Below are 144,179 nucleotides of genomic sequence, written 5' to 3'. Positions count from 1 at the left end.
AACCAAAACTTTTCATAAAACTGAATTTTTTAATTACCCATAAATCTAAAAAGTGAACAGGAGATGCAATCTCTTCCATTTGAATAAATATGAGATATTACATTATGAATGAGGCATAGAGACTTCAAATGTAATATTCAAGTAGGAATTCTATATTCAGTATTATAACAAGCTAGGTATTCTCTGACTAAATACCTTTAATATGCTGAATTATTTTAAAATATCTTTTTAAATTCATCTGATCTGGTAAGAAAGTGGAAAAATTCTCAAAGACCAAAAATGACAAGAAAGAACAAATTTGATTCTAGAGGGGAATCAAATATTGGAACTAATAGATTTCCAAAAAGCAGGTCACTTGGTTTTAACTTGCTAAATGTGTGATTGAAAAAAATCAAAGCTGAACGTACCCAAAAAGATGGGAAATCAGATCACAACCTTCCAAAAGGTTGGTACTCAAAAAAGGTGATTCCTCATCAGTAAAAGAGTGAACTAGACAAATAAAAGCACCCACAGAAGAAGAAAATGAGGAAAATTGCCTGACTAGACCTAGGCTATGAGTGCAATGAAAAAAAAAAGTCTCGCCTGAGAATTCCTAATAATAAGGCTAACTTCATAACAGATGCAAGATCAGAATTTATTTCTATGGAGGAGTTTCAAGATGGCGGCGGCTGAGGCGGCTGGCGCGGAGTAGCTGAGGTGGAAAAGGCGGCCACTGGGCCTCAGGCAGCCAGGAAACTTGTGGACCTTCCTCTCGCCATCTCTTAAGGGAGGACCGCTGCTGCTGGCCAGTCGTGGGGGGTGACCGCCACTTTGCCCCTGGCAGGAGAGGCTGCCTCATTTACAGGCAACAGCTTTGAAGTGTGGAGCAGGAAAAGAACTGTTTCTTAGCTGCAAAAGCGAGTCTCGAAACAGGGAACACGGCACCAGGGCTGCTGTGGATGCAGCCAGGATCCCGGAGGCCGGGGACGCGCTGAAGGCGGCCAGCTGCTCTATTCAGGATTCGAGGTTTCAGGCCGGCATTAAAGAAGATTCCTGGGAGCGCCCGAGCCGCGCCGCGACTGAACAGCCCGAGGCGGCAGCAGCCGAGAACACGGAAGGTGACAAACCAGAGACAGAGTGAGCACCCGACCTGGCACAGCACTGTGAGTGATCCCTGGCACAGCTCTGTTCGGGGGGCGGATGCCCACCTGGCTACCGCCTGCACCACCAGGCCACTCATCGCCCCGGTGCTGCCTCCATTTTCCCAGGTGCGGGCAGCTCCGCCCTGCTCGGCCATCACTGAGCCCTCCCACTTGCTTGGCCTGGCGCAGGGCTTTCCGGAGCCTGCCTCCTCTCCCACTCCCTCCCCAGATCTCTGGCGGGGCTGGTGGCGTGGGGCATCCCCGGCCAGTGTTGGGAGGGCAAGGAAGTACGGGCGGGCCAACTGTCACTCCACCACACCCTGGACTCCGGCCCCGGTAAACTTCCTGTTACTGGGAGGCAGATACCATCTCTGCGGCCACCAGTTTGGAAAAAAGCCTAACGAATTTCAGGTTGGGAATAGTGTGGTAGGAGAGTTCCCAGGTCCGCCTGAACCTGCCGGAGAGCAGGCTGCAGGCGGGCGCTAGGCTCCGTTTATACCGGGGGGATACAAAGGTGAACAAGACCCGAGAAAGATCTACACAGTGCTACAAAGGCACCCAGAGAGACCGGTCGTCTGTGCCTAGCAGAAACCTGGTAGACTTCCTGAGCGAGGCGGTGCCGAGCAGAGTCTTGAAGGCCCAGCTGATAGACGAGGGGTGCAAAAGACACGCCCCAGCCCAGCACAGTGCGCACAGAGGGGGGACACGTGCGGCCAGGGAGGCGGAGACTCGACAGAAACCACACACCCGGTGGGGTCGCCACTGCACGATCTAACAGCCTGGGCCAGAGCACACGGAACGGGGAGAAGTCCTGCACAGGAAGTGAAAGCTCAACAGAGATCACACACCCTGTGGTACGTGATCCACCAGCCCAGCAGAGTCCAAGCTGACCACAAAGGTGGCTCCCCGGAGAAGCCCAAGACCCGAGGCAACCACACACACAAGGCACTAGAGGCCAACTGAGCAGTCACGGAGGGAGCCATACCAAATTGGCAACCACAGCAACATCCTAGTTAGTCATTAGTCTCAAACCGGTGGTCTGTGCAACCCCCTGCCACAATGAATAAAAACCAAAAAAAAGATACCAGAAATACAAAAAATCAAGAAAGTACACCACCAAAAGTTAATAAATCTCAAACTCTAGATCCTATAGAACAAGAAGACCTTGAAATGACTGACAAGGAATTTCGAGTGATAATTCTAAGGAAACTGAATGAGATACAAGAAAACTCAGCTGGACAACACAATGAAATGAGGAAAAGTATACAGGATCTGAAAGAGGAAATGTACAAGGAAATCAATGTCCTGAAAAAAAATGTAGCAGAACTTGCTGAACTAAAGAAGTTATTCAGCGAAATAAAAAACACAACGGAGAGTTTAACCAGCAGGCTTGTCGAAGTTGAAGAGAGAACCTCTGAACTTGAAGATGGGCTGTTTGAAATAACACAAGCAGACAAAAAGAAAGAAAAAGGAATCAAGGACATGGAAGAAAATCTGAGAGAGATATCAGACAACCTCAAGCGCTCAAATATCCGAGTCATGGGTATTCCAGAAGGGGAGGAAAATGGAGATTCCATTGAAAACATATTCAACAAAATAGTGGTAGAAAACTTCCCAGGTATAGGAAAAATCACAGATCTTCAGATCCAGGAAGCTCAACGATCTCCAAACGTATTCAACCCAAAAAGACCTTCTCCAAGACATGTCATAGTCAAATTGGCAAAACTCAGAGACAAAGAGAGAATCTTAAAAGCTGCAAGAGAGAAGCGTCAAATCACCTATAAGGGAGCCCCAATCAGATTAACATCAGACTTTTCATCACAAACCCTAAAAGCTAGAAAGGAATGGGATGATATTTTCAAAATACTAAAAGACAAAGATTACCCGCCAAGAATACTCTACCCTGCAAGGCTATCCTTCCGAAATGAAGGGCAAATAGTATATTTCTCAGACAAACAAAAACTGCGGGAGTTCAATACCACACGACCACCCTTACAAGAAATCCTCAAGGGAGTATTGGGTTTGGTTCCTGAAAAATAACTACCACTGCCATAAAAACCCAAGAAAAATCTAAACCCACTAGTATAATAAAAATGGCATTCATGAAGAGAAAACAAGCTAACAAAAACACTATCTACAACCTAAGGAACCAACAAACAAAGAAACCAAACAGTAAATCAGAAAGCAAGGAACAAAAGAAACCTAAGACAACCAAACAACCAATAAAATGCTAGGAATAAATCAACACCTTTCAATAACAACTCTTAATGTAAAAGGCTTAAATTCCCCAATTAAAAGACACAGACTGGCTGACTGGATCAAAAAGCAGGACCCAACTATATGCTGCCTACAAGAGACCCACCTCACCCATAAAGATTCACACAGACTAAGAGTGAAAGGATGGAAAAAGATTTACCATGCAAACAGAAAAGAAAAACGAGCTGGAGTAGCTATTCTTATATCTGAGAAAATAGACTTTAAACTAAAAACCATAAAAAGAGACAATGAGGGACACTACTTAATGATAAAAGGTCTGATCCATCAAGAAGACATAACAATCATAAATATGTACGCACCCAATGTTGGAGCAGCCAGATTTATAAAACAAACTCTATTAGACCTAAAGAAGGAAATAGACACTAATACCATAATAGCAGGGGACCTGAACACCCCACTGTCAATATTAGACAGATCATCTAGGCAAAGAATCAGTAGAGAATCACAAGATCTAAACAAGACTCTAGACCAATTGGAATTGGCAGATATCTACAGAACATTCCACCCAACAACCTCAGAATATTCATTCTTCTCATCAGCACATGGATCATTCTCCAGGATAGATCACATATTAGGTCACAAATCAAGTCTCAATAAATTCAAAAAAATTGGAATTATCCCATGTATCTTCTCAGACCACAATGGATTAAAACTAGAAATTAATAACAAACGAAACTCTGGAAACTATACAAACACATGGAAATTAAACAGCATTCTACTTAATGACATATGGGTCCAAGAAGAAATCAAGCAGGAAATCAAAAAGTTTATTGAAACTAATGAAAACAATGATACATCATACCAAAACCTGTGGGATACTGCAAAAGCAGTATTGAGGGGGAAATTTATTGCATTAAACGCTCACTTCAGAAGAATGGAAAGATGGCAAGTGAACAACCTAACACTTCACCTTAAAGAACTAGAAAAACAAGAACAATCCAATCCTAAAGTTAGCAGACGGAAAGAAATCATTAAGATCAGAGCAGAACTGAATGAAATTGAAAACCAAAAAACAATTCAAAAGATCAACGAATCAAAAAGTTGGTTTTTTGAAAAGATAAATAAAATTGACAAACTATTAGCATGGCTAACAAAAAAAAGAAGAGAGAAGACTCAAATAACAAAAATTAGAAATGAAAAAGGTGATATTACAACTGATTCATCTGAAATACAAGGAATCATTCGAGATTACTATAAACAACTATACGCCAACAAATTTGAAAATCTGGAGGAAATGGATAAATTTCTGGACACACACAAGCTCCCAAAACTGAACCATGAAGACGTAGAAAACTTGAACAGACCAATAACAATAAAGGAGATTGAAGCTGTTATCAGAAGGCTCCCAACAAAGAAAAGCCCAGGACCAGATGGATTCACAGCAGAATTTTACCAAACATTCAAAGAGGAATTGACACCGATTCTTTACAAACTATTCCAAAAGATTGAAACGGACGCAAATCTCCCAAACTCATTCTATGAAGCAAACATCATCCTGATACCAAAACCAGGTAAAGATATAACCAAAAAAGAAAACTACAGGCCGATATCCTTGATGAATATAGATGCAAAAATCCTCACTAAAATACTAGCAAACAGAATACAGCAACACATACGTAAAATTATTCATCACGATCAAGTGGGTTTCATCCCAGGGATGCAAGGTTGGTTCAACATATGCAAATCAATAAATGTGATACACCATATTAATAAACTCAAACACAAGGACCATATGATCATCTCTATAGATGCTGAAAAAGCATTTGATAAAGTTCAGCACTCATTCATGACAAAGACCCTCTATAAGTTAGGTATAGAGGGAAAGTATCTCAACATAATTAAAGCCATATATGCCAAACCCACTGCCAATATCATCCTGAATGGGGAAAAGCTGAAAGCTTTTCCTTTAAGAACAGGAACTAGACAAGGATGCCCACTCTCACCACTCTTATTCAACATAGTGTTGGAAGTACTAGCCAGAGCAATCAGAGAAGAGAAGGAAATAAAGGGCATCCAGATCAGAAAAGATGACGTCAAACTGTCCCTCTTTGCAGATGACATGATCCTATATATCGAACAGCCTAAAACCTCTACAAAAAAACTGTTGGAATTGATAAATGATTTCAGCACAGTAGCAGGATACAAAATCAACACACAAAAATCAGTAGCATTTCTTTTCTCCAATAGTGAACATGCAGAACGAGAAATCAAGAAAGCCTGCCCATTTACAATAGCCACCAAAAAAATAAAATACTTAGGAATTGAGTTAACCAAGGAGGTGAAAAATCTCTATAATGAGAACTACAAACCACTGCTGAGAGAAATTAGAAAGGATACAAGAAGATGGAAAGATATTCCATGCTCTTGGATTGGAAGAATCAACATAGTGAAAATGTCCATACTACCCAAAGTGATGTACAAATTCAATGCAATCCCCATCAAAATTCCAAAGACATTTTTCTCAGAAATGGAAAAAACTATTCAGACATTTATATGGAACAATAAAAGACCACGAATAGCCAAAGCAATGCTCAGCAAAAAAAATAAAGCTGGAGGCATAACACTACCTGACTTTAAGCTATACTACAAAGCTATAATAACCAAAACAGTATGGTATTGGCATAAAAACAGACACACTGACCAATGGAATAGAATAGAGAATCCAGAAATCAACCCACACACTTACTGCCATCTGATCTTTGACAAAGGCACCAAGCCTATTCACTGGGGAAGGGACTGCCTCTTCAGCAAATGGTGCTGGGAGAACTGGATATCCATATGCAGGAGAATGAATCTAGATCCATACCTCTCACCGTATACTAAAATCAACTGGAAATGGATTAAGGATTTAAATATACACCCTGAAACAATAAAACTTCTTAAAGAAAACATAGGAGAAACACTTCAGGAAATAGGACTGGGCACAGACTTCATGAATACGACACCAAAAGCACGGGCAACCAAAGGAAAAATAAACAAATGGGATTATATCAAACTAAAAAGCTTCTGCACAGCAAAAGAAACAATTAAAAGAGTTAAAAGACAACCAACAGAGTGGGAGAAAATATTTGCAAAATATACATCTGACAAAGGATTAATATCCAGAATATATAAGGAACTCAAACAACTTTACAAGAAGAAAACAAGCAACCCAATTAAAAAATGGGGAAAAGAGCTAAGTAGGCATTTCTCTAAGGAAGATATCCAAATGGCCAACAGACATATGAAAAAATGCTCAACATCACTCAGCATCCGGGAAATGCAAATCAAAACCACATTGAGATACCATCTAACCCCAGTTAGGATGGCTAAAATCCAAAAGACTCTGAACGATAAATGCTGGTGAGGTTGCGGAGAAAAAGGAACTCTCATACATTGTTGGTGGGACTGCAAAATGGTGCAGCCTCTATGGAAAATGGTATGGAGGTTCCTCAAACAATTGCAGATAGATCTACCATATGACCCAGCTATCCCACTGCTGGGAATATACCCAGAGGAATGGAAATCATCAAGTCGAAGGTATACCTGTTCCCCAATGTTCATTGCAGCACTCTTTACAATACCCAAGAGTTGGAACCAGCCCAAATGCCCATCATCAGATGAGTGGATACGGAAAATGTGGGACATCTACACAATGGAATACTACTCAGCTATAAAAACGAATGAAATACTGCCATTTGCAACAACATGGATGGACCTTGAGAGAATTATATTAAGTGAAACGAGTCAGGCACAGAAAGAGAAATACCACATGTTCTCACTTATTGGTGGGAGCTAAAAATTAATATATAAATTCACACACACACACACACACACACACACACACACAAAACCGGGGGGGGGGGGAAGAAGATATAACAACCACAATTATTTGAAGTTGATACGACAAGCAAACAGAAAGGACATTGTTGGGGGGGGAGGGAGAAGGGAGGGAGGTCTTGGTGATGGGGAGCAATAATCAGCTACAATATATATCGACAAAATAAAATTTAAAAAATAAATAAATAAATAAAAATTTTTTTTTTTTAAAAATTTATTTCTATGACCTAAAAATCCTCAATTTAAAGTAGTCCAAACTGTGGTGACTTCAGATGCCTGAAAGAGGCAAACAGAAACCCTCTTTGGAGAAATGACTTTAACCCCAGACCTCAAAGAATTCCCACAGATAAAAGTCTCAGCTATCACAAGCTCACGATCAAATCACATAAATCAGAATAGGAAAAAAGCTTGTGTGAATGCAACTCAAACAACCGATTAGACGCATGTAAACTCAGGTGTTCAAAAGCAGAACGTAAAATATGAAAAATTAATCATTTTAAAGAAAAAAGAGGAGAAAGTAATGTCTTAGTTCGGGCTGCTGTAACAAATGACCATAGACTGGGTGGTTTCACAACCAGTATTTGTTTTTCACAGGTCTTGAGGCTGGAAGTCTGAGATCAGGGTGCCGGCATGGTCAGGTTCTAGGTGGAGGCCCTCCTCCTGGTTACATAGACGTGGCCTTCCTTGGTGTGTGCACGTGGAAGGTGAGACCGCCTATGTCTTCCTTTTTAGTAAGGGCATTAATTTCACCATGACGACTCCTCCCGCATTACCTCATCTAAACCTTGTTACCTGTCAAAGGCTCCCGGCTTTGTATACCATCATATTGGGGATGGATTAGTGTTTCAACGTATGAAATGGGGGATACACAGTCTATAGCAGACAGTAAAAGAATGTGATGAGAGAATAAGCAACTATCAAAATTATGAATCAGGAGATTTAAAAAACTATAAGTAGAAATGAAAAGTATAATATTAAAATTAGAAAGTCAAAGGATGGGTTAAATAACATATTTAACACAGAAGAGAACTGAATGAACTGGAAGACAGAGCTAAAGACTGAATGCAGAATATAACACAAAGAGACAGATGGAAAGTATGGAGCCTGAGATGTTAGGAAATATGAAGTTCAGACTGTGAAGGTGTAATAAAAATCTACTTAGATTTTCAGAAGAAGACTCTAAAAAAAAAAAAAAAACGGAGGAGAAGAACTGGCAGAGGAAATACTGATGAGGAATTGATGAAACACCCATCCTCAACTTCAGGTATCCCCGAAAATCCTATGCAAGGTGAATAGAAAGAAATTCACACCTAGACTCGTTATAGTGAACCAAAGGAAACAAGATCACTAAAGCAACTAGAAAAATAGAACAACAAGACTGAAAGCTGAGTACTCAAAAACTAAAATGAAAGCTGGAAACAGCTAAGTAAAGTCTTAAAGGCACTAACAGAATACGATTCTTAACCTTCAAATAACTGTCAACAAAGATTCCTATACCATTTAATAGGGAAAGGATAGCCTCTTCAAAAAATGGTGTTGGGGGAACTGGATATTCACGTGCAAAAGAACAAAGTTGTATGGTATCTGCCTATTACCATATACAAAATTAACTCAAAGTGGACCGAAGACCTAAATTAAGACCTAAACTATAAAATTTAGAAGAAAAAATAGGGGAAAAGCTTCATGACATCAGATTTGGCAAGCATTTCCTGGATATAACACCAAAAGCACAGGCAACAAAAATTTTAAAAAGACAAATTAGACTACATCAAAATTTTTAAAACTCTTGTAAAGGACATAATGAATGAAGTGAAAGCGTAACCTACAGAATGAGAGAAAATATTTGCAAATCATGTTATCTGAATAGGGGATAATATGCAGAATCTATAAAAAATAATGCCTATAACTCAACAACAGAAATAGCCCAACTGAAAAATGGACAAAGAACGCGAATAGACATTTTTCTAAAGATGATATGCAAATGACCAACAAGCATATGAAAAGATGCTCGATATCACTAATCATTAGAGAAATGCAAATCAAAATCACATGAGATATCACCTTACACCCATTAGGAAAGCAACTATCAAAAACAAAACGTAACGAACAACAATTAAAGACAAGTGCTTGCCAGGATGGGGAGAAATTGGAACCCTTGTTCACTGCTGGTGGGCATATAAAATGGTGCAGCCAGGATGGAAGATATTCCTCAAAAAATTTTAAATGAAATTACCATATGATCCAGCAATTCTACTTCTGGGTAATATCCAAAGAATTGAAAGCAGGATCTCAAAAAGATAAGAGTATTTACACACACGTATTTATAGCAGCATTATTCACAATAGCCAACAGGTAGAAGCAACCCACGTGTCCATCAGTAGATAAATAAAACGTAGTGTATACGTACAACGGAAAGTTACTTAGCCTCGAAAAGGAAAAATTTTGATAGATCCTTCAACATAGATAAACCTTGATGACATTATGCTAAGTGAAACAGGCCAGTCACAAAAGCAAATATTGTATGACTCCACTTGCATGAGGTGTCCAGAGTAAATTCATAGAAACAAAGTAGAATGGGGGTTGCTGGGGTCTGGGGAGAGGGGGAGAAGAGGAGTTGTTTCATGTGTAAAGAGTTTGTTTAGCCAGATGAAAGATTCTGGAGATTGGTTACACAACAACCAATGGTTAAGATGGGACATTTATTTTTAAAATAAAATTTTTAATAAGATTATATATATGGTTATATACACATAATTCTCAAGAATGAGGGGAATCTGACAAAAATTACTCAAATACCCTTTATCAATTGTTTTTAGTTCATAATTTTGACATCTAAAATTTATGTAAAAGATGAATATAAGTGTATTTTTTAAAGGACAAGAACACCAGTAAACCCTTCACCCTCTTAAGAAACACAATATCATCAATATCTTTGAAGCCCCCTGTGTTCCCTACCTAATTACGTCTCTCTCCATCCTCCCACCACAGGTAGCCACTATCTTTATTTTTGTGTTATTACTTTACATTTTTTTAATACTTTAAACTCACATGAATTTTTTTATTGGAACATAATTGATTATACATACTTATGGGGTTATAGAGTTGACTATCAGGATGTGTACAATATGAGATGGCCAAATCAGTATAATCAGTGTATTCATCACTGCAAAACATAGTTATTCTTTGTGTCTATTAACCAATTTCTCTCTCACCCCTCCCCACTTCCCCCTTTCCCACCTCTAGTAACCACAGTTCTAGTCTCTCCTTTTGAGAGTCCAGTGTATTATTGTGATTGTTTATTTTTAGCTCCCACTTATGAGTGAGAACATGCAGTATTTCTGTGCCTAGCTATTTCACTTAATTTTCTCCAAGCTCATCTACATTGCTGCAAATGGCAGAATTTCATTCTTTATGGCTGAGTAGTATTCCATTGTTTATGTATACCACATTTTCGTTATCCAGTTGTCCATCCATGGACATTTATGTTGGTTCCATATCTTGGCTACTGTAAATAGAGCTGCAATAAATATGGGAATGCAGTTATCCCTTTGACATGATTTCCATTCCTTTGGGTATACACCTAGAAGTGGGATTACTAGATTACATGGTAGTTCTACCTGTAGTTGTTCCAGGAATCTCCATACTATTTTCCATATGGCTGTACTAATTTACAGTCCCACCAGCAGAGTAGAAGGGTTCCCTTTTCTCCACATCCTCACCAGCATTTGTTATTCTGTCTTTTCTATAATAGCCAGTCTAACTGGGCTGAGAAGATATCTCAACGTGATTTTGATTTGCATTTCCCTTATGACTAATGATGTTGAGCATTTTTTCATGCATCTGTTGGTTATTTGTATGTGTTCCTTTGAGAAATGTCTATTCAGCTATTTTGCCTATTTTTAAATCAGGGTTTTTTTTACTATTGACTTGTTTGAGTTCCTTGTATACTCTGGATACTAACCTCACATGAATTTATTTTTCTACCACATGTTTTTCAGTTTCAACTGTTTTTTGAATTTTATATAAATGAAGTTCTGTATATATTTTTTATGCAGTTTTCTTTTTTGCTTCCTCCTTACTAACATATGTAGCTGTAGTCCATCTGTTTTCACACTATGTATTATTCCATCATGTGAATACAACGCAACTTACGCATCGTAAATGTACATGTGCATTTGGCTTCTTTCCAGTTTTTCTGCTCTTAAGGCTAACGTTGCCATGAACACTGACGTGTCTCCTGACACACACGTGAGATTCACTAAGCTACTGAGCTACATCTTAGAGTACATACTTGTTTTACATTTTTAGAAAATGCAAGACTATTTTCCAAAGTGGTTTTACAATTGACACTTCAACCAGAAGTATAAAAGTTCTCATTTTTTTTAAAAGCAACATTTGTGCTTAAATTACATTCTCTAGAAATTGGTTATATTATTCCTGCAATGTTAGAAGTCGATGCTGTGTGGCTACAAATGACTTATTTGATGTATTTTATGTTTGACATTGAATTTTCATTTACAAAGATAGCCTTGTCTCCCATACATGTGCAAATTTTCCCCGTTCCAGACATATTCCACTGATTTTAAAAGTTGTAACCACCATGAATATATTCTCTTGGGACATTATTTAAAACAAGAATGTATGCTTATTTGATTCAGAAAGTTTTACAACCAGGGCTTAAAAACGGGTTTTGTAAAGACCAATCTATCTTCTAAGAGAAAAAGAAAAACATGTACTATTGCACCACACTGTTTTACCACATGCCTAATTCTGCTTCTGAGTACCTGTGTGACTTTAGGGAAGGTCAAGAGACTTGACCTCCATGTCTTTATTGGTGAAGTGAAGAATTAATAAAAATCATCTCAAAGCTCCCTTCCATCTGGAAAATTCTATCATTCTATGATATGTTACCTCTATCCATCCCACAAAGGTCTTTTTTTTTTTTTTTTTTTTTCTTTTTTGGCCTTTATTGTGTTGTCCCCACCCTAACTGAATGCATACGGATGGGTGTGCAACCATCTTTCTACAGCACCCACTCCTCCTAACTCTTATATCCTGATCCCAACACTCATGTTGCCTTCCTGGACTTGAAGCATTTGAGTTTTCACCCCCTGCTCTATGGTAAATAGTCTTATCCATCACGAGATACAATATTTACCACAATAACAACACGTAATTCTTTAGAGCGTGCCTTACAGCTGACAAACTGTTCTCTTGTGCGTTGCTTCATCTGTGACAATCATCCTGAAGATCCTTTTGACTGTGGAATATTTAGGGCATTTCTCTATTGCCCAGATATTAGCAAACCACGTCAAGATGTTTTCTTCAATGACATACAAGCACGACTTCACATGTGCAATAGCTGTGGCACCTCTCGTCAATGGACAGAGCCCAAAATTCAAGTTGCCAGCTTCCCACTGGTGATTGGCACAGTGGGCCAGGTTGCAGGGAAATGAAGCAGAATCAGATGCTCTTCAGCAAGTGCCCAGCTCTGCTCAGACCCACTCTGAAAGCCTCCTCCACACAACGTGGAGGAGCCAAGCTGAACATATGCTGACAGAGGGGGAGTCAGGAAACAGCTAGGACATTAACATCCACATCTTGGCATGAGCTACTAACCCTTAAACCACATCTCCAACTTCTCCCCATAGGGAAGAGGAAGGAAAGCTCCACATTTTAGTGAATTTAATGACATATCCCAAAACATGCCTTCCCCAAATTCACAACCCCTGAGAGGAGTCCACACATGATATTTGCAATTTTGCACTGTCTCAAAAAATCACCTGTCTTGTATTAATGTCTTGTGTTTATTTGCTTTTAAAAGATTATGTTGTTCATCCATGGTCAGTCAAAAGAACATACAGCATTGTCAGCCAGATTGGCTGTAACCATTATCATAACCTTTACTATGTCTGCTGACATTCTGTTTTTGTTCCCAGTCCAGATGTCATGTATAATGGAGTACATTCTCTCATTATGTGCATTAGTATCTAAGAATGCCAACATAATTCAATGAACTGCTTGATATTTGAGGAAAGAACTTCATTTTTGTAAATTATTCAAATTTTCCATCAGCCATCTACAAACCAGGGCATTCACTACCTGCTTAATCTATCCTGAGCTTGCCCTAGATGCAATGTTCAATTATGCTAAAAATAATATGGTTTTCTATTCATCGCATTGGCTCAAACATACCATAAAGTAGTAGTTTGAGGCTGTTTCACTACTCTTCTGAATAAGAATACAATTTTGCTGGTAGAAATTCTAAGTCTGAATCTCCAGTTCAAGGTGTGCGAAGGCTATGGAGGAAGAGCTTCAAACCATAAATGTAGCCTTGGAGACAAAAGCAAGAGCCACCAATCTTCTGAGCCCATTAAGGAAACCCTGCTTGTGTTTCTCTAGGCACGTTGGGGCCATGCCTCAGAAGGAAATCCTCATCTTGCGCTTTCTGTACAACCCATTTGAGTTGAGCTTTTGCCCTCACCACTGTTTGAAAACCATTCTGTTTAAGCTAACGGCCTTCCTTCTGCCAACTCCAGGTCTGCCAACCTGTCCTCCTCCTAGTAGATGCCTTTCAGCCCTTGACACCACTGGCTCTTTCTGTCATCCCTGTATTCCTTGTGCATCCATGTCACTGCATTTTCCTAGGTCTCCTCCTAGCATATCTATCCCCCAGGCTCCTTTGCTGACTCCTCTGCAGATCTGTTCAACTATCCAGCATTCTCTTCTTGCTCCTCTCACTTTTCTCTTTCTAGTCTCCCTAGGAAATCTCGTCCCATTTCATTGCTTCAGAGTGTCCATGTCTTGACGACCCCCAGGTCCAAATATTTAGCCCCAATTTCCCCCATAAGCTCCAGACACAACTATCTAACCACTCCACAACTCCACTTGGATGTCTAACACATATCTCAAATTTGTTGTGTCCAAAAGAGAATTCTTGGTTTTCCACCCTGAAGTCACCTTTTTCCTGGGCTTCCCCACCTTGGCAAATGACACCATCTTCCACTCTGTCGCTCAGGTTAAAACCTCAGAATTATATTCGCTTTCTCTTTATTTGTCACACCCCAAACTCATCAAGACATTGTGTCTGTTCTACCAAAAAAATACTTCCAGAATCTGACCATTCTCACAATCTCCACTGCTATACTTCTAATTGAAGACGTCATCAATTCTCATTTAAACTAACAGCCTCCTGGTGGGCGAAGTTTCCACTCTCACCTTCTGAAGTCCCACCCTCCCACCATGCAGTAGATAAGTGATCTGTATAAAGCAAAATTTGGGCGATACCATTTCTCCACTAATAACAATCTAATAGCTTCCCATACAAGTAAAATCAAATCCAAATGTATCGCCTTGCTCACAAGGCCCTACATAATCTGAACTAACTTTAACCCCTACTCCTCCACTTGTCCACCAGGCTCCGCTCACAGTGAACTTCCTTGCCTTCAAGCACACCAAGGTCATCCCCATATCTGGTCTCTGCGTTTTCCATTTCCCTTCCCCAGATCACCACATGACAGGCTCGCTCATCACTCTAATCTCAGCTGAAATGCCACTTCCCAGAATAGCCTCCTGCAGTAGCCTAGCTAAAATAACTCCTTGCTTTCTATCCTAACTTTTGTTTTCTTCTTAGTAGTTTTCAAACTCTTAAAGTACGCTTTGTCCATTTGAATACTTATTTACTGCCTGTCCTCCCCATAGAATGGAAATATCCTTAGTAGGACCTCATATTTTTCTTACCTTTATATTAGCAGCTCACAGAACAGTACTCAACACATAGGATGTGTTCAACAAATGAAGAAATGAATTTTAAAAACAACTGAAAATGTTTCTAAGAACCTATGTTCAATTTATTTCATGAGTAGAATATTACCAAATTACAGTATTTTCTAGAATCCTAGAAAGCAGAATTATGTTAAAATATTGGAAAATTCCAAAAGAAGCATGTTTCATATGAGAAAATGTAGTTGAATGCCTAGTAATGAGGGTTAATTTTGCAATTGTTAGCTGGCCTATCTCAAACAATCAGCCTCTGACTATTATGGACAAGATCAAAAAGATTTAATTGACCACAGGTACTAGCAATTAATGTTATTTATGTACTTTTTTATACTGTCTCCCTTCTCTCTCCCTACCCCAACGACTTTCTTATCAAACTTCTCTGATTAAATCCTCAAGAACTTCAATATTTTCACTAAAAACACTTCTAGTTTTCAAGTCAATGCAATGGATGAAACTAGACTGAATGGGGCTCGTTCCTTTAAGTCCTTGGAGAGAACAAAGGGCACAACTTTAAAACATAAAACATACAGCATAGCCCAGAATCTGGAGTCAGACCACCCAGGCTCAAAACTTGGATCTACCATTTCAATTTGGGCAAGTGACTGAACTGCACTAGGCCTATTTTCTTCTAGAAATTGGGGATAGGAATAGGAGTGTATCTCATAGGGTGGTTGTTAGAATTGATGAGACAATGTATCAGAGAGAGTTCTCAAAAACATTGAGTTAGGGGCTACTGGGCAGAGGTCGTGGTTGTTAGGCACCTAGAGCTAGACACAGGTGATCGGCACTCAGCATTCATTCCTGCCTTCTACATGTATTCCTACACAGCACGTACTCAAAAGTAAATGCCACAGTCCCCAAACACTTCTGTAGCCAGGCTTCTGGATGCAAATTAAATAATGTGATATGCTCACATGAAATTTGGAATGCTCAAGTGAGTCAGGAATCATCCTCCTGCTGTTGTTTCTGCTGGAAGCAAGGACATGGAGACGTTCCAAATTCAACATTCTTCATGGAGAGGTCATCTCAGTGGTGACAGTGGGGCAGCAGCTTCCTGATGGCAAAAAAAAAAAAAATTATTTTCACCTTTTTTCTGTAGATAGCTCCTCTTTCCCTTTATTTAAAAACAAAAACAAAACCAGAAGTTTCCCAGGATCTTGTTGACTGCACAACAGTGTGTCCCGAGCCAGTATTAATACTCACTCCTCCAACCCGTCCCCATTTCACGAGTACCTAGTATTCTGTATTAAATCTCTTTCTGTCTGAAACACCTAGTGTGGTTCCTGGATCCTGTACTGAAATCTGACTGATACACATTTAATAATAATAACAGTAATATTTATGGAGTGCAACTATGTATCAGGCAGTCTTCTAAGTCTTTGCATAAATTAATTTAATCCTCTAACAATCCTGTGGGGTAGATCCAATTATTATCCTAATTTTGCAGTAGGAAAACTGAAGAATGGTGAGATTAACTTGCCCGAAAATTAAATAGCCTTAAGTGGTAGAGCCAAGATTCAAATTCAGACAGTCTCGTTCCAGTGGCAAATTCTTAACCATCTCTCATAAATACAACAGGCAAATTATCACCCAACTTAAAATAGCCTAACCATCTTCCAGTGTACAACCACTACCTATAGAAAACAAATCACAGAGAGGTAGCTCTGAAAGAACTCTAAATACTATTTAGCCTAACCCCTTTCATTTTGGATATGAGGAAACTGAGGCTCTGAGAAGTTATATGACATAACCAACCTCATACCATTGATAAAATCCAGGAATGGAATACAAGGTTTTTAATCTCAAATGCTGTGTATCTGCATGATGCTGATATTTTTTTCTGATTTCTAACATTTTTGTTTATCCAAACATATATGATTACTTGATTATTGCTAATGTGTACCCAGACAAGTGTTAAGCTTCAGAATTCAGCAAGATTCTGAGAAACCTGAGTTTTTCATTTTGTTTTGTTTTTTTTCTTTTCTTTTAAATAAAAGGAAAGAGGAACTTCTACAGAACAAAAGTGAAAAAAAAATTATTAGTATTTAAGAATTCATTGTTTACTAGTGATACTTTTGTATTTTTAACTTCATAAAGTAAATTTAACTTAAAGTTATTATAAGAAAAATTTAACTTTTATAATTAGGCCATTTCCACCTCAATTTTCTGCTATCCCACATGTCAAAAATCATGTGAAAACTCAAAGGGTTAATGAAGTGTTACATTGGAGTATATGATCTTTTCAGCAAAAGCAGTATGCATTTCCTGCCTCTCTGATAATTAGCAAGATGTGAAAAACTCGAACCCCCATGGGTAAAAGTGCTACTGGCGTTCATGTCCCCAAATTTCTCTGCTTTCAATGATAATTAGAATGCAAAAACAGATTAACATTTTCATCCTACTAACCTTTGAACAACAAAAGAAAAAGAATTAAGTCAAGCCTATAGATTTTCCCATGATATGATCAAAGATTATCATTGCTGCATTATAAAAATGACCTTTAAGTGATCTGGATTTTGAAAACTTTTAAAAAATAAAACTGGGAACTTTTGGAGGTTTTATTTGTGTTGTGCATTTTTTTATTTATTTGCACAACTTTAATCTCTTGGATTGGAATTCTAAATCCCTGGTAATTAAAAAGAGAATTTGCAATCAGATAACATTTTCTCTCTCTGCCAGATTGCCCAAGTAGCAACCCGGCTGGGCAACAGCAATCATGGAAAATGATGCATACAAGTCCCGGAATAGTAATAAAAATGCCAGCATTTGTTTATTCCTCAGCAGTAAATAAAACCCCAATTATTCACACTGTCTAAAGTGCATATCCCTAAGGAAACCAATCCTTTCCTAGCAGTTTCAGCATGAGTTCACAGAGCAAGACTGCAGGTAAAACTGGGAAGGGCAGCTTCCCAAAATGTCCTGGAAGAGGCTGACTCCTCAAACCTCATAATGTGTCTACAAAACACAGATTTTTTTATTTAGACAATTCTATACATCAGGCTGTGTGATTTATTTTTAAGTAAATTGATTAGGTGTTTATATAGAAGTGTACGAATTTTAAAAAACAATCACCGATTTCCAGTAGAAGTAGGAAGACATGACATTAATAGAAAAATTCTAGCAATAGCTATCAACTTACTCATTATTAAGTATATTTTTGGTTAACTTCTGTAGTTGTTGACTTTAGGTGTCAACTTGACCTGATTAAGAAATATCTAGAGAGCTGGTAGAACATTATTTTTGGGTTTGCCTGTGAGGGTGTGCTTCCAGAGAAGACTGGTGTGTGAGTTGGTGGACCCAATACAGAAGATGCACCCTCAGTGTGCACGGGCATCATCGATCAGCTGGGGGGCACAAATAGAACTAAAAGGCAGAGAAAGGACAAGTTCTCTCTCTCATCCTCTCTTTGAACTTCTGCCATGTGATGTCTTCCACCTTGTTATAATATGGCAAGAAGGCCCTCACGAGATGCTGGAACCTCAATCTTGGACTTTCCAGCCTCAAGAAGTGTGAGAAATAAATTTCTGTTTGTTATAAATTACCCAATCTGTGGTATTCTGTTATAGTAGCATAAAACAGACTAAGACAACTTCCTTATAAATCCCATTTTCAGAATATTTATAAATGCACTAACAGCAATCCCCCTTTATCTGTGGGTTCTTTCCAAAGTTTCAATTACCTGTGGTCCAAAAATGTTAAATGGAAAGTTCCAGAAAAAGCAATTCATAAGCTTCACACTGTGTGCTGTTCTGAGTAGCATGATGAAATCTCATGCCATCCTGCTCAGTCCTGCCCAGGATATGTCATCCCTTCATCCAGCATATCCATGCTGTAGACGATACCCACTTTTCAGTCACTTAGTAGCTGTCTGGGTTATCAGATTGACTGTCTTGGCATTGCTGTGCTCGTGTTCAAGTAACCCTTATTTTACTTAATAATAGCCCCACAGTTCAAGAGTAGTAATGCTGGCAATTCAGATATGCCAGAGCAGCCATAAAGTGCTTCCTTGAAGTGAAACAGTAAAAGTTCTTGACTTAAGAAAAAAAATATGCTGAGGTTGCTGATATCTACAGTAAGAAGAAATCTTCTATCCATGAAATTGTGAAGGGAAAAAATATTGTGCTCGTTTTACCATCGCACAAACCTTATCATAAGTAGGCATGTACAGGAAAAAAGGACATAGTATATTTTGATTCAGTACAATCTACTGTTTCAGGCATCTACTGGGGGTTTTTCTTAGAATGTATCCCCCTTGCACATAGGGAACTACTGTATTAAGAAAACTTTCATTTATTTATATCATAACAAATTAAAAGCAAGTTTAACCACCAGAACTTCTGATTAACAATAAAATTCCAGCCAAATGTTAAAAAAAAAAAAGATGCTGTTCTACTGAGACACACAGAGTAATCCACAGGAAGTGCCTGATTTCCTGTAGGCTGGTAGATACTAAAACCCTTTACGATCCTCTGGTATACCTTAGAACTCCCTAGATAGCTGGAAAACATAGACTGTTGGAACTACAGTTTGTTTTTTAAAAAAAGCAACAATTAAAAAAAGAAATACTCAAATCTTCCCCAGAAACTAAATCAAAATAAAACAACCCTACACCTGAATGACAACACAGTCCTGTCTTGTCGCGATTGCCTCAAAGATAAGAGGTGCTCTTGCGATGGCAATAGCCACTTTTCTGAGTTGTAAAAAATCAACACAGCATGAAATTCTATCTGAGAGAAGTCTTTCACCAGGTAAGAAAAACATTAGACAAATTAAATTTAACAGAGTTTATTTGAGCAAAGAACAATTCACAAGTCAGGCAGCCCTCAGAACCAGAAGAGATTCAGAGAGTTCTGTCCAGCAACATGGGCAGGCAGTATTTACAGACAGAAAAAAAAGGGACAGACACATAACAGCTGGGATTGGTCACCTGTGACTGACTGAAGCTCGACTGAGACTCCTACTTGTTATAAGTTAGGGTTAGGGTTAGTTTACTAAGTTAGGTTGCAGTTTATTACGTAGGGACTCAAAATACAGACGCACCCTGAGGCTGACTTTAGTCTAACACAACCTCTTATTAAAGAATAGCAGATAACACCACCACACCCTACACAGCAGTCTAATGTTGCTTTCTGACTACACTGTCTCTGGCACTGGGGCCACCTGTCCTTTATGACAGCATTAGCCATCGGAAATGGAGTGACCTAAGGATGAGTTCACATCAAAAACCACTTTCAGTGGGTTTAACCACTCCTTCCAAAGTCTTATTCTCTATTATAGAAGTCACGTGTACTATCCCAGTTTGTATATTTAGTAAGTTGCTCTGTTTATTGCTTACTCACTGAAGATCCAGGAGGTAACCGCTCTGATGCTGTAAAACAAGTATCAATTGCTAAGAAATTAGTCATTGGCAATAGTTACTGACTTATTTGATGGTTACATCCAAAGGCAAAGGCCAATGAGCTCCATTTACACTCTAACAAGCTAACCATTAACCATATTAACAACCACTCTTGCCAATGAAAACTATAATTAGCAGTGTGTTGGCAAATAATAAACTGCCAGGCAGGAAACATAGTTAAGTAATTGCAGGAAGTTAAAATGCTTGGTTCAACTCTACCAAAACTTAGAGAAAATAATCATTAAGTTCAAACTGACAATATACTAGAAAAAAAAATGTTCATTTGAGCCTTTCACCTCTTTCAAACTATTGGCCTACTTCACTCCTCTTTCTTGAATTCTTTGCAGCATTAGATCTACCACAGCTGCATCCACTCTCACTGCTCTTAACCCCTGCCTCTACAGCTCTCATTATCACCTTCCACGAGGATGCTTTCTAAAATGAGTGGCTCTTTTCAAACCAAAACCAGTGGCCATCTCTCTTTCATACACTGCTTTTCACCACTCTCTTGTTTAAACATTTATCTTTTAACTTGTAGGACAGGACCACTGCTCTTGCCCTTATTGAGCTTCTGTTCTCATGAAGAGCTTACTGCTCCTTTTCCATTAAAATATTAGAGGAGATACACAAACACTTGTGACACTAAACAGATCCAAAGTTAAAGAAGAATTTTTACCTGAGTGTTAGCTTAGTTGGTTGGAGCACAAGCCTGTAACACCAAGGTCACAGTTTCAGATTGCCATACCAGCCAGCTACCCCAAAAACTAAAACTAAAAATAAAATGCTTCCATAGGCTGTTGCATATTTGGAGCCTTTTTAAGATGAAATTATTCTTGCTTGCTGTAGTGTTATTTTACATGTATATAGCATAATAGCTATAATATAGCAACGACTCCCATATATTGAATATTTTACCAAGTATCAAGCACTATGCTAACTCTTTAAATGCATTTCTATTTAATCTTGGCAATAAGTTTCTGAAAAAGTAGATACTATTCATTAACGAGTGAATATATTATTCACTCAACAAATCCTTACTGAGCTCCTGCTCCATCCCAGGTCTATATGATATCAGAGATCTAGACCATGGACATAATGAGCCTCTCCCTCTAGTGTCATATGGTTTACAAAGTACATTAATATACATTGTACTTTTTGTCATAATGAGGTAGACAGGTGTTATTAATCTGTTTTACTAATTAAAATAGAAACATATGCAAAGAAATTAAGTGACCTCAGTGAAATTTGAACTCTGGCTTTTTAACTACAAATCAAGTGTTCTCACTTCCGTTTTTACAACCTTAAAAGGTAAGTACTATAATTCTCCCCATTTTACAGATAGAGATGTAGAGACATTAAATAACATGCATAACATTATGCAGATGTTAAGTGGTAGAGCTGGAACTGCAACATTTCACCCATCTGCCTCCAAAACCTACTCTCTTAATCACTGCCACTGGTAATAACTTAGAACAAACCCTTGCATGAAACATGTCTGTTCAATGTTGAATGCTGAAAGGTTGAATTTAATGAGTGAATAAGTAAAAAAAAAAAAAAAAAAAAAAAAAATCTACCTTAATTCCCAATGATAAACCAAGAATTCTGCAAACAAAAATTAATGTTTTCCAGTGGTAAGGAAATCTTCAACCCAAGAGTTAAAAGAATCAAATACTAAGTATATCTGAAGTGCTATAAATCTGCCAGTTTTGTTGTAAGAATCCAGTATATTTTAAAGGTTTCTAATAAAATTAGAAATGTTAAATGTTAAAGCTTATATCAGCAAACCTGTTCTTATGATATAATTTTTCTAGTACATCTATAAATATTTGACATTTTTCCTTGAGATTTTATAAAAAAGAAATGTACTTTCTGCCAAACTTCAGATTGTATAAGTCATCCTAGACTTTCTTAAATTCTTATGGGCAGTTTATTCTGTATTTATCCTTGTTCACTGAAAGCCAGGATTTTGAGGATCTCTGGTTCTGAAGTGTTAAGCTTAAGCTCTACTTGTGAGAATCTAATAAAATCAAAAGGAAAAAGTCAAACTTCTTCAGATTGAGTTATTGGTTTGTTGCCTATGTCTGCCTTGAATTTTTGGTCTTCATACCCCTTCTTTTTTCTTTTAGTTTAATCAATTCAGATAAACTTGATCAAACAAACAAAAACCTGCATGTTATGATAGCAAGCACACAATCATTTTTAAGTCTTCTAGAAACTCAAATAAGATGACATGCAAAAGAAGTAAGTCTTTACATTGTTTTCAGTTGGTTTTGCAACATACACCAAATTCCTCTTTTCAGATAATTCATAATATCACTTGTAGAAAAATGAGTATTAACTGACATCCCCTTAAGTCCTCTGGTTTGTGCAATACTGCTATTGACTTTGCAATTACAAGTTTACTCCAATGTTAAAAAAAATTAATGTCCTTACTGCTTCTGGTTTTCCAGTGTTAAAATGCACCAACAATATAACTAATTGTGTCCAATCTGTAATTCTTCAGAACCCATTTTAAAACCTCTAAAGGATAGGTTTACACATATTGACTATTAGCATAGAGATCAAAGATCGTTTCTCTCTTTATGTCAACCTTAGACACTATTAAATGTTCTGTGACAGGACAATTCCATTTCAAAGTCAAAATAATCAGAAAAATTTAAGACTCCAAGAAAAGCTTTTTGAAAAAATAATAATAATAATAAAGGAGAAAGAAGGGGGAAAAAGAGGCAACAAAGCCTAGGGATTCAAAGGACAAGTTGGGCTAATGATCTTTATTTAGTAGACATTTTTAAGGTAATAATACCACAACCTTACATTTGTGTAGTTTCTGACTAGTTACACAAACTTTTTTTTTTTTTTTTTTGAGTCTCACCATCGTCCCACGACTTAAGGTCAAATAGGAAACAATCTCATTACACTTAAGAATACTAATTTGTGCTTACATTCTCTTTGCAAAAAAAAAAAAAAAATCCATCTTCATGACTCTGCACCTTTGTCAATGTTGTTTCCCATTCCTGGAAAGCCTTTTACCTCCTAGGTCATTTGGCAAATTTCTATTCATCCTTTCAGAGTTCTTAACCGCTATCTTCTCTGAAGTATCCCTACCCCCCACAGAGGAATTACCACCTCTTCTGTTCTGCCTTTATTCCTTAAGCACACATCTATTATGGCGCCTACACATTGCGGTATTGCAAGTATTTGTCCATGTGGATGTCTTGCAGTGTGACTGGGAGTTCCTGGAGGGCAACAGTTTATTCTAATTTCCCCAGCACTTAGCAGGTGCTAAGTAAAAATCTATGAAGTAGGTGGTGTGAAAAAAGAAATGGGAAAAAGTTTCTGCCGCCAAGAAATTTAACATCTATAACTGATCTCAGGTGACCAATGACTCATTTTCATTTCTATATTGATCTCCCCCATTCAACTTCAGAATATTCATAGTTTCCCCAAAACTGCAAAGTTGTCCCCCAAGTTATATCTAATTCCAAGTTCTCGACAAAGAACATGTGAGTTTTATCCTTGGGGGTCATCTGCCCATCCCAGCATCCACTGAAACATTCTCATTCTGGCCTTGTCTTTGGTCTCTGTCCAGAAGATTCCTCTAGGTCTGACAACTGTCCTGGTTCCCTCCGTGCCAATCTCAGTTATGCGTGATCCTTCTTCTGCCCCCAACTCATGCCCGGCGGTATGACACTTGGGTTTTCATACCTCCCTGAGCTCTCCTTGAGGGACAAGAGCCCAAGTCTCACTAATATGGGACCTCTGAAACCTCTGTAGGCTTCCGTCATACCCTCTTACCAAGGGGTAAGCAGACTCTCCCTCAGGACCTCTGAAGGAACTAACTTTTTAACACCTTGGTTTAGGACTTCCAGACTTCAAAAGTGTGAGAATAAATTTGTTGTCTTAAGCAACCAGTTTTTGGTACTCTGTTACGATGGCCCCAGTAAACACAGTCACATCCTTTTGGTTACTATTGTGGCTGCCTTCATGCTACAGTGGCTAAATTGAGTAGTTGCAAAAGAGACCATATGGCCTGCAAATCTAAAATATTTACTATTTGGGTCTTTGCAGAATAAGTTTGCTGACTCCTGAGCAAAAACGTTCTTAATGAAGCTGATGTTGATTACAAAGTACACTTCAGCAGGGTCGTACATTTCTTCTTCTTTGCTGACCATCATCAACCCAATTAGTAATAATTGCACCATTGGAGAACTAATTTGTATATTAAATTGAGTCCAAAAATAGTGTTGGATTTTTTTTTTAATATAAATCAACAATCTAAATTTTGGTTACATTTTCTTTAAAATCAGTTGGAAATCTTTACTCAAAGTATCCAATAAATAAATCATGAAGAAACTTCAGCTTTTGAAGCTTTTAATCACAATAATTGAAGACAAATCTTATAGGCAGTAAGAATTTAAACTGGCCCTATGTGATCAAGGAAGGACTGAAAAATTAAATCTGATATTCTACTTGATTTCGAATCATTTAATTTAGGAAACTTAGAAATTGTACTTTAGATTATCACACACTGTGAAAGTTTTAATTATTTTCATTTCTGAACCTGTAGAAAAAAATTAGACTTAAAATTTTGCAACATCCTTCTAAATTCAGGGAAAAAATTTTTAATTAGAGAGACACTTTTTCAGGCAGATCCTAAGATGGCGGTGGCTGGGGCGGTAGGGGCTGAGTAGCTGAGGTGGAAAAGGTGGCCACTGGGCCTCAGGCAGCCGGGAAACTTGTGGACCTTCCTCTTGCCATCTCTTAAGGGAGGACCGCTGCTGCTGGCCGGTCGTGGGGGGTGACCGCAACTTTGCCCTTGGCAGGAGAGGCTGCCTCATTTACAGGCAACAGCTTTGAAGTGTGGAGCAGGAAAAGAACTGATTCTTAGCTGCAAAAGCGAGTCTCTATACAGGGAACACGGCGCCAGGGCTGCTGTGGATACAGACAGGATCCCGGAGGCCAGGGCCGCGCTGAAGGCGGCCAGCTGCCCTATTCAGGATTCGAGGTTTCAGGCCGGCATAAAAGAAGATTCCTGGGAGCGCCCGAGCTGTGCCGCGGGACCGACTGAGCAACCCGAGGCAGCGGCGGCTGAGAATGGGGAAGGCGACAAACCAGAGGCAGAGAGGGAGCTGCTTGGCCCGGCACAGCACTGTGAGTGACCCCGGCCTGGCCCTGCTCGGGGGGCAGACGCCCACCCAGCTTCCGCCTGCGACACTGGGCCACTCACCGCCCCCGGGGCTGCCTCCATTTTCTCAGGTGGTGGCGGCTTCAGTCTGGCTCAGCCAAGCCTGTCCTCCTCACCCGGCTCGGCTCCTCACTGAGCCTTCCCACTTGCTTGCCCCGGCGTGGGGCTTCCCGGGGCCTGCGGGCCAGCCTCCTCTCCCACTCCCTCCACGGTTCTCTGGTGGGGCTGGTGGCGTGGGGCGTCCTGGCCAGCATTGGGAGGGCAAGGAAGTACGGGCTGGGCCGACTGTCACTCCACCGCACCCTGAGCTGCGGCCCCCGGTAAACTTCCTGTTACTGGGAGGCAGATACCATCTCTGCGGCCACCAATTAGGAAAAATGCCTAACCGATTTCGGGTTAGGAATAGTGTGGTAGGAGAGTTCCCAAGTCCGCTTGAACCTGTGGGAGAGCTGACTGCAGGTGGGCACCAGACTCGGTCCACGCCGGAGGGATACAAAGGTGAACCATGTGCTGCGGGCTCCTCCCCCGAGGAGCTCACGCTCTGGTGTGGGAGATAAGACAAGTACACAAATAACCGCGATACCGGGAGGAAGGTGATAAGTCCCGAGAAAGATCTACACAGTGCTACAAAGGCACCCAGAGTGACCAGTCGCTGCGCTTAGCAGAAACCTGGTAGACGTCCTGGGCGAGGCGGTGCCAAACAGGGTCTTGAAGGCACAGCTGATAGACGAGGGTTGCAGAAGACACGTCCCAGCCAAGCCCAGTGCGCACAGAGTGGGGAGACGTCTGGATAGGGAGGCGGAGACTCGAAAGAAACCACAAACCCTGTGGGGTCATCACTGCATGATCCAACAGCCCAGGCCAGAGCGCACGGAACAGGGAGAAGTCCTGCATGGGAAGTGGAAGCTCAGCAGAGACCACACACCCTGTAGTACCGCCCCGTGATCCAGCAGCCCAGCAGAGTCCAAGCTGACCAGAGAGGTGGCTCCCCGGAGAGGCCCAAGACCCGAGGCAAGCACACACACAAGGCACTAGAGGCCAACTGAGCAGTCACGGAGGTAGCCATACCAAATTGGCAACCACAGCAACATATTAGTTAGTCAATAGTCTCAAACCGGTGGACTATGAAACCCCCTGCCACAATGAATAAACATCAAAAAAAAGATACCAGAAATACAAAAAATCAAGAAAGTAAACCACCAAAAGTTAATAAATCTCAAACTCTAGATCCTATAGAACAAGAAGCCCTTGAAATGACTGACAAGGAATTTCGAGTGATGATTCTAAGGAAACTGAATGAGATACAAGAAAACACAGCTAGACATCATGATGAAATGAGGAAAAGTATACAGGAGCTGAAAGAGGAAATGTACAAGGAAATCAATGTCCTGAAAAAAAATGTAGCAGAACTTGCTGAACTGAAGAAGTTATTCAACGAAATAAAAAACACAACGGAGAGTTTAACCAGCAGGCTTGTCGAAGTTGAAGAGAGAACCTCTGAACTTGAAGATGGGCTGTTTGAAATAACACAAGGAGACAAAAAGAAAGAAAAAAGAATCAAATACATTGAAGAAAATCTGAGAGAGATATCAGACAACCATAAGCGATCAAATATCCGAGTCATGGGTATTCCAGAAGGGGAGGAAAATGGAGATTGCATTGAAAACATATTCAACAAAATAGTGGCAGAAAACTTCCCAGTATAGGAAAAATCACAGATCTTCAGATCCAGGAAGCTCAACGATCTCCAAACGTATTCAACCCAAAAATGCTTTCTCCAAGACATGTTATAGTCAAATTGGCAAAACTCAGAAACAAAGAGAGAATCTTAAAAGCTGCAAGAGAGAAGCATCAAATCACCTATAAGGGAGGCCCAATCAGGCTAACATCAGACTTTCATCACAAACCCTAAAAGCTAGAAAAGAATGGAATGATATATTCAAAATACTAAAAGAAAAACATTGCCAGCCAAGAATACTCTACCCTGCAAGGCTATCCTTCTGAAATGAAGGGCAAATAGTATAATTCTCAGACAAACAAAAACTGCGGGAGTTCACTACCACATGACCACCCTTACAAGAAATCCTCAAGGGAGTACTGGGTTTGGTTCCTGAAAAATAGCTACCACTGCCATAAAAACCCAAGAAAAATCAATACTCACTAGTATAATAAAAATGGCATTAATGAAGAGAAAACAAACAAAAACGTTATCTACAACCTAAGGAACCAACAATCACAGAAACCAAACAGTAAATCAGAAGCAAGGAACAAAAGACACCTAAGACAACCAAACAACCAATAAAATGCTAGGAATAAATCAACACCTTTCAATAACAACTCTTAATGTAAAAGGCTTAAATTCCACAATCAAAAGACACAGACTGGCTGACTGGATCAAAAAGCAGGACCCAACTATATGCTGCCTACAAGAGACCCACCTCACCCATAAAGATTCACATAGACTAAGAGTGAAAGGATGGAAAAAGATTTACCATGCAAACAGAAAAGAAAAACGAGCTGGAGTAGCTATTCTTATATCTGACAAAATAGACTTCAAACTAAAAACCATAAAAAGAGACAATGAGGGACACTACTTAATGATAAAAGGACTGATCCATCAAGAAGACATAACAATCATAAATATGTATGCACCCAATGTTGGAGCAGCCAGATTTATAAAACAAACTCTATTAGACCTAAAGAAGGAAATAGACACTAATACCATAATAGCAGGGGACCTGAACACCCCACTGTCAATATTAGACAGATCATCTAGGCAAAGAATCAGTAGAGAAACACAAGATCTAAAGAAGACTCTACACCAATTGGAATTGGCAGATATCTACAGAACATTCCATCCAACAACCTCAGAATATTCATTCTTCTCATCAGTACATGGATCATTCTCCAGGATAGAGCACATATTAGGTCACAAATTAAGTCTCAATAAATGCAAAAAATTGGAATTATCCCATGTATTTTCTCAGACCACAATGGATTAAAACTAGAAATTAATAACAAATGAAACTCTGTAAACTATACAAACACATGGAAATTAAACAGCATTCTACTTAATGACATATGGGTCCAAGAAGAAATCAAGCAGCAAATCAAAAAATTTATCGAAACTAATGAAAATAATGATACATCATACCAAAACCTGTGGGATACTGCAAAAGTAGTATTAAGGGGGAAATCTATTGCATTAAATGCTCACCTCAGAAGAATGGAAAGATGGCAAGTGAACAACCTAACACTTCACCTTAAAGAACTAGAAAAACAAGAATAATCCAAACCTAAAGTTAGCAGACGGAAAGAAATCATTAAGATCAGAGCAGAACTGAATGAAATTGAAACCCAAAAAAACAATACAAAAGATCAATGAACCAAAAAGTTGGTTTTTGAAAAGATAAATAAAATTGACAAACCATTAGCATGGCTAACAAAAAAAAGAAGAGAGAAGATTCAAATAACAAAAATTAGAAATGAAAAAGGTGATATTACAACTGATTCATCTGAAATACAAGGAATCATTCGAGATTACTATAAACAACTATACGCCAACAAATTTGAAAATCTGGAGGAAATGGATAAATTTCTGGACACACACAAGCTCCCAAAACTGAACCATGAAGACGTAGAAAATTTGAACAGACCAATAACAATAAAGGAGATTGAAGCTGTTATCAGAAGGCTCCCAACAAAGAAAAGCCCAGGATCAGATGGATTCACAGCAGAATTTTACCAAACATTCAAAGAGGAATTGACACCGATTCTTTACAAACTATGCCAAAAGATTGAAACAGACACAAATCTCCCAAACTCATTCTATGAAGCCAACATCATCCTGATACCAAAACCAGGTAAAGATATAACCAAAAAAGAAAACTACAGGCCGATATCCTTGATGAATATAAATGCAAAAATCCTCACTAAAATACTAGCAAACAGAATACAGCAACACATATGTAAAATCATTCACCACGATCAAGTGGGATTCATCCCGGGGATGCAAGGTTGGTTCAACATACGCAAAACAATAAATGTGATACACCATATTAATAAACTCAAACACAAGGACCATATGATCATCTCTATAGATGCTGAAAAAGCATTTGCTAAAGTTCAGCACTCATTCATGACAAAGACCCTCTATAAGTTAGGTATAGAGGGAAAGTATCTCAACATAATTAAAGCCATATATGACAAACCCACTGCCAATATCATCCTGAATGGGGAAAAGCTGAAAGCTTTTCCTTTAAGAACAGAAGCTAGGCAAGGATGCCCACTCTCACCACTCCTATTCAACATAGTGTTGGAAGTACTAGCCAGAGCAATCAGAGAAGAGAAGGAAATAAAGGGCATCCAGATTGGAAAAGATGAAGTCAAACTGTCCCTGTTTGCAAATGACATTATCCTATATATCGAACAGCCTAAAACCTCTACTAAAAAACTCTTGGAATTGATAAATGATTTCAGCACAGTAGCAGGATACAAAATCAACACACAAAAATCAGTAGCATTTCTTTTCTCCAATAGTGAACATGCAGAAGGAGAAATCAAGAAAGCCTGCCCATTTACAATAGCCACCAAAAAAATAAAATACTTAGGAATTGAGTTAACCAAGGAGGTGAAAAATCTCTATAATGAGAACTACAAACCACTGCTGAGAGAAATTAGAGAGGATACAAGAAGATGGAAAGATATCCCATGCTATTGGATTGGAAGAATCAACATAGTGAAAATGTCCATACTACCCAAAGTGATATACAAATTCAGTGCAATCCCCATCAAAATTCCAAAGACATTTTTCTCAGAAATGGAAAGAACTATCCAGACATTTATATGGAATAATAAAAGACCACACATAGCCAAAGCAATGCTGAGCAAAAAAAATAAAGCTGGAGGCAGAACACTACCTGACTTTAAGATATACTACAAAGCTATAATAACCAAAACAGTATGGTAATGAATGAAACTAGATCCATACCTCTCACCGTATACTAAAATCAACTCAAAATGGATTAAGGATTTAAATATACACCCTGAAACAATAAAACTTCTTAAAGAAAACATAGGAGAAACACTTCAGGAAATAGGACTGGACACAGACTTCATGAATACAACCCCAAAAGCACGGGCAACCAAAGGAAAAATAAACAAATGGGATTATATCAAACTAAAAAGCTTCTGCACAGCAAAAGAAACAATTAACAGAGTTAAAAGACAACCAACAGAGTGGGAGAAAATATTTGCAAAATATACATCTGACAAAGGATTAATATCCAGAATATATAAGGAACTCAAACAACTTTACAAGAAGAAAACAAGCAACCCAATTAAAAAATGGGCAAAAGAGCTAAGTAGGCATTTCTCTAAGGAAGATATACAAATGGCCAACAGACATATGAAAAAATGCTCAACATCACTCAGCATCTGGGAAATGCAAATCAAAACCACACTGAGATACCATCTAACCCCAGTTAGGATGGCTAAAATCCAAAAGACTCTGAACGATAAATGCTGGCGAGATTGCGGAGAAAAAGGAACTCTCATACATTTTTGGTGGGACTGCAAAATGGTGCAGCCTCTATAGAAAATGGTATGGAGGTTCCTCAAACATTTGCAGATAGATCTGCCATATGACCCAGCTATCCCACTTCTGGGAATATACCCAGAGGAATGGAAATCATCAAGTCGAAGGTATACCTGTTTTCCAATGTTCCTCACAGCACTCTTTACAATAGCCAAGAGTTGAAACCAGCCCAAATGTCCATCATCCGATGAGTGGTTACGGAAAATGTGGTACATCTACACAATGGAATACTACTCAGCTATAAAAACGAATGAAATACTGCCATTTGCAACAACATGGATGGACCTTGAGAGAATTATATTAAGTGAAACAAGTCAGGCACAGAAAGAGAAATACCACGTTCTCACTTATTGGTGGGAGCTAAAAATTAATATTTAAATTCACACACACACACACACAAAAAAAAACTGGGGTGGGGGGGGAAGAAGATATAACAACCACAATTCCTTGAAGTTGATATGACAAGCAAACAGAGGGGACATTGGTGGGGAGAGGCGAGGGAGGGGGGTTTTGGTGATGGGCAGCAATAATCAGCCACAATGTATATCGACAAAATAAAATTTTAAAAAATTAAAATAAAATTTAAAAAAAGAGACACTTTTTCAATGAGATTTGTCTTGTAAAAATATTTGCAGAGAAATATAATTATTTTAGAGGCAAAAAGACATTACCAATTGAAACATTTAGGCTACAATAATTATACATGTTAAAATAAAATATAATTGAGAACATTCACATTAAGCAGACTTTATTCTGATGTTACCCAGCACCTGTAGAGAGAGAATATTCTCTATTTAAGAAAAATAAGATCTACAGAAAAGGGTCAATTGAAGGTGTCAACATATAAAATTTATTAACCATAAAGTGCAATTCTATACAGTATTGCAAGGAATTATAAGAGAAAACTAAAACTAAGTCTATTTTGAGGAAAAAGGCATTTTGAAAAAATTATATTGACAACATGAAACAGATTTATCTAAGAAACTGATTAAGGTAAATAAATACCAAGAATAATTATCCTGCTTATGTTATTTTTAATATTTAGATTATAAACATGAGTGATTTTGTTTTGATATACATAAATACACACTTTAAGGAAAAATTGTAGTTTTGAAAATGGTTTTTGAATAGAACTATATTATAGTCATCGATATAACAATATTTTTTCAAATTGCATGATTTCAATTATTTTTAGGGCCCCATCTCACTCTCAAAATGTCTGTTTGGTCAATAAATTACATAGGCATTCTACGTATACTGAGTATGTGTTTCCTCATCTATAAAATGAGGAAGTCAAACCAGACAGTTCCTCAGTTCCCTGCCAGGTCTCACATTTTATTGATGCTAACCCAGCCTCTTCACTTGATAGATGTAGTGGTGGTGGGGGGAGACCCAGAGAGGGAAAGATAAAGCTAAATTATATAACGGAGGGTACTAGAGCCCCAGAGCCTGGACTTCCAGACTCAGACGCTCTTCACTAAGCCAGTTTGTACATATGAAACCTCTGAAGACCTTTCCATCTGAAGCCATCCATAATTCCAATAATTAAAACCAAACTTGTCTCCAGAAATTTCTGAATATTTCCATCTAATTATAAATCTCAGAATTGTCATAAGAAGTCATTATTTTATGTTTCAGCTATTCTAGTCTAAAGATTTTAAGAAATAAGTAAAATAAACATTGCTTATTTCCACAAGCTCTAAAACCTATGCATTACTTCTTGACTTGGTTACTCCACATTTTAAGGGAAATGTTTGAATAATGTGCTCAGCAAAATTATCTGACAGAGAGGTCAGCACACTCTGCCTAGGATTCTAAACACATAATTAGAAATACATTTATCTCAACAAACCCAGCTTTAGTGGATTCTACAGATGAACTAATTTAAATCATTTCCAACATCAGAAATCATCATCAGGCTTATGTCTTCTTTCTGCTCAGTCTAACCCTGCATGTCAGGAAATGAACAGAGTGAGTTTAATCAAGGGACACTTATTAAACTCTAGGTTGAAGCCTTTTCAGAGAAAATATCTGAACAGAAATACACACTCTGTCTTTCCAGAAGAATTATTTTAAGTCTACCACTCTGATACCAAAAAATTTCGTCCAGCTGAGTAAACATGCGTTTAAAAAATATATAGGAATCCACAAAGAGATAAATAAGAGGCAATAAAATTTAAAACAGATAAAAAGCAAAACTTAAAGAGAAAATATGCATGTATATTTTTATTTAGAAGCTACAGCTTTTGTACTATTTGTTACACCTACATTCTGGTTATCTTTTGTGGTAAAACAAATTTAAAACTTAGTGCTTTAAAACAACCACCTTTTAATTACATCTCATGGCTCTGTGGGTCAAGAATTCAGGCAGAGCTCAGCTCAGCAATCCCGTTCCCTGAGGAACTGACAGGTCGCTCAGTACGATTCAGCTGGGTGATGGGCTGACTCGGAGGGTCTTAGGTGGCCTCATTCACACACTTGTCTGCCACCTTAAGACGGAGAGTCGGAAGGCTGGGCCCAGTTTGGACTGTTGGCTGAGCATCTACATGTGCCGTCTCCAACACCGAGGGTCTCAAGAATCCGCCCTGTAAGAAGGCCTTCTCACACTGTGGCTCGGGGTTCCCAGTGACAGTGTACCAAGAAGGCTGGATGAAATTCTTAAGGTTTCTTATGACCCAGCCTTGGAAGTCCCATTACATCACTTCTACCACATTCTGGTCAAGCAAGTCACTAAAGCCAGCCAAAACTCAAGGAGAGAGGAATTAGACAGAAAAGGAGCAAAGAATTTGTGACCATCTTTAATTTCCCGCACCTACCTTGCTCCTCCTAAGGATCTGAGGTAGCTTGTTTTTGTAAGTGATAAAAATACTTAAAGTTTTTTTTTTTTTTTTTTAAAGAAATCAGGAACTTAGAAAGCATGTTCTGGCTCCTGCCTATCTTTTTGACTGTTCTTGTTTATGTCACTGATGAAGACCTCCCATATAATGATGACGAAAACTAGAAGGGTGAGCATTCTGGTCTCAGTCTTGATTTCAATGAGAAAGTGTTCAGCATTGTATTTTATGTCTGCTGTAGAATTTTCATAGGTATTCTTTTCAGATTAAGACAGTTCATGTACATTCCTAGTTTGCTAAACTTTTTACTGTGAATAGATACTGAAATATAACAAAAGCTATCACTGCATCCATTAAGATTACATGATTTTTATCATTTTTTGAACATGATGCATTACATTGATTCCATTTCTAATATCAAGTTAACACTAAATTCCTGAAATAAATCCTACTTGTTCATGATCCACTTGTACATTCTATTAAAATTTCATTTTGATTCAAGTTTTAATATTTCATGTAGGATTTCTGCATCTATGTTCATGACAGATTGGTCTGTACTTTTCCTGTTTACTCCTCTTCCTTTTCCCATTCCTTCCCTTCCTGAACAATTCAGTGCTAAAGTCAGTAACGACAACAAGGAAAGCCTCCACAGCAGCTGAAAAGAGGCTGTCAGAGTTCGTGCAGGCTGAGGTGGGCGTCCCCAGAGTAGAGACATTCAGCACAAGGTGTGAGACCTTGAGCAAAGTGAAGAGTTGATCTGAGTAGAGGTTCACCTTGCAGGGCTGTGCAAGCTCAAATGGGGTCAGGTGGTGGTCCCTGTGGAGGGACACCCCAGTGTAAGAGCCCAACCAGGCCAAAAGGACATCATACAGTGTGTGGGGAATGGGAAGAGCCCAGCAGGGGAAGTTAAAGCCCTTTGGGGTCTTGAAGAGAATCCATGCATGGGAGTGGCCCAACAGAGTGAAAAACTAGACAACCCAATTTCAGGAAGTCGAAGCCTGAGCAGAGACAAGAGGGCACCCATACGAAGAAGCTGGTGCCCAGAGTTAAACAGAGTTTATGGAGGCCAGTGTTTTGGAATTGCTTCCTGCACTAGGCCCCAGCAGACCATGCCAGAATAGAACCACATGTACTAAATGTCACGTAATCAAACCAAACTTTGAAACGGGTGTTTTCCAAAAAAAAAAAGGAGATTCCAGTCAATCTGAGTCAGCATCATAAAGAAGTCCCACTTTTTGCTCTGTTTCTGCCTTTTAATTAGCCTTTTTCTGTCTATCAAGCCAAACTCCTGTGCTCAGTTCATTAGAACACTCAATGAACACCTTACAGAATGAGGGGTTGCCTGATTCTAGAATCACAAATAAAACCAATTCAGATTTTAAACTAAATTTATCGTAATTTTGTCTTTTGACACCAAACAGCAAAGATGCATGTGTGTTGAGGATGTCTGGCCTGGGGAGCCAGAGCTCAGCTGGGTGAAAAAGGTGGGTGCACTTGGGGGCAGCCCGGCATGGGGTGTTCGAGTCCATGGCGTGAGGAGTACAACCACGTGCAGGAGAGTATGGTGGCGGAAATCGGAGACTGATGCATACTGAGGTTTGATACAGTAGTAAATGTATTAAATATAACAGTCCCAGATTTTTCACTATCAGAGAAGTTACAAATATGAAAAGGGAGAAAACCAGAATGAACCAATGGTGTTGGATTGGAATGGAATATATCCACATCACTGTGAAATCATGGTTTTTTAATGTATAAAGACAGGGAAATGAATACAGTGGTAAATGTGTATATACCCACAAACACACACACATATATAAATATATATTTAAAAAGCATTCACATGTATGAACACACATACTCCCTAGCTCTGCCCACTGAGAGGACCTAGGAACACCACCAACAACCAATATCAAGGAACACAGCACGTGCCTAGATTGTGACTCCTAAATTCGATCCTTCTCTAAAAGAAGCTAGGGCTCTTTGACAAGTAATTGATTCTAAGGCTGGGACAAGAAAAGTACAAGATGAGCCCAGAACATCTCGTTGTCCCAGAAAGCAAAGAAGTGCTCAAATAATTGAGGGGACTTGCCAAAAGGACTTAAAAGGCCATCTTACAAGGTCAGGACTAGGGTGAGGCAGGAGAGGTGCCCAGGAAGGAAAGTGTAAGGAGGCACTCGGCAGGGCCATGTGAGTGCTGACCCTTCTCTGTACAACCTGACAGCGAGGGCATCCTCAAAATTACACCCTAGGGCCTCTCTTGCCCACCCTAGTCCAGTCCCCTCTGACTAGCCAAATCGGGAACAACTGAAACATCGAAATAAATTATAGCAACAGATTATTAGCCCATTCAATAAAATAGTAAACTATAAGCCCATACTAATGGAATTTAATTGAAAGTTCGGTGAGGAATGGAATGTTTACGTGGTTTCAAAGTACCTCCCCCAGAAAACATTAAGATCAAAAGGGAAAGAGATAGCTTCGCAGTGGGGCAGCCTGGAGGGTGTAACACCCTAATCAAGTGATCAGTGTGAATGTCACCAGCAATGGGAGAAATCAAAATTGTGCACATCTGAGAGGATGCAAGGAGAGGAATACAGTCCTTCTGAGGGCTGTTCTTACCCTCCATGGGTCAGCCCTTGGGCTCCCGAACCAAAGCCTGAGTCCTGTACCTTGGCCTCTCCTCCTTTGTGGAGCTGAACTCCAACGCTGATCGATTTTGCCCAAGTCCTCAAGTTTTGCCACATTTGCTCCATGTCTCCTTTTGCTTTTCTAATTTCCATATGCTTTCTCTTTTCCTCTTTGATCAACTTTGCCTAACGTTTGTCACTTTTATTAATGTGTTTGCAGAAATGACTTCTTGCTTATTGATCCTTTTTGGTTTTATCTGTCTGCTTATTATATCCTGACTTCTACTTTCCTTGAGCTTATTCTGTTGTTTTTTCTAGCTTTCTAAACTAGATGCTTAGCTTATTACATTTCCGCCTTTCTTTTCTATTATACAAGCACTTAAGACTATAAATTTCCATCCAAGTACTGCTTTAGTGGCATCCCGCAAGATATGTACACACATCTACACATATATAAGGAGTAAAAATACATAGTCTACATTACTCTTTAGTTCTATGTATAGTCTAGTTTCCATTATGATTTCTTCTTTGACTTCTAAATTATTTACAAGTGTCTTTTTTTAGTTTCCATATATGTGGGAGCATTAATTGGTTATGTCATAAGTTAAGCTGCTACAACATAACCACCATAAATAAAGTGGCTCAGGAAAAAAAAGGATAAAGTTTATTTCTCCCTCAGAGGTAGGTGGGCAGGCCAGATTGGGGTAACTGCTCTGCCCCATGAGCTTGTCTATTTTTCTACTCCCGACCCCTAAGATTTTGCCCCTGTTTTGCAAGGAAAAGCTGACTCACTCATTCTCTGCATCCTACACTGTGAGCAGGGCCAGAGAGAAAAAATAATGAAGAGCCATTTCCTTTTTAACACATATCACTAGGAAGTAGCACCAAGCATGTCTACTCCAAAAGTTAATCTCCAGCATAGCTGCAAGGCAGGAAGAAGCACCATGATTCTAGCCAAATGTTAGCAAGCTCTAGTCCGAAAAGAAAGAAGGGGGAATGGATACCAGAGGATAGTTATAATTTTCTGCCATGGGAATTTTTAGTTATATTGACCATTTCAACTTAATTATATTGTGGTAAGAGCGTGTGGTATGTACAATCCCAATTGCTTGAAATATATTGATGGCAAATGGCCTCCTAAACAGTCAATTTATATAAATGTTTCCTGTGTGCTTGAGAAGTAGATGTATTCTTCAAATGTTCTGTGCAGTGTTCTATACATGCCTGCTAGATCAATATCACTAATTGTGTTGTTCAAATCTGTTATATCCTGATATATTGTCTGCTTGATTCAACAATTAAAGAGACAATTTGTATTAATTAGAGTCTCCCATTATGATGATTGAAGTCATTATTTTCTTTGTGCTGCTGTCAGCTTTTGCTTTCCATATTTTGAGGCTATTCTTGGGTGTATATAAGTTTAGAGTTGTTATATCTTCCCAGGGATTTGAATACTTCATCAACATGGAGTGTGATCCTCTATATCCAACAATATTTTTGTTTTAAAGACTGCATTTTAGAAAATTATGTTAAGTGTAATAAGCCAGGCACAGAAAAAGAAATTCTGCACGTCTTCACTTATGTGTGGGAGATAAAAAGAAAAAAAATAATAATAAAGAAAAAAAGACACAACAATCACAACACTATATTGAACTTTTTAAGAGAAGAGAAAAGAACTGAGGTTGCCAGGGGTGGGAAAGAGGAAGAGTAAAGGGGGAAAGGGAGGAATTGGTAAAGGGCCATGAAAAATCAATTACACTGGATAATGATGAATATACCAATAATCCTGATTTGAACATCACATATAGCGCACTGGTATTGATATTTAATGCTGTACCCCACAGATATGTACAATCAACTATATCTCAATTTTTTTAAAAAAGACAGAAATTTAAAACGTTAAATGGTAGGAGAGCGAAACAAACAGGTGTGAGTGGTACTAGTGAGAAATGTTCATGTACCCAGGAAGACCTTTGCCCCCTGTGTGAAAGGATGTGGAGGGACATAAGCCGAGGCTGGGAAAGAATTACTTAGAGTTATTTAACAAACAATTGTGGAAATTACGAATGACGTATAAATGTGTGACAATGTTAAAACTTGATGGTAATCAAAAGACAATTAGAGCAACAATAAAATACCATGTCTGCTTATCAAATTTGCAAAGTTTTAAAAATGTTAATAGTGTCTGAACCCATTTGGAGCAGTGGGATATCTAATATAATGCTGGGGGGAGTAAATTGGCACAAACTTTATGGAAAGCAAGTTGTCAAAATACATTTAAAAAACTATTAACATTCAACCTATTCAAATTTATTTTTTGAGAATCAGATTTGTGTAAAAATTTTCAAACAAGGATGTTCAGCACCATTTTACTGCTAATTTAGAAGCAACCTATATAACTAACTAATGAAGAGACAGGTTACATAAATTTTGAAACAAAGGAATTTATTGCAGACGTTAATGATCACATTTTAGACAGGTAGTTAGCAGTGTAGAAGAAATGTGTTGTATATATAAAGGAGAAAACAGCCGGCAAAAATATGTATAGCACAGTGCCAATTTTCTTAATGTGTTTGTGTGTGTACATATTATAAATGAGAGGTTGGATGCAGATACATAAGAACATTAATTGTTCTCTCTGTAGATTTATAGGCAATAAATTTCTTCTTGGGTTTTCTGTTATTTTAAAAAAGAGAGAGATACTGCATTTTGTGTATTTGAATAGCTACACCAGCTTTCTTCTCATTAATATATCTTTTTTCCATCCCTTTAATTCAAACATTTCTGTATCCTAATGTTTCAATTGTGCCTTTTATAAACAAAAGAGCTATATTTTTGTTTTTAATCTAGTCTGCTAATTAAAAGACAAAGTTCACTTAAATGGGGAGTTACTACATATCTATGATTATTACTAATATATAGATTTATATCTGACATCTTATATTGTGCTGTTTGCTTCTATGCTGCATTGTTTTTGCATTTTTTGTCATCTTTGGGTTTCAGTTCTGCCCTTCATTTCCTTTTTCTATTAGTTATCCTATTTCTACACTTTCAGAGATGTCTGAAAATAATTCAACACTCACATAAATTTTAAAACTTAGGAATCAATATTTTTACCCCTTCACTTACGACAACCTTTAAATGCTTTAACTCTAATTTACATTTTTCAATATGCTACTTTCACCATTTTAGTTCTTATTTTTAAAACTCACAAGTTAGACATATTCATTTTATATATTGTTTATTTACACTTAGCATTTGTTTACAGATTTTTTGCCTAGTTTGTTTTTTTGTTTGTTTTTTGTTTGTTTTGCATTTCTATTGCTTGCTTCTGGAGTACACGTTTTATATGTACTAAAAATTGGTATAAACTTTTGTCTGAAAAATATCCTTATTTTGTCCTTGTTCTTGAAAAGTATTTTTACTTACTCGGCATATAATTTTTTTCTCTCTCTCAGGCCTCTGAGGATACTTTTGCACTGTGTTTTGATTTGGATTGCTGTTAAGTAGTCTGCACCCAGTCTATCAACCCTGGTTCTTCCTTTGCCTGCTCTGTAGTTTTACTACGTAACAACTAGTTTCATATGTCTACTTATGTGTCCTTCTTTAGGTGTGTAGGATTTTCTGAATCTGATAAATGTAATATTTCAGCAATTTTAGAAAATTCTCAGCCATTAGTTCTTCCAATATTTTCTGTCCCCTACTTTCATTCCCTCCTTCCAGAACTTCAATTGCAAATAAAATGTATCACTTTGTCTATTATTAAATCTATTTTGGGTTGATTTTTCTCTTCGGCTCTGTTTAAACATCTATTTAAACTAATCCATAAAATTTTCTATTTTTTAAATTTTTATTAGCACATTCATTGTTACAAATCATATTTATTCTTTAAGCCCCTTATCAATCTGCCCCTCCCACTTCCCCTCCCTTTCTTCCCCCTCCCAGTCTAATAACCATAGGTTTGTTCTCTCCAGCCAATAGATTAACTGCTCCTCTGTTGGTTTGTTGCCTCAATGATTATTATTTTTATCTCTAAATTCTATACAGCTATTATATCACATAATTAGTCATTTTTAATAGTTCCTTATTTGATCACAATTAAGATATACCTTCTGTTTCATTGAACACAATATTCAATTTATATAGTGTGTATACAAATTTTAATATCTGCAGACTTTGTGATTCTATTCAGTTTGCTGTTTGAACTAATTCATGATTGCTTCCTTTGTTTTATAATTGATTTGTTTTTGTAATTGGGCTTCATTTTGTAATTGATTGCAAGTTCACTTTATTTGGAAAATTATCATCGGATATTTATAAGGCCTAGGTTTGAAGTTTACTTCTAGAAAAATGTTTTGTTGTAGCTTTAGTTGGGCATTTGGGAGCATAACCAGCCTGTGGGAGACATTTCTCCATGAATCATATATCTGCACAGTCTAGGCTTTCTGAGATAAAAACTTGATTAAAGTATAACAGAATAGCAAACATGCCTTGGGAGCTACAGGTAGTGCATTGCTTCAGAGAGATTTAGAGATTTCTTGCCCCTAGAGTCATTTGCTTACAGTTCAGAGTGAAGATCTCCCCGTATCTCCCTCCTCCCAGGGAAGGATGGGCCAGTGTGCAGCCTCCACATATAAGCTCCTATTCTCACAACCACACTTACGCATGCTTCAGAGGAATATCAGCTTACCACTGCATCATCCTATGGGGATTGTGGCTGGGGGAACCAGTACTAAATGCTGTGTGAGTAATATATGACCTGTTCTCTGATCTAGAGTCCTTATATTTCCTGTCAGATCTATGTACAAAAAGCTGTGACAGGCTAATTTATTAGTTTGCAAGTAGTGTAAGATCTTAGACCCTTCACAATTTCAGACCTTATACAACCCAGGACCACTTTAAGCTAAATTTCCAGGTTCGGGTTTTTTGAGCAACAGACAGGGTGAACTTTGACTCTGTACTCTTATAAAAGCCAGCTTTGTGTTCAGAATCTGCAGAATTTTTTTTTCTACTCAAAACTGGAGAAAAAAAATTCCTTTACTGTATCCCTCTGTGGGTCAAGTTTTTTATTCCTAGTTAGCTAAGAATGTCACCCTTTTGTGGATTCCAGCTTTATCTTACAACATCTACCTTGTATAACCCCAAATTTGCCTCCTGCTCCCTACATATGGCACATTCAATTGTAATTTCTAAGCCACCAAGAATCAGGGATACCCTTTCCTCCCCACTCTGGTTTCCAGCTTTCTCACAACTCCTGGCCCTCAATAATTTTCCTTACTTTTCTTCCAGTGGGGTATGTGTGTGTATGTGTGAGTACAGATATATACATATTCATCTTTTTTGTATATTTTGTCCTTTATTATTCTATAATGCCATTCTTTAATTCTTTTAACCATAAATTTCACTTTTACTGCTATTGACATTACTAAACCTTATTTCTTTTGGTTTGCATTAGCCTGGCAATGCTTCAACGATTCCTCTATTAAACTTTCAACATTTTATTTATCTGCTTTTTATAAACAGCATTAATTTGAGGTATATCTTAACTAAAATTAAAAATTTCACATGGAAAAATCTGATCCATTCACGTGTATTGTTGCATGTGAAATATTTGATTTTGGGCCTATTTTTATATTTATTACTATCATAGCATCCTCTTTTTCCATTCTGATTTTCTGGTTTGATCAAATTGCTGCTCATTCTATTTTTTCCTTTTTCTCTAGAAATTCTGAGAAGCTTTACTTTACTAATTATTGACCGCCTGCACTTATAATCAAATACACATAACTCTACAACCATTTGATACAAGATGCATTTCTTTACCCCACCATGATACAATGTATCCCACACTGTGTCCTGCAAGCTCTATTTTTCCTCTCCTTCCTACCACCACTTTAAAGATAATTCTCTCCCTCATCCTTCCCTTCCCCTAAGTACTTTGAAATTCTTTTATTTCCTGCCTTATCTTCCACACTCAGTTTTGCAGAGGTAGTTTATACTCTCTAAAATTTCCTTATAGCACCTCTATAATTTCAGTAGTATTACTTAGCATTCAGATATTTCCTCCGTTCATTTTTGTGTAAACGCACACGCATACACACGTGCATTCTGACTGTTCTATTTATCTGGCTTCTGAGCCTCCCTTAGGTGCATTATTATGTTTCTTCGGTGGTTCACTGAAAACTCATATTTGGTTTTGAAGTATCCTAAAAAGCAAGAAACCTGCAAGCAGAAGAAAGTGAAAGAGTCACTTATACCACCCTTGGGCCTGTGGTATAGAAGCAAGAAAGACATCAATCCTCTGATGAAGAATCTGAAAGAATCCTTCAGGCTCTCTGGTCTCCTGACACACTCAAGTTTGTAGAGCAGGAAAGACTCGGCTCATCCACAATCCTCCTTGACCTCTTCAGCCTCAAAGAAACTGGGGGATTCCACAGTTCTCCACATTCAGTGGCTTTACAACTTCAGGTGTATGACTAATCCACCAGAAAGAAAACTCTGCACACGTACTCTCTGGAAGTCCAAGCTCTCGCCTCAACCCAGCTGCCCACAGGTGCCAGCAGCCACTAGGCTCAGAAGAGATACAAAGCTTGTCACTGCAAGAGAAGAGGACCTGAAACCAGGGAGTGTCACCCCATTCCATGTCTTCAACTTTGCTCCTCGTCACTCAGTCTCAGATCAAAAGTCACTGCCTTTACAGAGACACTCCCTAATCATTCACTCAAAGGCACCACCCAGATTTTTCAAATGGCTACCCAATTACCCTATTTTAGATCCTTCAAAGTACTTAATACTCTTTTAAATTATCTCATTAATTGTGAACTTGTCTATTACCTGTTTCCTACTAGAATGTATATATCATAAAATAGTGAACTTGTCTGTCTCAGTGTCTAAAACAAAGTATATAGCGTGTGCTGTAAAATATTTACTGAAAAGAGGAATGAGTTTATTTCCCTCATGTTTCCCACTTCTTGGCCCTAAAAACCTAGATCTTACTGAAATAAGTAAAGAAACTTAGTACATTTTTCTTTACAGCTTAATCTCAGATGTGTCAAAAATTCTTACATAATATCTATTTCAAGTGCCCATTTTAGATTTAACCACATATATTTAGGAAGAGTCATTGCTTACAATACTTTCCTCTCTTCCTTACTTCCACTACCTTGAAATCTGTTCTGAATTAATTGTCATCTGATTAAATGACATCCTTAAGTGTTTTTCTTTAGATAGGATTAATGATACATGCTAAATCCTTACATGTTCAAAAATGTTATTTACCCACATTGATGAATGATAGCTTAGCTTATATAAAATTCTTGTATTGTGGACCTCTCCTTTCTATAGCCTTTAGATGTTTCTTCACTGCCTTCTAACTTTCCATATTGTAGATGAGAAATCAAAGCCCAATGCTAGGATAATTTTATTTCCTTTACAAGTACACTTGACCATTGAACAACACACATTTGAACTGCATGAGTCCACTTATATGCAGATTTTTTTAATAAATATATTTGAAAATTTGGGGTTCAATAAATATATTGGAAAATTTTTGTCATGCATAAATGCATGACATACCTAACCAAACAGTTAAGTAGCCTACCTAATAGTAGGCTATTAGCAGTCTACTACTACTACTTGAGTAACATCATGGTGAGCCCCCTGCAAGGCTGGGACTGGCAGTACAGAATGGCAGCAACCTGGGAGGGAAAGCTCACAATGAACTTTAATAAAGTTTGAGGGAGACAAAAGTTACATGTGGATGTTCAACTGTGCAGGAGTTGGCACTGCTAACCCATGCATTGTTCAAGGCTCAACTATAACATGTTTTTCTCTATCAAGACTGTATTCTTTAGCTGTGGAATCAGGAATTATATCTAGAATAGCAAACTGACTCTGGTAGGTATGAAAGAGGTGGTGAAAGAAGAAGTGGACACACTGGTGTGCAATGCACTAGCTACAAGGGGTCAGCCTGTGTGCACGCCAGACAGTGCCTTACTGAAGGACAGAGACTTCAGAAGCCAGGAGGCTGCGGTAGCAGAATCTGGTTAAGGTGTTCCCATCGTACCGTGATTATTCATCATTGAGATGATGAGAACGGGTATCAGCAACATCTTCACAAAGTTCACATTATTATCTGAAATTCACCAAATAGAAGTACATAATAACACACATTGGAAGGAACAATTTTACTATAATTCAACTTGTGGTTCTGAAGGAGCCACACCAGCTCCAGGCAAAAGCAGTTCAAGGATAAATAAAATTTAAGCTGCACTGAGGACATAATATAAAAAGTAGTGAAAACATCATACTGACATTATCTAAAGTCTTTTTCTGACTATTGCCTTCAGTTTTGATTACCCCAAATCATTAAGGACATACATAGCAAATAAAACATTCTCTCAAACGGGCAGTAGTATCAATTTGAGTATTGTAGTGTTCAGTTTACAGAATACTAGAAATAACAGAGCTACTTAGCAGAGAAATAAAAAGCCATCTAAAAGGTAAGGTAGATTCACAGAAAATAATGTGTAAGAAAAAAATGCAGGAAACTAATTTTTCTAGTTAATAAAAAGGGTTCTCTCAGTGGACTTAAATTGCAAATAATGCCTTTGAAAATCAGAATTTTTATGTGATCTTTTACGTTCACTGCGAACAAGATTAGAAACCAATAATTATACCATGTAGTGCTTTTAAAGAACTACAGAGATAGCTGCTACAGCAATAATTCTTTTTCAAAATGCTTCATCAATATGTAATAAGTTAAGAATGTAGCCACTTGTCTGATTACCATAGGAAAACAAATTAACTACAAATTTGGGGTTCCCCCCAAATTTCATTGACATGTACATGTTTTAACTGCAGCATTTCTTTTAATTACCTGACTCCCCAGAGAAAATTCTGAAAGTTCACCAAAAAATATGTAAGTATATTCATTTCCATTGTCTGTTTCTAGCTTATGTTCCTAAACTCTTTCTGCAATCTAATAACACCAAATATATTTATTTGGCTTTTGCCACTTTCATTTAAAATAGGAACATTCTGACTCCAAACTAGTAACAGGTTTTATCCTCTATTTCTCAAGCACTTTATAGTGGCTTGTCTTGACATCCTGGTAGAAAATGCACTTTTACCAAAAAAAAAAAAAAAAAAGAAAAAAGAAATGCAGTATCTATGACTCATCCACAATGACTTCTTTATTAAAGTCGTTACCAAACAAATATTCTTATGGGTGGAAAGAAAGAAGTGTTTAAAATGCAGTTCTTAGCAGTGCTTTAAGGTACACTGAATATGAAGAGGAAAAGAAAAAAAAAACAAGTTCTCCTGGTTAATGGAGATGGTTCAAGGTGGACTGAGAAAAACCTTCCCAGCTGATCGACTTGCTGCCCCTCCTCCGCCGCCTCTGCCCCATCGTTTCCTCCTATGATTTCCAGTGTTATTTTTACTGACAGATTTAGACACAAAGGAGCCCGAGTAAATTAACTAAGAACCTATTCCCCCAAAAAAGAAAAGAAAAGGCCTCTGGGAGAGGCGCAGCGACCGCAGGTAAGCTCGCGTCCCTACTCCAGACCTCTTTGCGTTTAGAAGATTAAAAAGAAGAAAACTGCTAAAGGCTCTCAGGACTGTTCGCCAGGTAATTACGACACAGCGTAGAAATAGGGCCAGTTTCAAGTGCAACTTGGCTGCCAAATTCTTCTCTCCCAGGAGATACTTTATGAATAGCAGATAATGAATTGTTTAGAAAAGCAGTCTCTAATGAGCCCGTAATATAAGTCGTTAGTGTTTAAATTCTCTCTCTTCCTAGATAAGAGGCTGACTGGGAAATTCTGGCTTTAGAACCTCCAGGCTCCAGAGGGCCAGTGAGGAAGGTCTGAAGTGATGAGACCTGTGTATCCTGCCTAAAGAGGAAGGAAAACTTCTGAAAAATAGTGGCGAAAGGCTCCCTAGACTTCCCTTTCCAGCACTGTGACAGACTCCACACCCTGAAACCCTTGCCTGATGGAAACGACTAAAATTCTAGTTCAAATAGTTAAAACACGCTTTGTAAGAAACATTGCTGAGCTGGCAGAAAGAGGAAATCTGCAGGTGCCAACAGTAAAGTGTAACTGGGAGGTGAGAGAGTGCCAGAGCAACTTTCCACCAGAAACCCTTCTGCCAAGCTCTGGGCCCTTGAACTCCCACTGACAGGTGGATGGAGCACCAGGGGGAGACTCAAGCCTGGGGCTCACTTAAGGGGGGTAGTTTCATAGAAGACCATAAAGTTACCCTGGAAAAGCTGGAATTCCAGAGGTCGCTCATCCTTTACTGAAAGGTCACCAAAAAAATATGAGAAGGGTTACATTAATTTTCCATTGCTGGTGTAACAAATTACCACAAACTTAGTTGCTTACAGCACAAATGTATTCTCTCACAGGTCTGGAGGTCAGAAATAAAATCAAAGTGTTGGAAGGGCTGTATTCCCTTCTGGAGGCTTCAGAGGAAAATTTGTTTCCTTACTTGCTATGTGCTGAATTGGGATCCCCCCCTCCAAAATCTTTGAGATAATTAAGGTTAAGTGAGGTCATAAGAGTGGGGCCCTTATCTAACAGGATTTGTGGCCTTATAAGAATGTGGGGTGCGGGGAAAGACTATTCACCAAGGAAATCCCATGTGTAGACTTAGCAAGAGGGTGTTCATTTGCAAGCCAGGAAAAGGGGCCTCACCTGAAATTGACCATGCTGGAACCTTGATCTTGGATTCCTAGCCTTCAGAACTGAGAAAATAAATTTCGTTCTTTAAGCCACTAAGCCTGTGATTATTTTTTTATGGCAGCCCAAGCAGTCTAAGACACTGCTTTTCCCAACTTCTAGAGACCTACCGTATTTCTTGGGTCCTGGCCCCCTCCTCACATCACTCTAACCTCCTATGTCCCTCTTCTAAGGACCCTTGTGATTATATTGAGCCCACCCAGCTTATCTAGGATAATCTCTCCATCTCAAGATCCAAAACGTGATCACATCTGCAGACACGCATTTGCCATATAAAGTAATATTAACAGGTTCCAGGGATTAGGACATGGACATTTTGAAGGGCAGAAGGAGGGTGGGCATTATCTAGCCTATTACAAGGTATCAAAAAGGAAATTGGCTGCTTCACTCAGTAAAGGGAAAATAAATCTTTGAGATTACTTGTCTTCATAATGGTCTGCAGCTTAAATGCGCTCTATTTGTGTAGTCCAAAATATTTCAAACAGAGAGTTTAGCTGAAACTAAAGTGGTCACAAGTGAATAGTAGCTACAATTGACTGACAGTAGCAAATGCACATCCTCTTCGGAGCACTGAACCTCACCCTATGCCTCAAAGAATTCTTCCAAAAAAACATCTAAGAAAAATAAGCAGCTCACAGACAAAAATCACAAACTAAATAAGAAAATGAAGCACCGGAAATGAAAGTCTGCAGGAAAAACATTTAGCAAAATCAGACAAAAGGCCTCAGAATACAAAACCATATTTAATGTGTTAAAAGAGAGAATCATATATGTGAGAAAGGAATAAGAATATTTAAAAGAACCAAACAAGATTTAAGAGAATTTTTATATGCTTTTTTAAAGAACTAAAATAGAACTTGTAGAGATAAGTAGTTAAAATTTAAAACTCAGTGGATAGAATAAATGGATTATGTGCAACTGGAAAAAAAATTAATAAGCTAGAAAAGAAATCTGAAGATATTACACAGACAAGATACAGAAAATAGAAAAGCTAGGGCTGGCAGGTTATTCAGTTGGTTAGAGTGGGATGCTAGATAACTCCACGGTCCAGGGTTTGATCCCTGTACCAATCAGCCTCCTAAAAAAGAAAAAAAAAAAAAAGAAAGAAAAGAAAAAGGAAGAATAATCTACTAAATTCTAAAATTTATTTCACTGGAGTTTCAGAGTAAATAGAATGGAAAAGAATCAATATATAAGATGTTGGTTGAGAATTTTCTAGGAGGCTTGAATAACACAAATTCTCACATAAAGAATGCCAAAAGAATTTAAAAATAAATTTGTAACTAAATACACAATAGTAAAACTGAAAAGCACCACAGAAAAAGTTGTTAAAAGCAGTCAGAAAAAAAGATCACCTTCAAAATAATGGCGATTGGACTGATGGCTGACTTCTCTGGAATAATCCAAAAGGCCAAGAGTAGTAGAGTTATATCTTACTGTGCTAACAGGGATAGATGCCAACCTAGAATTCTACAGCCAATGAAATTAAATGGTAATTAAATTAATAAGAGCAGAGAGTTTCTGGCCAAGATGGCAGAATAGACCATCCCCAGCATCACTCTCTCCCACAAATCAACCAATTTACAACTATTAAAAAGCAACAACGGCCAAGCTGGGGCTGCTGGAGCTCAGGGGAAGAGGCGGAGAGACCTACAGAGTGCACAAAGGCAGGAGAAACTACGATGAGAGAAGGAAAAGACCGTTCCTACCATTTCAAGCCATAGCCGCTTCAAGGATAGCAGGATAGCCCTGGTGAGCACATGGAGCAAGAGCTGGCAAAAGCCGCAGCTGTGCCCTTTGCATGAAGTTGCTTGGAGGCGGCAGGGGAGAAGATGGCTTTGGTGGCTCCTAGGCCAGCTAGAACATTAACAGGGTTCCCATGGACCCACACAGGAGCAAGGACCCGCAGCAACAGAAAAAAGGAGCCACGCAGAGGCCAGTGAGTCATCACAAGGGACTAGCACACAGCCTGCCCCATGGGAAGTGTTTGAAGCATGGGTGGTGGGGGAGATGGGCCACCAGGGGAACACTGGGGCACAGTGAGGACAGCCAATCTGCCCTCCAATCAGTGTAGGACCACTCAGTGTAGACTGGTCAGGAATATTGAACTGCAGGGGGTGCAGTTGGCTAAAAAGACTCAGGCCCAGACCAGAGTTTCTATACAACCCAGGTGCACCAGACCCCACAAGACCTGGAAGTACATCCAAAGTCACCCATTAAAACCTGAGCTGCACAAAAAGCCTTCCCTAGGGAATCAGCAGCAAAGCAGCAATTTAGCTCCACCACAGGGCTCAAGTGCTGTGAATTCCCCCACTTTAGAAGTAAGCAAAGGACAGCAAATTAGCTCCAGTGCAGAGTTTAAGTGCTGGGAACAGCAAATAACCCAAAACAGAACTGAAAGAAAACACAAAATACTCACAGACCAAAGTCTGACATTAACTAGTAAAACAGGCACATCACCAAAGAACACCTGTAAAACCTAGAAGGACCTGAAGCCCCCTGGGCCCCCAAGCCAGGGAGGGGGGAGGGGAAAAGAATTGGTTAAAAAAAGAATTGGTAAATGATATTAATATCAGATAAAATAGATTTTAATACCAAAACAAACAAACAAAAAATGCATTACCAGAGCTAGAGAGTCACTATGTAATCAGAAAAGGTCCAGGAGTAATACTCTTCTTCACTGCAACAAGGTATTCATCTCATACAGGTCCCAGTACTGTTAGTAGTTTAACCACATATTCTAGGGTTTGGAAAGAATTCTCTATCAACTTGTTGATATATACATGGATACTTTTATTTGTTATCCTTTTTAGTCTGTTTGGTTTACAAGAGGAGTTTGGAGAGATGTTGTAAATTAAGTTGCCATCATGTTCAAGTTGCACTCGTTTTGAAATTGTTTCCTACTCACCATCGGGTCATCTTTTCCAACAGTTGCAGCATTTCATTTGCCCCTTACCAGGTTTCTGTCTGTCTAGGTTAAGACAGCTGCAGGGCAGCACACCAATCTACATGAGCTATATCTTTCATTAGAAAGTATTTCTTGTGCTAAGAATTGATCGGATTGCCTGAAAATCATTGATCCTATTGAATCAGGTGTTTTTGCAGCTCACATGCCTGTCGAATGAAGAAAGACGACACATTGTACTCTGTTCTACATAAAGTAATTAGCTAAAGATGAACTGAAATCTGAGAAACGGAAGGGGAGTATAATTTACTCTGCCTACACTTTGAATAAAGAAGAAAAGTGCTCTGTGCTCTGTGTAGATGCCAGCAATTATCCTGTATATTTTATTGGATTGCAAGCAGCTAAGCTTGTGTAGTTAACGCAATGAAGGGAAATGAATAAATCCCTATCCTATTATCTTTCAGGTCCATCGGTAAAAGTTATATGGGGGAAGAAGAATGTCAAATAATTTTTATGAGGAAAGACTATTGCTCAAGAAATGTCGGGAAGCTCTAGAACCATTTAATTCCTCTACAGTCTGCTGTATCAACCACACATGACACAGTTAACAAAAAGTTCAATCTGTTTTCTGCATACGACAAAGTAGAAAATTTTCCTTTAATTTTTAGAATTATGCTGAATGACAAGTGATTTTTTTAAAATTATTCCTATTTTATAAACAGCTATTGTTTCACTTCATGAGGATGAGAAGAGAAAACCAGGAAATGGACAAATTAATCTATAACGACAGAAAGCAGATCGATGGCTGCCCAGGAATGGGGACAGGGACGGGTGGTGGGAGGAACTAGAGAGCACCAGGAGGGTTGAAGGGTGATTAATACTCTCACTTTCCTGATTATGGTGATGGGTTTATAGATGCACCTATTTCAAAACTTTTTAAATTGTACGCTTCACATTTGTGCAGTTTATTCTACGTCAATTACACCTCAGTAAAGTTATTTTTAATTTTTTTTTAATTTTATTTTGTCGATATACATTGTGGCTGATTATTGTTGCCCCTTACTAAAACCTCCCTCCCTCCTCCCTCTCCTTCCTCCCCCCCAACAATGTCCTTTCTGTTTCCTTGTCGTATCAACTTCAAGAAATTGTGGTTGTTATATTTTCTCCCCCCCAACGATTTGTGTGTGTGTGTGTGTGTGTGTGTGTGTGTGTGCATGTGTGTGTGAATTTATATATTAATTTTTAGCTCCCTCCTATAAGTGAGAACATGTGATATTTCTCTTTCTGTGCCTGACTCGTTTCACTTAATATAATTCTCTCAAGGTTCATCCATGTTGTTGCAAATGGCAGTATTTCATTCGTTTTTATAGATGAGTAGAATTCCATTGTGTAGATGTACCAATTTTCCGTATCCAACCATCCGATGATGGACATTTGGGCTGGTTCCAACTTTTGGCTATGGTAAAGAGTGCTGCGATGAACACTGGGGAACAGGTATACCTTCGACTTGATGATTTCCATTCCTCTGGGTATATTCCCAGCAGTGGGATAGCTGGGTCGTATGGTAGATCTAGCTGCAATTGTTTGAGGAAACTCCATACCATTTTCCATAGAGGCTGCACCATTTTGCAGTCCCACCAACAATGTATGAGAGTTCCTTTTTCTCCGCAACCTTGCCAGCATTTATCATTCAGGGTCCTTTGGATTTTAGCCATCCTAAATGGGGTTAGATGGTATCTCAGTGTGGTTTTGATTTGCATTTCCCGGATGCTGAGTAATGTTGAGCATTTTTTCATATGTCTGTTGGCCATTTGTATATCTTCCTTAGAGAAAGGCCTACTTAGCTCTCTTGCCCATTTTTTAATTGGGTTGATTGTTTTCTTCTTGTAAAGTTGTTTGAGTTCCTTATATATTCTGGATATTAATCCTTTGTCAGATGTATATTTTGCAAATATTTTCTCCCACTCTGTTGGTTGTCTTTTAACTCTTTTAATTGTTTCTTTTGCTGTGCAGAAGCTTTTTAGTTTGATATAATCCCATTTGTTTATTTTTCCTTTGGTTGCCCGTGCTTTTGGGGTCGTATTCATGAAGTCTGTGCCCAGTCCTATTTCCTGAAGTGTTTCTCCTATGGTTTCTTTAAGAAGTTTTATTGTTTCAGGGTGTATATTTAAATCCTTAATCCATTTTGAGTTGATTTTAGTATACGGTGAGAGGTATGGATCTAGTTTCATTCTCCTGCATATGGATATCCAGTTATCCCAGCACCATTTGCTGAAGAGGCAGTCCCTTCCCCAGTGAATAGGCTTGGTGCCTTTGTCAAAGATCAGATGGAAGTAAGTGTGTGGGTTGATTTCTGGATTCTCTATTCTATTCCATTGGTCAGTGTGTCTGTTTTTATGCCAGTACCATACTGTTTTGGTTATTATAGCTTTGTAGTATAGCTTAAAGTCAGGTAGTGTTATGCCTCCAGCTTTATTTTTTTTACTCAGCATTGCTTTGGCTACGTGTGGTCTTTTATTGTTCCATATAAATGTCTGGATAGTTTTTTCCATTTCTGAGAAAAATGTCTTTGGAATTTTGATGGGGATTGCATTGAATTTGTATATCACTTTGGGTAGTGTGGACATTTTCACTATGTTGATTCTTCCAATCCAAGAGCATGGGATATCTTTCCATCTTCTCGTATCCTCTCTAATTTCTCTCAGCAGTGGTTTGTAGTTCTCATAATAGAGATTTTTCACCTCCTTGGTTAACTCCATTCCTAAGTATTTTATTTTTTTGGTGGCTACTGTAAATGGGCAGGCTTTCTTGATTTCTCATTCTGCATGTTCACTATTGGAGAAAAGAAATGCTACTGATTTTTGTGTGTTGATTTTGTATCCTGCTACTGTACTGAAATCATTTATCAATTCCAACAGTTTATTTGTAGAGGTTTTAGGCTGTTCGATATATAGGATCATGTCATCTGCAAACAGGGACAGTTTGACTTCATCTTTTCCAATCTGGATGCCCTTTATTTCCTTCTCTTCTCTGATTGCTCTGGCTAGTACTTCCAACACTATGTTGAATAGGAGTGGTGAGAGTGGGCATCCTTGTCTAGTTCCTGTTCTTAAAGGAAAAGCTTTCAGCTTTTCCCCATTCAGGATGATATTGGCAGTGGGTTTGGCATATATGGTTTTAATTATGTTGAGATACTTTCCCTCTATACCTAAATTATAGAGGGTCTTTGTCATGAATGAGTGCTGAACTTTATCAAATGCTTTTTCAGCATCTATAGAGATTATCATATGGTCCTTATGTTTGAGTTTATTAATACGGTGTATCACATTTATTGATTTGCGTACGTTGAACCCACCTTGCATCCCTGGGATGAATCCCACTTGATCGTGGTAAATGATTTTACGTATGTGTTGCTGTATTCTGTTTGCTAGTATTTTAGTGAGGATTTTTGCATCTATATTCGTCAGGGATATGGGCCTGTAGTTTTCTTTTTTGGTTATATCTTTACCTGGTTTTGGTATCAGGATGATGTTTGCTTCATAGAATGAGTTTGGGAGATTTGCATCCGTTTCAATCTTTTGGAATAGTTTGTAAAGAATCGGTGTCAATTCCTGTTTGAATGTTTGGTAAAATTCTGCTGTGAATCCATCTGGTCCTGGGCTTTTCTTTGTTGGGAACCTTCTGATAACAGCTTCAATCTCCTTTATTGTTATTGGTCTGTTCAAGTTTTCTACATCTTCATGGTTCAGTTTTGGGAGCTTGTGTGTGTCCAGAAATTTATCCATTTCCTCCAGATTTTCAAATTTGTTGGCGTATAGTTGTTTATAGTAGTCTCGAATGATTCCTTGTATTTCAGATGAATCAGTTGTAATATCGCCTTTTTCATTTCTAATTTTTGTTATCTGAGTCTTCTCTCTTCTTTTTTTTGTTAGCCATGCTAATGGTTTGTCAATTTTATTTATCTTTTCAAAAAACCAACGTTTTGATTCGTTGATCTTTTGAATTGTTTTTTCGTTTTCAATTTCATTCAGTTCTGCTCTGATCTTAATGATTTCTTTCCGTCTGCTAACTTTAGGTTTGGATTGTTCTTGTTTTTCTAGTTCTTTACGGTGAAGTGTTAGGTTGCTCACCTGCCATCTTTCCATTCTTCTGAGGTGAGCATTTAATGCATTAAGTTTCCCCCTTAATACTGCTTTTGCTGTATCCCACAGGTTTTGGTATGATGTATCATTATTTTCATTAGTTTCAATAAATTTTTTGATTTGCTGCTTGATTTCTTCTTGGACCCATATGTCATTAAGTAGAATGCTGTTTAATTTCCATGTGTTTGTATAGTTTCCAGAGTTTCGTTTGTTATTAATTTCTAGTTTTAATCCATTGTGGTCTGAGAAAATACATGGGATAATTCCAATTTTTTTGAATTTACTGAGACTTCATTTGTGACCTAATATGTGATCTATCCTGGAGAAAGATCCATGTTCTGATGAGAAGAATGAATATTCTGAGGTTGTTGGACGGAATGTTCTGTAGATATCTGCCAAGTCCAATTGGTCTAGAGTCTTGTTTAGATCTTGTGTTTCTCTACTGATTCTTTGCCTAGATGATCTGTCTAATATTGACAGTGGGGTGTTCAGGTCCCCTGCTATTATGGTATTAGTGTCTATTTCCTTCTTTAGGTCTAATAGAGTTTGTTTTATAAATCTGGCTGCTCCAACATTGGGTGCATACATATTTATGATTGTTATGTCTTCTTGATGGATCAGTCCTTTTATCATTAAGGAGTGACCCTCATTGTCTCTTTTTATGGTTTTTAGTTTAAAGTCTATTTTGTCAGATATAAGAATAGCTACTCCAGCTCGTTTTTCTTTTCTGTTTGCATGGTAAATCTTTTTCCATCCTTTCACACTTAGTCTATGTGAATCTTTATGGGTGAGGTGTGTCTCTTGTAGGCAGCATATAGTTGGGTCCTCCTTTTTGATCCAGTCAGCCAGTCTGTGTCTTTTGATTGGGGAATTTAAGCCATTTACATCAAGAGTTGTTATTGAAAGGTGTTGATTTATTCCTAGCATTTTATTGGTTGTTTGGTTGTCTTAGGTGTCTTTTGTTCCTTGCTTTCTGATTTACTGTTTGGTTTCTGTGTTTGTTGGTTCCTTAGGTTGTAGATAAGGTTTTTGTTTGTTTTTTTTTCATGAATGCCATTTTTATTACACTAGTGGGTTTTGATTTTTCTTCAGTTTTTATGGCAGTGGTAGTTATTTTCCAGGAACCAAACCCAGTACTCCCTTGAGGATTTCTTGTAAGGGTGGTCGTGTGGTAGTGAACTCCCGCAGTTTTTGTTTGTCTGAGAAATATACTATTTGCCCCTCATTTCGGAAGGATAGCCTTGCAGGGTAGAGTATTCTTGGCTGGCAATCTTTGTCTTTTAGTATTTTGAAAATATCATCCCATTCCTTTCTAGCTTTTAGGGTTTGTGATGAACAGTCTGATGTTAGCCTGATTGGGGCTCCCTTATAGGTGATTTGACACTTCTCTCTTGCAGCTTTTAAGATTCTCTCTTTGTCTCTGAGTTTTGCCAATTTGACTATAACATGTCTTGGAGAAGGCCTTTTTGGGTTGAATACATTTGGAGATCGTTGAGCTTCCTGGATCTGAAGATCTGTGATTTTTCCTATACCTGGGAAGTTTTCTGCCACTATTTTGTTGAATATGTTTTCCATGCAATCTCCACTTTCCTCCCCTTCTGGAATACCTATGACTCGGATATTTGAGTGCTTATGGTTGTCTGATCTCTCTCAGATTTTCTTCAATGTCTTTGATTCTTTATTCTTTTTTTTTTTTTTTTGTCTGCTTGTGTTATTTCAAACAGCCCATCTTCAAGTTCAGAGGTTCTCTTTTCAACTTCGACAAGCCTGCTGGTTAAACTCTCCATTGTGTTTTTTCTTTTGCTGAATAACTTCTTAAGTTCGGCAAGTTCTGCTACATTTTTTTTCAGGACATTGATTTCCTTGTACATTTCCTCTTTCAGGTCCTGTATACTTTTCCTCGTTTCATCATGATGTCTAGCTGAGTTTTCTTGTATCTCATTCAGTTTCCTTAGAATTATCACTCGAAATTCCTTGTCAGTCATTTCAAGGGTTTCTTCTTCTATAGGATCTAGAGTTTGAGATTTATTAACTTTTGGTGGTGTACTTTCTTGATTTTTTGTATTTCTGATATGTTTTTTTTTATTTTTATTCATTGGGGCAGGGGGTTTCACAGTCCACCAGTTTGAGACTATTGACTAACTAAGATGTTGCTGTGGTTGCCAATTTGGTATGGCTACCTCCATGATTGCTCAGGTGGCCTCTAGTGCCTTGTGTGTGTGGATGCCTCGGGTCTTGGGCCTCTCCGGGGGGCCACCTCTCTAATCAGCTTGGACTTTGCTGGGCTGCTGGATCACGGGGCGGTACCACAGGGTGTGTGGTCTCTGCTGAGCTTCCACTTCCCGTGCAGGACTTCTCCCTGTTCCGTGCACTCTGGCCCGGGCTGCTAGATCACGCAGTGGCGGCCCCATAGTGTGTGTGGTTTCTGTCAAGTCTCCACCTCCCTAGCCGGACATCTCCGCACTCTATGCGCACTAGACTGGGCTGCTGGATCTCTCAGTGGCAGCCCCGCAGGGTGTGTGTTTTCTGCCGAGTCTCCACCTCCCTAGCCGGACGCTTCCCTGCTCTGTGCACACTGGGCTGGGCTGGGACGTGTCTTCTGTAACCCTCATCTATCAGCCGGGCCTTTAAGACCCTGCTTGGCACCGCCTCGCCCAGGAAGTCTACCAGGTTTCTGCTAGGCGCAGACAACCAGTCACTCTGGGTGCCTTTGTAGCACTGTGCAGATCTTTCTCGGGACTTATCACCTTCCTCCTGGTATCGCGGTTATTTGTGTACTTGTCTTATCTCCCACACCAGAGCGTGAGCTCCTCGGGGGAGGAGCCCGCAGCACACGGTTCACCTTTGAATCCCCCCGGCGTGGACCGACTCCAGTGCCCACCCGCAGTCAGGTCTCCGGAAGGTTCAAGCGGACTTGGGAACTCTCCCACCACACTATTCCTAACCAGAAATCGGTTAGGCGTTTTTCCGAACTGGTGGCCGCAGAGATGGTATCTGCCTCCCGGTAACAGGAAGTTTACCAGGGGCCTGAGCCCAGGGTGCGGTGGAGTGACAGTCGGCCCGGCCCGTACTTCCTTGCCCTCCCAATGCTGGCCGGGACGCCCCACGCCACCTGCCCCGCCAGAGAACCACGGAGGAAGTGGGAGGGGAGGCCAGCCCGCAGGCCCCCGGAAGCCCCGTACCAGGGCAAGCAAGTGGGAAGGCTCAGTGAGGAGCCGAGCAGGGTGAGGAGGACATGCTTGGCCGAGCCGGGCCAGAGCAGCCACCACCTGAGAAAATGGAGGCAGCCCCAGGGCCGGTGAGTGGCCCGGTGGGGCAGGCGGAAGCTGAGCGGGTGTCCGCCCCCCGAGCAGGGCCGGGCCGGGGGTCACTCACGGGGCTGGGCCGAGCCAGGCGGCTCCCTCTCTGCCTCCGCATTGTCACTGTCCCCATCCTTGGCCACCGCCACCTCAGGCTGCTCACTCGGTCCCCCGGCGCGGCTCGGGCGCTCCCAGGAATCTTCTTTTATGCCGGCCTGAAACCTCGAATCATGAATAGGGCAGCTGGCCGCTGCAGCTAAGAAACAGTTCTTTTCCTGCTCCACACTTCGATGCTGTTGCCTGTAAATGAGGCAGCCTCTCCTGCCAAGGGCAAAGTGGCGGTCAGCCCCCACGACCGGCCACCAGCAGCGGTCCTCCCTTAAGAGACGGCAAGAGGAAGGTCCACAAGTTTCCCGGCTGCCTAAGGCCCAGTGGCCGCCTTTTCCACCTCAGCTACTCAGCGCCAACCGCCGCAGCCACCGCCATCTTCAGTAAAGTTATTTTTAAAACAAGGAATGATGGAAATGCACCATTTTGTATCCTCCAATGAAACAATCATATCACACACTGATCATAAAATGGAACGCTGTCAGTACCTGGAAGTACTCAGTTCCAACATCACTAAAAGTAGGACAAACAGATGCTGTGACCTCTTTATGAAACACTTGGCATCATCTTTGAATATTTGGGGCCAAAAAGTGGACCTAAATATATTCAAGGCTCTAGTCTACAGCTAACTTCCATTTGAGAGAAATAGAGAAATAAGTTAAATGTCACAGAAAGCAAAGAGACCAATCCAGAATGTGGCACTTTTTGCAGAATGTGACCCAGTTTCTGCACAAATCAATGACATGAAAAGAAGGGGCCTAAGGGGAAAAAAGAGTCTGCTCTAGATTCAAAAACAAAAATGCTTGAAGGACTTAACTAAATGCAACCTGCGTGATTTATGGAATTTACATAGAAGTGAGTAATGTGATGTCTGGGATTTTCCTTCACAAACTTCCAAAATTAAGGAAAACCAAAACATAATAAATCTCGCAAAATCTTAATAAATTAAATTGATCGGATAAATCTGGTTGATGGGTATGTATTATTTATATTACTATTATTTTTATACATGTTTGAAATGGTCAAATTAACTTAGTTTTAATGAAATTAACCTCTTCACGGAACTGAACAGAATTTCCCATCATAAAATTATCTGAATTCTTACAGAAAATAGGTAAATACATACAGCCAACTAAATTTTTGAATTAAAATTTTGACTGATTTATTAGGTAAAGAAAACTTGAATTGCCATCACCTTATCCAATTGGTATGCTTATCTGAGAATATTTGTAGTGAGCACAGGAGTAAAGGCAGACTTTTAGAAACTCAGCAATCATTGTCTGTCACTGAGCATAGCAGCACAGTGTTCAACAGGTGAATTCTCAAGCATGTCGACAGTAACACCTGCTCACATTTCTTTTTTGAGCTAATACATGCCAGACACTATCCTAGGCCCTTTACATATATTATTGCGAATTCATTCTTCAGTCTTAGAGGGTTGCTATTATTTTCCTTGCCATTTTACCAAAGAAAAAAAACTGAGGTTCGGAAAGTAATCTGCTCATGGACACATTTCCCAGGTCTTTCCAGTACCTGCAGAATAAGAATCCTGCCAGACTTTATTTTCTACCTGTATTGATTATGCAGATTATAATATGATTATGCAGATTATCATATGATTCTCAAAGAAATAAACAAAGATGACCAATATGAAGACTGTTATGAAAAGTTCACTGCGTTTTGATTCATTCTCAAATTTGTCCAAAATATCCCTGTGAGGAAGTGGAAAGGAGGTGAAAAGACAGTGTAGTATTTGTGAGGTGTCCTTGTGGCCAGTCCTGCCTGGAATCAAACCCCAACTCTGCCTCTTAAACCTAAGTGACCTTTGGCAACTTAATTCCTCTCCGTCTCAGTGTTGACATCACTGAAATGTGAATGGTTGTTGCAAGGATGGGATACCAGGAAACATGAAAAGCTCCTAACTTAGGATCTGGCATTCTAAATATTAGCCCCCTTCTCTTATCCATCTTTTATGATTTGTGCATAACAGAACAATTCCAATCATAACTATTCTTTGATTGCTAACCCTCACTGCCATTAGCAAAAGGAACCAAATATTGCACGGTATATTGCTTTTTGTGGCCCGACGTACGGTTGCCCTAACGTATGGTTGTTTCCATTTAAAATTCTGTGTTTACCTAAACATGACATATGTCAGGACTGGATTGCTGTCCTCAAGAGCTGCTGGCAATCAGCAGCAACATTTACCTTCTACAAATGTCATTTCAAAAGCTGCTTAGGGGAGATTGCTTCATCTGCAGTGTTTGGACCCTGCCGGTGCCCTTCCCCTCTAGCAAACGCTTTGGCTAAGTCAGAGAAACTCCGCTTCACATTGGCTGTATTCACTAAGAGTCAAGATAGTGGGCCTTGACAGCCAGAAAAGTTAAAAGCTAACAACAGTTTGAAGAAAGGCTTTTTGTTTTAATTAAATGCTTTTCAGTATGCTCTAACCTTAGTAGCACTGAGTTCTGGTATCTAAAATTTTAACCTATACATACCCTTCCAAAGACCTCCAAATGTTTTTGAGTTAATATTCAGATCATATTAATGTTCATGGGAAAAACACCCTGGGGACAGAGAAGGACACACCTCTGATTGTTAGATCCAGAATGAAAATTAAGATACGTCTTTATAGAAAAATATCTGTGGGCTGTATTTACTCGTAACCCACTGTGATGCTCAATTTGGCCAGAGTTAACAGTAAATCACTTTAAAATAAATCTAGGGCATCTCTCTCATCTCTAAAGAAGTACTCATGTTCAAAAGATAATAAATTTTCTACTTTTAATTAGTTGCCATTTTGATGTCAACCTCTAAACAGCATGAAAGGGATCAGCTCACAGGAAACTGAGTGTGACAAAAATCAAGGCATCTGAAACACAAAGTGCCACCTTCTTTACTTTTGAAATTCCCAGTCCTTGCTGTCATATTTGGAATGGTGAGCAGGCAGAGATGAAAGACAATTACAAATTCCCCATCCACTCTCAATAAAGCTTCTCCGTTTTCACTGATCCAGTAAGCTGGCCACCAGAGGGTTAGCGTAGGAGAATTAGGACCTGCTATACATACGAAATAAATCTTACAAGTTCTTTAAGGGGTGCTCGAGAGACCTGGCTATATTATATAGCTCTAACTGCTGCCAATATTTATATTTGGAGTCATCACTCACTGGGGATTGAGACAAATCAAAAAGATAGGAAAGCTTTCTGAATTTCAAATAATGGTTAGGATAAAAAGTGTACATGTTATATGGACTGATACTCCCAAAGTGAATCAAAGCCCCTATGGACTTTTATAGACTTGGAAAATAAATAAATGAGACAATAATGACATGCAGAACCTTTGTTCTATACAGTAGAGAGCAATATGAAGATAAGACAATGGTGCAGAAATTACATTATGAAATGTATTAAGGAGGAAACTTTTTGCAAACCATATTAGATGGAGAAAGGAACCCCTTTAAAAGTCATTCACTGAGATAGTGGTTGTCAACTTCTATGTAAGTAAAAATTATAATGAATGCTTATTAAAAATTGAGTCTTGGAAGCCAGCCTAACAGCCTCTAATTTAGCAGGCCTTGAAAAGGACCCTGGGAATCTGAATTTTTAATAAGCACTCCAAGTAATTACAAATGCACATGGTCTGAAAACTATTGTGAGAAACACTTCAGTAAAGGAGAAAAATAAAAACACAAACTTGACTCTTGGTGAAACTAAAGTACAGATAAAACCTCTAAACTTTAAATATGGAAGAGTTGCTAAAAGCAGTAGAGGTCAAGTAAAGTTACATGTTTGAAGAAGTGGCGTGGGGAGCAGAGGCAGAGCTCAGAACTAGCCACAGTCCAGTTCTTGAAGCTGAGGGACGTATACTGAGCTGCAGGATCTAAGTCCTTTTTTTGCAAAGGAAAAGCAGGGCACACGGGTAAGCGCCAGGGGCTTCATCGGATATTGCTCTGAGAAGCAGAGATGATAGGGCCCCTTAGATAAGCTTTATTTGCAAGAAATATTGGCTGCTGGGGGGGCGGGCTGTGGAGAATCTGAACAGTCGTGAAAAGTTCACCAACTGCCTATTTACTTTGACTTAGGAAAAGACAAAATTTAAATAAACTCACAAGAAATGCTGGATAAGAAAAATTCCATCTAGTCTAGAACATGGTCTTGACCCCTCCCCAATGTAATCATCTTGTAACAGCTAATAAGGAAAATATATGCCTCTTTCAAAGACAGCTGATCAAAAAGAAAGCAAAGCAGGATCTATCAGAGGGTATCACAAGAAAAAAAACCAAACAAGAAAAATAGAGAAATAACTCTCACCAGAAACCTTTGGCCATGAAGCAGACAAGATTGTCACCACATCTTTTGTCAAGAACTTTTAAAACTGACAAAGCAATTACCTCTATGAAGCAAGATCGTAGGGCAGAGTGAAAGAGTGCAGGGTAGAAATGAAGGAAAAATTAAAGAGAAGAAACGTCACTAGCAGAGGTAGAGAATGGGGTGGGGAGGTTAATGGAGCAGGGATGGCAATTTGCAATAGACCCTAAGAGAGAGTGAAAGTAGAATGATAAGGATCGTTGGGAGAAATGGACACAGCTGAAAAAACAGGCATGGTCTGGACTGAACAGCAGCTTTCTAGAGACTTCTTCAGTGGCAAAGGAAACAAGCAATAGAAAGAAATGAGAGAGTCAAATGAGACGGGAGTCAGTTTTAGAAAAATTAGAAATAAAATGACAGTTACAGAGGAAAGGCATATGTACAGCTTGCTACACAAAGGGGGGAAATAATAGAGCAGAATACTTATTTAAAGACATGATTTAAGAAAAGGATGTCTGAAAAGAAAAAAAACTTGCAGCTATACTTAAAGGAGACTTCCTGTCCTAAGGAAAATTAACCCAGAATAGTAGATACCGGGAATAAGCTAGCAAATTTGCGTACTTCAACAATAATGGAAGAATCATCAGCAGCCAAAGCAAAAATGATTAAGTTACCCGTAAGGATAATAAAAATAATGCTGGCCTCAGTTCTGTCTAGATATATTCAACCTCAGAAGACAATGAGAAAATTCATGCAAATTTCTGAAGCACGAAAGCATGAACCAAGAATTTTATACCTAGCCATATAAATTTGCTGTGATCTTTCTGCCTATTCTAAACAAACATTCCATTTTACAGGTAATTTTAAATATTTGTGTTTTTCTTAAAGGGGACACCCCAAATTTCATAAGCTTCCCAAAACTTGGGTCTGACACAACAAGACAAACCGCCATAAAAATCCCACATTTAGGGCTGGCTGGCTGCTCAGTTGGTTGCAGCACGGTGCTCTCAACACCAAGGTCCAGGTTCAATCCCTGGACTGGCCAGCGGAAAAAAAGAACCCCACATGTAAACATGCACTCACTACAACTGCCAGCACAATGACTTCTCTTCGTCTTCTGAGCCTCTTGTAAATGCTTCTCATTGGCAAAACCAAAACAGAAGCTTGGACAGCTTCTGCCCACTTCACAGTCAGCTGTGCTTTCTGAGCCCTGCAGAGTTAGCGTCGGGGGAGGAGGAGAAGGGAGAGTTGGGCGTACTGGGGACCCCTGTTCCACCACTCATAACACTTCTCATACCAAGCGTGGAGGTTTTCCACGCCACGCAGTTCTCCAGTTCTCTGCAGACACCAACTGGGCGCCCCACCGTTTAATTCAATTGTGACACTCACCGCCCAGAGTTAGTACATACCCCACAGGTCAAGGGCTCAAGTCACTCCCCCCACCCGCCTTTTTGACTTGGCGCTTACATGCCATGCACTGTGCTAAGCACCTTACGTGTATTAACTACTTCCATCCTTACAATGACCCTACAAGGTAGATACTAGTGTCCTTATATAAAGAACAAGAAACTGAGAACATAGAGTTTAGATCACTTGCCCATGTCTACACAGCTGGTGGCAAAATAAACAAATAAATAAATACACAAAATACCCACAAAACACAAGTTTCTATGTCTGGCTCAGGAGTCCACGTTCATAGAGACTGCCCTCTACAACAGGAAAAGTCAAAGTCAATTTCTAAACAGGCAGGAACTGAATTTGCTCAAGATGTTAAGAGACAGGAGAGGGAGATTTGATAGACGAGTAGGGGCTGTGAATGAAAAAGAATAAGATAATTTCATACTGAGTAGAGACTGCTCAAATCAAGGCATGACTCAGCCTAGACAGCAAATGGACAAAACAGGCATTACCCATGCCCGCTTCACTCTTGCATTACCACAATTACAGTCGAATTTGGGGGCTGTTCACCACAGTCCTAAACTTTACTGAGCCACAACCAACCCCTGTGGTGTCAAACGCCTGCCTGAATCTCTACCTGCAGCCTGTTTTCAGGTCCTCTTCTTGCTAAAACGCGATTCTAACTGCATCTCCTTAAATCCTACCGGGCTTCCAACCACCTGCCTGGTCTCCGGCTGACTGTCCTCTGCCTTTCTCTGGAGCCTCATTCTCTCCGTGCTACATCTAATTTCAAGACCTTGCCTTCCCCCAAACTGCTCTATCCCATCATCTAAACTTCTCAACCCTATCATTTTTATAGCTCCAATTTCCTTTCCTTTCAACCCTAAAAATTCTGAATCTACTATCTTTCAGTCTACGCTATAAAAGCATTATAGAACTAGAAGTGAAGACAAATTTAGAGGCCAGAAAGGATGATTCAATCTAAATCCCATTTCTGGAATTCAGCAGGATTTGTGAGCAGTAAATAAGAGCTCCCAAAAGAACTCCAAGACCCCGTATGTAAGACAGACACAATTCTCTAAGCTTCTACTGTTGTATCAGTAGCAAACTTCCCCTGAATACTTGACATGCATTAGAGCATTATCTCTAATACATAAAAAGACCCAGTCCTTCAAATTCTCGGGTTGTATTAACACAAAAAATTTTGAAAAAATGAATCTCCCCCAGGTCACTGACGTGCACGTAACACATGCATGCACACAGAGTGTTTTTGTTTTTTGTAAAAACATGTACAAGTTCAGTGAACACTTTATAGGAATTATGGCTTATTTACTACTGTTTGAGACAGAAAAGCTTGTCATTTCTTCTAAGAAAGTGACCCCCTTGAGATACTACTGAAGATGGCTTCTCTGTTTCAAAACCATTATTCTGAGATGCTCAGTACTCATCTTCCTTCCAACATCCTTTGTTACAGCTCAATAAATTCAGGACATACTTGGGGTGTTTGAATTTGTACAGCCATGTCAGGAAATCTTTCCTGTAAGGATATGAACTGGCCCTACAGTATATTTTCATTAATGCAACATTAAAAATGTTTTCCTGCAGTGCAGGTGCAGCCCTGTCAGAAAACAGGTCATTTGGCTGCCCTACTGAGCTCCCTCACAATACATCAGGGAAAGAAAGCAGAAATGATTCAGGATTCAGCATGAACTAGAATGGTCGAGAAAGCTGTTTTCCAAGGCAAACATCAGTACCCTGATAGCTATGCTTGGACTTTATACAATACCTACAGATAAGCACATTCCAACCTCATTACGGAGCTATCGACCGGAGCTGAATACATACTTAAAATGGGTTATGCATCAGGCACATATTTCATTTTCCAAACGGTAAGTTAAATATGCTTCATCATAAATGACACAGACATTAAAATAAACAAATTGGCAATATCACCTTAATTGTACCACATGGAGTAAATATTGAACACGACATCCCACAGCTCTCTAACAATTAGTGTTGCTAATTTAGCAGAGAATTTTAACTTTGCAATTTTGCTATTTAACTACCATTTCTTAGCTTCTAAACTGAGCCTAAGAAAAAAAGTTGACTTCACTATGCCTGTGAGAATGAGTTGGTGATGATTCTTCGCCTTTATATACGCACAGTAGACCCTGAACTATTGAAACTTTAAGAAGAATTCTTGAACACATTGCTTGTCTCCATGTGATTTATGCCATGCAACGGATTGTCCACCCTATCACAAGCTATCCAAGGGACAGCTTTTATAAGGTTTTTGCCGGTGTGACATAGCTCAGCATATGACATGAAGGGCATGCAAATAGCTCAAATGTTACCTCTTCAGATTTTAGATAATCCTCACAAACGCGGATCCACATCTCATAATATCCCTGAAAACTGTCAATTTTTTTTTCTGAAAATAACAATGTATATCAGTCAAGAGAAAGGAACTTTTTCTTGGAAAAAAATATCTATTTAGGTCCTTTGCCCATGTTTTATCTGGGTGTGATTTTTTTGTTTTCAAGGGGTTTTTTTGGGTTGTTTTGCTATTGAGCTGTATGGGCTCCTTGTATATTTTGGATATTTTCCCCTTGTTGGATATATGGTTTGCAAATATTTTCTCACAATCTGTGAGTCACCTTTTCATTTTGGTGTTTTCTTTGTTGTGCAGCAACTTTTTAGTTGGATGTAGTACTACTTTGATATTTTTTGCCTTTGTTGCCTGTATTTTTAGTGTCACATACAAAAAACCATTGCCAAGACTAATGTCATAGACCTTCCCCCCTATGTTTTCTTCTAAGTGTTTTATGGTTTCAGGTATTACTTTAAGTCTTTATACACAAAAATCAACTGAAAATGGATTAATGTAAGGATCCAATTTCATTTTTTTGGTATGTGAATATCCATTTTCCCCAACACCATTTATTAAAGAGCCTATTCTTTCCCCATTATGTATTCTTGGTGCTTTTGTCAGAGATTAGTCAACCATACATGCATATATGTGTGGGTTTATTTCTGGGCTCTCTATTCTGTCGAATTGGTTTAAGTATCTGTTTTTATTCCAGTACCATACTGTTTTTATTACTATAGCTCTATAATATAATTTGAAATCACAAGTGTGATGCCTCCAGCTTTATTCTCTCCTTCCCTCTCCCTTCGCCTCCCTCTCTCGATAGGGATTGCACTGAATCTGTAAATCACTTTGGGCAGGATATGTAAAGGTGCTCAACATCACTAATCATCAGGGATATGCAAGTCAAAACCACAATGAGATATCACCTCATACCGGTTAGAATGGCAATTATCAAAAATCCAAAAGATAATAAATAGATGTGGAGAAAAGAGAACCCACATACATTGTTAGTAAGAATGTAAATTGGCAAAGTCATTATGGAAAACAGTATGGGGGTTCTTCAAAAAAATTAAAAATAGAACTACCATATGATCCAGCAATCTCACTTCTTGGTGTATATCCAAAGGAAATGAAATCAGTACCTCAAAGAGATATTTGCACCCTATGTTCATTGCAGCATTTTTCCCAATAGTCTCCCACCCTCACCCCCATGCCAATTCTTCTGCAGAGGCTTTCATGTGAGCTACGGGTGGTGTACTCAACTGCATGGTAAGCATTGCTGCTTCCATCTTCCCCTTCACCCTTTGTTTCCCCCCACCACCTTACTTAACACCACAGACAGGATCAAGGTAATTATATTTAAAGACAAATCAGATGCCTAACCCTGAAAACCTGTGCACCCTTCTCCTTACTAGGATGACTTACTACCTTCAACAATGGCTTACTACCTACCAGAACGACTTGACTCACATTTCCAAAGTCGACTTTTATTCATATTGAGAAAATTCAAAGATAAATCAATGATACAATCAGACATAGAACAAATATTCACCAACCCTAAATGTTCAAAGGAGGAAGAGAGCTTAATGTCATCCTATTTTCCTTTATGTTACTGAAGAAAATGTTAAATTGCTAATATGTATTAAGACACGTGACTGTTATGTTTGACATTAAAACATTTTCAGAAAAATTTTCCCTTTCAAGCAAAATGTTATTACATTGCTTTAATTCTTTGAAGGGATATTTGTATGCTTCTATTAGTAGCAGTATAATACTATACAGGAATACTAGCATATGTACACTACAAGCTTGAAAAAAAAAATTCTTTCCACAATACTTTGTATATAATAAGATGGGTGAGAGAGAAATGATTTAAAATATAACTAGATTTTAAGTTTATTCTAATAAGATTTATATGCCTCTCATTGTGTTAAAAAAAAAAAATTCATTGGTAGGCCATAATACTGGGTGGCTCTGGCACTTTAAATTCCTACATGAATAAACCAAATATAAATGGTAAATAGAAACTAGAAACTGTACCAACCAGAAACTAACAACCTCTGACTAGGAACTTTTCCTCTAACTACGAACTTTCCACTCTAACCAATCAAGATTGCTTTCTTCGTCTTGCATCTACAACCACTTTATAACAGTTTCCCCTCCCAGTGGAGTGCCCGCTGTTTGCAGACTGGTGCTGCCCAGATTCATGAATCACTGAATGCTCAAATAAACTCTTTAAAATTTAAATGTGTTTAAGTTTTTCTTTTATCAACCAATAGAACATATTGTTTGAATTATAGTGTATGATGTTATTAGCAAATTGCCAGTTCTGAATAGGAAGTACAAAACACAGATTTACAATTACTCCCTATATACACTTTTAAAAAGCTGAACACTGCATTAGAAAGGTTAACCAAAGTTTCAGACTGAATTCAGACTTGAGATCAAGAATTTAATATCTTGGCTATATCCTATAAAGCATCAAAATAAAAATTCATAGAATACTTAATTTCTATGTTGAATTTTTAAAGAAAGCTCTAAAATGAAGAAATAAATTGCAAGTGATGGAAAACCTATTCCTAAAGACCAGATTTCTTAAAAAGGAATCTATGATTGACTTAGGTACTTAGCAAGCCCAGGAGAAGGCAGATTTAGGGTCCATATGCCATGGAGATACCTTCTCTGTCTCTCTCCTTCTCTGTGTCCTGATTATCTTTCAAGCGGGCTTTCCAAACAAGGTGAGAAAGATGTTAATAACTTCAGTCTCCATGGATTATGAGTCAATAACCCTAGCAGAAAGAGGGTACCTCTTCCTAACACTTCCAAAAATATCTAAGGAGGACTCTTATTTAGCCAAGCCAGGAGTTGAAGGTCACCCTGTCCCAACCAAACCACAAGGACCAAGAGCAAGCAAGGTATGATCTTCCAAAGAGAAATAGGTCCTGCTATAATCGAAAAGGCAAAAACGTGTGACTTCCTCTACAATTCCTGGATATCAAAACAGTAACATAAGAAGTCCTGAGTGATCGAAACCAATCTCCTGCACCTACCAAGAACAGAAGCTTCATTCAGCCACACAGCAGTAGAATGTGGAGAAGCCTGATTTTATTTATTTTTCTGTAACAGCTCTAGCTTTATTGAGATATAACTCACACATCATTCAATTCGTTCAATTAAAGTGTTACGAATCAATGATTTTTAGTATATTTATAGAGTTTTGCAACCATCACTACATTTTATTACCCCAAAAAGAAATCCTGTATCAATTAGCAATGGCTCTGCATGCCTTCTCTCCCTTCAGCCTCGGGCTACCACTTATCTATAATCTATATTTTTGTTGTTGATATAAAAATAATTGCACATTTCTATTGTTTACAACTTGATGTGTCTAAACATTCACACACACCTGTGAAACCATCAACACAATCAAGGTAATAAACATATCCACCACTTCCAAAAATTTCTTTGTGTCCCTTTTTGTTTTTTGGGGTTTTTTTTGGGGGGGGGGTGTTGGAGGGGTGAGGGTTGGGGTAAAATCACTTAATTTTGTAAAGAGGATAGATCTCATGTTAAGTGCACAATACAGTATTCTTACCAATAGTCATTGTGTTGTACAGATCTCTAGAAATTACATTTCATAACTGAACTTTACACACATTGAACAATTCCCCACTTCCCCCTCTCCCCAGCCCCTAGTAAACACCATTCTACTCTGTTTCTATGAGTTTGATTATTATTTGATACCTCCTGTAAGTGAAAAATACAAACTTTACTTTCTCATATCTCACATGAGGCAAGGATTCAAGGAGGTTCTCACACTTAGAACTGCAAATCTGAGTGGCCTGTCCACAAAATTAAGTCTGATAAAAAATTTTCCATAGAATTCAATTGGCCAATAATTTAGAAATTATAATTTCCCAGAGGCATTTCTTCTCTGGTGACTTTATTTAACTTGCATTGTTACTTACATTTGTAACTATTCTAGGACAAGCACTATCCTTGACCTATCATTTTTTTTTCCCCCTCAAGTAATGCTGTCTAGTGCAATATCTTGGAGCTATTATTTAATAAATATTTATTGATTTGCCTTGGTATTTAATATTCTAAGAGAAAAGACCCAATTCTCTTTTTTGGGTTCTCATCATTAGGCCCCATGAAAGAGAGAAACTATATGGGGAAAGCAGCAAGCTTTTTCAGTGTAGTCATACCTGCTTTTTAAAAATTATCTAGATTTTCCCCAGAAAAGTAAAATTATTTCTCAGTTCACACATTTGTTGCTTGGAAGTTTGGAGACTGCTTACAACACAAATATAAAAATTAAAATTTTAGGAGATATAATGCAGTCTTACTTTTTGGTAAGTCACTTTAAAGCATTGGGATCAAAATGCAAATTTTGGTTATTTGCTATAAGTGGTTTCCATTAAGATAGCACACCTATAAAACTTTTTCATTTTGGGTCAAATTTTTTTTATGATCTATAACTAGCATCAGACAGTGTTATCACGTAGCAAATTTTTTGTACTCCTAAGTGTTTTGCAGATGCTTCATTATACTTTTTAAAAACTCATTATGACCATTTACTCACTTGAATCTATCAGAGAGCTAACTTTCTCTCTTCAGGGGTTCAAGTTTAGATTAATGAGTCTATGTCTAATTAGTATTCTAATTCACTTGTGAAAATTGCAGCTAGGTTGAATGATCAAATAAACTTATCATAAATTCTTTTTTCAAAAATCAGAAAACTTACTACAAAGAAATCAAAAAGCCTGTTAACCTATACTTCTAACAGACACTGGACTTTTTACACCGGTCTATGTATAATACAACATTGTTGCCTGAAATGCAATATTAACAGGGACTCCAGTGGCTACATCAATTTAGATCATGAGAAAGGACATTCTGTCCGGAATTTGCTCCTATACTGCTTTGAAACCTTGAGAGAGTTAGTCCTTTAATTTAAAATCTTTGATAATGGGGGTAAGAAAAAGAAAACACCCTGGGACCAGGCAAAGAAAGAACTAAAAGGGAATTTGATACTGCATCAGGACTTTATATTTTCTGCTTAGGTCAACTCTCACTGCCTTTTTGTTTATATCCATAAAAAAGAAATCACAAATAGCCAAAGCACAAGAATTGGAAGTAGTATTCAGTAAAACAAAATATCACTAAGATAGCCTATGAAAAATGGCAGTACCATTATAATAAACTTTACTGCCCATTTTAACTTTTTTCCAGTATAATTTACGTGGACATAGATATAATCTTTAAAAATCTGATCTGTCCTAGGAAACATTTTCACTTTTAGCTGCTGTTTTCTTCTTCCCCTACCAAACAGTGCCACTTACTAGACTCCTGTGCATTGTTCTGCACCAATAAGTTGAGCAGTTGACAAATGCAACTGGATTATTAAAAATCTTGTTTTCCCTTGATTATGTTAGCCCCCAACCCATGACTCTGCATATGGTATTTGAATAAGTTTGATTAGAATTCTAAGGGTCACAACCTGTGAATCACACTCTTAAGAGATTTCCAACATATCAGTGAGTACAAATGAGAGTTAAACCCTGAAGCCTACTTTTAAAACATCAGCAAATATCTCCAGTGAACAACTGAACACCATGGAAAATCATAATCTATTCTATTAGCCAATATTGTTCTGTGTAAAAGTGAAATAAGAAAATAATATTCTCCTGATTTGGCCTTAGTATTAAAGTAATGCAGTATATTACAGAGGAGCAGTCTGATAGTTAAAAGAAAAATGAATGATTTATTCAAAAAGTTATTTGAAGCATATTCTGGTCCACATGGCTTTTCCAAGGAAGTCCTAAATTTGAAGACAGCAGCCAATTCATTCAAGTGGTTTCCAACACATTTAAGAAATTGATGTATAAAGGAACGCCCTAAGGAGGATTTTAACGTTTTTAAACCAAGGACGTTATCATTACCTCTATTTATTGCCAGAATACTGATAAAATCTGAAATTTATTTACTGTGTACCAAGAACTCTACTAATATGCATTTTATGTAAGTAGTTGCAACACAAACCACGTGGGCTTGCAAAGCCTAAAATATTTACTCTCTGGTTCTTTTACAAAAAAAGTTTGCCAACTCCTGTCCCAAACTAAAGACATTTTAAGATTCTCCCTGCTTCATTGCTCTGTTAAATATGTTGGCTTTTTCTGTTCCTAGATGGTCAAAGTTTCAGCATTAAATTCTGCAGCTCAAGTATACTTCTTATTAAGAATCAACAATCTGTCAGCTCTCATAAATTTATTTCTTTATTTTTTTTTTAAATTTTATTTTGTCGATATACATTGTAGCTGATTATTGCTCCCCATCACCAAAACCTCCCTCCCTTCTCCCTCCCCCCCTCCCCCCCAACAATGTCCTTTCTGTTTGCTTGTTGTATCAACTTCAAATAATTGTGGTTGTTATATCTTCTTCCCCCCCCCCCCGGTTTGTGTGTGTGTGTGTGTATGTGTGTGTGTGAATTTATATATTAATTTTTAGCTCCCTCCAATAAGTGAGAACATGTGGTATTTCTCTTTCTGTGCCTGACTTGTTTCACTTAATATAATTCTCTCAAGGTCCATCCATGTTGTTGCAAATGGCAGTATTTCATTCGTTTTTATAGCTGAGTAGTATTCCATTGTGTAGATGTACCACATTTTCCGTATCCACTCATCCGATGATGGGCATTTGGGCTGGTTCCAACTCTTGGCTATTGTAAAGAGTGCTGCGATAAACATTGGGAAACAGGTATACCTTCGACTTGATGATTTCCATTCCTCTGGGTATATACCCAACAGTGGGATAGCTGGGTCGTATGGTAGATCTATCTGCAATTGTTTGAGGAACCTCCATACCATTTTCCATAGAGGCTGCACCATTTTGCAGTCCCACCAACAATGTATGAGAGTTCCTTTTTCTCCGCAGCCTCGCCAGCATTTATCGTTCATAGTCTTTTGGATTTTAGCCATCCTAACTGGGGTTAGATGGTATCTCAATGTGGTTTTGATTTGCATTTCCCGGATGCTGAGTGATGTTGAGCATTTTTTCATATGTCTGTTGGCCATTTGTATATCTTCCTTAGAGAAATGCCTACTTAGCTCTTTTGCCCATTTTTTAATTGGGTTGATTGTTTTCTTCTTGTAAAGTTGTTTGAGTTCCTTATATATTCTGGATATTAATCCTTTGTCAGATGTATATTTTGCAAATATTTTCTCCCACTCTGTTGGTTGTCTTTTAACTCTTTTAATTGTTTCTTTTGCTGTGCAGAAGCTTTTTAGTTTGATATAATCCCATTTGTTTATTTTTCCTTTGGTTGCCCGTGCTTTGGGGGTCGTATTCATGAAGTCTGTGCCCAGTCCTATTTCCTGAAGTGTTTCTCCTATGTTTTCTTTAAAAAGTTTTATTGTCTCAGGGTGTATATTTAAATCCTTAATCCATTTTGAGTTGATTTTAGTATACGGTGAGAGGTATGGATCTAGTTTCATTCTCCTGCATATCGATATCCAGTTATCCCAGCACCACTTGCTGAAGAGGCAGTCCCTTCCCCAGTGAATAGGCTTGGTGCCTTTGTCAAAGATCAGCTGGCAGTAAGTGTGTGGGTTGATTTCTGGATTCTCTATTCTATTCCATTGGTCAGTGTGTCTGTTTTTATGCCAGTACCATACTGTTTTGGTTATTATAGCTTTGTAGTATAGCTTAAAGTCAGGTAGTGTTATGCCTCCAGCTTTATTTTTTTTGCTGAGCATTGCTTTGGCTATTCGTGGTCTTTTATTGTTCCATATAAATGTCTGAATAGTTTTTTCCATTTCTGAGAAAAATGTCTTTGGAATTTTGATGGGGATTGCATTGAATTTGTATATCACTTTGGGTAGTATGGACATTTTCACTATGTTGATTCTTCCAATCCAAGAGCATGGAATATCTTTCCATCTTCTTGTATCCTCTCTAATTTCTCTCAGCAGTGGTTTGTAATTCTCATTATAGAGATTTTTCACCCCCTTGGTTAACTCAATTCCTAAGTATTGTATTTTTTTGGTGGCTATTGTAAATGGGCAGGCTTTCTTGATTTCTCGTTCTGCATGTTCACTATTGGAGAAAAGAAATGCTACTGATTTTTGTGTGTTGATTTTGTATCCTGCTACTGTGCTGAAATCATTTATCAATTCCAACAGTTTTTTTGTAGAGGTTTTAGGCTGTTCGATATATAGGATCATGTCATCTGCAAACAGGGACAGTTTGACTTCATCTTTTCCAATCTGGATGCCCTTTATTTCCTTCTCTTCTCTGATTGCTCTGGCTAGTACTTCCAACACTATGTTGAATAGGAGTGGTGGAGTGGGCATCCTTGTCTAGTGCCTGTTCTTAAAGGAAAAGCTTTCAGCTTTTCCCCATTCAGGATGATATTGGCAGTGGGTTTGGCATATATGGCTTTAATTATGTTGAGATACTTTCCCTCTATACCTAACTTATAGAGGGTCTTTGTCATGAATGAGTGCTGAACTTTATCAAATGCTTTTTCAGCATCTATAGAGATGATCATATGGTCCTTGTGTTTGAGTTTATTAATATGGTGTATCACATTTATTGATTTGCGTATGTTGAACCAACCTTGCATCCCTGGGATGAATCCCACTTGATCGTGATGAATAATTTTTCGTATGTGTTGCTGTATTCTGTTTGCTAGTAATTTAGTGAGGATTTTTGCATCTATATTCATCAAGGATATCGGCCTATAGTTTTCTTTTTTGGTTATATCTTTACCTGGTTTTGGTATCAGGATGATGTTTGCTTCATACAATGAGTTTGGGAGATTTGCGTCCGTTTCAATCTTTTGGAATAGTTTGTAAAGAATCGGTGTCAATTCCTCTTTTAATGTTTGGTAAAATTCTGCTGTGAATCCATCTGGTCCTGGGCTTTTCTTTGTTGGGAGCCTTCTGGTAACAGCTTCAATCTCCTTTATTGTTATTGGTCTGTTCAAATTTTCTATGTCTTCACGGTTCAGTTTTGGGAGCTTGTGTGTGTCCAGAAATTTATCCATTTCCTCCAGATTTTCAAATTTGTTGGCGTACAGTTGTTTATAGTAGTCTCGAATGATTCCTTGTATTTCAGATGAATCAGTTGTAATATCACCTTTTTCATTTCTAATTTTTGTTATTTGAGTCTTCTCTCTTCTTTTTTTTGTTAGCCATGCTAATGGTTTGTCAATTTTATTTATCTTTTCAAAAAACCAACTTTTTGATTCGTTGATCTTTTGAATTGTTTTTTGGTTTTCAATTTCATTCAGTTCTGCTCTGATCTTAATGATTTCTTTCCGTCTGCTAACTTTAGGATTGGATTGTTCTTGTTTTTCTAGTTCTTTAAGGTGAAGTGTTAGGTTGTTCACTTGCCATCTTTCCATTCTTCTGAAGTGAGCATTTAATGCAATAAATTTTCCCCTCAATACTGCTTTTGCAGTATCCCACAGGTTTTGGTATGATGTATCATTGTTTTCATTAGTTTCAATAAACTTTTTGATTTCCTGCTTGATTTCTTCTTGGACCCATATGTCATTAAGTAGAATGCTGTTTAATTTCCATGTGTTTGTATAGTTTCCAGAGTTTTGTTTGTTATTAATTTCTAGTTTTAATCCATTGTGGTCTGAGAAAATACATGGGATAATTCCAATTTTTTTGAATTTATTGAGACTTGATTTGTGACCTAATATGTGATCTATCCTGGAGAATGATCCATGTGCTGATGAGAAGAATGAATATTCTGAGGTTGTTGGGTGGAATGTTCTGTAGATATCTGCCAATTCCAATTGGTCTAGAGTCTTGTTTAGATCTTGTGTTTCTCTACTGATTCTTTGCCTAGATGATCTGTCTAATATTGACAGTGGAGTGTTCAGGTCCCCTGCTATTATGGTATTAGTGTCTATTTCCTTCTTTAGGTCAAATAGAGTTTGTTTTATAAATCTGGCTGCTCCAACATTGGGTGCGTACATATTTATGATTGTTATGTCTTCTTGATGGATCAGTCCTTTTATCATTAAGTAGTGTCCCTCATTGTCTCTTTTTATGGTTTTTAGTTTAAAGTCTATTTTGTCAGATATAAGAATAGCCACTCCAGCTCGTTTTTCTTTTCTGTTTGCATGGTAAATCTTTTTCCATCCTTTCACTCTTAGTCTGTGTGAATCTTTATGGGTGAGATGGGTCTCTTGTAGGCAGCATATAGTTGGGTCCTGCTTTTTGATCCAGTCAGCCAGTCTGTGTCTTTTAATTGGGGAATTTAAGCCTTTAACATTAAGAGTTGTTATTGAAAGGTGTTGATTTATTCCTAGCATTTTATTAGTTGTTTGGTTGTCTTAGGTGTCTTTTGTTCCTTGCTTTCTGATTTACTGTTTGGTTTCTTTGTTTGTTGGTTCCTTAGGTTGTAGATAGTGTTTTTGTTAGCTTGTTTACTCTTCATGAATGCCATTTTTATTGTACTAGCGGGTTTAGATTTTTCTTAGGTTTTTATGGCAGTGGTAGTTATTTTTCAGGAACCAAACCCAGTACTCCCTTGAGGATTTCTTGTAAGGGTAGTCTTGTGGTAGTGAACTCCCGCAGTTTTTGTTTGTCTGAGAAATATACTATTTGCCCCTCATTTCGGAAGGATAGCCTTGCAGGGTAGAGTATTCTTGGCTGGCAATCTTTGTCTTTTAGTATTTTGAAAATATCATCCCATTCCTTTCTAGCTTTTAGGGTTTGTGATGAAAAGTCTGATGTTAACCTGATTGGGGCTCCCTTATAGGTGATTTGATGCTTCTCTCTTGCAGCTTTTAAGATTCTCTCTTTGTCTCTGAGTTTTGCCAATTTGACTATGACATGTCTTGGAGAAGGCCTTTTTGGGTTGAATACGTTTGGAGATCGTTGAGCTTCCTGGATCTGAAGATCTGTGATTTTTCCTATACCTGGGAAGTTTTCTGCCACTATTTTGTTGAATATGTTTTCAATGGAATCTCCATTTTCCTCCCCTTCTGGAATACCCATGACTCGGATATTTGAGCGCTTGAGGTTGTCTGATATCTCTCTCAGATTTTCTTCCATGTCCTTGATTCTTTTTTCTTTCTTTTTGTCTGCTTGTGTTATTTCAAACAGCCCATCTTCAAGTTCAGAGGTTCTCTCTTCAACTTCGACAAGCCTGCTGGTTAAACTCTCCGTTGTGTTTTTTATTTCGCTGAATAACTTCTTCAGTTCAGCAAGTTCTGCTACATTTTTTTTCAGGACATTGATTTCCTTGTATATTTCCTCTTTCAGATCCTGTATACTTTTCCTCATTTCATCATGATGTCTAGCTGAGTTTTCTTGTATCTCATTCAGTTTCCTTAGAATTATCACTCGAAATTCCTTGTCAGTTATTTCAAGGGCTTCTTGTTCTATAGGATAATGCTGTGCCAGGTCGGGCGCTCGCTCTGTCTCTGGTTTGTTGCCTTCCGTGTTCTCCGCGCTGCCGCCTCGGGCTGTTCAGTCGCGGCGCCGCTCGGGCGCTCCCAGGAATCTTCTTTAATGCCGGCCTGAAACCTCGAATCCTGAATAGGGCAGCTGGCCGCCTTCAGTGCGGCCCCAGCCTCCGGGATCCTGGCTGCATCCACAGCAGCCCTGGCGCCGTGTTCCCTGTTTCAAGACTCGCTTTTGCAGCTAAGAATCAGTTCTTTTCCTGCTCCACACTTCAAAGCTGTTGCCTGTAAATGAGGCAGCCTCTCCTGCCGGGGGCAAAGTGGCGTTGAGCCCCCACGACCGGCCAGCAGCAGCAGTCCTCCCTTAAGAGATGGCCAGAGGAAGGTCCACAAGTTTCCCGGCTGCCTGAGGCCCAGTGGCCACCTTTTCCACCTCAGCTACTCCGCGCCAGCCGCCGCAGCCGCCGCCATCTTCAGCTCTCATAAATTTACACATTGCTCACACACACACACACACACACACACGCAAATGTTCGTACACATTCCTTTCCTTTTCTGTTTTGTAAACCTACCTTTTAAGTACCCCATGATGTAGGTCTCATCTGACTTTTATAAGGTATATGACTGCCTTGGAGCTATTCGATCTGTTTCCAATTACCTAACTAAATAATTAGCCCATCAGACCCTTCAAAGTCTATTTTTCAACTATGTAGCTAATAAAGAAAGCTCTAAATTTTAGTCACTAATCTCATTTGAAGGGTAGAGAACGATCCATGTTTTGTCCCATGAAAGAAGCAGGTTTCTGGGCCAACAAACCCTTAGAAGACAACTGGTCAGCACTAAAAGAGAAAGAAACCTCTGAAGGGATTGAGGTAGCACATTGCAAACGAAAATTTAAAATAGCTGTTTGTAATCTATTTATCACCTTCATCTGAACAGTTGAAAAACTCCTATAGCTACCTGCTCATTCATCTTTTTACTTCCTCTCTCTTTTTCCTTATTTTCTCTTTCCTTGTCTCTTGAAAGAAAAGGGCAGAACCAGATATTAGACAGGAAAGAAATAGAAAGCAATGGAGAAAGAAAAAATTAGTTTCATCTCTGCTTCTACCCTGACCCTCATCCTGTCTCAAATGCTGACACTGCCCTATATTTTGCTGTAAGATAAATTATAAGCTCAACATGAAATAACATCAAAAAATGCAGCAAAATGTCTCAGAGAGAGGCTTCAGCCACATGCACTATGTAGTCTCACTAATTAACACAAAGCCTGAAGACTAGCATAGAAACAATTATGTCCAAACCAAAAGAAATTCACACCGTTTTCAAGCTGGAATGTTAATAAACATGGAAATCCTGACCTATAGCTCAAGGACGTTGTCAGTATTCAGATTAGAGTTTGAGTCAGGGCAGGGAAAAACCAGGTAAAAGCAGTACAGTACATAAATGAAGAGGATTCTAGAAGAACCACAGAAAATGTAGCCAGATCTTCAGGAGAAATGACCCCTGCCTCTGGCAATAGGAAGGCTTTGGGGACCTCAGATAAGATTCTTTCCACACAAGAGAAAGGGAGTAAGTACTGGATATTCATACCCACGGGAAATGGAAGTAGAAAGGGAATCTTTGGACCCAAAGGACAAAGATAAATAAAAGAATAAAGGTTTGGAGCAGACGTACCCGAGGATCCTTCTCTTCCATGTCTCATTTTTTTCAATCCCTCTGAAATACAGTAGCCCTAATTAAAAGCCATAATTAAAAGAATGGATGTGCGGAGAGAGACACAATGCTGGTGAGGCACAGAAGAGGAGGCAGGAAGAAGACAAGGACCAGGGAACACATGGAGGGATCCTCTGAGTGCAAAAGAGGTGACGAACTTAGAAGAACCTGCAGAGAATGACTCAGCAGACGGAGCCAGGTGGACGGAGCAGAAGCAAAGAGGAAAGACGGGGGAAGAGATTAGCCTAAAAACAGACCTGCATACGACTAGTCAGTATTGAAGATACCATCAAAAATTTGAAACCACAAAGAAACAGTCTATTGGTGTTATATTTTAAAAATGAATTTGGAAGAGGAAAGCGATAAGCTTATTTGTAAGAGTCCGAGTTCTGCTGGGAGGAGAGGATTAGGGCCAGGCTGAAAGTTGAGGTACAGGTTGTGAAAACTTTGGAGAGTTCAGAAAGACAGACTCCTTTAAACATAACTACCTATTGAAGGACAGTGACTGGGAAAAGAATCATCAAATGTTGAGAATTCTCTTCTTTTAACATGCTCTGGGGTACAAAGCATATTTACTAGTCATTCCACCTGCAGCAAGAGAAGTAGAATGAAAAATTGCATTGTCTATGTTACTGTGTGCCCAGCACAAACAGGGTCTCATTAGATATTTATTGACAGAATGAATTCAACTCTTATTAATATTGTGAAATAAATATCATGGGTTAAAGCACATTTGAAATTCCAGAGTTGTAAAAGTCAACTAAATCCTTCTAAAGCTGTAACAAAAAAAAGACTACCATTTGCTAAATTCCTACTATGTGTTAGAAAATATCCTAAACACTTTGTATATTATCTTATTTAATCTTCACAGCATACCTGCAAGATGAGTATTATTCTCTCTAATCCGAAATTTAAGAAACTAAAGCTCAAAGAAATTTACTGTGTTACCCACTGGCCAATGAAGACCTTTGAGGAACAGATTATGATTACCAGGATATAAACTACAAAGGCAAGGGTTCTGATCTATTTTGTTCTCTGCTGTTTCCTCTTAGAAAAATGCCTGATACAAGAAACCAAACAAATATTTACTGAATGAATGAATAAAAGAATGTTTATTTATGATCAGAAACTGAATATGGCTAGGGGGATATATAATCCTGCCAACTGGTCTCATTTTAAATTCATGACAATTAATCTCAAAAGTGGGCTCCTAGCTTTGACATAGCAATCCAAGTTCTTCCAGTTCATTTTTTACATATGGTACTTAAAACCATGAGTCAGGATATCACCTCAAAATGAATGTAAAGTAAAAGAATAAATCCAATGTTTACAAGCTGAGAGATAAGGAAAACCCAGAAAACAACTCTAAGAGCAGCTAATGAGGCAGGACAAGATCTAAGAGAATATGGTGTCCTAGAAGCAAAGAGGAGTCTTTCAAAACAGAGGGACCAATTGGCCAGGTTCCCTAGGCAACGGCAGGGTCATTAGCCAGCCTCACAGCGAGCTCAGGGGCCAGGATAACCCTGTAGAGCATCCCTTTCCCCTCCCTACTTTGATGCAAGAAGCTGCTTCCACCTGCCATCGGACACAGCTGGTCTTGAGGCTAAACCCAATATTCATCATCACACACCTTCCTCGATTAACTAGATTCATCTCACCCTCAGAGTTTATCCCAAATCCCCCTCCTGGTCACCAGACTGAAAATTAAAGCCAAGTCACAATATAACTTGGTCAGAAAAGTACTGGCCCTGCTAAGAGAGGAAAAGGACTTCACACAAAGGAGCTGCAGGACGTAGCAATGTGTTTACTCTTCCATTTTCCTTGCACCACTGAGCCTGAGCCTTTCCTCCTCGATACTCCCTTGTGTCTGGTCTAGATCAGTGCCATGCTGCCTCCACTTCCTCCACCCTGCTGCGACCCCATAGTCCTCCCCTTGTGAGCCTAGGCCATCAGACAGTGCCACCTACTCCACCTCTGTATAGCCATTATGTGTGTAATCAGAGTCTCTTAGTGAGGCCCCCTAAGTTTTTGAGAATTTGAGCTTCTGGACTTAACATTCTCTTCCACACTTGTTGGGAGAATATAGGAAAAATGGTCAAGGCCCCTCAGATGTTCAGAATCTTGCTGAGCATTTGATGTAAACAGGCACATGCGCTCAGGTGTTCCTTGGTTATCGTCTAGTGTAATTGTGCATGTGCACCCAGGTGTCCTGGGTTATGACTTAAGTATAAGGACCAGTGGCTCTGATCCACCGCCTTCCCATCCTCGGGATGCACCCCCCCAGGGGTGGGGATGGGGCGGCCACTAGTGCCGCTGCAGGCTGCTGCTGCTCGTGCCCCTGGGACCCTCTGCAAGGCCACTGCCACTGCCGGACCTGTAAGCTGCTGCCACTGAGGAAGCTGAGGACTGAGCTCGTGTCATTTGCCAACAGCTCCTGGAATCTTTCCCAATTACCTAGCATGGACCTGCGTGTGAGGGGTCTGGGGACCCAGTCTGACCAATGGGTTTAGAGGGTCTGAGCCCTGGCCTGGACAATATAAACGGAAACTTAGTATAACTAAAATAATGACTAAAATAATGAAACATTTTGGCTTTAGTTATGATTCGCCTTACTTTGCAACACTATTTTGGTCATAATTCCTGGCAAGTTCAACATCCACAAAGATGATTCTTGTAATACCTGTCATTTCAGCTGCTTGACCTCTCTTCCAACAAACCTGTGGTTTCCTCTTCTGCATCCACTCACATGTTCATACCCTAGCTCATCAATCCCAGTAACTGAGACTGTACCCCTCTAGAGCAGTTGGGTTTCAGTCAGAGGAGCAGTACCACTAAACGACAGATAGATTTAACAGGGATCAGACCGTACAGACGTGCGGGAGCCGGTTACTCACGCTAAGGCTGCTGTCTTCATGCCAGATGCTGGAGCTTAAAGTCCATAGGGCAGCTCAGTTAGCTCCGCTGGTGAGAGCGTTGTGCTGATGACACCAAAATCCGGGATTCAATCCCTGCACCGGCCAGTAAAGGGGGGGAAAAGTCCACAGGGCAAGCACCTAAAAAGGGAAGCTGAATATCGAGGACAAGTTGGAAGCCACGAGGACAGACCGGCATCCGTGTCAGTCTCCCACTGCCTGCCCCAGCCTGGACGCAGCAGGCCCCTTCCTGCCGAGACGCTGGCTCCCTTCACTCGGGAGCCGGACACACGCCTGGCCGTGAGGCTGGGGAGCTGAGGACACCCCAGGGAGGTCGTGGAGGCAAGTGTGCTGCTGCCCCACAGCAGCGAGGACGCCGGCAGATAAGCCAATGCGTGAGCTGCACGAGCACCTCGCCCACCCTTTGGGCATAAAATCAACGTGGCTGCTGCTGTCCATCCCCCTCCCTAAATAGAAGCGGCCAGGGAAGGAATCCTGGGAAATAGAGTTCAGCTGGGTCAAACTGACTTACTACAAAACTACCGTCCCCTCCAAACTTTTAATTTCAAGTGTCGCACGCTCTGACGACCAGCTCCTGTCTTTGCAGCTCGCTCCCTCTGGCACTCTGTTCCAGCAGTCGCTCAGCCCACGGGAACCAGCAATCCGTTGATCCTTTGAAGGTCTTGCACAGTCACCGTATCCTCAGTTCACCCCGCACCCACTTTATCATAGTCACTTCTATTGATTCTAATAAGCCCATACTTCACTTTCCTCTCTCCCCTCATCATGTTCGCCTGCTAAACACCACCACCCGTGGTTAAATCCAGCTGCCCACTTACTCCTTGTCGCACCTGCACAGTTGGAACTTAATGGGGAAAAAAAACCACACAACAGTCTGAATGGCCTTACTTTAAGTTCAGAAAGTACCTTAAGTTTATTCACCTCAAGTGAGTTCGGAGTACTCTCCAGCACCCTACGGTATTTCCCCAGTTCATTCTATATATAATTCCCTAGTTCGTTCTAGGACATTCACCGTCTCAAACCTCTCCATTTCATACCTTCTATTCAAACTTCAAACACATCCTCCCCACTTTTACTCTTAACTTGTGATCTTGCTACCTATTTGTATCAGTTATCTACTGCTGCATAATAAAGCACACTAACACGTAGGGGTTAAAATAAATAACATCTTTAAGTCACTACTCTGTGACTTCATCATTTGAGCTGGGATTACTTATTCTCGGGTGGGCTCACTCAAATGTGTGGACCTCAACTGAGACAGCTGGGGAGACTGAGGCAGCTGGGATGTCTCTCCACATGGATTTTTATTTTTATTCTCCAGTAGGATTCAGAGCATGAGAATGGAAGCTGCAAGGCCCCTTAAAGTCTAGGGTCAAAACTCCTACAACAAAATTTCTGCTGCACTCTATTCAATGGAGAAAATCACAGGGCCAGCTCTAAGGGCTGCAGAAATAAACTTAACCTCTTGATGGCTATATTTACAATCTACCACACTATCTGATTAGTCATAAGAAGGTTAATATATCACAAATAGGGACAAGAAGGAAAGAAAAATAGAACAGAAAGCAAAGGAAACATTATATCTATATTTTTTTATTTTACCTATTTTATCAATGTTCTCATATAAATACAGATTATAAATATTTATTCAATATTTGCGCTATTGTTTTTTTACTTTAAATACTGACTAAATCACATGCAAAATGTTCTACGTTAAGGGTCAGCACACTGTGGCCCACAGGCCAAATACAGATTGTAAATAAAGTTTTATAAATGAAGTTTTATTGGAATGCAGCCTTGCTCACTCATTTGTGTATTGTCTATGGCTGTGTTCACACTACAACAGTGGAGTTGAGTAATTGCAACAGACATTGTATGGCCTGCAAAGCCTAAAATATTTACTATCTAGCCTTTCACTGAAAAAAATTTGTCAACTTCTGCTCAATGACATTATTTTTCTTTCTCTGAAGTAAGCCAATTTATACTACAGAATTCTGACAGACATACTTACTATCCATTACTCAAATCCCACAGGTTTATGAGAAAGAACTGCCTCAATAGAGCCGCACTGTACATTCTTAACCTTTTATGTTCTGAGAGCTTTCTTTGATAGGCTTTTCAAATTCTGCCACATACAATCAAATATTTATTTCACATAACAATAGAGCTAAAAATCACCTGCAAAGAATACAATACAGCCACCTCTTCAAATGGCACTCAAATCTAAAATCTAAGATGCGTAAGACCATCTTTTACTTTATCTGCAATACCAAACCATTAATCAACATGGAAGAGTAAAACTTAAATATGGTTCTGAAACATTATAGTACATCAGAATTACCTGGAGTGGTTATTAAAGGGCTGATTTTATAAACCCCATCCCTCAGAGATTGTGACTCAGTCAGTTTGAGAGACAGTCTAGAAAGTGCATGTTTGACAAGTACTACATTAACTTTGATGTTGGTGTTCTTAGAGACTTCACTATGAGAAATTCCAAGCTAAACGGAGTTACAAATCAGTAATAAATGGGGCTTAGTTAGCCATTGCTTTTACTCCTTTACTGTCGAGAAAAAGAAAAAAGTATTTTCATAGGTTACCAGGTAAATAATTAGTATCACTTCCTTAGAATTCTCACTAGGGTTTAATAAAAAGCAATTGTTGGGCACTTTGGACTCTATTCTAAAAGATTACTTTAGTCAACCTTTCTTACGCTCTTCCTGACAATATTAATTATATATTTATTTTATCAGTATTTTAAAATTATTAAAACTCTTGGACCTTATTTAGCATCCTGAAAGGCACTCCCCTCTTCTCCTTCCTCTCCTTAGAACCCTATTTTGTCTGCTGAAAATTTTCTTGGTAAAAGTAGTGTAATGTGATAAAAAGATAATTAAAATTAAAAGACATAGATGTGACTCATGTAAGATGCATATGCAATCTCAAAACTAAAATCTTACCTGGAATATGAATGGATTATATTAACTATTCTTTGCTATACCTTACAAATTTGACAATGTGGTTTTCTGCTCTTCACATTTATGTCAAGGCTTTAAAGATCAATTTCAAGTGTGTACATGTAATACTTATTTGGGAAATTAAAGTGGATAAAAAAAAGTTCTCTTATTGGCACAAACACTAGGTCTATCTTTAGTAGGCACCTATATAAAGAAATAGGAAAGTATACTTTACACTGACATCAGGGGGGGGAAATGATATTCTTTTTTTTCTTTCTAAATTCATGAGTACATGTAAAGTCACAATTCATTACAATTTCAGTTTTATATAACTATATCATTGAAATATTGCTAATGAAATTTGATGATAGTTTAGGCAATCAGTTCACCTATGAATAACTGAGATGCCTTAGCTGGATGAATTCTTATTCCATGTCTACTATTTTGCTACGACCATAAACAATGTTCAGGCGGAGTTATGTGGAAGAAAATAAAGAATTTTGTGCAGTTACTTAGATAGCATAGATCTAGAAGTCCCAAAATTGTTCTTTGTTCCCCTATTATTTTGCATTTACATATCCCCTTAAATCTAACTTAAATCCCATAAAAATTGGAAGCATTGAATTGATACCTGGGAGAACCCTAACAGAACAGAACTCAGAATGAGGCGCAGAAGACAATGCTCCAGAGATTATAATATTATAAGAAAAGTCAATTGCTTTTTGTTATTTTTTTCTTCTATTTGTGTACTCAGATGCACACATGCAACAAAAAAACCCAGTGATTTCCAGCAAAAGCATCAGATAGCCTACACGTCAACAAGACACAGCCATGCTAGGCCCCCCAACGTGGGGATGAATAAGGGGCTGTGGCTTTCTGAGCAGGGTGTCCTGGACCAATTGTAGTGACAGCAACAGGAGGAGCAGCAGCTTCACATTTATATCGTGTAGTAGGCACTATTCTAAGTATTTTACACACAGTATTTTATTTAATTCTCACAAAACACAAAACCCCTATGAGGAAAGTATTACATTCAGGTTTTAGCAATGAGGAAACTCGTTGCTAGGGGTTAAGACTTTGGATCACAATCACATTGTTAGAAAGAGTCAGGATTCAAGAGCAAATCTGGGGTTTGATCTTAAGTTTATTTTCTCCACTCAGTAAGTAACAGCTTTCTTCTTCTTTTAGAGGATTCGCCCCTCATCTCTCAAGACTCTCTAACCAAATCTCATACCTTCAAAAGCCCAGTACAGACTGAATGTCTCTTACCCAAAGTGCTTGGGACCAGAGGTGTTTTTTTGTTTTGTTTTGTTTTGTTTTGATTCCAGATTTTGGAATATTTGCAGAATTCATACAGGTTGAGCATCACTTATTTGAAAATCTGAAATCTGAAATGGTCCAATGAGCATCTTCTTTCAGTATTATTTCAGTGCTCAAAAAGTTTCAAATTTTGGAGCATTTCAGAATTCGAAATTTTTGGATTAGGCACATTAAACCCGCACCTTATTTCTGAACTGTTCCTATTAAAAGCCCATCAGACTCTTTAGACATAGTAGGTGCTTAGCAGAAGATTCTGTTCCTTTCCTTCCCATTATCAATAATTACTCTTCAGTCATGGCCCAGCTTTCTACTATCTAAAGTGGAAGCTATATGGCTAACAAATATACTCCCACTAGAAAATGAATAACGAAAATTAATGTTAATGTTCAGTTATTAATGTTTCATTGAATTTAAAATGGGAATACTGAAAACACAATGCTCAGTCTACTGGATTAATTCAAAATTCTGTGACAGGCCAGTGGCAGAAATATCTGGGGGTAAAGAGTTCTTCTTAGGATGACTAACCATCCCAGTGTGCCCCAACCAAGGGGCATGCTAAGATATAGGACTTTCAGTTCTAAAAATGAACCATTCAAGGCAAACAAGTATCACTGCATGGTTTGAATGTCCATCCCCTCCAAAATTCATGTGGAAATTAAACTGCCAATGTAATGATATTGAGAGGCAAGACTTTTAAGACGTAATTAGGCCATGAGAACTCTGCCCACATGGGTGGATTTAGTGCCTTTTTAAAAGGGCTTTCAGGAGTGGGTTTCTCTCTTTGCTTTTCTGCTTTGTGAGGGATGGTGTTCCTCCCCTCCAGAGGATGCAGTGTCCAAGGTGTTTACAGAAACCAGACCCCTCACCAGACACCAGACATGCCTTCATCATGATCTTGGACTTCCCAGCCTGCAGAACTGTAAGAAATAAATTTCTGTTCTTTATAAATTACCCAGTCTCAGGTATTTTTATAACAGTACAAAACAAACTAAGACAAAAAATAGTACTGAGAAGTGTGGTGTTGCTATAACAAATACCTGAAACTGTGGAAGTGGCTTTGGAACTGGGTAATGAATAGAGTCTAGAAGAATTTGGAGGAGCAGGCTAGAGAAAGCCTATATTGCCATGAACAGAGCATTAAAGCCAATTCTGGTGATGGCTCAAATAAGGAAGAGAGCTGTAGGGAAGAGATCATTTCCTAGAGATCATTTAAGTGATCATGATTAGACTGTTCATAGACATATGGCCAGTACAGGCCATTCTGATGAAGTCTGAGACAGAAATCATGAACAACGTATTAGAAACTGAAGTAAAGGCCATCCTTGTTATAAAGTGGCAAATAATTTGGGTGAATTGTCTCCATGCCCAAGAATTTTGTGGAAGGCAGAACTTATGAGCAATGACCTAGGATATCTGTGGAAGAAATACCTAAGCAGCAAACCATTTAGGGTGTTGCATGACTTCTTTTAACTGCATATAGTAAAATGTGAGAAGAGAGAAATGATTTAATGGTGGAATTTATAATTAAAAGAGAAGCAGAATGTCAGGATTTGGAAATCTCCAGCCTGGCCATGTGAAAAATGAAAATACATGCTTAGAAGAGAAAACCAAAGATGTCTACCAAGTGACCATTTGGTTAGAAAGATTAATATAGACAGAAGAAAGCCAGGTGCTATTCATCAAGACAGTGGAAGAATGGCCCTGCAGGCATTTTGGATATCTTCTAGGCTGCCCCTCCCATCATAGGCTCAGAAAGCTAGAACCCTGAAGGCCAGGTTTCCAGAGAGGTGCCTGCAGGAACTCAGCATTAGTTGCCCTGCGCTGCCTTAAGTGTCTACTCTCTGTATTTCAACATAGTACTCCTTGGTCGCTCCAGCTGTGGCTCAAGTAGGCCCAAGTCTGGCTCAACTTGCTGCTCCAGAGGGCATAAGTGGTGATCCTTGCCAGTGTGCATGTGTTGCTAATTCTTCTGGCATGCAAAATGCAAGACCTATGTAGGCATGACTTCCTCCACCTGTGTTTCAAAGGTTACCATTGGATAGCCTGGGGACCCAGGCAAAGACTAGTCACAGAGATGAAGCTATAGTAGAGAGCACAGCTAGGGCAATGACCAGGGGTTGTAGCTGCCACAGAGAGGCCCCACTAGGCCTGGAGGAGCTGTGGGAGTGGGGCTTCCCCCGGATGCCAGAACTATAGAGTCACCAGTGTGCAATGTAAGCTTGGGAGAGCTGCAGGTACAAGACTCCAACCCATGAGAGCTGCAGCATGGGCTAAGCTCAGCAAAGCTATAGGAGCAGGAATGCCCAAGGCCTTGGAGGCTCAATCCCCACCCCAGTGTGCCCAGAAGGCAGTACATGGAGTCAAAAAAGGTTATTCTGCAGCTTTAAGATTTAATGTTGTTTTCCCTGTTAGGTTTTGAACTTACTTAAAACCAGTTACCTCTTTTTTCTTGCCTATTTCTCTTTTGGAATGGAAATGTCTGCCCTATTCCTGTCCCACCACTGTATCTTAGAATCATGTAACTTGTTTTAATTTCACAGGCTCACAACTGTAGGGAAATTTGCCTTAGGATGAATCATGCCTTGAGTCTCATCAATGTCTGATTTAAGTGAGATTGTGGACTTTAGACTTACTAGTTAGTGCTAGAATGAGTTAAGACTTTTGGAGCTATTGGAATGAAATGAACGTATGAATGTATTTTGTGTGAGAAGAGTTTTTGAGGGGCCAGGGGTGGAATGCTATGATTTAAATGTGTTCCCTCCAAAATTCATATTGAAATTTAATTGCCAATGTAATGGTATTGGGAAATGGGACCTTTAAGAGGTGATTAGATCGTAAGGGCTCTGTCCATATGGGTGGATTTAATGCATTTTTAAAAGGGCTTTTGGGAGTGGGTTTTTCTCTCTTTGCTCTTCTGCTCTTTTGCCATGTGGGGGATGGTGTTCCTCCCCTCCAGAGGATGCAGTGTTCAAGTGTCATCTTGGAAGCTAAGATCAAACCCTTACAAGAACGCAAATCTGCCTGCCCCTTGATCTTGGACTTCCCAGCCTCTAGAAATATAAGACATAAATTTCCATTCTTAATAAATTACCCAGTCTCAGGTATTCTGTTACAGCAGCATAAAGCAGACTATGGCAATCACCCTATCCTAACTCCTCTGAAATAACTTCAATAGTATTTTCTTTGGTTTGATCTACTGGCACAGAAAGGCCATACATTGTTTAATTCACCCAATTCATATACATAAACATTAGCTGTGGAGAAACTTTGAGAAGGATGGATAATAACAAGTGTGTAAAGCAAAGACAAAAGTATATAATCCAAAAGCATGTTTTTAACATTACCAATGAAATTTCATCGGTAAATACTCAAAAAGACCCTGGCTATAATCATGAGGCTTTTATACAACTACGTTATGCAGTAAGGTTTCATTTTCTTACCCCTCCACCCTGTCTGCCTTGGGTTGACTTCTATAGAATCAGACTTATACAAATATTTAAAATTTGGCTTCATATAAACGTACTCAAAACTGAGTTTAGGGCTGGCTGGTTCACTCAGCTGGTTACAGCATGGTGCTGATAACACCAAGGCCCAGGGTTTGATCCACGTACTGGTCAGCCACCAAAAAACCCAAAGCAAAGCAAAATAAAACAAAACAAAAAAACTGAATTTACTAGTATCACATGGGTCTCTAGGCATGCTTGCTTCTTCACAGCATGAGGAGCTAATGGAACCAAGGTAGTTATTTACTTTGACAGGAATGTTCAGTGATTTGTATTTCAAGATAAACTATCAAACTGAAACACTGTTTGTAATTTTATCTATGAAAAACTGGTCAGGAATTTCTCTATAGATAGCTACCCTTAGACTTCATAATATCTGTGTCCTATGTCTTCTAGAAATTCTGTTGTCACACATTACATACCAATGAAAACGGGAAATAAAAAGAATTTTTTAGATTAAAGCAAGAGCAGTGCAATTTTCGTTGAACTTTCTTGAATCACTTTCTCAGAAAATTATAGCATTCAACAGCATTTAGAACTTTACTTTTTTATATACCTAAGTTTCTGGGAATAACAAAACACAAGCTATATACTGAGGAAATTTAAGGTCCAATTTAAATAATAAAATATCTATACACATTCTATATTATAAAAAGAATGACATTTCCCATAAACCTTTTTTCAGGTCTGTGAGACTCTCTTTTCTAAGTCTGATGCTAGCTGGGGAAATATCGAGAGAGAGGAAGGAAAAGAAAATATAAATAATTTAATATTTATTAGTGTATTTTTATAGGTAAACATTATTGCACTGCTGTTCCCAGCTTATCCCGAGCCTGGGTTTGAGGAAATGAGAGATGAGCCGGGAGCAGAAAGGTGCATGGAGGTGAGGAGGTAAAGGGAAGGTGCAAAATGTTTTGGTCTCTTTTGATCATTTGGTTTGTGGTGTCCCCTCTTCCTCACCACCACGACTCCCATAAAACACTTCTAGTCATAAAGACGGCAAAGGTGGTCCTAAGCTATCAACAGTAACAGTAAAGAATGGGCCAGGGAAGTAGATTAAAGCAAAAGTATGGAGTTTCTTATATCTAATACTTCTCTATATCATTTTATGAGAAAATATAGTTGTTGTAGCAAGTTAAATTTTCATCACGAAATGTTATTATTTATTAGATTTCCAGTGAGCAATTAGGGTTTTAATTAAACAATAAACCATTGAGATTAAATGTAAATACTTAAGTCTAAAGTTAATGGAGTGGGCGGAAAGGGCAAGTGATACCAAGAACCTCTCTTATTTCTTCCCAAAGCACCTCTTCCATGCTTTTGATGAGTTAGCATACATTATTCCCCCATTCTCTGCTCAGAGATTGAAGCAATCTAGGAGAAGGAAGATGAAGAAAAAGCCACAGAATCTATAAAAGCACACACTTGTATGATGCTGTCTAATACTTAAATGCTGGTGCATGAATGAGTGATCTAAAACTACATGCAACAACATGAACAAATCTCACAAACACGACATTAAAATAAGCCAGACAAAAGAGTGGATTCTGTATTACCAATTTACATCATATTAAACAGCAAAACATATAGGATTATACACTATATACACTATATATAATAGGTACTATACACTATATTATATATAATACACACTATATAATATATGCTAGTATATACTACTACATATACTAATATATATTACTGTATATAACAGTATCACTATACTAATGATATACTAGTATATAAAGTGATTGCAGTCACACCTGAGAGTGAAGGGTAGTACATGGAAGGAAATACGAAGAGGGCTTCCGGGTGCTGTTAAGTCTGTTTTTTGTCTGGGTGTTGATTACATGGTGTGGTGATTTATGAAAATGTATCTAGCTATGTACTTACAACATGTGCTCTTTTTTGTGTGTATAGTGCATTTCAATAAAAGGTTTTAAAAGGGAGCCTTTAGGTCACCTCAAATAAAGCAAGGAACAGCCTTCTCATTCTTACTCACGTGCTCCAACTATCCCATCCTAAGACAGGGAATCCTGACATGTCATATCCCCTATTATACCTTTCCACAAAATAATAATTTGAATATCCAGCCACACTTTTATTTGGAGAAAGGGTTACAAATGAAAGTTAAGAAAGATAAAATTTTTGAACCATCAATAATTAAAGAAGTTGTCAGTGACTAAACAGCTTTTTCCCGAACATAAAGACTGATCTATACCTTTCCTTGCTAGTGCCGCTACATCCAGTATCAGAAGGGGGCAGCAAGGGAGGTGGTGTTGGAGACTGGGCTTTTTTCAGAGTTTGAAAGAAAAAGAGAAACATAGAACTCACCTTTAGAAGCTTTTAAAAAAAAAAAAGTAGGAAATGATGATATCTGATTTCACAGCTCTAAAACTCTCAGAACATTGGTTTCAAACAGGATATATCTTTCTCCAAACTGCCATATGGGCCTTTGAACCTGAGATATCTAATAACGAGAAAAATAAGGAAGAAACCCCACCACATTTTCAGAGGTTGTTTTTAATGGAAACCCAGTTTTGACAACGCTACCACCTGCTTTATATCATTAAACTGAAGGAGACTATGAATAGGGAGCGGGTGGAGGAGAGACAGTGCTGATAAAATATTTAAGGCCAGGAAGAGCCACACCAGGCTTTTAGTTCACCCAAAAAAAGCATTTTCCTAAAGTACCAGTCAACCAAGATTTACAGTATTAATAAAATCACCTTCAGATTATAAAGTTTGAAAAAATGCACAAAATGCAGACACCTAACCTATTTTTTAAATCTGGAATGCAAGGACAAAGTGTTCTAGAAGAAAGACAAAGCCAAGCATCTTGCTCTTTGTGGCTGCAGAATTAACTCAACCTCATTGTTCACAGGTACTGAGTACCAGTATCTGAAAATCATCCAGGAGCCATATTCTAATAAGGCAGGGATGTCCACATAATGTTACATGAGATTTAGTACGCCTTGAAGCAAACAAGCAGAGAGCACTACACAGTTAATGTCTGAACACTACCTCCTCCACAATTATTATTGCCACGGGAGATGAATGATTGATCGCCTGTGATGGAATTTACCATCTTTCAAACACGCATTTTCCTCTTGAACACTGAAATAATGATGGTCCCAGAGAGCCATGCAGATTGCCCAATCTATCAGCATTTTTCTCTGTGTTTGACTTTCATTCCTCTGCATTTGATTGCTTCTGAAATAATGGCAGCAGAATTGAAAATGCTCTTTATATTCCCCAGGTGATTTTCATTTGTGATAGATAAGCAAATGCAATTTTCCCTATTACACTAACCAGGGAAAGACACCCCCGTACATTAGAAAGCTCAATAAATACAGGGGAGGGGATTCCATTAGGTACACTAGCCCACTCAAAAGAGAGGGAAATAAGGGATTAAGTGCAGCTAAACAAGCCAAGTCTGGTCTTATCCACACATGCCTAGAAATTGAGTAGACATCCTATCTTGGCATCGATTATATCTCCGTCTAATCCTGGGGACTATCTTCTACACAGAAAACACGGGATCAAGCACAAATCCTGTGTAGTGATTTTGGACTAATTTAAGTGATATAAGAAGCTTGCATTATCTATCATTTCAGTACGTTTGAGTTGTCAGCTCTGACATTGCTTCCCCTACCACAGGGCTTCTTTCCCTACCGCCTACTTCACCTCGCCCACATGCCAACCCGGTCAGCTTCTGAAGAGTGGGAAATTGTTTTCTTTATGGCATTTGCTATTTATCACTGACTGCGAATGGGACCTTCGAGAAAAATTCCTAAGAGTTTTGCAAAAAAATGTAAGCCTTCGGCCTGACTGATCTGCCTAAAATCCCTTCTCACTCTCAAATATTTTGCTTTTGTTTCAGGTTATTTTAAATGGGAAAACAACATGAAGAGAAAACGTTTTAAAAGCCCAACCTTAGGCTTTCTTTGCTCCATATTTTGTTACTTTCTCTTTTTTTGGCACGAAAAACTTAATTATGTAAAGTAGCGACAGCTCACCCGGATCTTTCACTGATCCACAGCACAGATAAGCAATTCTGAGGAAGTTAAATATTCAGTGAAGAAGCTACCCATCACTATCCCAGGAACAGCCGGAAGAAAAATTGTTCTATGCATTGTGGATACGCCTGTCATTTGCAGAGCTTTGCAAATACTCAAAAAGGCAGAGGCTTGGGGGAAAATCTCTCTCAAAGGTGAAAATGTATAATTTATACTCTTTCATAAATCATACCATGATAATAAAGGTGTTATAATATTCTTAGAAATTAAGGGAGAGAATAGTCTTCTAATAGATTCAAGTAGAATGCATAGGAAACAGAATATGACATGAGATAAAATCTCTACAAATTAGACCATTTTGCTAAAGAAAAAAATCTGAGTACCTCCAATGCAACATTATTTAGAAATAATAATTAATGCATTCTAAGAGCACTTCTAACTAGGGCCAGAGTTCTTTTTCCTATTTTTTATTCAACTCTTGACAAACATAGTCTCTGGGTGGTACCTACATGCATACTATCTTACTTCATCACATAATACTTGGACCATAAATTATTATTTAAAAAGCTTCCTAACCTTGAAACTCTACCTGTTCTGTTTGGGTAATTTTGTAATTTTTAGAAAATGCATCCACAACTAAACTTTAAAAAAAGAATGAAATTTAAAAGCCCAAAAAAGGTGTAATTAAGAGTACTTAAGGCCAAGAGGTGAGCCCAGCAGACCCGTCCAGTGCCGCGACCTCTCCCCACTCCTCAGACCTAGAGGGGAGCACCAGCTCCCCCCACCGCCACCCAACCTGCAAAGAGGTGAGCCAGCTGGGGGCTCATTCTACAACCACAGATTCTGGAACAGGACCCAAGTTGGTTTAACATAACCCATAACCACTACTACACCTACTGTCTAGCAAAGACAATTCACCACCACAGTAGCATCCAGGGCCACTCCACAGCCAACCTCAGTCTAATAGAAGAAGCAAACCCTCTACCAAATGACCAAATGTCAATGAAAAAATACTAGAACTACAAACAAACAAGAAGAAATGACACCACTGAAAGAATACAGTAATGCTCCAATGTCAGACTCCATGGAACAGGGAATCCTTGAACTGTCTGAAAAAGAATTCTAAAGCAACAAGAGAAAAGTATCAGGTCACTGATAGGGGAACCCCCATTGAACTAACAGCAGACTTCTCAACTGAAACCCTACAGGCCAGAAGAAAGTGGAAAGATATATTCAGAATACTAAAAGAAAAAAAATTGCCAGCCAAGAATTCTTTACCCAGCAAGGCTCTCCTTCAGAAATGAGGGAGAAATAGTGTATTTCCCAGACAAACAGCAGTTGTGTGAGTTCACCACCACCTGCCCAGCCCTGCAAGAAATTCTCAAGGGAGTCATTCATCTGGAATCTGAATAAAGGTGATCACTATCACAAATACACAAGAAAGAGCAAAACCCACTACTGTTGAAACAAAAATGTCACCAAGAAAGAAAAAGAAGCTAAATCATCCCACCTTAAATTTCCAACTAACATTGGAGAAGAGAAATAAAAGGGTAAATAATGATCAAAAGATATTTAAACCATCTAAACAAGAAGCAATTAAATGGCAGGAATTAAGCAAAAATTGTCAATAACTAACCAAACTGTGAATGGGCTAAACTTACCAGTCAAAAGACACAGGCTGACTGATTGGATTAAAAAGCTAGACCCAAGTATATGCTGTCCTCAAGAGACCCACCTCATCTATAGAGATACACACAGACTAAAAGTGAAGGGATGGAAAAGACATACCATGCAAATGGAAACCAAAAAACAAGCAGGAGTAACTATTCTTATATTAGACAAAATAGACTTTAAACTGAAAAACATAAAAAGAGACAAAGAAGGCCACTATATAATGTTAAAAGGATCTATCCAGCTAGAAGACATAACAATCATAAATATACATGCACCCAATACTTGAGCACCCAGATATATAAAGCAAACACTCTTAAACCTAAAGAAAGAAATAGGCCCTAATACATTAATAGTGCGTGATCTGAACACCCCTCTCTCAGTATGGGACAGATCTTCCAGGCAACAAGTCAGCAAAGAGACACAGTATTTAACCCACACCTTAGACCAACTGGACCTGGAAGATATATACAGAACATTTCACCCAACAACTAAAGAATATACTTTCTTCTCATCAGCTCATGGAACATTCTCCAGGATAGACCACATATTAGGTCACAAATCTAGTCTCTGAAAATTTTTAAAAATTGAAATCATTCCAAGTATCTTCTCAGACCACAATGGACAAAACTTGGAAATTAATAATAAGAGAAACACTGGAAACTATACAAATGCATGAAAAATAAATAATAGGCTCCTGAATGACCTACAGGTCCAAGAAGAAATTAAACAGGAAATCAAAGGATTTCTAGAAACTAATGAAAATAAAGATACTTCATACCAAAACCTGCAGTATACTGCAAAAGCAGTACCATGAGGCAAATTTATTGCAATAAATGCTTACATTAAAAGAATGGAAAGACTTCAAATAAATGACCTAACACTATGCTTCAAAGAACTTGAAAAACAACAAAAATCCAAACCTAAAGGCAGTAGATGGAAAGAAATAACTAAGATCAGAGTGGAAATAAATGATGTAGACCCAAAAAACAATAGAAAAGATCAACAAAACAAAAAGCTGGCTTTTCAAGAAGATAAATAAAATAGACAAACCATTAGCTAGGTTAACAAAAAAAAGGAAAGAGAAGATCTGAATAAATATCGGAAATGAAAAGGGAGACATAACAACTGATACCACAGAAATACAAAGAATCATTAGAGACTATCATAAATAGCTGTATGACAAAAAATATGAAAATCTGGAAGATATGGATAAGTCTCTAGACACCTACAAACTACCAAGACTGAACCAAGAAGAGATAGAAAATCTGAACAGATCAATAACAAGAACTGAGATTGAAGTGGTAATTAGCAATCTTCCAACAAAGAAAAGTCTGGGTCCAGATGGATTTACAGCTGAATTCTATCAAACTTCTAAAGAGGAGCTACTACCAATTCTCCTCAAACTATTCCAAGCAATTGAAACAGAAGCTACTCTCCCAAACTCATTCTATGAGGCCATCATAACTGATAACAAAACCAGATAAAGACACAACAAAAAAAGAAAATTATGAACATAGATGCAAAAATCCTCAACAAAATATTAGCAATCAGAATACAGCAACACATTTAAAAAATTATACACTATGATCAAATGGGATTCATTCCAGGGATGCAAGGATGGTTCAACATACAAAAGTCAATAAGTGTGATATATCACATCAACAAAACTCAAGGACAAAGACGATATGATTATCTCAATAGGTGCTGTAAAAGCATTTGACAAAATTCAACATCCCTTCATGATAAAGACTCTCAACAAATTAGGTATATAAGGAAAGTATCTCAACACAATAAAAGCCATTTATGACAAGCCCACCACCAGTGTCATCCTGAATGGGGAAAAACTGAGGGCATTTCCCTTAAGAATAGGAACGAGACAAGGATACCTACTCTCTACATTACTATTTAACATAGTACTGGAGGTACTAGCCAGAGCAATCAGGCAAGAGAAAGAAATAAAGGGATTCCAGATTGGAAAAGACAAAGTCAAACCATCTCTGTTTGCAGATGACATCTATAGAAAAACCTAAAGACTATATCAAAAAACTCCTAGAGCTGGTTAATAACTTCAGTAATGTTGCAGGGTACAAAATAAATGCCCTCAAATCAGTTGCATTTATATACGCAAATAATGAACTAACAGAAAGAGAAATAAAGTAAGTCCGTTTACAATTGTCACAAAAAAAATAAAATACTTAGGAATCAATTTAACCAAGGAGGTGAAAGACCTCTACAATGCAAACTACAAATCACTTCTGAAAGAAATTAAAGAAGACACAAAAAGATGGAAAGATATTCCATGCTCCTTGATTGGAAGGATTAACGTTGTAAAAATGTCTATACTACCCAAAGCAATCTACAGATTCAATGCAATCCCCAACAAAATACCAATGACATTCTTCACAGAAATGGAAAAAACAATCTTACCTTTCATATGGAAAACAAAAGACCCCAAATAGCCAAAGCAATGCTGAGCAAAAAAATAAAGCCAGAGACATAACACTGCCTGACTTCAAATTATACTACAAAGCTATTGTAACCAAAACAGCATGGTACTGGTATAAAAATAGACATTCAGACCAGTGGACAGAAATCACCCCTCAGGCTTATAGCCATCTGATATTGGACAAAGGCAGCAAAAATCTACATTGGGGAAAACACTGCCTCTTCAACAAGTGGTGTGGGAAAACTGGATATCCATATGCAGAAGAATTAAACTAGATATCACCATACACTAAAATCAACTCAAAATGGATTAAAGACTTAAGTATAAGACTCGAAACTGTAAAATTACTAAGGGGAAATATAGATGAAACAGTCCAGCAACTAGGTCTTGGCACAGACTTTTAGGTCTGGGCATAGACTTTATGAACAGGAGCCCAAAAGCACAAGCAGCAAAAGAAAAAATAAACAAATGGAACTGTATCAAACTAAAAATCATTTGCACAGCAAAAGAAACAATCAACAGAGTGAAATGACAACCTACAGAATGGGAGAAAATTTTTGCTAACTCTGCATCTGACAAGGGATTAATATCCATAATATACAAGGAACTCAAACAATTATATAACAAAAAAACAAATAACCCAATTAAAAAATGGGCAAAGGAGCTGAATAGACATTTTTCAAAGGAAGACATACAAATGGCCAACAGGTACATGAAAAATGCTCAACATCACTAGTCATCAGGGAAATGCAAATTAAAACTACATTGAGATATCACCTCACCCCAGTGAGACTGGCTATAATCAAAAAGATGGTGAATAACAAATGCTGGTGAGGATGGGGAGAGAAAGCAGAACCCTCCTACACTGTTGGTGGGACTGTCAATTAGTACAACCAGTATGGAAAACAGTATAGAGGTTTCTCAAACAACTATAGATAGATCTTCCATATGATCCAGCAATCCCACTTCTGGGTATATACACAGAGGAATGGAAATCATCATGTCGAAGGGATACCTGCACTCCTATGTTCATTGCAGCTCTGTTTATAATAGCCAAGACATGGAACCAACCTAAATGTTCATTGATGGATGACTGCACAAGGAAAATGTGGTAAATATACACCATGGAGTACTACTCTGCCATAAAAAAGAATGAAATACAAGCATTTGCAACAGCATGGATGAGACTGGAGAAACTTATGCTGAGTGAAATAAGCAAAGCACAGAGGGATAAATACCACATATATTCACTCATAAGTGGGAGCTAAGAGAGAAAGAAGGAAGGAAAGAAAGACCACAGTAGTGTGTTGGACTTGCAGAGGGAGAGAACATTCCTTAGGCTACAAAGTGGAGTGGAGGGGAGGCGGGGAGGGGGAGGGAGGTTGGGGATAATTGAGTGGGGGACACAGGGTACAAATGCAATTTGTGGTAATGGGTATACAGCCAGTATGAATCTGGCTCCCACATCATGGGCACAAGGGGTGACAATCAGCTTTCTATTTCATGAATATTCATAACCAATAAAAAAAGAGTACTTGAGTACTTATATAATCACATAAATAATACATGAATAAATAAGAAAGATACTCAAATATAATTTAAGGAATACCACTATAACTTTTATAGTTTTAATGCCCTTTAGTATCTTTAGGAATAATTAATTATATATGTAGCATTTGTAGGGGCCTAGGGAAAACTTCCTCTTCACCCCTGAAGTTTCATTAGTAAAAACCACTGACAAGTTTAGATTAATATGGAGAAAAAGCATAACAAACTTTATTATTTAACATGCTGGGAGATGGCAAAGCATGGGGAAATCACGAGAGTAATTTCACAATTTCACAATGCGGCACAGATGTTTACATACCCCTTTTCTTAGGGAAGGGAGAAATGGGAGTGTGAGAGTAAATGCATCTTAGAGGGAGTCTCATTGGGCCCAGAGAACATATAATGGCCTGGAACAAAGTCTATTTGGACAATGACTGGTAAATGAGTCAATGACTGGTAAATGATTCTCTTCAAAATACTGAATGGGACCGAAATAAAGATAACGATCTGTGACAAAGTTAGTCCTAGTGTGTTGAGACTCCAGTCTTACTTACTATGATATGAGTTAAGTTAATGAAAACCCAGGGAAAGGACTAGAGGTAATTGTCTTCTTCTTGGGTGGGTCTGGACTTTAGGCAGAGAAGGGAACAGCTTTATCCTGGGCTTTGAGAACAGAGGACTGAGAGACGGGAGGTTGGGAGGAGGTGAGAGAGACCTTGAGGCTGCTGCTTCATTTGACCATGTCAAAGCTCCATATTTTGAGGTTGAAATATTTTGCTTTCCCATGTGTTCAAGTCGGGCCCTTTCTACACAAATTTTTGAGACAGAGTTTTATGAAATTTTATGGGTTGAGCTTCAGCCATATTTTTCAGGGGCTCAGGTTCCCATAACAACCCCCAGCTCAGATCCTGCTTCCACTTTCCCTCCCTGCTCATCTACCCTAAGCATGCTCTTGCCACTGCTGTGAGCTGAACAAGACACAAAACTCACTTTCTTTCCACTGGTTTCCACCAACAAAACAGCTGCAATGTCACTGAAAGTTTAGGGAGACAGAGAAGCTTTACATCCAGACACAAGATCAACAGAAAAGTGGATATTAGATGTCCGTGGACTAAAGCACACTTAGGCAAACAGCATCGCTTTCTCACTTAGTTCCTTACCTTCTCTCGTGGGTGTTCTCTTCTAAATTCCCACTCATTTCTGCTGTAGAGTGATTTGACCTTCTCTTTTCTCCTTTCAGACATACACTGTGGGTTTCCCTTCCCACTCTCAAGTAAATTGAGAAAAGACAGCGCTTGCCCAAAGGAGAATCCAGGTGTGTGCTTTTAAGATAATTGTTTCTCCCCAAGTTTATCTCATTTAATCTGAACAGTTCCTTGTTTTAGGCAGAACTGATACTATTGTCATTCCCATTTCACAGACAGGAAACCAAGGTGGAGAGAGATGAGGTTATTCGCGAGGATCGCAGGACTTATTGGAGCCAAGACCAGAACTCAGGTCACCTGTGCTCTGGTATCCCCAGCTCTTCCCAAGCCAAGATTCTGTTCCCCAGTCAATTGCTCTTCTCTCCTCTCCCTCAAATAAATATTGGAATTCCACAACAAATATGTCATGTGTTATGTGCTTAAGAATGTAGCAAAGACTGATTAGCTGAGTTGTTTTCAAATATTTGTCCCTGGAGCAGTATTAGAAATGCAAATTCTTGGGCCCACTCCAGATCTACAGAATCAGAAACTCTTGGAGTGGGGCCCAGCAACCTGGGTTTTAACAGTCCTTCCAGGTGAGTCTGTTGCACATTTTACAGATTTTGAAAACCACAAGAATAGGTGTTCATCAAATTCTTTTCCTTCTCTTCCTAGGAGAGAACTAGACCACTTACCAGACACCTTGGATGTAGTCAATGGAATATGAACAAAACCAGTGTACACTATTTCCAGGGTTGGCCCATAGAAAGCTTCCGCACATGACACTCCATGACACTCCCTTCCATTGTCTTGTTGCAGACAAATGTGGTGGCCCTGAAATGTCTGTATAGAAAATGGTGGAGCTCGAGGATAGAACAGGCCTGGTGTACTGCTTGAAGGAAAACCACCAGTTGATCAAGAATACATGACTTGTGTGAAGCCACGTGAGGCATGACTCCTATTTGTTATAGCTGCTAGCATTATCTTAACTCATACAGGAAAGAGTTGTTTTGAGTGGGCATAATTTCTAGGGTTCCAAAAGAGAAATTTAGACATACAGGAGGTCAAAGCTACCCACCCTAGCCCTATTTGCCTGCTTCCTGAAGAGATAAGAGAAACAAGTCCTAGATTCTAGAATAAGAGTGGAGCAGACATATGGGTTCTGACTTGCTTTTGGGTGGTGGGGAGGGGGACGAGAGAGGGCAAGTGAGAAGAAGAGATGCTTAGGTTCTGGAAAAAGAAAAAGATAGAGACCACAATAACAAGAGCCCTGTGCCATTTCTCCAACCACTTTGGATCATGCACATTCCGTAGGTGTCTATCCACATGAGATAAAAATGAACTTGGGAGAATAAAATTCTTTAGAGTAAAAAAAATTTAGTATTCTGGGATGTTATGAATACTAACAACTAGCAGGTTAAATTCACTCATTTTGCAGAGATTTAATTAACTGCCCAGGATTCTTAATAGCAAAACCAAGCCAAATATTCAGTTCTCCCAATTTCAGTTTAGGATTCTTTTCTGTCATCTAACATTTTAAACTTATTTTTTTACTTTAAGGCACTTTATTATAAATATCATTTCCTTCTCTTATATCTCATACTCAGAACTTACTACAGGGGTTAAGTACATTGAACTTGGCTCTACTGTCAATGTTTTAAGAATTCTGACAGCTTTATTGACTAGATTTCTACAATAATAGGGGATTCATTTGTCCACGAGAAGCTACAGGTAGAAAAAATAATCCCCAAACTCTCTTTTTTCATGAAAGAACGTGCAAAGCCCAGACAGGACTGAGAAATGGAAAGCCTCCTGGGCCTAGTGGAATGCTTACCGAGATCTATTGATTCTGATGCGGCGCATTGATTGGCCATCTAATGCCACACTCTGTAATGTCTGGCCCAAAGAAAAAGTATGGCAACAGATAAAAGATGTCAGCAATGTCACCAGCTGTGATCACGAGTTTCCAAAAGGGATTGTGACAGTTAGTGAAGCATCTCTTTAATGTCGGTTCTCAGGAATACGCTGTCAAGTACCCATCTCAGTAAAATCCAGCACAGCATCTCAGCTATTTCCACTTTAGAGACACATGCAGTTTTAGTATCTAGGTTTGCTTAGTTACATATTCACTTACATTGGTATTAGGTATTGCCAACTGAAGAAAAATTAAAGAAATAGAGACTCTTAGAAAGTCCTTTCCTATGATAAGGCTTTGTCCATCAGTCATCCAGGCTTTAAACTCTATAAGGGGCTGACTCAATACAATTAAACAGATCGTGTATGAGACCAGTGGTGTCGTGTAAGGACTAGGCACAGAGACTTGAGTAAGGCCACCTGGGTTCAAATCCTCATTTTGGCACTCCCTGGCTACGGCTTTAGGAAAGGTGTATAACTTATTTGTGCCTCCGTTTCTTCGTCTATAGTATGGGGGTAATGAACAGTACCTACCTCATAGAATTAAGTTAGTTTGTGATTCTGAAGTGCCTAGAACAGTGCCTGGCACCAAATAAGTGATATAAAAGAAGTTTATTTAAAAAGAAAATATAGATATATAACTTACACTTGGGCATCTGGGTTAACCCAGTGGCCCATCAGACTTCATTGCTATTTAAATGCTTCCAGGCAGACAGTATCACAGGGTAAAGTGACTCAGATTGCCACCAGGGAGAACAATAGGCCGTGTGGTCTGTCAAAACTGAAAAAGGTGTCGAAACATTATTAGAAAAGTTTTTACATCCTACTAATCCCTTCAAGTAAAACTGCGAAAACCAAACAATAATTAATTTTTTTATGCCTAAAAACAGAAAATACGAAAACAATCCATCTCCTTTATTAGCCTACGTATTTAACCTCAGATCAGCGAACCTCTGCCACTCAGCAGGTCCCCCCATGAAGGTGAAAAACCATGTGAAGCTCTCCAAAATGATTACTCCTTTTGTGACTTGCAGTCTTTATTGATACTCTCCCTTAGGGTGGCTAATAAAAAGTTGACCACATACAATTTTTCCATGAAGCAAATGTTCCTGAAGGATGTGAGAAATAAACAGAGCTAATATGACTACACTAAAACAGCAGTCAGAATAATGTACCTCAGGAAGGGAATAAATGAAAAAATATGAGGAATGAAAAAGAATTAGAGAGTAAAACAAAAACCACTTACCTAACTAGAAGGGGGAAAAAATAACTACAATCCGGAATAGTATGTAGGACCCAGTGCAAAATGAACAGGCAGGGGTCCTTGCTTAAAACATATTAAAAACTTCAAGATGAAAGCAGCAGAGCATTGAACCAAATGTGGGGCCCTTCTAAGTGTGGGTCCCATGTGACTGTGCAGGTCACATGCCCATAAAGCCTGCCATAGTCATGAAGATATGAGCTTGCAAGTGTTGGTTTGTTAAGTTTGGCCTAAAGGTTTCTTCAGACACAGTGAATTGTAACCTAACTTGATGTGTAAACAGACTAACCTACTCTTGTAACCTAACTTGATGTACAAGCAGACTGTAACCTATTCTTGTAACAAGCAGCCAAAGTCTCAGCCAATTACAGGCAGCTACTGCTCTGTACCTCACTTACGTTTTCTGTAAGTCACTTCCCTTTTTCTATCTATAAATCTTAACTGACCGTGCGGCAGCAAAGGAGTGGCTCTGAATCTGTTCTGATTCTGGGGTCTGATTCATGAATCATTAGTTTGTTAAATTTAATTTGTCTAGAGTTTTCTTTTAACATAAGTAAAATGAAAAAAAAAATAAAAATAAAGATAAGCACAAGCATTCAGATAAAAGTCTAGAAACACTTAAGGGAATAGCAAGGAAAATGATGGAAGACCTGATAAAAAGGTGTGATTAAGTCAATGGCAGAAAATACAGAGAATATGAAATAAAGATGAAAAATTGAACAGACAAGAAAAAACAAAGTGAAAAGACAAACCTAAGTCAACTCCACCCAGCAAAAGGCATTAGAAAGATGGACCAAAAAATGTAGTCCATATTTGATCACCCAAATCAAGTACCAGTAAGTCGGTATGATGTGCTTTCACACCAAGGAAACGATGATTCCGGTTACCCAAGGAGCCTAATTAGAAGTGGGAGAAGAGGGACTGTGGAAAGGTCAATGACTAACTGTTATGTAAAAGTTCTTTCAAAGTCCTTTAGTTGGAAAAAATCTAAATGTGGGTCAATCTATTTTTTAGAATAAAAAGGACATCTGACAATTGGAACCATACTATCATAACTAGCTTTTTAAATGATGGGAAAGATAGGGCACTTGAACATGAACAGAAAAAAGTGATTCATAATGAAACATTGCTTTATGTTACACAAAAGTCAGGAGTTGGAGAGAGCCATTATATAAGTAATAGCTAAAATGGATTGCCAGCCACTACACACAGCCAAGAAGAACAAAGAACAAATTCACAAAGCAGTTAGTTCACATTTCTATTGTGAGCAATAATCAAAATAATCAACTACTGGTTGAAGTGCATGCTTCAATGTTTAAAAAAAATCCCAATGTACATAGAGTTGAGGCATTCAAGTCCATTACCTTGAAAAATTATACTTCTAACCCAATAGCCACAATTGCTCAAAACAGTTTTAGAATCATCTTTCTTTATGGATAATTTTTAACTTGCAAGAGTTTTCAGTTGTTTGTGGGTTGTTGGTTTTTTTTAATAAAAATCTGGAGAGTAAGCTGAATCAAAACTTATTAAATTTAGAAAATGGTTTTCTTTGTGATTCAAGCCAGTTCTGAAGATAAGACAAAAAGAGAATCACAAAATGTTTAAAAGTGATGACAGAGGGAAGAAGGAAGGAATGTAGAAAAGAAAGAAAGAAAAGACCACAATATGTTAAACTTTCAGAAGGAGAGAATAAACCTAAGGATGCTAGAGATGGGGGGAGGGAGGGAGGCTGTTTGGGAAATGATAGATCGGGTAAAGGGCATAAAAAAAATCACAATTTATAAGAATAAATATGCTAATAATAAATTTTAAAATTTCATAAAAAATTAAAAATAATAAATAAAGCTGTCATTTGGCAAAGGATGTGATTGTGTGTTTGAAAACCTGAAAAAATGTGTAGATAAACCTATAGAATTTTAAAATTAATCTAGCCAAGGCAAGCAAAGTCATAGATCCATATGCAAAAATTAATTGTATTTTTACATATGATCAAAAAATAAAAATATTTGAAAGACATCATTTTCAATAGCATCTAAACCTAAAATACAAAAAAATAAATAAATACATACATAAAAGTGATGACAAGACTACGGAGTCTGTAGATAGACTGTCTTGCTCAGCATGCTCATTAATATGTAAATCTATGGAATCAGAAATTTACAACTGCGAACAACCTTAAGAACTATATAAATCTCGCTATAGCTCCCTGTCAAATGGATGAAGAAACTGAGGCCGCAGTAGGTTGAGACTGGCCTGAGGCTACACCCCTGGCTCCAGGAGAAAGCGGACTAGAACTTGGCTCACATTTTTTTCTCATCCACTAGACTCTCCACACCACTGGGTACCACTTGCCAAAACCATGTGACCTTCCAGAAAGTCGTTGAGAATCACAGGTATCATCCACAAATGCACTGAATCCTTACCTTTTCTGAAAGGTAAGTCGGTCAGTCCTGGTTGTCATGGTAATAACTCCTCACACTCCCAGTCTGGTGATTGTGTTGGTAAAATGCAGCCGACCTAGACAGGAATAAACTTTATTAAAACAACATTCTAAAAATGGCACAGCTTACCTGGTTGCCCATTCTGAGTTACAGAGTCTTGACTGCAATTGTCAGCTAAGCTCAATTCAATCCAGATAACTATATTTAATGGTATTGGGAAATACTCTGTCTTGAGACTTCAAGGGAAAAAAACAAAAGTGCCTGAGAACAACTAAACAACATTATGAAATTGAAATTAAAAGAGTTGCTGTATATGCATTAGCTTAATTACACACAAAAAAACTGTAAATAAACAGTGAGGTTCTAATATCGAGTCCCCTCAGTAGGAATTAATGAAGCCCCTAGCCTCTTGCCTCTGTTTCTTCTTTCTCCTGGTGTTTATTTTTTTCCTGACTTCATGCTGTTTCTGTCCCATCGGAGTATATGTTGTTGTGGCCAGCTTTTTGTATGACAGCACTAATACAGGCCCTAAGCCTACAATCACTCAGAATTCATATTCAATATAACAGAGTCCTTTTCTACTGTTTCCTAAGGAGATGTTTTGCCCTCTATGCTTCAATCTAGAAAAAAAATGTTTACAACCAGCTACTAGAAACATGTTTTCAATTCTAACCTGAAATCTTCATTCTCTAAGTTTCTACCCAACTCCTCTTGGTGAGGAGATAAATTGCAAGTCTGGTTCACCTAAAAATGAATCCCCCATAGGACAGAAACAGGAATCCTATGAGACTCCTTAACTAAGTACTACAACCTAAGATTTAATCATTTAAACATTCCATGGTACACACAAGTAATAGTTCAAAAATTTCAAGCATGTATGCAATTCTGCGTCACAGCGTGATTTTTACATACGTTTTCTCGGGGCATGTTAGTGTCTGACAGCTGGGCAAGCCACGTTTGTGTTCTGTATCACCACACCAGCTCTCAGAAGACAACAGTCTGTCGCTGCCTAAGGCCCAAGATTTCCAAGACGTTCTGTTCCGTGTCAGCAGGACTGACATCTTCTGTTACGTTTCCCAACTAACCCTTTCCTCCCCGCCCCCACTCACTATGCCCTCTGAAACTTGAGATCTATGACCAACAAACCCACGCATGATGGCCCCACCTATTCTTTGAATGACCCTTTGCTCCTGTGCTTATCCAAAACTGTTCTCTGCAGCTGTCTCAGGGACAGGAAAGGAGTCCAATGATCTTTCTGATATACGTCACTGCTTCTAAACCATTTATCTCTCCAAAAGCTTTCAAAAACCACAGCTCCTTTGAAGTTCTGCCCTCTTGCCACACCACCAACCCTCTTGTTGCTCTGATCCATGGACCTCATTTACATGTACCTCCCATTTATTGAAGACATGGCTTCCTGACTCCCCACATTCCTTCTACCCCACACCATTCATCACTCCTCTGTTCTTCAGCAACCACATGGATGACTCGTCAAAAATCTGGGGTTACCAGTTCTTTGGTTTCACTTCCACACACTTCTCTTCCACCTTAATCACCCATTCCCGTTGTTACAACCAAGATCTTGTTACTATCAGTAATGCATCATCACCAACATCTCCCTTTGAGACATCCCACTCTTGATTCTTCTTTTCTTCCAGCTCGCTCTAGAATGTCCACTTGATTAGTTCTACTGTTACCAGATGGCAGTTCCAGGTTCTTGGTCAAACCATGAAGAAAAATCTTTCACAGGACCAAGAGGAGCCCACACCACGGTGAGCACTCATACTACGAAAAGAAAGGAAGAGGGGCAGAGATATGGAACATTCAAAGGGCAGGACTTTACTGTGAAGCAAAAGTACAGGCAGAAGGGTACACAGGAGAGCCCCTGGATGCTTAGGGGGAGGGTTTTTATGCTGTTCTGGGATGTGGGTGTTTCTCTGTCCTAACTAAGAGGAGGAATATTTGGCCATGGGAGAGGATCGAGGGTAGTTAAGGACTAACAGGCTGATGCAAGATTGCATCGGCTTCCTCTCATGCATCCCTGAGTTTCTGAAGTTTCTGGTCAAGTGCAGTAGGTCACTTTTCCCTTAGCTTTATCTTTCGAGTCTAGCATCACAGGTGGAAGGTCATATAGTGGTCATCTGCACTTCTGTCCCTCTTAGTGCACAGGCACTGCAGTTTTTGAAAACCACAAAGCTCCAGGTGTAGCGTGCTGATGGGTAGGGTGGTTAAGCTGCTGTCAGCTCATTATGGATTCATTACCTGCAAAACCAGGAGGCAGCTCATGCTGATCCAGTCTGAGGATTTATGAGCAGCCTGCCTGGGGCGTGCCGCTCTTCTGTCCTGCCTCACTGCTTCACTCCGATCTCCATCCACAGCGTAACTACTTTTTCATCCCCTCTTGTCTTTGTTTTCCTCCTCATTCAAGCTAGACCCATAGCCCATGACTGTCATCGTACTCCCAGAAACACCCTCAACTTCTTCATCCCATCTCGCTCCATTGTACTTAACTGAAGAAAAAACAAAGAAAAAAATAACTCTTTTTTGGCTCTCTTCCTTTTCTCTGCCTGCCATTTAGCAGCTAGCTATTGCTAGCAAATATCACACATTGGTTTACTGGTTTGGCCTTAATTTCATGATAGCAAACCTAAAATGATCAGTCACCAATTCCCAGCAACCTTACGACTCTTCCCAAGTAAGTTCACTTTCCCACTTTCTAAGACAACCTTCCTTTCTCCTCAAACCTCCTTCCTATCCTCACAAATGAGGATCTGGCCTCAAAGTCACTGAAAAAAAAATAGAAACTACTAGATTAGAATTCCATCAACTCTACAAACGCTTCCTGTTTGCAATTTTCGAAGTGTCTTTCCACCTATCAAAAGCAATTGCTTCCACACGTGCTTTGGCTCCAGCCCTCTCACTTTCTCAAGGATTTCTCAGCTTCGGTAATCTCATGCCTGCTGTCCACCTACTGTCTCTGCTGGACCACTTCCATCAGTCCACAAATATCTTTACTTAAAAAAACAAAAACTCTTGACCTCAGTCTCTCGACTTTTTCTCCTTCTTTCCTCAGCAAAACTCCTCAAATGAATTGTCTGCATTTTCTAGCTCCACTTTCTTATTTTCAATTTGCTTTTGAAATGTTCCAGTCTCTTCAGATCACCGACAACCTTCTATTGACAAATCCAGGCTCACTTTTCTCGTTCTTTTTATGTTTATTTCTTCAGCAGCATTCTTTGATGGTCTCATTCAATTCAGTCCCACACTTTTAAACACCATCTGTGATAACAACTTCCAGATTGATACCTAGATCTAACTCTGGACCCGCCACTGCCTTCTTGAAAATGCCTCTCGTATGTGTAACAGGCATATAATAAGACAAAAACATAGCTCTTCCCCCAACTGTTTCCCAACTCAGGAAACAGAATCACAATCCACTGAATTATTCAAGCCAAAATCAATGAACCCTTCTTTTCCCCACACTTTCTAATCCATCAGCAAGTCCTATTGGTTCTAACTTCAAAATACATCTCAAGTCAGCCCACTGCCCTCCATCTGTATTACCAGCACATTCAGGGCACTGCCACCTCTCCCCAGGACTGCTACCAGAGTCTCCGAATTGGGTTTCTGTTTCGTGTCACTCCCATGACACAAACTGCCCATCTTCCGTAAAACAGCCAGAAGTTTTTAAACATAGGTTCGATTACATTACCCCTTGCTTAAACTCTTCAGTGTCAGCCCATTTCTCTCCACATAAAGCCAGTTCCTAACCATGAGTTTGTGCCCCTGTCCAGACTCACTTCACCCCATGGTCCAAGAACATGGTCTTCCTTCCTGCCTAATGCTTGAACATGCCAAACCTCTTCCTACCTCTAGGCCTTTGATTTCACTGGTCTTTCTACTTGAAATGCTTCCTCTCCCTTCCCTCCATGCCCCCCACCCCCACCCCCCACCCCCATTTCACTGGACTGATTTATTTTCGTTCTTAATGTTTGGCACAAATGTCACCTCCTCAAAGAAGTCTTCACTAACTTCCATCTAGAAGGGCTTCCCACAGCTATCCCATTACTCTGCTTATTTTTCCTAAGCCCTTATTACAGTCTGTCATTACCTTGTTTATATACTTGCTTCCTTGTTCATTGTCTTGCCTTCTCTTTATAGATGAAGCTCACTGGTGTCAGGAACTCTGTCTTGATCACTGATGAATATTTGGTACCGAATGCATTGGCACATCGTGAGAACTCACTAAAGAGCCGAAATTGATACCTGATGCATTTCATCTGGAATATATACACTGAGGATATTTGAGAGATAATTGAGGATATGGCATAAATTTTCCATATACTTAGTTTTTGAAATTATGCATTATCTCTGATTTTAAAGTTTGGGGTTTAATGCTCATTGTAGTGTTATTGGTTTTTACTGTTATGTTTTTAAATTTATTTTAATAGACAAATAAAATTTGCATAATAATATTTATGATATAGAACATGTTTTGAAACACGTATGCATTGCCTCACATACCATTTTTTTGTGGTGAGAACACTTAAAATCTACCCTCAGTGATTTTCAAGTATACAATACATTATTAACTATATTTGTTGTGCTGTAAATGGCATCTTTATTTAGTCTATTAGATTGGAATATTTTAATGTTTTTACTACCTAGATTTAAATAAGCATTTCATAACCCCAAGCAGTTTATACTACATTAACATAATAATATTAATAACTAATATTTACTTGAGAACTCAATATATGCCAAGCACTGCTCTAATCTCATTATATACGCTAAACTAAAGACACAATTATTATATCTATTTTATGGATAAGAAGATCTTATATGTCTTCTGATTTGAAGCAGTCACAAGTAAGGGACATGTTATAATTCCCTTCCTTAGGAATCAGTACAGTAGTAGAAACAATTATCAGAAATGACTTAAAAACAGTACCAGCATCACTTTTTTCAGAATCATACAAGTTTGAAAAGTCTTTGCAAAATCTTGATTTAAAAAGATTTCTGTCATTGATATAAGGAAACACAAAATGTACTTAAACTAATAAAACCAAATGCTCAAATCAAATGTTTAAATTTTATTTATATGCATTTTATATTTGTCTGTATAATAAAAGAAATCATCCTTTGATCATAGGTTTTTCTTCTATTTCCCCTGGGTCCAATGTCATGCCAGCCCTCTTTACAGATAATACTGCTGGTATGAACAGCAGCAGCTGATATGCTATTGATTATTTTATGACACTGCACATTAAATACTTAGACTCTAATAAATGATTCTTCTGCCGCCCTCTGAGTCTGTGGTTGAAGGGAGCGATCGCTGCCAGCAGAGTTGGAAGTAGATGACCTCTTCCTCACCTCTCCTCTACATGGACACCGGAAAAGCAGGACTCTGTTTTCAACAGTAACGATGAAGGTTGTGGATTATGATGGAAAAGAGTCAAATTGACGATTAAGTATATAAGCAGCTACATTTTCTATTTTGTTCTGTGAAACGTATATCTGCATGTTTCCAAAACATTAATGGGTTTTTACTTTTTGAAAGAAAAATGATTTTTCATTAACAGATCCCAAATGGTCTTAATTGTTATAACTCTAATAAGTAACTTTGAAGGACTAACAAATTAAATTTACATAACAATGTAAAATGAATAGGTGATTGTAAGGGGGAATAAAACGAATTTTGAAATTTTTTTTTTTTTTTTGACTGAAAGAGACCTTTCAAAAACCATCTTGACTCAGCAAAAAAGTCCTGGATCTTGGCAAAGGAGCACATTACCAGTAACCCCGCACATTGCCCTGGTGCATGCCCCTTATCACCCTTGACCCCATGTCACATGTTTCTGAAGCATCACCGTGTTGGCACTTCCTGTGCACTATTACAGACCTTCTTAGTCCACCCCTCCCTTCAGCCACTGCCGCAAAAACCAGTTCTGTGCAGGCTTTCATCAGCTTCCTGAAATGTAATCTGACAACGCCCCACCTTGGCCCACACTCCTTACCCCTTGCTCCCGCCCCAGCTCTTTTCTGAACCTGTTCATCACTCAGGCATGTACCACCATGGGCAGTGGTGGTGGGGGGGGTGTCATAGTAAATGCCTATGGGGCTACCATTGACCACTGGGGAATAGAAGGTGATGGATAAATGCTTCCATCTCTTGGTCTCTGACTGGATAGTTCCAAAAGATAGTTGATAGGCTCCTCAGAAGATCCCAGCAAGATCAAGCACTGGTTAAGCCACAGCAGTAGCCAACGTGGTAACTCACCCTTATTTTGCCCTTCCTTCCTTCATTTCATACTCCTAGCCCTCCCCCTCACCCCTGCAAGTAGTCCCCAAACAAATTTGCATGCAGGACTTTCCTTAGCCTCTGCTCTCAAAGGAAACCAGGCTAAGACATTCTTCTTCATTTAAAAATTTCAGTTCGAAGAAAAGGTTGTTTTCTTAAACTACATAATTTTAAACATAGTTGTATATTTATAATTAATTACATATTTATGATGAGGAAAAATGCACACTTTACATTTATTTGTGTCTTAAAACACAAAACTTTAAAGAAATTTCACATTTTCAGGGGCTAACATAGGCATGCCCTCTCAAAAACCAAATGGTAACTGTACTAGACGCAAAGTGGGACCCTCAGGTGTAACAACTTGTGCTGGTGCTTCTGAAAGCTTGCTCTTCCTGAGCAAACAGTAGGCCAGAAGTTTCTGAAATTAACCACTCTGGAGTAACCGTCAACCAATGACTGATGGGAATGTGGAATTAATGCTCAGCTAGATTGATTGACAGATGATAGGGAGCAGATAAATAGGTATAGGCACAGAAGTATAGATGCAGATATTCCTCATCACTCAGGTGGGATATCTCTGCAGTGTGTATTCTGCAGCATTTCCCAATTTCCCTCTGGGATTACATGCCACTGGCCATTAGTAGGAACTGGATTGATATTGTACCTTATATTGGCTGCCTTTCCTTCTGTCTCACTTTCCCATTTCCTACTAGTGTTTCCTACAATTCTCAAATAAATTATTTTGTGCTAGGAACCTATCTCAAAACCTGTTTCTGTGGGCACCCAAACAGAAACAGTTTTGTTAATATAAAAATCTGTAAAGCACTACCCTAGGTCATATACAATGAAAATGCAATTCTCTACAAAACTGGCTCAGCACTTTTACCCACTGTAAAGCTGGGGCTTACAGACCCCTCGAGTCTGTTGCACAGAGCGGGTTACAAACCCTCCACATGCAGGTCTGTGAGCTACGTAATGGGCAAAAAAAAGGTTCTGGGAGCCGTAGATATAGAAAAATGAATAGGCTTTTTCAGATCTAGGAGCAACTATCCTAGCGGCTTCCCTGAGAGTTCCGAGAAGCACTGTGGATCAGAGCTGTTAGTCTGTTTATCCTTAAGTCCATAACCCTGGACACCTGGGTGCCCATATGCAATTCCATTAAGTAGTAACAAGGAACACCTGAGGATATTTGCAGCAAATGCTCAGCAAGGTTCTGAACATCTGAGGGGCCCTGACATTTTCCTATTTTTCCCAACACCCACTATTATTAAACCAGTTTAAATGAGATCTAAAAATGAAAAATCAGACCTTAATTTACAAAAGAATCTATGAGAACAAATTCAGTATGCATACCAGTTTTTAAAATACATGTGCCTTGATGTCCACATGGCTTAGGGCTAAATTGAGGTGAGGTTTTTTCATTGCTTTGGGTTTGTTTGTTTTACGTGATTTAGCAGTAAATTTGATTGACACTCCTAACAAACTCCTCGTTTCAAAATATTTTTACCAAAATAATCTGAACTCTATTTTCTTCACTGTAGAACAAATAAAGAATAGCTAAATTGATTTCAACCACTTTCTCAACCTTTTCATGATGGTCTCTTCAAATGTCAAACTGCTCTCTGAGGTATATATTTTTAACATTCCAATATCATAGTCTGTTGCTTTGTAAGATCTCAACCCTCAAAACATAGCATCTTTATGAAAGATAAAATTGAATCAAGGAATTTGCCTGAGGCAAGGAGATGGAGGATATACCTTGGCGAGGTTTATACCTACCCAAAGTGAATAGAAATACATAGCGTCCTCTTTGGAAACTGTCACATTAAATTTGGCTTTAATGAGTTCCTCCTTACTGCCAGTGTGTAGACAACATTATTCTTAGAAAGTTCTCCCACCTTCATCCTATCCACATGCACAGATTTTCTCAGATTCTAAGAATAAAAACCCATGTGAGGCAGCCAGAACAGGAGGGAGAGATGCCAAAAGTATAGGTTTTCCAAAAGATCTTATCCAAATCAGTGATCTAACATAGACTTAGATGATGGGATGGAACGGGATGGGAAGAGAAAAAGAAAAAGTTACCATTACTCATAGGGGAGAAAGAACTATCATATGGTTGCTTTGGGTAAATCTCTAAGAAAAATATTTATAAATATTTGCTGGGCTCTTTTCTATAAACTAAGTATTATAGTAGTTCCTGAGAAATATTATTAAGGAACTTATCATTTACTTAATAATGCTCAAAAAGCTGACAATTTAGTACAAAAGCAAAAAAAGCAAATCCCAGATGTCGTTATAGTGCCGTAAAGGTGGCCCCGCAGTTCTTCCCTTGGTTGCTACAAGAGCTCGTTCTGGAGCCTCACAATGAGCCTGGGGATTCAAGGATACGAGATATGCCTCGTGCCACCACGTCCTTATGGAAAAATCCTCTCTCCTGCCTCCAACTCCTCCAAAATTCATAACAATCTAGAAAGAGAGGGGTTTTTGCTGTTGTTTTTTGTTTTTTAATTCTCCATCAACATCAAATGTTGTTCATTAGAATTTATATAATGTGGTTGAAATAGAACATTTGACGAGACAAAGTGGTATCAGATACTATAACCCTGTTGCTCCCACTGGGATATTCTTACTTGAAAGGGTGAAATTCGATTCATCTATCCTGGCAAAAACTTTTTTGTTGTTGTTTACAGACTTAGCTACACAACTATTTCAGCAGTGTTAGGGAGTATAGCAGTCTCCTGGCCTCTGCTCCTCCTTTGCCCCTAGTCCTCTGAGAAACGTTTAACTTCCTTCCTTCCTCTATCCTGATCTAGCTCAAGCATGGCCTCTTAGAGTCGCTGAACTCTCTGAAGACACAGAGGCTCAGCTATGACTTTTAACAGACTCCTTGCCTGGCACTGTGGGACGAGTTTAGCACCAATGGACCACAGGACTGACTATACCAGACACAGCATCGGCACCAGCTATAAAGAAATGAAGGAATCTTCTATCTAGAGAGACAGACAATTAAGACATGAGTTTTTTCCATGGTGTAAAGACTATGCTGTGATAGAGGCATATGAAAGATCCCGAAAGAGGAACATAGCCCAGCAGCAGAGGGGAGAGAAGGCCATGGAATTTTCCTGGAAAAGTGAGACATGAGCTGAATCATTAAAAAAGAATTGGAGTTAGCTGTGCATAGAAGAGGTGAAGGAATGACCGATGGATGTGCCATGTTCCTCAAGAGGAATCCTCAAGAACCTCAGAGGAAAAGGTAGCCCCGAGTGGAACGCAACTCAGGCAGAGAAGGCGAGGCCTCTGTGCAGTGCCTCCGAGCGAAGCACTCATGGGACGCTCTGCAGGGCAGAGGTGAGAGTGAAACTGTCTAGGTTCAAATACATTTATCTATTCAGCTCTAGCTGGGTTTTACCATGTACAGAAAAAACCAAGGGTCCTGAAAGGTTTATAAAGTGTCTTGAGAATGTGAAGTTCCAGCTATCGGCATAAAATCCTAAGTCTACAAAGGCCAGGAAGAAAGGCTTTATAAACATATTCAGAATTTTACCTTATTAATAACTGAAAAGTAACCAGTTATGCATAAGTACGAGTATGTTTGACCCACAGGAAAGGGTGCAACTTGATCCACAGATGTGTACACATGTTCAAGAGGATGTTGAAGTACTTGGTAACTTGGGTATATTCATTCAACTTTTTTTTTTTTTTTTTTGGCCGCTGGCCGGTTCAGAGATCAAACTCTGGACCTCGGTTTGGTAATTTTTTTTTTTTAATGTAAATAACGCTATCTACATGCATATGTCTTGTTTTATGCACTTTTTCATGTTATTTATAAAACCAGTCTGCTTTTGTCATAATCAAGCCTCCGGAAAGTATAATGTTGAAGAGCCTTACCTCCTAAGTAGAAACAAGACATGCAAGATCCAAACAAATTATAGAAACGGTAGTGTGCTTTCACCTCTTTGTAGGCAATAATTGCATTTTAGTCAACATTTAAGAGCTTATTGAAAGCTATTTATATCCTTAACTTCCTTGACAGCTGGAGACTGAAAAGGATTCTAACAATAAAACTTGTCATATGCTTCTCCCTGCAGTGGGAATCCACTAATGTGTGGTCTTCAGCCCCGATCTACTGTACACCTGGTCATGGCATACATATCATTTAAATAAAAAATAACACAATCAAAATGATCCAGCCCATTATAGGAGAATGTTCATCCCCAATAGCCTTTAACAATGTTAACAAGCATAGAGAAGTTTCCATTTTGTGAAAGAGAGAATATCTATAGCAGTGAAAAGCCACCTGTGCTGAATGAGTTGGTGGAAAGCAGCCATAGACAGCCAAAGTAACGTTTTTAAAATGCCGCCAAAATAAAATTAGAACTCAATAGCCTTGACACGGGGCATTTGAAAACTATCAATAATAATAAAGTTAATAAGGTGATTAGCGGCAAAAGATTAATAGCTATTTATATTTAATGCCAAACAAAGTGAATACATTGGCACCTAGAAAATAGTATATATCGGCCTCATAGAACTATCCAGACAGTTCCAAGTCCACGGTCTGATTCAATAAGCATGAAAATCAGAAATTTTCCTAAAATGTCTGTAGTTTTATCAGCTGTCATCAATTTGCTTTAAAAACCTGCCAACTCTTTTCAAGTAAATTCCTGTTTAGTTTCATGTCTTATTAGATCATGCTTAGTCTCATGTTTCATAATTCATATTTAGTTTCATCAGAATGGTATAAAGGGGCCGAGCCCGTGGCGCACTTGGGAGGGTGCGGCGCTGGGAGCGCGGCGACGCTCCCGCCGCGGGTTCGGATCCTATATAGGAATGGCCGGTGCACTCACTGGCTGAGTGCTGGTCACGAAAACGACAAAAAAAAAAAAAAAAAAAAAAAAAAAGAATGGTATAAAGGGCAGCGGTGTCAGTGAAGCCCTGGACTGGCCTCACGCACGGAGAAAAGATCTACTCAAAGTGCAAAGTAGGCCAATGAATTCTAACGTGAACGAAAACAAGTTCACTGATATGGTTTCAGATTGCACGTTACAGCAAACCTTTATGAAACCTCCACTTCTTGAATGTTTGTGCACTATCAAAGGTAAACATTCACAGTTATCTGAAAGTGTTATTACAGTACTTTTTCCAATCCCATATTTGTGTGAGGCTGGATTTTCTTCAGATACTTCAACCAAACATCCTACAGCAACATATTGAATGCAGATATGAGAATCCAGGTGTCTTCAAACCAGACACTAAGAAGGGTTATAAAAATGTGAAGGAATATCACTTTTATCACTACTGTTTTTGTTTACGAATAGTTATTTCCTATAATAATAGTGTCAATATGTTTTTATTATTTTTAAATGAATCAATAAATATTCTTAAATTTTCTGTTTAAATTTTTATTGTGATAAATATCAACAGATATAACTCACATAAACAAACACTCTTGGATCTTGTCAATAATTTTTACGAGTGAAAGGGTGTGGGGATTCTGCTGTCTCCTAAGTATGTCTATTCCAATTATTCATTCTGGAACTCAGGAAGTAACTGCAGGACGAGTTTGAGGACTCACCGGACACACTGTGAGATGGATTGAGCTAAAACTCCATGGACCCCTTGACCGCCACGCTCCCCTGCTCTGACTGGAGGGCCACAGTGATGTTTTGGGTCTTCTGGAGTGAGTTTCAGTTCAGAGCCAATGTCCAATAGACTCAGAAAAGTCTGATTTTTTCCTTTCCCTCAGTGCACAATTACCCTGGTAAAAGGCCATAGGTTCGTCTGGGAAAGGCTGGGAGAACAGTTAACAGTACGAATTTTCAGTATTGTATGAGCACAAGAGTCCTTCCTTGAGGTACACGGCCTTCCCTTCAACTGGTCAAGTCTGGGAATTGATTGAGGGGCTGGGACTCTGTTTTTATGATTCAGGTTAGACTTCTGTTGGTCACTTGACTTGGAGCTTTTCTGCTTGTCCAAAATCAAGTAAGAATTTAGTAGGCTTCCTATCTATTTCACTTGTAGGAACACTATGATTAACTAGTCAACACCATAGGTCTTAGAGTCAGGTTATTCTGATTGCTGCTTTCACTTCACTGTCCATTAGAGTAATTACACTTACCTTGCCTTGGGTGGTTGAGTGCTGCCACTTGGCCCCTGCCACCCCAGGATCCAATTAATTACTCCCACTGCATTTAGGTTGTCCAAATGAGTCACTACAGTTCTTACTAACTGTAAGTTCTGGCTAACAAAGAAAAATGATCATGGAATTCTCACAAATTTATTTCTCAAAGTGAAAGGTATATTTTCTGGACCCTCTCAGTGTGGGTGAGTAGCCCTTAAATGGCAAATCCCCCCTAACATTTCAATGCCTCTAAGCTTTTGAATCCCATCCTCTACATTAAGCTTAGGCAGGTTGGGCATTTCCAATTCACTCACACTGAGCCATCTTTTGATCCATGTTTCAGCCAACCTTCCAAACTGTTAGAGGCCTTGCTAACTCTCCAAACTGCAACGTTAAATGCAGAATCTCCGCTTAGTGAGCCCATACCAATATATTTGGCATGATCCAACTTTATGTGTCTTCTACCATTATCCTACACACTTAACATCCATTCCCCCACATATTCCGTTTTTCTGCTTGTGTAATTTAGAAAACTCAAGTAGTTCTTTTGGAGTGTGGTGCACTTCCTCATGGGTCACACTTTGTACCACACCTTTAGGGGTCTGTTGGGACTTGAGTCTAGTTATAGGTCTAGAAGCAAAGAGGGGTATGGGGGGTCTTGAGAACAATCTGCATTGTCTTGCAAGGCAACTGCCTCAGGGAAGGCCATTACTGTTTCCTCGGGTTAATTCCCTTAGAATGTGGTAAGAAGGTCAATACCACTATTGGTGGGGAGACCACTGGGGGTGAGGAGGCCACTTTTTTTGTGAGTGGGGAGGCCAATTCCACCAGGGTGGGAAAGTAGCTCCCACTGGGGTTGGGGAGACCTCTTTGACTAGTGCCGAAGACTCATCAGAATTTAGGGTCTTAATGTCCCCAGCTTCATCAGGGTCTTCCCACGCATCCCCATCCCAACTTACAGAGTCTCATTCTTTCCCACCTGATGTCCTCACTTTAACAGCAGACACCTTACGAGGCTGGGAGTTCAACCTGCGTAGTAATTCAGACAATTGTGGGATGAGGTTCTACATTTCATTTTCAGCAATTTCAACCCTTTGGCTACTGGAAACAAGATGCTCCTTCCGGGCACATCTAGAAACTTTTGGGTCATTTACGTGGCACTTGAGCTGGCAATTCAGATCCCTGAACTCACCCTTTTCTTTCACCATTTTGTCCAGCAACTAGTAGCAATCAACCAATGTCATTATATTCCTGAGTTTTCCAAAAATGTTCAAAAGTATCATGAAGAGTCACTTAGCTCTTTGCTTCTCTTATGTGGTTGATTCGATGTACTCAATGCAGATATTTTGTATATCTGCTACAAACAGTGCACACCATAGACTATCAGTGCTCTCTCTACTACTGGAAATACCTGATCAGATTAGAAAAACAATTCCAGAAACCTCGGAAATAATTGAAAAAAATTCATTCTTAAAATTCTGTTTCCCTAGAACCATTCTCAGTACCAAAATCTGTATTAGTCAGGGTTCTCCAGAGAAAAAGAAGCAACAGGACACATATAGGTATATAAGAGATTTATTATGAGAATTGGCTCACACCATCTGCCATCTACAGTCTGATGTAAGTCCTAGTTCAAGTCTGAAGACCTGAGAACCGGGAGTGCCAATGTCCAAGGACAGGAGAAGACAGATGTCCTAGTTCAAGAGAGAGAGAGTAAATTTGCTCTTCCCCCACCTTGTGTTCTGTCTGGGCCCTCAACAGATTGGACAATGTCCGCCCCCTACTGCTGAGGGCCATCTTCTTAACTCAATCTACCAATTCAAATGCTAATCTTTTCCAGAAACACCCTCACAGACACATCCAGAAACAATGTTTTACCATTATTTTGGCACCCTTTAGCCAAGTCAAGTTGACACATAACATTAACTATGACAAAGAGCTTCATATAGTGGTGAAGTACACAATTAGATTCAACATGGGTTTCAATCTCACCTCTAGTGCTTATTATATGACTTTATATCCATCATGCATGCTTGTTTTATGACTGTGGAAGGACTGAATTTCTCTAAACCTCAATTTCTACATACGGAAAATGAAGATAACATTAGCTACTTCAAACGATTGTTGCAAATTTTAAATAGTATATATACAGTCCCTGGCATATAAGTGCTTAGTAAGTGAAAGCTCTTCTAGTTACATCTCTAAAGCACAGGGTGAGTATACAATAGACATGTAATGAATAGTACAGTATTGTAAAATCTAAGAGAAATAGATGTATTAAGAAAAGACATTTATCAATAGTGTCAAAATCTGGAGAGATGATGAATTGGGTAAGTCCTTGGTGAACTTTGGAAAGGTGAGTTTGAAAAACATGCTAGGGATAAACGCCAGATTGCAATGGGCTAAGATGAGTGGTGGTGAGGAAGTGAAAGCTGGGAATATAACTCCCCTTGCACAGCAGCTCACGCAGCTGTGGGTCCTGTGATGCACGCCTAGCAATATCCTTAACCATGGAAACTAAGTCGAGAAGTCATGCAAGAGACTCTGCAGACAGAAGTTCCTTTACAGCAATAGATCAGCAAAGAACCTAAGACAGTTTAGGGGGTATTCCTTTCTTATAATTATCATATTTTTAGAAGGATTCTTTATATTACCTTTATATGTGGGCCAATATTTTGCCTCCACTCTCCCTTGAGGGAACTAGGACACAAACAAGCACTATTAAAATGCCTTCCTCAGAGTAGATAGAAAGCTAAAAGTCAAAACTGAATTGAATAAGTAATTTCTACAATGTAAACATATTCAGTGACCTAGAAAAGTGAACAGCATAGACCTGCCAGGGGTGATGCTAGAAAATTTCATCAGCTGCCTATGAACCACCTTTAACTTGATCGCCTGGTCTTCATGACAAGTTCTCCTTGTGAACTCATAATCTAACAGCAAAGACACTATTTTCCTGAGTGTACATCTGCAACAAATTTACGTTCTGTTATTAAAGCCCTACTACTCTTTGCCTTGCTGGCCTATTAATGGCCTTAGTAACATGCAGCATTTACAAGTTTTGATTACGTTTGAACCTAATGGCGTATAATGACATTCAATTAAATTTTATTAGTTTTGATAATACTAATTCAGAATTTCCCCCTACTCAAGTGTATAATTGAGTTCACTTTTCTACTCTTTAGGGGAAAAGATTTTTTTTAATTTTATTTTTCATCACAAAACAAGTCTTAATACAATTAAAAAGACTTAGATCATAGAAAATATGTTCTCTATACAACAGAAGGAATTTTAGAAAACTCGCAAATATGTGGAAGTTAAACAAAATTCTCCTAAACAAACAATGGATAAGAAGAAAAATCACAGGGAAAGTGGAGACTACTTTGAGATAAAAAAGTTCAACATATCAAAATTTATAGGATGTAGGCCTAATGCAGTACTTAGAGGAAAATTTATATTTGTAAACACTTACGTTAAAAATAAGAAAAATTTCAAATCATTAATGTCAACTTATACCTTAAGAAAATAGAAAAAGAGCAAACTAAACCAAAAGCAAATATAGTTAGGAAATCACAAAGATCACAACAGCAATATATGATATGGGGAATTAAAAAACAATAGAGAAAATCAACAGAACCAAAAGTTGATTCTTTAAAAAGATCAACAAAGTTTGCAAACCTTTATGTAGACCAACCAAGAAGAAAAAAAGAGAGAAGACAGAAATTACTGAAATCAGAAATAAAGCAGGGGCATGGTAGAGCAGTTGCTTCTTCAGTTACGCTGGAGTGGGCTTTGAGGAGAGAGACGTCCTCTTCTTTTTCCAGTCTTTGCTGGTGATTCTCCTTGTGTCAATGCAGCCGAGTGTTTGACGGGCCACCTGCTTGATGGCTGTGGCTACCACTGTGGTGTCAAGCCACTTTTGTGTCAGCTGGGGCTGGGGCGGTGCCTGTGGCGGGCCAGGCACATGGAAGTGATGTTTTCAGCATGCTCCTTGCCTACTTCTGGGCAGAGGATGCTGCCCTTGGCTCCTGCCTAGGACCCCAGGCACGCTCCATTTCTTGCCTGCTTCTGGGCGGAGGGAGCTGCCCTGGACTCCTGCCTCCTCCTCCATCGTGGACATGCTCTGTTTCTTGCTTAGTAGAAAAGATTTTATAAATAATTCAAACTCTAACCTAAATCACAGCATTTTTTAAGAATAAGTTAAAGAAAATAAACAACTTTAAGTTGTCAATCTCCTTTCACCTTTAAAATAAAGCAATGGTTGGGTTTTAAACAGTGAGATGAATAGAACTCTTTGGGAAGATTTTTAAAATGCAGATTTCTACAGTTCATGCCAAACCTACTGAATTGGGAACATAATTTTCAATCTATAAATGTAAAAAATCTCTCTAGTAAATCTTATGATTAATCAAAATTGAGAACCATTGGACTAAATTATTATTAAAGATTCTATAGTAGTCAATTTAGCCTAAGGTTTTGTTTTTTGGTTTTTTTTTTTTTTGGCTTTTTGTTTGACCAGATGGATTCACAGCAGAATTTTACCAAACATTCAAAGAGGAATTGACACCGATTCTTTACAAACTATTCCAAAAGATTGAAATGGACGCAAATCTCCCAAACTCATTCTATGAAGCAAACATCATCCTGATACCAAAACCAGGTAAAGATATAACCAAAAAAGAAAACTACAGGCCGATATCCTTGATGAATATAGATGCAAAAATCCTCACTAAAATACTAGCAAACAGAATACAGCAACACATACGAAAAATTATTCATCACGATCAAGTGGGATTCATCCCAGGGATGCAAGGTTGGTTCAACATATGCAAATCAATAAATGTGATAGGCCATATTAATAAACTCAAACACAAGGACCATATGATCATCTCTATAGATGCTGAAAAAGCATTTGATAAAGTTCAGCACTCATTCATGACAAAGACCCTCTATAAGTTAGGTATAGAGGGAAAGTATCTCAACATAATTAAAGCCATATATGCCAAACCCACTGCCAATATCATCCTGAATGGGGAAAAGCTGAAAGCTTTTCCTTTAAGAACAGGCACTAGACAAGGATGCCCACTCTCACCACTCCTATTCAACATAGTGTTGGAAGTACTAGCCAGAGCAATCAGAGAAGAGAAGGAAATAAAGGGCATCCAGATTGGAAAAGATGAAGTCAAACTGTCCCTGTTTGCAGATGACATGATCCTATATATCGAACAGCCTAAAACCTCTACAAAAAAACTGTTGGAATTAATAAATGATTTCAGCACAGTAGCAGGATACAAAATCAACACACAAAAATCAGTAGCATTTCTTTTCTCCAATAGTGAACATGCAGAACGAGAAATCAAGAAAGCCTGCCCATTTACAATAGCCACCAAAAAAATAAAATACTTAGGAATTGAGTTAACCAAGGAGGTGAAAAATCTCTATAATGAGAACTACAAACCACTGCTGAGAGAAATTAGAGAGGATACAAGAAGATGGAAAGATATTCCATGCTCTTGGATTGGAAGAATCAACATAGTGAAAATGTCCATACTACCCAAAGTGATATACAAATTCAATGCAATCCCCATCAAAATTCCAAAGACATTTTTCTCAGAAATGGAAAAAACTATTCAGACATTTATATGGAACAATAAAAGACCACGAATAGCCAAAGCAATGCTCAGCAAAAAAAATAAAGCTGGAGGCATAACACTACCTGACTTTAAGCTATACTACAAAGCTATAATAACCAAAACAGTATGGTACTGGCATAAAAACAGACACACTGACCAATGGAATAGAATAGAGAATCCAGAAATCAACCCACACACTTACTGCCATCTGATCTTTGACAAAGGCACCAAACCTATTCACTGGGGAAGGGACTGCCTCTTCAGCAAGTGGTGCTGGGATAACTGGATATCGATATGCAGGAGAATGAAACTAGATCCATACCTCTCACCGTATACTAAAATCAACTCAAAATGGATTAAGGATTTAAATATACACCCTGAGACAATAAAACTTCTTAAAGAAAACATAGGGGAAACACTTCAGGAAATAGGACTGGGCACAGACTTCATGAATACGACCCCAAAAGCACGGGCAACCAAAGGAAAAATAAACAAATGGGATTATATCAAACTAAAAAGCTTCTGCACAGCAAAAGAAACAATTAAAAGAGTTAAAAGACAACCAACAGAGTGGGAGAAAATATTTGCAAAATATACATCTGACAAAGGATTAATATCCAGAATATATAAGGAACTCAAACAACTTTACAAGAAGAAAACAAGCAACCCAATTAAAAAATGGGCAAAAGAGCTAAGTAGGCATTTCTCTAAGGAAGATATACAAATGGCCAACAGACATATGAAAAAATGCTCAACATCACTCAGCATCCGGGAAATGCAAATCAAAACCACATTGAGATACCATCTAACCCCAGTTAGGATGGCTAAAATTCAAAAGACTATGAACGATAAATGCTGGCGAGGCTGCGGAGAAAAAGGAACTCTCATACATTGTTGGTGGGACTGCAAAATGGTGCAGCCTCTATGGAAAATGGTATGGAGGTTCCTTAAACAATTGCAAATAGATCTACCATACGACCCAGCCATCCCACTGTTGGGAATATACCCAGAGGAATGGAAATCATCAAGTCGAAGGTATACCTGTTCCCCAATGTTCATTGCAGCACTCTTTACAATAGCCAAGAGTTGGAACCAGCCCAAATGCCCATCATCAGATGAGTGGATACGGAAAATGTGGTACATCTACACAATGGAATACTACTCAGCTATAAAAACGAATGAAATACTGCCATTTGCAACAACATGGATGGACCTTGAGAGAATTATATTAAGTGAAACAAGTCAGGCACAGAAAGAGAAATACCACATGTTCTCACTTATTGGAGGGAGCTAAAAATTAATATATAAATTCACACACACACATACACACATACACACACAAACCGGGGGGCGGGGAGGAAGAAGATATAACAACCACAATTATTTGAAGTTGATACAACAAACAAACAGAAAGGACATTGTTGGGGGGGAGGGGGGGAGGGAGAAGGGAGGGAGGTTTTGGTGATGGGGAGCATTAATCAGCTACAATGTATATCGACAAAATAAAATTAAAAAAAAAAAAAAAAAAAAAAAGAAACCTAATTGTACATATCTGTGGGGTACAGTGTTGAATATCAATACCTGTATGCAATATGTGATGCTGAAATCAGGATAATTAGTATATTCAACTTTACACATCATAATCATTTTTTGTGGCCTTTTACCAATTTCTCAAATTTATCCCAAGTTAATAAATTACTCCAAAATCTCTATGGTAATAAATTACTCCAAAAATCTCAAGAGTCTACAAGGGGAAAAAGTCAATTTCTTATTCATTGTATACATTCGTTATAATTCAACTGAAGCTCTGCTCCATGTCAATGAACTTCACTCCAGAACCCAGCCTGACAGCGTAGCTTCATCCGAAATTTGTCTGCATTATGGCAGAAGGAAAAAAAATGTGGGAAACCGTGAGCTGTCACATGGCCACTCCTGAGCTCAACAGAGTAGGGTTGTACAATCTTCCTGAGCAGTGTAAATAAATATTACAATGCTTCAAGTCAATCAGCAATGTTTATTTAGCACTAATTTTTTTTGCCCACTATTGTAATATCAATTAGTTATTTAATAGTTAGGAATTGATTCTACAAATTTAATGAACATGCTGTTGCAGTAAGCAAACACATAACTCGTGTGTTCAGGAAAATCTTAATATCAAGAAAAGATGCTTCCATATCTTTAAGGATGGTATTAGTACCACATCATCTCTCCATAGAAAAGAAATACAAATAGGCTCACAGGTAACATATCCTTTGTAAAGAAACATAGAAATCTAAGAAGAAATGAAAAAAAAACAAGTTTGAGTTTTGCCTTGTTTTTTTTTTTTTTTTTTTTTTCATACTCCCAAACTCCTTTTTAGGACTTTTGTGTTCTTGTTTCTATGAATCATAAGCAAATATTTAGGAGAGCTGACTCCCAACTCCAGCCTCGACTCTTCCTCCACCGACTATGAAACAGGCCTTGCAGAAGAGGAGGTGCAAGCTGCCATAGCCTCGCTTTTTTTATTCAATAAAAGGTGATGTTTGTGTCTTTGCCAGCTTAGGATTCTTTACCTCCAATTTGGACTTCAGCTTTATGAACCAATTTTTGACTCAACCTGGCGCATAGATTCTGAATCCAGCTTTAACTGATTTAAGATAGTTAAATCATGCCCTCTTTCACCGAAAAAGTCATCTTTTACTCCCTGGTCAAAATTCAGCAGCTGAGAGCAACTAAGAACATTTTCTACTTCCACAGGAAATGAAAACCTTAAAAATCTGTAGCCCCTTGGTGCTTTCTTAGATGATAAGGTTTATGATCCAGCCACCATCTAGCCAAAAGCAACTTTTTAAAAGGCTTAGGTTATCTGATAGAGTGTGATTAGAAATTTATTTCATCTCTCACCAGTGGCGTTTACATTGTGTCAACCTCCCTGGATTCTCTATGAGAGGATCTCACATGACTGTGAAAGTGCTGCCAATAACACAGCAGCCAGGGGCCCGTGCTCCCAAGTCAGACCTCCCCTGCGTGCACGCGACCTCTCAACACATCAGCATCTTCATCACTTAAATACCAACATCTTACAATGGTTGTGAAAATCATATATGTGAATAAGAATATGTAGCTTTAGCGGGTGACTATATTGGTCCTCACAAGAAGAGCAGAGAAACAACCTTATTCATAAAAATCAAACAAAGGGCTAAGAAAGCATTTTAGAAATTAAATGATTAGAAGTGCTTCTTAGTTTAGTCAATGCGGTGGTTTTAAAACGTGGCCCTCAAATTCTTTGGTACTCCTCCCATTAAGAGGTGGGATCTATGTCCTGTCCCTTGATTATGGGTGGACTGGTAACTGCTTTGAACTATACAGTAGGACAAAAGTGATCGTTTGTGACTTCTGAGGCTAGGTCATAAAAAGCCATGCTGCTTCCACCTGGTTGCCTTGAACTGCTCACCTCAGATTGCTCCCTGTGGAAAGCAATCTGAACCCAAGGAAGGAAACTTGCTTCCTCTCAGAACCCAAGCCCATGCTGTAGAAGCCTGAGCCAATGCAGAGACCACATGCCCTGGTCAGTAGTGTCAGCCAAGCCCGGCTTCCAGCATTTCCATCCCACACACATGAGTAAAGGAGTCCCCACATAACTCCAGCCCTAGCCATTTGGGGTCTTTCCAGCTGAGACCTCAAACACGTGGAGCAGAGAAAAGCCTCCCCACTGTGCCTTATTCAAATTCCTGCTCTTAGAATCCATAAGCATGGTTGTTGCCTTTGCTGCTAAATTCAGGGTGGTTTGTGACACAGTATATAACTAGAGCAAAAACCAAGCAAAATAATGGAAATAGTCCAAAAGGAAATAGTGGGTTGGGCTCATTCATACTGAATACTTTGAACTTAGGTATGGATAATGCTACAACATCAAGATTCAATTGTTAACATTTTATAAAATGGTGCTGCCCAAATTGGGAAGAATTTTTTCTGAAGCTATATAAATTATTAAATAGGCTTCATTGAAGACTCTACTTATCGAACCCTAATCATTACAAATTGTAATAATTTTCTTTTTAAGTGAATAAATTTCAGTGATTATATGGTATGAAATTAACATTTGCTTAATTAAACAAAGGTTTAAAGGTGTCTATACTACTTGGCACCTTGTCATGCAGTAGGTTTTGAATATTAGAGTAATAAGAATCACCTTGGATGCCTATTAAAGGTTTGATTCCAAGGCCCTTGCACAGAGATTCTGATTCAATAGGTATGCACTTTTGCAAAGTACTTCAGGAGATTATGATAATGGTTGGTAGGGAAAAAAAAAAAAAAAAAAAGAACTTTAAAAAATACCCCTGAAGTGACGATAGAGTACATAAAAGAAGTATGTATCGTTTTGCCTTCAAGCAACTTAATTTGGATTAATAGAGAAGGCATTTCTGTGAAACAATATAAAGACAGCATTTAGGCTTCAAGTTGTGTTTGGGGTTGTAATCCACTAGAGCTAACATTTTTCTTTAATTTGAATTGTCAGCTAGGAGAAAAACTGGGCCCAAGAGTCTGAGGTCTTGTAACTAGCAATCTACTTAGTGGTGGGTCTGATTAACACAGTTCATTTACAAGTTATATGAGCAATATAGTCTATAGATTAAGTGAAGAATTTAATGTCTTGAAGTTTAATGCTACTTTCCAGGAAGATTAAAGTGAAACTATGTGTTTCACATTGAGTGACTAGCCCAGGAAAAGCTTTGGACTGAATATCCCAGAAAGCTTTTCAATTAAATTACAAAGAATAAAGCAAATTTTTAATCAGATCTTTCCCCCATTGTCTAGTCTCTTTAATTCTTATGTTCTTGGGATCACAAAAATATAAATATTTTCCAAACTTTTTTCTGAAAATCCAAAGAAATTTATTTCAGGTTAAACCTGGCAGACAACACACCTGTCTGTCCTTTCTCTTTTCAGTTTCCCACTAATGTGACATAAAAGAAATAAAATAAGTGCAATCTCACATGAACAAAGCAAACAAGAGATGAAATGACATCAAATAAAAGATTTCAAGAAATTCGAGCTGAAAAATTGGACAATTATTAACAGACAGAACAGAGAAGGCTAAAATCTGAGACTTCTATGGTGAGACACCAACAAAAGACCAGCAATTCCTGCCCCAGAACCTCATACTCAGGCAGGTGGAAGCACCTGGTACCCTTGAAGGTGGGGTGCAAGGTCGCATTGAAAACAGGAAAACTGGCTAAACATTTGTATAGGGACAATAGAATTCTTCCATAAACAAGCTAAGAAGCCAGCTTACTACTCTTTTGGGAACTCCATAGACAATAGGAGGTTTTCTTTATAAACATGATTACACCCCTAATGATGAGGGTGAGATACTGCATGAAAACAGGAGATTAAGTGAAATTCTCCCTAAATAATGGTGAAAGTAGTCCACAACCCATTCCCAAACCCCACCACCTACCCCCTTGCCTTGAATGTCAGCAACCAGGCTTAATCTCCAAATCTAGAGACTGGAAGATGCCTTTCTGAGGAGACCTACTTAATCCAAGAAAACAGACCTATAGATATTGAAATTATGGAATGTCCTAATGAAAAAGCCACCTTGTTACCTGATCACAGTACAGTGAAGCCCACAGCAAGGTCCTCCACCCATGCACAAAGTGCTTCCAACCAGCTTTTTAATGCCTCCGTGTTTTCTATGGATAGACACAAACATTAGAAGCCTCAAATATTAAAGAAAGAGACCTAAACAAGCAAGCAGACAGATGAGAGAAGTTTAGAAGAAACAGAGAAAATGTAAAAAGCAGAAGAAAACTTCAAAACGATTTAATACCTTTTTAAAAAGTAAAAATACTCCAGTATGAAATAAGAACCACATGCTAGGGAAAAAAAAATTCAAAAAGCAAGAGTTTTAGAAATAAAATTGTGATATTATAACTAAAAATGTATTAAAAGTGTTAAGATAAACTTGAGAATGTCCCTAATCTGAAACAAAGAAAAAAAAGGGGGGCTCCAAAATGTGGCTCAAATACAACAGAAATTTATATCACACTCACATAGGAGTGCGAGGAGGGTAAGGAATTCTTTTCCATGTGATGATTCAAGTGTCCATGATTGTTCCATCTGATGGCTCTGCCATCCTCTAGTTTATCACTGTCATCTGCACCCAGCCTATGGAAGGAGAAAGAAAAAAACTAAAGGAAGCACAGCTGTTTCACAAAAGCCTTGGTACAAAAACAACACATTCCTCTGCTAACATTTTGATGGTAATAACTAGTCAGATGGCCACATATAGTTTCCTAAATAACTGGAAAGTGAGGTTTTTCATCTTTCAGCCTGTTTCCAGCTTCAACTCTATATTATGGAAGAGGAAAATAGATTTCAGCGAACTGCTAGCCACACACTAAGGTATATCACCATAATATATCAAATCACCTGAAAGAACAGATTCTAAAGTCTTCCAGAGAAAAACAAGTCACTTACAAAGGATCAGAAATCAGAATGCCATCACATTTCTCAAGAGGAATAGAAAAAGACAACAAAGAAATGCCTATGTTATTGTGAGGGAAAATTATAGTCAACCAAGAATTCTACACCTAGCCAAACCATCAACATATAGAAGCAGATAGACTTTGCAGACTTGTGCAGACTCAAAAGATTAACCTCCCAAATACTTTCTCAGGAAGTTATTGGAAGATACGCTCTACAAAAGTAAGGGAGGAATAACCCAATTAAAAAATGGGCAAAGGAACTGAATAGACATTCTTCAAAGAAAGATACACAAATGGCCAATAGGTACATGAAAAAATGCTCAACATCACTACTTATCAGGGAAATGCAAAATAAAACCACACTGAGATATCATCTCACCCCAGTTAGACTGGCTATAATCAAAAAGAGAATAACAAATGCTGATGAGGATGTGGAGAGGAGGAAATGCTCCTACACTGTTGGTAGGACTGTAAATTAGTACAACCACTATGGAGAACAATATGGAGGTTTCTCAGACAACTACAGATAGATCCTCCATGTGATCCAGCAATCCCTCTTCTGGGTATATACCCAAAGGAATGGAAATCATCATGTCGAAGGGATACCTGCACGCCCATGTTCATTGCAGCTCTGTTCACAATAGCCAAGATATGAAACCAACCTAAATGTCCATCGATGGATGACTGGATAAGGAAACTGTGGTATATATACACCATGGACTACTACTCTACCATTAAAAAAGAATGAAATTCTCCCATTTGCAACAACATGGATGGATGAGGTTGGAGAAACATGTTGAGTGAAATAAGCAAAGCACAGAAGGATAAATACCGTATGTGCTCACTCACAAGTGGGAGCTAAGAGATGAAGAAGAAAGGAAAGAAAGACCACAGTGGTGCATTGGACTTGCAGAGGGAGAGAACACACCGAGGGATACAATGTGGAGTGGGGAAAGGGGGATGGGGAGTGAGGCTGGGGATAACTGAGGGGATAATTTGTGGAGGGACACAGGGTAAAATCACAATTTGTGGTAATGGACACGCTGCCAGTGTGGATCTGGCCATCACATCTTAGGCATGGGTGGTGACAATTTGCTTTGTACCCCATGAATATTCATAACCATTAAAAACAAAACAAAACATTAAAAAAGAAAAAAGTAACAGAGAGATCCAAGAAGAGAAAGACATAAAATCCAAAAAGCAGAGTATCCAAAAAACAAAAGTGAAACAAACTAAATTACTCTACTGATGGTGAAAAGATACTCTGGGCTGATAGCTGGGCAGCAGATCTAGAAAGCAAGTTCTGAGTTTCAAGATGGCGGCGGCTGCGGCGGCTGGCGCGGAGTAGCTGAGGTGGAAAAGGTGGCCACTGGGCCTCAGGCAGCCGGGAAACTTGTGGACCTTTCTCTGGCCATCTCTTAAGGGAGGACTGCTGCTGCTGGCCGGTCGTGGGGGCTCAACGCCACTTTGCCCCCGGCAGGAGAGGCTGCCTCATTTACAGGCAACAGCTTTGAAGTGTGGAGCAGGAAAAGAACTGATTCTTAGCTGCAAAAGCGAGTCTTGAAACAGGGAACACGGCGCCAGGGCTGCTGTGGATGCAGCCAGGATCCCGGAGGCTGGGGCCGCACTGAAGGCGGCCAGCTGCCCTATCCAGGATTCGAGGTTTCAGGCCGGCATTAAAGAAGACTCCTGGGAGCGCCCGAGCGGCGCCGCGACTGAACAGCCCGAGGCGGCAGCGCCGAGAACACGGAAGGCAACAAACCAGACACAGAGCGAGCGCCCGACCTGGCACAGCACTGTGAGTGATCCCTGGCAAAGCTCTGTTCGGGGGGTGGATGCCCACGCGGCTCCCCGCCTGCACCACCAGGCCACTCATTGCCCCGGTGCTGCCTCCATTTTCCCAGGTGCGGGCAGCTCCGCCCTGCTCGGCCATCACTGAGCCCATTTGCTTGGCCTGGCGCGGGGCTTTCCGGACCCTGCGGGCCGACCTCCTCTCCCACTCCCTCCACGGTTCTCTGGCAGGGCTGGGGGTGTGGGGCGTCCCGACCAGTTTTGGGAGGGCTAGGAAGTACGGGCGGGCCGACTGTCACTCCACCACACCCTGGACTCCGGCCCCGGTAAACTTCCTGTTACTGGGAGGCAGATACCATCTCTGCGACCACCAGTTTGGAAAAAAGCCTAACGAATTTCTGGTTGGGAATAGTGTGGTAGGAGAGTTCCCAGGTCTGCTTGAACCTGCCGGAGAGCAGGCTGCAGGCGGGCACTAGACTCGGTTTATACCGGGGGGATACAAAGGTGAACAAGACCCGAGAAAGATCTACACAGTGCTACAAAGGCACCCAGAGAGACTGGTCGTCTGTGCCTAGCAGAAACCTGGTAGACTTCCTGGGCGAGGCGGTGCTGAGCAGGGTCTTGAAGGCCCAGCTGATAGACGAGGGGTGCAGAAGACACGCCCCAACCCAGCACAGTGTGCACAGAGGGGGGAGACGTGCGGCCAGGGAGGCGGAGACTCGACAGAAATCACACACCCGGTGGGGTCGCCACTGCACGATCTAACAGCCTGGGCCAGAGCACACTGAACGGGGAGAAGTCCTGTACAGAAAGTGAAAGCTCAACAGAGATCACACACCCTGTGGTACGTGATCCACCAGCCCAGCAGAGTACAAGCTGACCAGAAAGGTGGATCCCCGGAGAAGCCCAAGACCCGAGGCAACCACACACACAAGACACTAGAGGCCAACTGAGCAGTCACGGCGGGAGCCATACCAAATTGGCAACCACAGCAACATCCTAGTTAGTCATTAGTCTTAAACCGGTGGACTGTGAAACCCCCTGCCACAATGAATAAACACCAAAAAAAAGACACCAGAAATACAAAAAATCAAGAAAGTACACCACCAAAAGTTAATAAATCTCATACTCTAGATCCTATAGAACAAGAAGCCCTTGAAATAACTGATAAGGAATTTCGAGTGATAATTCTAAGGAAACTGAATGAGATACAAGAAAACTCAGCTAGACATCATGATGAAATGAGGAAAAGTATACAGGATCTGAAAGAGGAAATATACAAGGAAATCAATGTCCTGAAAAAAAATGTAGCAGAACTTGCTGAACTGAAGAAGTTATTCAGCGAAATAAAAAACACAACGGAGAGTTTAACCAGCAGGCTTGTCGAAGTTGAAGAGAGAACCTCTGAACTTGAAGATGGGCTGTTTGAAATAACACAAGCAGACAAAAAGAAAGAAAAAAGAATCAAGGACATGGAAGAAAATCTGAGAGAGATATCAGACAACCTCAAGCGCTCAAATATCCGAGTCATGGGTATTCCAGAAGGGGAGGAAAATGGAGATTCCATTGAAAACATATTCAACAAAATAGTGGCAGAAAACTTCCCAGGTATAGGAAAAATCACAGATCTTCAGATCCAGGAAGCTCAACGATCTCCAAACGTATTCAACCCAAAAAGGCCTTCTCCAAGACATGTCATAGTCAAATTGGCAAAACTCAGAGACAAAGAGAGAATCTTAAAAGCTGCAAGAGAGAAGCGTCAAATCACCTATAAGGGAGCCCCAATCAGGTTAACATCAGACTTTTCATCACAAACCCTAAAAGCTAGAAAGGAATGGGATGATATTTTCAAAATACTAAAAGACAAAGATTGCCAGCCAAGAATACTCTACCCTGCAAGGCTATCCTTCCGAAATGAGGGGCAAATAGTATATTTCTCAGACAAACAAAAACTGCGGGAGTTCACTACCACAAGACCACCCTTACAAGAAATCCTCAAGGGACTACTGGGTTTGGTTCCTGAAAAATAACTACCACTGCCATAAAAACCTAAGAAAAATCTAAACCCGCTAGTACAATAAAAATGGCATTCATGAAGAGAAAACAAGCTAACAAAAACACTATCTACAACCTAAGGAACCAACAAACAAAGAAACCAAACAGTAAATCAGAAAGCAAGGAACAAAAGACACCTAAGACAACCAAACAACCAATAAAATGCTAAGAATAAATCAACACCTTTCAATAACAACTCTTAATGTTAAAGGCTTAAATTCCCCAATTAAAAGACACAGACTGGCTGACTGGATCAAAAAGCAGGACCCAACTATATGCTGCCTACAAGAGACCCACCTCACCCATAAAGATTCACACAGACTAAGAGTAAAAGGATGGAAAAAGATTTACCATGCAAACAGAAAAGAAAAACGAGCTGGAGTGGCTATTCTTATATCTGACAAAATAGACTTTAAACTAAAAACCATAAAAAGAGACAATGAGGGACACTACTTAATGATAAAAGGACTGATCCATCAAGAAGACATAACAATCATAAATATGTACGCACCCAATGTTGGAGCAGCCAGATTTATAAAACAAACTCTATTAGACCTAAAGAAGGAAATAGACACTAATACCATAATAGCAGGGGACCTGAACACTCCACTGTCAATATTAGACAGATCATCTAGGCAAAGAATCAGTAGAGAAACACAAGATCTAAACAAGACTCTAGACCAATTGGAATTGGCAGATATCTACAGAACATTCCACCCAACAACCTCAGAATATTCATTCTTCTCATCAGCACATGGATCATTCTCCAAGATAGATCACATATTAGGTCACAAATCAAGTCTCAATAAATTCAAAAAAATTGGAATTATCCCATGTATCTTCTCAGACCACAATGGATTAAAACTAGAAATTAATAACAAACAAAACTCTGGAAACTATACAAACACATGGAAATTAAACAGCATTCTACTTAATGACATATGGGTCCAAGAAGAAATCAAGCAGGAAATCAAAAAGTTTATTGAAACAAATGAAAACAATGATACATCATACCAAAACCTGTGGGATACTGCAAAAGCAGTATTGAGGGGAAAATTTATTGCATTAAATGCTCACTTCAGAAGAATGGAAAGATGGCAAGTGAACAACCTAACACTTCACCTTAAAGAACTAGAAAAACAAGAACAATCCAATCCTAAAGTTAGCAGACGGAAAGAAATCATTAAGATCAGAGCAGAACTGAATGAAATTGAAAACCAAAAAACAATTCAAAAGATCAACGAATCAAAAAGTTGGTTTTTTGAAAAGATAAATAAAATTGACAAACCATTAGCATGGCTAACAAAAAAAAGAAGAGAGAAGACTCAAATAACAAAAATTAGAAATGAAAAAGGCGATATTACAACTGATTCATCTGAAATACAAGGAATCATTCGAGACTACTATAAACAACTATACGCCAACAAATTTGAAAATCTGGAGGAAATGGATAAATTTCTGGACACACACAAGCTCCCAAAACTGAACCGTGAAGACGTAGAAAATTTGAACAGACCAATAACAATAAAGGAGATTGAAGCTGTTATCAGAAGGCTCCCAACAAAGAAAAGCCCAGGACCAGATGGATTCACAGCAGAATTTTACCAAACATTCAAAGAGGAATTGACACCGATTCTTTACAAACTATTCCAAAAGATTGAAACGGACGCAAATCTCCCAAACTCATTCTATGAAGCAAACATCATCCTGATACCAAAACCAGGTAAAGATATAACCAAAAAAGAAAACTACAGGCCGATATCCTTGATGAATATAGATGCAAAAATCCTCACTAAAATACTAGCAAACAGAATACAGCAACACATACGAAAAATTATTCATCACGATCAAGTGGGATTCATCCCAGGGATGCAAGGTTGGTTCAACATACGCAAATCAATAAATGTGATACACCATATTAATAAACTCAAACACAAGGACCATATGATCATCTCTATAGATGCTGAAAAAGCATTTGATAAAGTTCAGCACTCATTCATGACAAAGACCCTCTATAAGTTAGGTATAGAGGGAAAGTATCTCAACATAATTAAAGCCATATATGCCAAACCCACTGCCAATATCATCCTGAATGGGGAAAAGCTGAAAGCTTTTCCTTTAAGAACAGGCACTAGACAAGGATGCCCACTCTCACCACTCCTATTCAACATAGTGTTGGAAGTACTAGCCAGAGCAATCAGAGAAGAGAAGGAAATAAAGGGCATCCAGATTGGAAAAGATGAAGTCAAACTGTCCCTGTTTGCAGGTGACATGATCCTATATATCGAACAGCCTAAAACCTCTACAAAAAAACTGTTGGAATTGATAAATGATTTCAGCACAGTAGCAGGATACAAAATCAACACACAAAAATCAGTAGCATTTCTTTTCTCCAATAGTGAACATGCAGAACGAGAAATCAAGAAACCCTGCCCATTTACAATAGCCACCAAAAAAAGAAAATACTTAGGAATTGAGTTAACCAAGGAGGTGAAAAATCTCTATAATGAGAACTACAAACCACTGCTGAGAGAAATTAGAGAGGATACAAGAAGATGGAAAGATATCCCATGCTCTTGGATTGGAAGAATCAACATAGTGAAAATGTCCATACTACCCAAAGTGATATACAAATTCAATGCAATCCCCATCAAAATTCCAAAGACATTTTTCTCAGAAATGGAAAAAACTATTCAGACATTTATATGGAACAATAAAAGACCACGAATAGCCAAAGCAATGCTCAGCAAAAAAAATAAAGCTGGAGGCATAACACTACCTGACTTTAAGCTATACTACAAAGCTATAATAACCAAAACAGTATGGTACTGGCATAAAAACAGACACACTGACCAATGGAATAGAATAGAGAATCCAGAAATCAACCCTCACACTTACTGCCATCTGATCTTTGACAAAGGCACCAAGCCTATTCACTGGGGAAGGGACTGCCTCTTCAGCAAGTGGTGCTGGGATAACTGGATATCGTTATGCAGGAGAATGAAACTAGATCCATACCTCTCACCATATACTAAAATCAACTCAAAATGGATTAAGGATTTAAATATACACCCTGAGACAATAAAACTTCTTAAAGAAAACATAGGGGAAACACTTCAGGAAATAGGACTGGGCACAGACTTCATGAATACGACCCCAAAAGCACGGGCAACCAAAGGAAAAATAAACAAATGGGATTATATCAAACTAAAAAGCTTCTGCACAGCAAAAGAAACAATTAAAAGAGTTAAAAGACAACCAACAGAGTGGGAGAAAATATTTGCAAAATATACATCTGACAAAGGATTAATATCCAGAATATATAAGGAACTCAAACAACTTTACAAGAAGAAAACAAGCAACCCAATTAAAAAATGGGCAAAAGAGCTAAGTAGGCATTTCTCTAAGGAAGATATCCAAATGGCCAACAGACATATGAAAAAATGCTCAACATCACTCAGCATCCGGGAAATGCAAATCAAAACCACATTGAGATACCATCTAACCCCAGTTAGGATGGCTAAAATCAAAAAGACTATGAACGATAAATGCTGGCGAGGCTGCGGAGAAAAAGGAACTCTCATACATTGTTGGTGGGACTGCAAAATGGTGCAGCCTCTATGGAAAATGGTATGGAGGTTCCTTAAACAATTGCAAATAGATCTACCATACGACCCAGCCATCCCACTGTTGGGAATATACCCAGAGGAATGGAAATCATCAAGTCGAAGGTATACCTGTTCCCCAATGTTCATCGCAGCACTCTTTACAATAGCCAAGAGTTGGAACCAGCCCAAATGCCCATCATCAGATGAGTGGATACGGAAAATGTGGTACATCTACACAATGGAATACTACTCAGCTATAAAAACGAATGAAATACTGCCATTTGCAACAACATGGATGGACCTCGAGAGAATTATATTAAGTGAAACAAGTCAGGCACAGAAAGAGAAATACCACATGTTCTCACTTATTGGTGGGAGCTAAAAATTAATATATAAATTCACACACACACATACACACATACACACACAAAGGGGGGGGGGTAAGAAGATATAACAACCACAATTATTTGAAGTTGATACAACAAACAAACAGAAAGGACATGGTTGGGGGGGAGGGGGGGAGGGAGAAGGGAGGGAGGTTTTGGTGATGGGGAGCATTAATCAGCTACAATGTATATCGACAAAATAAAATTTAAAAAAAAAAAAAAAAAAAAAAAAGTTCATGGGAAAAAAAAAAAAAAAAAAAAAAAAAAAAAAAAAAAAAATAGAAAGCAAGTTCTGATTGGGGCGAGGAGATGAAGTTTTCCAGAAAGAATGAGTGTGCACATGCATACACACACATAACCTCCACACACGAATTAGTAGATTCCTTGGTATGTTTGACTACACTGAAAGAAGTTTTAATTTTCTGTCAAAGAGTGTGTACCTAATTAGTGATGGGTACATTAAAAGTAACTAAAAAGAAAAGAAATATATCCCAGCAAAACAGTTATAATAACATAAATGTTAAATATTCATTTAACCAAAAATTATAACAGAACCTACAGAGGGTATAGCAGATGACAAATGTATTGGGCAGTGCGAAACAGAAACGTAAGAGCACTAAATCCTTATCATGAAAACAGTCCATTTATATAATGTCTTCAATTGAAAAATCGAGAGGTCAGAGTTTAAACATATTTGGAAATACGGAGAGTCTTAATCTTGCTTCCCACAAAAGCAGAGCCTAAGGCTGCTCAGTTACTAGGAGAGTGAGGGAGAGGGGGAATGAGGCACGTCAAGGGTGAGCACCCATCAAAGGTGGTTGCCAGATCATTAACCAAGTCAGCCACCTTGCTATCAAGCATGACTGACTGCTCACCCTCACAAGACCCTCCTGTGAGAGGCTGTGTAATGGCCATGGCTTCAGACAGCCCATTATGGTAGGGTAATGGAAGAAGACTTACCCACCAGCTTTCATGTCTTGTCGGTCAAGGATTCACTTCACATTTTTGAGTCAAGCAAACATAGTCATCAAGTAGGCAAGATGACACCTCAGTGTCAAAGGGAAACCCTGGCTGTGAGGCCAGAGGCATGGGAGGTGGGCAGGAAGAAAGGGGCTGTTTGGTCATGGCTCAGTGACAGAACAAATACCCTTACTCTGTAGGCACAGGTGAGGTTGTCTGACTCTGATGTAGCACATAGGGGGTGTTTGATCAAGGGGGTAACTATTAGAAAAAAACTAAAGAATTAAATGAAATTGCCTACGGGAAAATGGAATCGAGGATAGTAAAGATCAGGATAGAACTCTTAAAATGTAATTTTATTTTTTAATTTATGTGTATGTATTATTAGATTTAAAAGACAAACTTTGAAAAGATTAAAAATATTTTACATAATAGGATTCTTTATTCCAGACAATTATCATAGTAACCAAGAATTGCTTTTAATTTTAGCAAATACTAGATCAGAGTGGTGGTGGTGTTACTTTTGAGTTTAGGCCATTTCTACTTCCATTACTAACATACTGAATGTAATCGGGTACCAAAATTTATAAAACTGGCCAGCAATTCTCAAACTTTTCAGTCTAAGGATCCCTTTTACATCTCAAAAATTCCATAGGTTTTAGTTGTTGATACTCACATAAGAAAATAAAATTGAGACTTTAAAAATATTTGTTTGTTGGTTCACTTTAAAATAGCAATAATAAATCCATTGTATGTTATAAATAACCTATTTTTATTTTTTTAAAAATTCATTTTCCAAAACAAAATACTTCCTGGAGAAGAGTGGCATCGTTGAACACTTTTGCAGTTCTCATTACCTTCTGTCTTAATCAAAGATAGTTCATTTTTTACACCTGCTTTTGTATTCAGTTTGTTGTGATATGTTGTTTGGTTAATATCTATGAAGAAAAACTGGCCTCACACAGATATTTTGTTGGAAAAGGAAGGAATATTTCAATAGCTTTTTCGGGTAATTGTGCTTTTTCTTCCTTGATACTACACCAAAATGTGACATGGGAAACCAAATCCACAATTTTTTAAAATTTTGTTACATTAAAAGTCATTAGTCTATCTTGCATTTTCAATGAACCTTTCTGTTAACCATGCATAATTTTGTAACATGATACACTGGTCATGTGAAAAGTATTGGTTCAGTGAGCTGTTCAAATTCTGACCCATTTCACTGTACAGTCACAAAATTATATTCACTAATCACTACCACCAGCCTTATTAGAAAAGTCTTCAGGTATTGGAAAACTGTCTTGCAGCTCTTGGTGATGAACACAAGATTTTCAAATTTCTAATCTTCATATGAAAGCTCAAATTTTTTCATTGGCAATAAAAAATGCCAGCTGCTTTTTAAAAATGACTGGCTTACTTCATGTACTTTTTAAAAAATGCCTGCCAAATAAATAGGAATAGCCCTAGTTTGCCTGTCAGTTGTTCATTCAAGTGAAAATGACCTTCCATGCAAAAAGCAGCTAGTTCAGCTCGCAACTCAAACACACACAGTGCTTTTCTTCCAAACAACCATAATGCTTCAGCATGCAACCAAAGTACTTTATGGCTACTTCTCACTTTATCAAACGGAATGTTAAAGTGGTATGCATTCAAGGATCAAGATTTAATAAAACTAATAATCTTTGCTGCTTCATAAAGATATTATTCAGTGTCATTGGAAGTTTTTTTTTAACTGCACATGTATGGTGATGAAGAAATACACCTACTAATAGGATTAGGTTCACATGCCTTGATTCATGCTAAGGTGCCAGCTATTTTTACCCATCATTGTTTTTGTACTGTGATTGCAAATGTCAATCCAATGAAAAAGGAAAATAATGTTTTAGTATGATTATGAAAATAGCTTTTCCCTCTAAGACACCCAGAAAGGATCTCAGGCATCCATAGGGTCTGTGGATTGCACTTTGAGCACTATTGATGTAAGCATTAAGTTTCACTTTTTTGTCCGACTTATGTAAGAATTGAGCTAAGCATTCAAAGCAGTGTAGACTGAACATAGGCAGTAAGATACAATAGTAATAATACTTGATTACTGCTCAGAGTACCTGAGTCCCAGTGCTATCATTCTCAGGTCATAGGACCATCGATTAGATAATTGTACATCTTTAATTGTCATTCTTCCCATCCCTATATTGGGGATAATACAGCCTGCTTCTTAGCGTTGCTGGACAACTAAATCTACTCAACATGTGGTCACCAAGCCCTCAGCATCAGCACCACCTGGGAACTTATTAGAAATGGAAATTCTAGGATCCCAACCCATATGTGTTGACTCAGAATCTCTGGGAGTAAAGCCCAGGAATCTGTTTTATCATTATAATAAGTACTAAAGAAAGGTATTTCAGGCAAAAGAAGAGCATAATGTTAGTTACTTGTGTATTTGGCTTTAGGCTCCTCCCCCACTAAATTATTAAACATAGCTTATTCATATCTGTATCATCCACAGTAGGGTAGCTCTGGTCTTACCATTGCTATCAAAGATATGTGTGTTTCATAGAAAAAGGTATGTGTGGAGAAATGTTACACTTCTCTCTGTGTAATGGAGATGGCAAAAAAGGATTACTCAAAGCACCATGAAGGCAATGAGAAGCCCAAAGGGACCGCACCTCAGCAACTCCCCTGTTAGCAGGAGAAACTGGGTACAGCCCCGATTCAAAGTTAGCTTCTGTTTTTTGTTGTAACAACAAGGAAGTTTCACAAGAAAAATCAGTTGATTCAATCATTACAAAGGACACAGGACATGGGCAGTGTGACAAAAGTTATCTATGGCTAAGTATAGCTTAAACAATGGAAACTAGTAACATCAGTAAAATTAACAGTGTGACATTCCAAAGTATAATTTGTGAAAAGCTAAGTTGGTCACCTGCGATCATTATCTAAAATATAACCTCTCCTTAAATGATTTAAGCAAAAGTTATACTCTTATGATTAAGTATAATTGTCTCTAAAGTTTCCACCAACAGACAGCTTGCCCATAATAAACATTTTTTCACATTTTTCCCTACAGCAATTCTTAAAATCTCTTAATAGGATCGGTATGTCAACCACCTGTTAGCTCTAAAATCATTAAAGTGTACAATCGCATACTTGAACAGAGATTAGAGTTGATTAGATGGGAAGTTACCTCATTATCTGTGGGCTTTTGCCCCATACATGCATTACCTAAAAACCCTATTCTAAAAATCAACTGAGAATCAAGATTTCTAACTCTCTACAGAGAAACAGTGGGAAATAATGCTGGAAGTAGTTAAAGTATGGGATGAGATGTCTCTACTTTATGCAACAGGCAATAACAAATCATTATAAATTCTTGAATAGTACATTGATATGATGAAAGGCATGTTTTAGGAAATTTGTTAGCTAGCCATGGTACAGAGTGACTTGAAAGGGGAAAAGACAGGAAGGCAAAGAGTATTTAGGAGTATTTCAGCAGGATCATACATTTTTCCTCCCTGTGGAATAAAGGTCCTTTAATGAATTTGGACAAGGTCCACACAGTCATAGGCATTTGTCTGGTAGCAGTAAAACCAAGATAAAGAAAACTGTTAGAATGAGTATATGGTATATTTATTATTCATCCCACAATAACTTTTATCTCCAGCACTTTCACCTTCCTTTTTAGTTCCCCACCCTCCTGCTAATTCACTGCTCACAAACTCCTGTTCTCAATGCCCTATCTTCCAACCTACTCCTTTATTCAGCAGCCCAAGGTCTTCTCCTATTAATAAGGAATATCTTTACTTCCTATCCTTTAACTCCCTATACCTACTAAAATTTCCAAATGACAAGAAACTGTTTTGCAAGAATTTCTGTACTAAAGGAGAAGAAAAATGGAAAAGCCACATGTCTTAGTCAGGATCTTCCTCTCTTCCCACACATACAAGAAGGTAACAACAGCTTTTTCAAGGCAGTGCTTCCGTTTTAATGGTAGGAAAAGAGAAAGTTGGGGGTTAAGGGAAGAGAAGAAAATGAGAGCAGAATAGAAGCAATGTCTCTGCAATGTAGCATTGGAAAAGATGAACAAGCCAAAAACATAAGGACCTGGGAGCTGAGGTTGAGTTTATCTGTTTGTGTTTACAGGGGACAGAACCAGGTCAGCATGTCCTACTGGGATTTATCTGTCCTGGAATGGAATTACCCTGGGTAAAACTAGAAGCCTTTAAGGCAGGGTATAGCATAGCAATGATTGGAGAAGCCCCTCAGGTTTGACCCTTAATTAAGCCAAACTAATTACATAAATAAAATATTACCTAAAACTATCCCTGTCAAAAGCATTCAAATTACTCTGCACTGCTGGCTACAGTTACACTGGGAAGCTGAGAAGACTTAGGGAAGGCAGACTTCAATGTCACAGACTGGGGACAAGTAAATTTGAGAGTATGGGAAATTTTAGCATCTTTCATAGTGCATCAAGCTGCACACCTTTACTTAATTTAGATCAAATATAAGCATGCAGATTCTAAGTGGGGTGTTATAATCAGATTTGAAGCTTTTTAAATGTTACCTAAATTTTTGGATGAAAAATTCAAT

This window comes from Cynocephalus volans, chromosome 8, assembly GCF_027409185.1.
Source record: "Cynocephalus volans isolate mCynVol1 chromosome 8, mCynVol1.pri, whole genome shotgun sequence".
NCBI classification, from domain to species: Eukaryota; Metazoa; Chordata; class Mammalia; order Dermoptera; family Cynocephalidae; genus Cynocephalus; species Cynocephalus volans.
Note: the sequence above shows the minus strand (reverse complement) of the source record.